The sequence below is a fragment of the Puma concolor genome, chromosome B1 (genome assembly GCF_028749965.1).
Source record: "Puma concolor isolate L17-30 chromosome B1, mPumCon1.1.hap2, whole genome shotgun sequence".
In the NCBI taxonomy this organism is placed as follows: domain Eukaryota; kingdom Metazoa; phylum Chordata; class Mammalia; order Carnivora; family Felidae; genus Puma; species Puma concolor.
In genome coordinates, this window is record NC_141670.1 from 104,049,715 (window position 1) to 104,193,893 (window position 144,179).

The 144,179-nt window shown below is 37.5% G+C and overlaps 1 protein-coding gene across 1 annotated transcript; it reads left to right on the plus strand.

Annotated features, from left to right (window-relative positions):
- Positions 1–27,287: 27,287 nt before the first annotated feature.
- On the plus strand, positions 27,288–73,798 carry QRFPR (pyroglutamylated RFamide peptide receptor). The gene is made up of 6 exons (XM_025922299.2): positions 27,288–27,973; positions 62,671–62,829; positions 65,512–65,573; positions 69,488–69,723; positions 70,910–71,007; positions 71,770–73,798. Exons 1-6 carry the CDS (start codon positions 27,634–27,636, stop codon positions 72,108–72,110), a joined length of 1,236 nt encoding a protein of 411 aa, XP_025778084.1. The 5' UTR covers positions 27,288–27,633; the 3' UTR covers positions 72,111–73,798.
- Positions 73,799–144,179: the final 70,381 nt, after the last annotated feature.

Below are 144,179 nucleotides of genomic sequence, written 5' to 3' on the forward strand. Positions count from 1 at the left end.
CATGCTTTGACTTTCCATATTGGACATCAAGAAATGTGAATTTTTCTCATGATTTGTATTCATCTTGGGAGATCCACTGGCCTGGACCCAGAACAATTCAAAGACTGGTATCTTGGTGATACAGAAATACTGGTCCCCTAGGTCTATGTGGCCCTAGTCACAATTTATTTTTCTTGGTGGCAGACACTGGCCAAAATCTGTAATTGAAAGAATAATCTCTGCCCAGAGAATTCCCAACCCCAGAAAACTCTGAGCAGCAGAGGCTTCTACAATTTCATGTCTCTTGTCCAGACTGTAAAAAAGCTACACAATAAATACAAAAAAAACAGCAAGAAAGCTAGCAAACCAACAAATCACTGAATAGAATTTTAAGAATGAATGCATGAATCATATGTGTGGTTTGGTACTCTAGAAACTCAAGGGAGTTTATTTTACAGCCCATTCCCTGATAGAGTAATAGACAAATTATGCCCTCAGATTCATAAATTATATCACTTACATCCCAATACCCTCTGAGTGGCTGTTGTAACACAGTCTTCATTCAGGTAGAAATAATCCTGGCAAAACAAGCTGAAAGAAGCACTGCTTATCTTATTTTCTCTACTTCTGAATGCCAGAGTTGGGACTTTTTATCAGATAGGATGTTCTTAATTCAGGTGTCTAAACATACACTCAGAAGGTAATTTCTAATTTGAGGCTGGATGAAGATTTACTTATTCCAGAAGCAAGCATCTATAGCAGCTTGAAGGCATTTTTCTAGGTGGTTAACAAAAATGAATTTCCTTAATATTCATAACAGCTTTTTGACAAAAGGTACTTTTGTGGTTTCTTTTACAGATGAAGGAGTTGCCCATGTTTCCCCAGCGGGTACATGGCAAAGTCAGGGTTCAAAACTGGGAAGCCTGATTAGTAGTACTTCATTGTGCTGCCTCACATGGACTTGCCTAGACTGCGTGTAGACGTGTTCTGTGGTAGGAATTACACATTTAATCATGTAGGTGACATACCAGAAGGTTACACAGTACGTGTGGATGGCCTCCACCCCTCACTAAAGACCACAGCCTTTGACCAATGTAGCGCTGAAGGGCTCTTGTCAGTACCGGTCCTGTGTAATTCAGAATTCTCAGTACAAATCAGAGAACTTGGTCCTTAAGCAGTAGGCAATCAGTTTCTTCAGGAAGTTTTGCTTCCTTCCAAACACTGCACAAAATTCTGGCTAGCTGCCTTGCTTTACCAACCTCAGGCATTCTGTGGCTTGCTAAGTCTCTAACCTGAGCATCCCACGTCCACCTGCTATTTCGTGGCTGTGGTTGCTCTACAATCATCAGATTCTGCTGTGCTAATGGGCGATGAAAACACTTTGATCTCCCTTTGGCCAAAAGAACTACTTATTATTCAGACTCTGAGATAAAAAACTGATTTCCCATTCTACGACATGCTCACATTTCCTGGAAAATGTAGCATTGGTGACTATGTTTTGTAGAAGTGACTCAGAAGTGGTTTGGGGGAGAATTTCTGTTTAAACCAGTGGCATGTGGGCTACATTGTCATGACAGTATCATGAGAACATCAGCAATTAGGTGTTACCCTCGTCATAAAACAACCCACAGGAATAATAAAGGATTCTGAGTATAGTCTTTGTGTATAAACTTTGCAGGGGTACATACATATGAGAAGGGACATTTCCCCTTTGTGGCTCCTTGAGAAAGCATCTGGCTCAATTAATCTCTTGCTCCATCATTTTGACAATTTATTGGTTTGCATGGGTTTTATGGTCATTCTCCTAGTATAAGAATCTATAAAATCAGCATTATGAACTCAATGCTAACACTTCCAAAATTTGGGCCACAAAGCTGGCACTTTCCAGTTGGTTCTATATCTGCCATTTGATTAGCTGTCATTCGTGAATAGATTAGACTCACTTATTATAAGAATGATCTATTTAATTAAACAAAACTCCCATTACTTAAAGCAAGGGAGTTACTTATATTAGCGATTCTTCAAACTTGACTAGCCATTAGAATCATCTAGGGAGGTTTAACCCGAAGACCCACGCTGTATCCAAATCAGTTACATCAGTAGCTCAGGGGGTGGGATCCATTTGTCCTACATTTTGAAGTACCCCCCAGGAGATTCCAATAAGTAGCTGAGTTCGGGAACTACTGAATTAGGAGATTTTAAAATATATTACTTAATAAAACTTACCATAATAGAGAACACTTGTTATATTTTTACCTGCTACATTCTAGGTACTGCTGTAAGCATTTTATGAATATAAACCCAATTAATTCTCACTATGACCCTATGGTACTATCGTTACCTCGGTGTTACAGTTGATGGAAACAGCGGACAGAAATTAAGTGACTTGTTCAAAATCACCCACGTGAAAAAGCAGCAGAGTAATGCTTTTTGCTCCGTCATTTTGTCTCTTAACCCTTATATTATTCTGCCTATTAAGTTTTTATGTTTTTAAATAGACCAGTTGTGTAGCAGCAGCAGCAGGCACACTTCTGGGTGCTTTTCTACATACAGAAATACATTGCTGGTAATGAAAACTTCCTCAATAAATGCTAGTCTTATTGGTAACTGCTTGATCTATTGCTTATTGTTCTGGTCTCAGAATAAACCTCTTTTCATAGAACTGACATTGAACCTTATATCATGTACCAGGAACTTTAGCTTAAAATCATTTGTTAATATTGGCAATGTGCATTGCTATGAAAATCTCATTAATATAGTTGTACTGCCTTTCATTCTCTTAAACAAACAAATGATTCTTCCCCCTTCTAAACAAAGAAAGGAGTCTCTTGCTGTCCCCCGAGTGCCGCTGTTACAGAACATGAGGAGTGTTCCCCAATAGCCCTCTCCTATGTTGTGAACATTCTTACCCCATGCTAATAGTCTCTCCAACGTTCCTGATTTACCTCCTTTCAGCTTTCTGGACACCTAAGTTCAGCACAGGAGCAAACTGCTCATGAACCCACAAGATCCAGGGAGAACTTACCTTCCTCTGATGTGCAGCTGGAGGAGGAAGAGAGGTGTTCTCCCAGCCCTAGGCCCCAAGAAGCGGGGGGGAGCCTCCATTACCTTCTCCCTAGAACCTATTTCCACTCTGCCTTATAATGATCATCAGAGCCTTGCTTATATGGGGCACATTTGAGGACATGCAGCTGGAGCCACTTAACTGTAGCTAATGCCACTTGAGCCTAGCTGGAGGCTCTGAATCTTTCCTCCATGAGGAGCATTAAAAGATCATTGTAAAGATGGCATATCCATAGTCATTGGTCAGATAGACTGTTGACTTACTTCTGTGATCACATCTTTCTTTATATCTTAGTTTTAAGAACTGTGTCTCTATTTTTCTCTTCTATACACTTACCTTCACATTATAGCCTCTGATGCAGTCCCCAAACTAAGATAATGGCACTTTCTTATTCGCTTTCACCCCCCTGGGGTCTGTACTCAAAGCCCCTAACTATAGTCCCCAGCCTGGACTGGCCACCAGCAGCCAGATCTCGCTGATGCTGTCAGGCTCTCATGGCCCTCAGCCTCTCAGAATCTATTTGCCAATCTCCCCAGATGTTTTGTTGTTATTGTTGTTGTTGTTGTTGGTGGTGGTGGTGGTGGTGTTTTCTTTATTGCCAGCTGCTGAGACTTGTCCCAGTGACCTTTTGTGCCTCTTCAATTCTGGTGTGCTTCTGCTCTTTGGTCTTTTTTAGCCTGATCCATCCCATGTGCCATATAAGCCCGGGGTTTGGCAGCCTTCTCTCCACTGGAGAATGTGGTTTGTGATAAATTATATGCACATGGAATTTTGTTTTTACTGAGCTATGTCACAAGATTCTAGCATTTTTTTCCCCACCTGTCTCAGGATGGCTGGCAAAGATGTATCCTTTATTAAAGGGGCCAGGTTCTCTTCAGTAAAACATTTTAAACATCATTGTCCATCTGACCTCCACCCCAAGCTCCTCCTCCCTTCACCCCTGCACATCCCTCCTCATATCCACTATCTATCAGTTTCAATTCCTATTCCTCAGGCTGTGGCTGCATATTAGATTCACCTGAATCGCTTTTTAATTAAATCAGGATCTCTGCAGACAGGGCCTTGGCAGTGGTGGTATTATGGGCTCTTCAGATGATTCTAATGTACCTCTAAGCCTGACTTAGGAAAATAGGTTTCTGTTCTTTTATATGAAGGCCAAAAGGCTCTGTCACCCAGAATTGCACTGTATCCAATTTATCATTTTATCCCTAATATATAACATAGCATGCAGCATATCTTTGAAACAATGTATATTTGATGAATAAATAAATATTCTGAAATGTGTTTGACTTTTTCCTGAGGCTAAAGGCCATGATTCCTGTTCACTAAACCTAACTGGCTAGAAAATTGAAACAAATACATTCCAAGTGTGTTTACATCCAATTATAAACAATTTAGATTTTGACATTTTGACATTCCTGATTGTCCCACTTGTTAAATTTTAAAATATTTCCCACATATATGGATATATATATATATATATATATATGCACATATATATTTTTTTCATTGTAGGAAAAAAATACTTATAACCAAAACAAAGTAAAAAGACATCTGTACTTGGTACCACCCAGAAATAACCATTGTTAATCCTTTATCATGTCTCCATTTAATATGTACACACATTCCTGCATGTATTAGATCAAATCATACCTTGCTTAATCCCTAATATACTGTGTGCAATCTTAGTTTTATTAAAGTGTAACTTATAGACAAGTCAGCTAAACATTAGGGAGGTTAAAACATAAATGTCAAAGTTCCCTAGAAGGACCCTAAGACTTTTTTAACATTCAGCTACAATATTAGTCTTGTGTTCCACTAGCGGTCAAATCCATAAACATTTGTGTTTGTAAAAATGAACCCAGGACAGTATAAAATATAAAAAGTTACTCCTCAGTGACTACAGATTGGGACAAAAAAGTATTTTAATGAAAAGTAAAACATTTCCTGAGGGGTTTGAGTCTTAAATTTATAACATTCTTTCAAACCTGTTCTTACTTTAAAAATTTTGACAGAAAAAAAAATCACAATAACTAAAGCTTATCTACCACTCTTTTTTAAGAACTGTACTAAACATTTTACATGAGTTATTTTGTTTACTGCTTCTCCGTAGAAGCGTTCAGTAGTTATGAAAATCCCCAGATTATAGTCTAGGAAACTGAGGCTTAGATAGGTTAAGAAAGTCATCTGACTTCTGCAGTTAGTAACAGAGCTGAGATTCATGGGTAAATAGGTTATGCCCTGACCAGTGTTCTGCTGTTAGTCTAGCAACACAAAAAAATATGTAGTGTTTGGACAAAACTTGTTTTTACTAAAAATCTATGTTGCTTATCTCCCTTCCTTTATTACATCACTCTAGAATTTAACTGGCCTCAAATTTAAGGCTTAAAATCCCCATTTTCCTTCTTGGGGAAGTTAAGAATTTACTCATGTCTAATCTATACTGTTTGTCTTCTTATTTCCTAAAGATTTTCAGTAGCAGTTCCTCTAACACACCAGTTGTTAGTCCTTCTCATACTATAAGCTTACCAATCTGTTGCTGACTCCATGCACAATTGGAGGGGTTCACTTGAACAGTAGGACAACGCAGTTGAGCCCCTTAACTTGTCTCCATGGTTAAGTATATCCTTAAGTATTTTATTCTTCTTGATGATATTGTAAATCAATTTTTTTATTGTTTTCTTAATTTCCTTTTCAGATTGTTCATTACTAGTGCTTAGAAGCACAACACAATTGGTTTTTGTGTGTTTATTTTGTATACTGCAACTTTGCTGAAATGTTCAATCTTACTTTTTTTTGGTGTAGAATCGTTAAATACAATTTTTTAAAGGCATAAGGTATCTCCAATTTTCTTTTATGGTAATTAAGATGAATATAAAAATATCAAATATACACAGTTACATGCTCTCATTTCCAAATTAGTGGATCTAGCTTTTACTTGTTCAACTTCTTGCTCTCAAAATAGAAAAAAAAAAATTATTTCTGTCTCTATCTTTCTGTTGCTCTTTTTTTTTCTTTTTGGCTATAAGAACTTTTCACAAAAATTAGTTTATTATAGGCCTTCCCCAAGACCACTCTTGTTAGATATAATCAAATGAAATTTCTGCTTATAATCAAATGAATTTCTGCTCTATAGTGGAGTACAGAATATTGATATTATGCAACCTTATAATATTCTGTGCCTGCTTCTTTTTGTTTTTTTCTCATGTGATACCTAATGCTATGTTGTGGGAAACTTAAATTTTGGGGCTTCTCATCCCACTTTAGCCAGTTTCTATTTTAAAAATTCAGACCAGATCATATGGACATTTCTAAACATCATTAACCGGGTTTCTGGAAGCTTAGGATTCCCACCTAACTGTATGTCGCATGTCCTACCTCACCTCATAGCCAGAGTTGACAACAGTAATATTCTCAAGCTTTCTGTCACTCCCACCCTCACCATCCAGTCTTTCCATATTGGCCAGAATTAAGAACAGAATACCAGTTCTACCAGATACCTCGTCCTTCTGAGTGACAGAATTCTCAGCCAGGTGAAGAAAACATGTACTATATATTATGCTTTCAGACTATTTATACCTTTAGCTGATGTCTAGTTAATCCCTCATCTCTGACAATTTTGCAATATTTTCTAAGAAAGACTTGGTTATTACACCCTCTCTGGCAAGATAAACTCTAGAACATTCCCATAAAAGCATTGCTTAGCTCTTCTTTTACATGTATCCATTACTTTCTGTTGTGGTTCCTACCCTAAAGGGTAGAGAGCTCTTCAATGCTTCTGCTTCACTTAGTCAGCGTGTGTTTTTGTTTGTTTGTTTAATTTTTTAATGTTTATTTTTGAGAGACAAAGCATGAGCAGGGGAGGGGCAGAGAGAGGGAGACACAGATCGGAAGCAAGCTCCAGGCTCTGAGCTGTCAGCACAGAGCCCAACACAGGGTCTGAACTCATGAACCATGAGATCATGACCTGAGCTGAGTCAGACACCTAATCGACTGAGCCACCCAGGCCCCCCTTTGTTTGTTTTTTAAAGGGACCCTCTTTCAATGCTGTCTTCTAGTCATGAGTATTGGCAACAAGTATCAGAGCCAACCCTACCTTCCCCACTTTGTATTTCTCAGCAGTCCCTATCTCTAGGATAACCATTCCTACCACAGCCTCAGTGCCTTTGGAGAGGCTATTCCCTCAGTGTGAAATAAGTAGTCTTTTTTCATCTGTAACCTTTCTTCTAGGCCTAAATCACACTCTATTTTCTCTATTCAGCATTTGTGGATCTGCCTTGCTTGAATTTTTAGAAAATGTCTTTTCTGTGTATGGATGTGGCTTTTACTGTCTTGCTTTGGGCTATGGATATTTGTGTCCATTCTGTCTCTTTAATAAGATCAGAGTTTGGCAAACTCTTTTCTGCAAAGGATCAGTTGGTAATAGTTTCTTCTTTGAGGGCCATACAGTCTCTGTTGCAAATATGCAATTCTGCCATTATAACATGAAAGAAACCATAGACAATATGTCAACAATGAGCATGATTCTCTTCCAGTCAAACAGTTTTATTTTTCCAGACACTGAAATTTAAATTTCATACAGTTTGCATGTGTCATGAAATATGTTCTTATGATTATCTTTCAACCATCTAAAAATGTAAAAAACATTCTGTGTTAATGGGCTGTACAAAAGCAAGCACTAAACCGTCTTCAGCACAAGCTGTAATTGGCCGACTTTGGAACTAGATGATGAGGTGCCTAAAGTCTAGCTATTTTTTATGCCTCTGTGTACAAGCTACAGTGTTATGCCTATCAGAAGTTGTCTCTTAAGGGTTGGGATAGTAGGGGACTTTAATATCCCACTTACAACAATGGACAGATCATCTAAGCAGACAATCAACAAGGAAACAATGGCTTTGAGTGACACACTGGACCAGATTGATTTAACAGATATATTCAGAACATTTCATCCTAAAGCATCAGAATACACATTATTCTCAAGTACACATAGAGCATTCTCCAGAACAGATCACATATGGGGCACAAACCATCCCTCAAAAGGTACAAAAAGATTGAGATCATACCATGCATATTTTCAGATCACAGAGCTATGAAACTTGAAATCAACCACAAGAAAAAATTTGGAAAGCCCTCAAATACATGGAAATTAAGGAACATCCTATTAAAGAATGAATTGGTTACCCAGGAATTGAAAGAAGAAAAAATTGCATTGAAGCAAATGAAAATGAAAACATGACAGTCTAAACTCTTTGGGATGGAGGAAAGGCAGTCATAAGAGGAAAGTACATTGCAATTCAGGCCTATCTCAAGAAGCAAGAAAGATCCCAAATACACAAACTAACCTTACACCTCAAGGAGCTAGAAATGCAGCAAATAAAGCCCAAAGCCAGGAGAAGGAGGAAAATAATAAAGATTAGAGCAGAAACAAACATTATAGAGACAAACAAACAAAAACCAGAAGAACAGATAAATAAAACTAAGAGTTGGTTTTTTGAAAGAATAAACAAAATTGATAAACTCCTAGCCAGACCTCTCAAAAAAGAAAGGAAAGTGGGCCCATATAGATAAATCAGGAGTGAAAAAGGAGAGATCACAACCAACACCACAGAAATACAAACAATTATAAAGGAATGCTATAAAAAATTATATGTCAAAAAACTGATCAATTTGGAAGAAATGGACAAATTCATAGAAACTCAGACATTAACAAAACTGAAAAAGGAAGAAATAGAAAATTTGAACAGACCCATAACCAGCAGAGAAATTGAATCATTAATCAAAAATCCCCCAACAAATAAGAGTCCTGGACCAGATGGCTTCCCAGGGGAATTCTACCAGACAGCTAAAGAAGAGTTAATACGTATTCTTGCCAAACTGTTCTGAAAAATAGAAATGTAAGGAAAGCTTCCAAACTCATTCTATGAAGCCAGCATCACCTTGATTCCAAAACTAGATAAAGACCCTACTAAAAAGGAGAATTATAGGACAATATCCCTGATGAACCTGGATACAAAAAATTGTCAACAAGGTACTAGCAAATTGAATTCAATAATATATTAAAAGAATTATTCACCATGATCAAGTGGGATTCATTTCTGAGCTGTAGGGCTGGTTCAATATTTGAAATCAATCAATGTGACGCATCATATTAATAAAAGAAAGGATAAAAACCATATGATCTTTTCAATAGATGCAGAAAAAGCATTTGACAAAATACAACATCCTTTCTTGATAAAAACCCTCAAGAAAGTAGGAGTAGAAGGAACGTACCTCAACATCATAAAGGCATATATGAAAGGCCCACAACTGATACCATCCTTAATGGAAAAAACTGAGAGCTTTCCCCCTATGGTTGGGAACATGACAGGGATGTCCATTCTCACCACTGCTGTTTAACACAGTGTTGGAAGTCCTAGCCTCAGCAATCAGACAACAACAACAACAAACAACAGCAAGTTAAATAAACCTTCAAAAAGAAGTCAAACTTTCACTCTTCACATGGAAAACCTGAAAGACTCCACCAAAACCTGCTAAAACTGATCCAAAGTTCAGCAAAGTTGCAGGATATAAAATCAGTGTACAAAAATTGGTTGCATTTCTATACACCAATAATGAAGAAGCAGGAAGAGAAATCAAGGAATCAATCCTATTTACAATTGCATCAAAAACTATAAAATACCAGGGGAGATGGAGGCGTAGGAGGACGCTGGGCTCACCGTGCGTCCTGCTGATCACTTAGATTCCACCTACACCTGCCTAAATAACCCAGAAAACCGCCAGAGGATTAGCAGAACGGAGACTTCGGAGCCAAGCGCAGACGAGAGGCCCACAGAAGAGGGTAGGAAGGGCGGCGAGGAGGTGCGCGCTCCACGGACTGGCGGGAGGGAGCTGGGGCGGAGGGGGCCTGCCGGCCAAGCAGAGCCCCTGAGTCTGGCTTGCAAAAGTGGAGGGGCCTGACAGACTGTGTTCCAACAGCAAGCAGGACTTGACATCTGGAAGGTTATAAGCTAATAGCTCTGCTCCGAGAACTGGAGGGCTGGACGACAACGGGAGGGAGAGTTGTTGAGCCCCGGAGGACAGAGCTCAGCTTGGCGGGGAACAAAGGCACTCACCAGTGCCATCTCCCTCGCCCATCCCCCAGCAAAAATCCCAAAGGGAACCTATTCCTGCCAGGGAACTTGCTTGCACCGCGCAAACACCCAATGCTGTGCTTCTGCGGATCCATCCCTCTGGCGGCAGCTCTGACTCCCTCCCAGTGCAGCAGGGCCCCTCCCGAAGTGGATTACCAAAGTAAAAGGGAGCTGGAAAAGCAAGCTGAGCCTGCCCCTCCCACCCCTGTGCACCTTGCCAATCCAGACCAGCTAATACACCAGATCCCCAGCACCACAAGCCTGGCAGTGTGCAAGCAGCCCAGACTGCCACGCCACCCCACAGTGATTCCTGAGCCTAGGAGAGGGGAAGAGAAGGCACATACCAGTCTGACTGTGGCCCCAGCGGTGGGCTGGGGGCAGACATCAGGTCTGACTGCGACTCCGCCCACCAACTCCAGTTATACACCACAGCACAGGGGAAGTGCCCTGCAGTCCCACACCACTCCAGGGACTATCCAAAATGATGAAACGGAAGGATTCCCCTCAGAAAAACGTCCAGGAAATAACAACAGCTAACGAACTGATCAAAAATGATTTAAACAATGTAACAGAAAGTGAATAGAATAATAGTCATAAAATTAATTGCTGGGCTTGAAAACAGTATAAAGGATAGCAGAGAATCTCTTGCTACAGAGATCAAGGGACTAAGGAACAGCCAGGGGGAGCTAAAAAAAAATGCTGTCAATGAGCTGCAAAATAAAATGGAGACAACTACGGCTCGGATGGAAGAGGCAGAGGAGAGAATAGGTGAACTAAAAGATAAAATTATGGAAAAAGAAGAAGCTGAGAAAAAGAGAGATAAAAAAATCCAGGAGTATGAGGGGGAAATTAGAGAACTAAGTGATGCACTAAAGAGAAATAATATACGCATAATTGATATTCCAGAGGAGGAAGAGAGAGGGAAAGGTGCTGAAGGTGAACTTGAAGAAATCATAGCTGAGAACTTCCCGGATCTGGGGAAGGAAAAAGGCATTGAAATCCAAGAGGCACAGAGAACTCCCTTCAGACGTAACTTGAATGGATCTTCTGCACGACATATCATAGTGAAACTGGCAAAATACAAGAAAAAAGAGAAAATTCTGAAAGCAGCTAGAGATAAAAGTGCTCTAATGTGTAAAGGGAGACCTATAAGACTTGTGACCGATCTCTCTACTGAAACTTGGCAGGCCAGAAAGGAATGGCAGGAGATCTTCAATGTGATGAACAGAAAAAAATATGCAGCCGAGAATCCTTTATCCAGCAAGTCTGTCATTTAGACTAGAAGGAGAGATAAAGGTCTTCCCAAACAAACAAAAACTGAAGGAATTTGTCACCACTAAACAAGCCCTACAAGAGATCCTAAGGGGTATCCTGTGAGACAAAGTACCAGAGACATCACTACAAGCATGAAACCTATGGACATCACAATGACTCTAAACCCATATCTCTCTATAATAACACTGAATGTAAATGGACTAAATGTGCCTACCAAAATACATAGGGTATCAGGATGGATAAAAAAACAAGACGCATCTATTTGCTGTCTACAAGAGACTCATTTTAGACCTGAGGACACCTTCAGATTGAGAGTGAGGGGATGGAGAACTATTTATCACGCCATTGGAAGCCGAAAGAAAGCTGGAGTAGCCATACTTATATCAGACAAACTAGACTTTAAATTAAAGGCTGTAACAAGAGATGAAGAAGGGCATTATATAATAATCACAAGGTCTATCCATCAGGAAGAGCTAACAATTATAAATGTCTATGCACCAAATACCAGAGCCCCCAAATATATAAAACAATTACTCACAAACATAAGCAACCTTATTGATAAGAATGTGGTAATTGCAGGGGACTCTAACACTCCACTTACAGAAATGGATAGATCATCTAGACACATGGTCAATAAAGAAACAAGGGCCGTGAATGATACATTGGATCAGATGGACTTGACAGATTTATTTAGAACTCTACAACCCAAAACAACAGAATATACTTTCTTCTCAAGTGCACATGGAACATTCTCCAAGATAGATCACATACTGGGTCACAAAACAGCCCTTCATAAGTATACAAGAACTTAAATCATACATGCATACTTTCAGACCAAAATGCTATGAAGCTTGAAATCAACCACAGGAAAAAAGTCTGGAAAACCTCCAAAAGCATGGAGGTTAAAGAACACCCTACTAACAAATGAGTGGGTCAACCAGGCAATTAGAGAAGAAATTAAAAAATATATGGAAACAAATGAAAATGAAAATACAACAATCCAAACGCTTTGGGATACAGCCAAGGCAGTCCTGAGAGGAAAATACACTGCAATCCAGGCCTATCTCAAGAAACAAGAAAAATCCCAAATACAAAATCTAACAGCACACCTAAAGGTAGAAGCAGAACAACAAAGACAGCCTAAATCCAGCAGAAGGAGACAAATAATAAAGATCAGAGCAGAAATAAACAATATAGAATCTTAAAAAACTGTAGAGCAGATCAATGAAACCAAGAGTTGGTTTTTTGAAAAAATAAACAAAATTGATAAACCTCTAGCCAGGCTTCTCAAAAAGAAAAGGGAGATGACCCAAATAGATAAAGTCATGAATGAAAATGGAATTATTACAACCAATCCCTCAGATATACAAATAATTATCAGGGAATACTATGAAAAATTATATGCCAACAAACTGGACAACCTGGAAGAAATGGACAAATTCCTAAACACCCACACTCTTCCAAAACTCAATCAGGAGGAAAAAGAAAGCTTCAACAGACCCATAACCAGTGAAGAAATTGAATCAGTCATCAAAAATCTCCCAACAAATAAGAGTCCAGGACCAGATGGCTTCCCAGGGGAGTTCTACCAGACGTTTAAAGCAGAGATAATACCTATCCTTCTCAAGCTATTCCAAGAAATAGAAAGGGAAGGAAACTTCCAGACTCATTCTATGAAGCCAGTATTACTTTGATTCCTAAACCAGACAGAGATCCAGTAAAAAAAGAGAGATACAGGCCAATATCCCTGATGAATATGGATGCAAAAATTCTCAATAAGATACTAGCAAATCGAATTCAACAGCATGTAAAAAGAATTATTCACCATGATCAAGTGGGATTCATTCCTGGAATGCAGGGCTGGTTCAACATCCGCAAATCAATCAACGTGATACATTAATAAAAGAGAAGATAAGAACCATATGATCCTGTCAATCGATGCAGAAAAGGCCTTTGACGAAATTCAGCACCCTTTCATAATAAAAACCCTCGAGAAAGTCAGGATAGAAGGAACATACTTAAACATCATAAAAGCCATTTATGAAAAGCCCACAGCTAACATCATCCTCAATGGGGAAAAACTGAGAGCTTTTTCCCTGAGATCAGGAACACGACAGGGATGTCCACTCTCACCGCTGTTGTTTAACATAGTGTTGGAAGTGCTAGCATCAGCAATCAGACAACAAAAGGAAATCAAAGGCATCAAAATTGGCAAAGATGAAGTCAAGCTTTCACTTTTTGCAGATGACATGATATTATACATGGAAAATCCGACAGACTCCACCAGAAGTCTGCTAGAACTGATACGTGAATTTAGCAAAGTTGCAGGATACAAAATCAATGTACAGAAATCAGTTGCATTCTTATACACTAATAATGAAGCAACAGAAAGACAAATAAAGAAACTTATCCCATTCACAATTGCACCAAGAAGCATAAAATACCTGGGAATAAATCTAACCAAAGATGTAAAAGATCTGTATGCTGAAAACTATAGAAAGCTTATGAAGGAAATTGAAGAAGATTTAAAGCAATGGAAAAACATTCCATGCTCATGGATTGGAAGAATAAATATTGTTAAAATGTCAATACTACCCAAAGCTATCTACACATTCAATGCAATCCCAATCAAAATTGCACCAGCATTCTTCTCGAAACTAGAACAAGCAATCCTAAAATTCATATGGAACCACAAAAGGCCCCGAATAGCCAAAGTAATTTTGAAGAAGAAGACCAAAGCAGGAGGCATCACCAACCCAGACTTTAGCCTCTACTACAAAACTGTAATCATCAAGACAGCATGGTATCAGCACAAAAACAGACACATAGACCAAAGGAATAGAAAAAAAACCCCAGAACTAGACCCACAAACATATGGCCAACCAATCTTTGACAAAGCAGGAAAGAATATCCAATGGAAAAAAGACAGTCTCTTTAACAAATGGTGCTGGGAGAACTGGACAGCAACATGCAGAAGATTGAAACTAGACCACTTTCTCACACCATTCACAAAAATAAACTCAAAATGGATAAAGGACTTGAATGTGAGACAGGAGACCATCAAAACCCTAGAGGAGAAAGCAGGAAAAGACCTCTCTGACCTCAGCCGTAGCAATTTCTTACTTGACACATCCCCAAAGGCAAGGGAATTAAAAGCAAAAATAAACTACTGGGACCTTATGAAGATAAAAAGCTTCTGCACAGCAAAGGAAACAACCAACAAAACTAAAAGGCAACCAACGGAATGGGAAAAGATATTTGCAAATGATATATCAGACAAAGGGCTAGTATCCAAAATCTATAAAGAGCTTACCAAACTCCACACCCGAAAACAAATAACCCAGTGAAGAAATGGGCAGAAAACATGAATAGACACTTCTCTAAAGAAGACATCCGGATGGCCAACAGGCACATGAAAAGATGCTCAACGTCGCTCTTCATCAGGGAAATACAAATCAAAACCACACTCAGATATCACCTCACGCCAGTAAGAGTGGCCAAGATGAACAAATCAGGAGACTATAGATGCTGGCGAGGATGTGGAGAAACGGGAACCCTCTTGCACTGTTGGTGGGAATGCAAGTTGGTGCAGCCACTCTAGATAACAGTGTGGAGGTTCCTCAGAAAATTAAAAATAGACCTACCCTATGACCCAGTAATAGCACTGCTAGGAATTTACCCAAGGGATACAGGAGTACTGATGCATAGGGGCACTTGTACCCCAATGTTTATAGCAGCGCTCTCAACAATAGCCAAATTATGGAAAGAGCCTAAATGTCCATCAACTGATGAATGGATAAAGAAATTGTGGTTTATATACACAATGGAGTACTACAGGGCAATGAGAAAGAACGAAATATGGCCCTTTGTAGCAACGTGGATGGAACTGGAGAGTGTGATGCTAAGTGAAATAAGCCATACAGAGAAAGACAGATACCATATGGTTTCACTCTTACGTGGATCCTGAGAAACTTAACAGAAACCCATGGGGGAGGGGAAGGAAAACAAAAAGAGGTTAGAGTGGGAGAGAGCCAAAGCATAAGAGACTCTTAAAAACTGAGAACAAACTGAGGGTTGATGGGGGGTGGGAGGGAGGGGAGGGTGGGTGATGGGTATTGAGGAGGGCGCCTTTTGGGATGAGCACTGGGTGTTGTATGGAAACCAATTTGACAATAAACTTCACATATTGAAAAAAAAAATAAAACACAGGTTATCATTACTCATCCTGCAAACATCAAAAGGACAACAAAAGAATACTATTAACAACCTTATACACATAAATTTGATAAATAAAATTTATCAATTCCTCATAAAACACAAACTACTACAATTCAGTATAAAATAATTTGAACATCCTTATACTATTACGTGAATTAAATTCATATTTGAAATATTCTAAAAAAAGAAACTCTCAGACCCGAAGTCTTATTTGAGAATTTAATCAAACTTTGAAAGAAGAATTAATACCAATCCTACACTATCTCTTACAGAAAATAGAACAGAAATGAACACTTTCCAATCCATTCCATGAAGCCAGTATACCTGGATACCTGTAAAGGAAAAACACACTTTGTATATCTCTCCTTTATACTCACACTATTACTACCTGCACACTTTTAATACCAGGTGTGTGGGTTTTCCACACATTATGCAATTCTCTGACACAAGCTGGGTGCCCTCCAATTTAACTAAATTCTGACACTATCTACCTAGAGATAATATCAGATCATACAGTTTAAGGATTCCATTAAACAAGACACCCACCCCTGCACACACACACACACACACACACACACACACACACACACGTACCATTTCAGATGACAATTGCAAGTCTCAGGTTGTCCCCTGACACTAACTTCCCTAACACCCCTCAACACTAACAGCAAATAACCCACAAACCATGAGATCATGACCTGAAGTCAGATGCTTAACTGACTTACCAGCTAAACATCAGGATTCCCATCACCCCCTCCTTGAGCTTGATAATTTGAATGGCTCATGGAATTCAGGGCAATACTTTCATTTACTGGTTTATTATACAAAATATGGTAAAGAATGCATATGAACATCAAGATGGAATAGATGAATAGGGAAAGTATGAGGGAAGGGGCACAGAGCATCCATGCCCTTGCCAGGAATGTTACCCACCCAGTACCTTTATGTGTTCAACAACCTAGAAGTTCTTAAACCCTGTACTCTGAGATTGTTATGGAGGCTTCATCATATAAGCATGATTAACTATTAACTCCATTTCTACTTTACAGAGAATGTGTGATGAGACTGAAAATTCCAAGTTTCTGGTCATGGCTTGGTCTTTCTGGTGACAAGTTCCTGTCTAGGAGCTCACCAAGAGTCACCTCAAGTGAAAAAAGATATTCCTATCAACCAGGAAATTCCAAGGGATCTAAATGCTCTGTTTCAGGAACTGGAATCAAATACCAAATGTTAGAACAAAAGATGCTCCCAGTGCTCTTACCACTTAGAAAATTTTAAGAATTTCAGAAGATCTCTGCTAGGAACTGGAGGCAGAGACCAATAAATCTTTCCTGTTATTAGACAAAGATAGTACAAAAAGAGAAACTCATAGACCAGTATCATTCTTGAATATAGACATGAATATCCTTTAAAAATAGTAGAATTCAGCAATATATAAAAATAACTGTATACCATGCCCAAATAGGGTTTATTTCAGATATTCAAGTCTGGTTCAATATTCATAAGTGAATCAATGCAATCCACATTAACAGGTTGAAGGAAAAATAACCCATATTATTGTATTAATTGATGTAGAAAAAGTATTTGAAAAAAATTCAACATCATTTATGATAAAGTCTCTCAACATGTTAAGAATAGAAGGAGTATCGTCAAACTGATAAAGAACCTGTAGCTGGCATCGTCCTTAGTGGTGAAAGACTTAGTGGTTCCCCCAAGACTGAAGATAAGGCAAGGATGCTCATTCTCATCTCTGTGATTTAATATAGTCATTGAAGCTCTAGCCATTGCAATAAGGCAACAAAAAGAAATACAAGACACACAAATCAGAAAGGAAGAAGTAAAACTGCCCCTCTTCTCAAATGATATGATTGTCTATGTAGACAATCCCAAGAAATTTACACAGCAAAATCTCCTAAAACTAATAAGTGAATTCAGCAACATGGTAGGTTTCAAGATCTACATACAAAATAAATCACACTTCTATTGTAATGAATACATGGAACTGAAAATTAGTAATAAAATACCACGCACAAATGCTTTAAAGAAAAGATATGCTTAAGTGCAAATCTGACAAAATATATACAGGACTTATATGCTAAAAACTGAAAAAATGCTAATGGGAGAAATCAAAGAAGACCTAAATAGTGGCGAGACATACCCTATTCACAGATTGGAAGACTCAGCATAGTAAAGATGTCAATTGCTATCAAAATCCCAGCAAGGCTTTATTGAGGACATAGATAAATTTATTGTAAAATTTATATGAAAAGTCACAGGCTCTACGATATCTAAAATGCTTCTGAAAAAGAAAAATATAGTGGGTGAAATCACTCTAACTGATTTCAATACTTACATAACTACAGTATTTATGACTGTGTGGTATTGGAGAAGTTAGACACTTAGATCAACACCTAAAATAGAATGGAAGGCCTAAAATGAAAAATGAAAAAATTTAAATCAAAATTTGGAGGACATAGGATGTGGTGAAGAATTGTTAGACTGTACATCAAAAGTATAATCAATAAAAGAAAAATTGATAAATAGTACTGATTAAAAACTTTGATCCATGAGAGACCCTGTTAAAAGGGTAAATAACAAAACATAGACTAGATGAAAATATTTGCAAACCATTTATTTAACAGAAAATTGGTATCTAGAATAAAAAGACCTCTCAACACTAACAGCAAATAAGTGAAACAATTCAATTAGAAAATGGGAAAAATAGAGGTTTTGAGGGGGGAGTTAAGATGGCAGAACAGCATGGAAACCCTGAGCTTATCTTGTCCCTGAAACACAGATAGATCAGCACCAAAACATTTTGAACACCTAGGAAGTTGATATCAGTATTAATACAACAACAACCTGAATAACTTGAACCACAGAACCCAACAGGTACAAGGTGCAGAGAGGTGAACCAGAGGACAGAAAAGCTGTGGAGGATAGGGAGTTGTTTTTGCAGAGAGAAGACAGAGAGAGAAAGGGGAAAGTGTGGCAAATTGGGACTGTGCAAGAAAAGCACTGCCCCAAAAGTAGCTGTAGAGAAAGAGAGAAAGAGTGAAAAAACTCGCAAGGGACTGAATAACAAATCTGTTCCCCAAAACCATTGATGGGAAGAAAGGAGAGGGTTTCTTTCTTTTTCTTTTTTTTTTTTTAATGTTTATTCATTTTTGAGAGAGACAGAGCGTGAGTGAGGGAGAGGCAGAGAGAGAGAGAGAGAGAGAGAGAGAGAGAGAGAGAGAGAGATGCAGAATCTGAAGTAGACTCTAGGCTCTGAGCTGTCAGCACAGAGCCCAATGAGGGGCTTGAACCCACAAACCATGAGATCATGACCTGAAGTCAGATGCTTAACTGACTGAGCCACCCAGGAGCCCCTGAAAGGAGAGGGTTTCAATACCAACATGATTCTATAAACAGTGGAGTGCATAGTCTGAAGTTCTGGATCTCAGTGCATGGTGGTGCTCCCATGAGGAAACAGAGAGAATCCTTAGGAGCTGGCAGTGGGGTCTGAGGGGTCCATGTGCCACATGGGGAGAAATGGTTCCCTTGCTTAGAGAGCATTTGGTAGAGTCATATGGCCTCCCCACAGGCAGAGGTCCCAGTGATCCCTGGAGAGCAGCCACATTTGCGGGCATTGGGACAAAGACGCCAAAGTACATTGAAACCTGGTGCCAGCTGTGTGTTGTGATTTGCCATAATCTCTGAACCTGTGTTGCTGTGTGATAGCATGAATGTTTTCTGGGGCAAGTGAGCACCCAGCCACTGCTCAGCAAGTCTATCACCCAGAGAATTGGCATGGGTCCAAGCCTCAGAGGTCTCTGAAGAGTGAGGTTTTGAAACACAACCCCATTGGAGATAAAATTCTGGAGGGAGGTACTGCTTGGCAGGTGGACAGTTTGGACACGAACATGGTAGAGACAGGGTATGGATAGAGGCATGAGACAAAGGATGGGTGCTTGATTGCAGGTCAGTGAGAACATGAAATCCTGTACCAGAGACTAAGGAGCTGGGTGAAGCCATTTCAACCACTCCCATGCACACACATGCACATGTGAGCCACAGTGATCCACCCCAGTAAGGTAAGCAGCACCAGCTAGTGAAGAACAGAGCCAGTACAACAAGCTCCGCCCAACTGCACCCTCCAAACACATCCCCTAGAAGACCAGCACAAGGAACTCCATCTGCTTAATGTATGTACTGACTATAGAAGGCTTCATAGTTTCAGATCTAGGGGAAACTGGATGTAACTTCATTCAGGTTTCATTCCGTTTGCTGGCTCATTTATTTCTTCATTTTCTTCATTTATGTTTTTGCTTAATTTTTCTTTTTTTTTCCCTTTCTTTCCTTCCTCATTCTTGGATACAGAAAGAAAAAAATTTGTTTTTATTTTTTTACTTTATTTTTTATTTAAAAAATTTTTTTCTATTTCATTTTCTTCACTTCATTTTCTTCTACTTTATTATTTAATCTTTCTTAATTTTAAATTTTTTCTTACCATTTTTTTCTTTTTTTCCCTTTTTTCTCTATTCTTTCAAACTTCTTTCAGCAGGCAGACCGAGCACACCTAGGATCTACCTTCCTTTATTTGATTATTTGTGCTGTTTTTAATTTTTTAATTTTATTTTTTTATTAAATTTTTTCTTCCTTCCAATGACAAAACAAAGGCATTCACCCCAAAAGACAGAATAGGAAGAAATGAGTGCCAGGGAGTTAATAAACAGATATAAGCAAGATGTCTGAATTAGAATTTAGAACTAAAAAAGCATAGAATCCCCTTCTGTAGAGATTAAAGAAATAAAATCTAGTCAGGATGAAATTTAAAATGCTATAACTCAGATGCAAACTTGAATGGTGCCACGAGGGCAAGGATGAATGAAGCAGAGCAGCAAATCAGCAATTTAGAATATAAAATTATGGAGAATAATGAAGCAGAAAAAAAAGAGGAAAACAAAGGCAAAAGATCACAACACAAGACTTAGAGAACTCAGTGACTTATTAAAAGGGAATAACATCCAAATCATAGGAGTGCCAGAAGATGAAGAGAGAGAAAAGGGGGCAGAAGATTTATGTGAGCAAATTATAGTGGAAAACTTTCTTAATCTGTTGAAGGACACAGACATCAAAATCCATTAGATTAAAAAAAAAAAAAAAAAACTGACCATCACCAAGGCATATCATACACAAATTCACAAAATGCACAGACAAGGAAATAATTATGAAAGCAGAAAGGGGAAAAAAGTCCTTAACATATCAGGGAAGACAGATCAGGTTCGCAGTAGACCTATCCACAAAAATTTGGCAGGCTAGAAAGGAGTGGCAGGATATATTTAATGTGCTGAATTGGAAAAATATGCAGCCAAGAATTCTTTATCCAGCAAGGCTGTCATTCAAAGTAGAAGGAGAGATAGAGTTTCCCAGGAAAATAAAAACTAAAGGAGTTTGTTACTACTAAACCAGCCCTGTAAGAAATTATAAAGGGGACCCTTCGAGTGGAGAAGAGACAAAAGAAAAAAGACCAAAAGCAACAAAGATTAGAAAGGACCAGAAAATATCATCAGAAACACCAACTCAACAGGCAACACAATGGCATTAAATTCATATCTTTTAGTATTCATTCTAAATGTTAATGGACTAAATGCTCCAATAAAAAGACATAGGGTATCAGAATGGATGAAAAAACAAGACCCATCTATATGCTGCTTACAAGAGACTTATTTTATTTTATTTTATTTTATTTTTTTTAAATTTTTTTTTCAACGTTTATTTATTTTTGGGACAGAGAGAGACAGAGCATGAACAGGCGAGGGGCAGAGAGAGAGGGAGACACAGAATCGGAAACAGGCTCCAGGCTCTGAGCCATCAGCCCAGAGCCCGACGCGGGGCTCGAACTCACGGACCGCGAGATCGTGACCTGGCTGAAGTCGGACGCTCAACCGACTGCGCCACCCAAGCGCCCCACAAGAGACTTATTTTAGACATAAAGACACATGCAGATTGAAAGTAAGGGGATGGAGAACCATCTATCATGCTAATGTTCATCAAAAGAAAGCTGGAATAGCCATACTTATATCAGACAAACCAAATTTTAAAATAATTACTGTAACGAGATGAAGAAAGGTACTATATCAAAATTATCTACCAAGAAGCTCTAACAACTGTAAATATTTATGTCTCCCATGTGGCGGCATCCAAATATATAAATAAATTAATCACAAATATAAAGGAAACTCATTGATAATAATACCATAATATTAAGGGACATCAATACCCCACTTAAAGGAATGGACAGATCATCTAAGCAGAAAATCAACAAGGAAACGATGGCCTTGAATGACACACTGGGCCGGATGGATTTAACATATATATTCAGAACATTTCATCCCAAAGCAGCAGAATACACATTCTTCTTGAGTACTCATGGAACATTTTCCAGAATAGATCACATACTAGGTCACAAATCAGTCCTCAATAAGTACCAAAGGACTGAAATCATACCTTGCATATTTTCAGACCACAACTCTATGAAACTTGAAATCAATCACAGAAAAAAATTTGGAAAGACCATGAATACTTGGAGATTAGAGACCATCCTACTTAAGAATGAATTCGTTAACCAAAAAATTAAGGAGGAAATTAAAAATTACACAGAAGCCAATCAAAATGAAAACACAACAGCCAAAACCTCTGGATGCAGCAAAGGTTGTCATAAAAGGGAATTATATAGCAATATAGGACTTCCTAAAGAAGGAAGAAAGAACTCAAATGCACAACCTAACCTTACACCTAAAAGAATTGGGGAAAAAATGGCAAAAAAGTGCAAAACCAGCAGAAGAAGGAAAATAATTAAGATCAAAGCAGAAATAAATGATATAGAATCCAAAAAAAAAAAAAAAAAAAAAAAACAGTACAACAGATAAATGAAACCAGGAACTGGTTATTTGAAAAAAATAACAAAATTGATAGACCCCTAGCAAGTTTGAACAAAAAGAAAAAGGAAAGGATCCAAATAAATAAAATCACAAATGAAAGAGGAGAGATCCCAACCAATACCATAGGAATAAAAACAATAAAAAAAGAATATTATGAGCAATTATATGCCAACAAATTGGCCAATCTGAAAGAAATGGATAAATTCCTAGAAATATATAAACTACAAAAACTGAAACAGGAAGAAATAGAAAATTTGAACAGACTCCTAACCAGTAAAGAAATTGAATCAATAATCAAAAATCTCCCAACAAACAAGAATCAAGGGCTGCATGGCTTTCTTTTTTTTTTCAATATATGAAATTTATTGTCAAAATGGTTTCCATACAACACCCAGTGCTCATCCCAAAAGGCGCCCTCCTCAATACCCATCACCCACCCTCCCCTCCCTCCCACCCCCCATCAACCCTCAGTTTGTTCTCAGTTTTTAAGAGTCTCTTATGCTTTGGCTCTCTCCCACTCTAACCTCTTTTTGTTTTCCTTCCCCTCCCCCATGGGTTTCTGTTAAGTTTCTCAGGATCCACGTAAGAGTGAAACCATATGGTATCTGTCTTTCTCTGTATGGCTTATTTCACTTAGCATCACACTCTCCAGTTCCATCCACGTTGCTACAAAGGGCCATATTTCGTTCTTTCTCATTGCCCTGTAGTACTCCATTGTGTATATAAACCACAATTTCTTTATCCATTCATCAGTTGATGGACATTTAGGCTCTTTCCATAATTTGGCTATTGTTGAGAGAGCTGCTATAAACATTGGGGTACAAGTGCCCCTATGCATCAGTACTCCTGTATCCCTTGGGTAAATTCCTAGCAGTGCTATTACTGGGTCATAGGGTAGGTCTATTTTTAATTTTCTGAGGAACCTCCACACTGTTTTCTAGAGTGGCTGCACCAACTTGCATTCCCACCAACAGTGAAAGAGGGTTCCCGTTTCTCCACATCCTCGCCAGCATCTATAGTCTCCTGATTTGTTCATCTTGGCCACTGACTGGCGTGAGGTGATATCTGAGTGTGGTTTTGATTTGTGTTTCCCTGATGAGGAACGACGTTGAGCATCTTTTCATGTGCCTGTTGGCCATCTGGATGTCTTCTTTAGAGAAGTGTCTATTCATGTTTTCTGCCCATTTCTTCACTGGGTTATTTGTTTTCGGGTGTGGAGTTTGGTGAGCTCTTTATAGATTTTGGATACTAGAAGGGCTGCATGGCTTTCTATGGAAACTCTACCAAACATTTAAAGAAGAGTTGACACCTATTTTTTTGAAGCTGTCTAAAAAATACAAATGGAAGGAAAACTTCCAAACTCATTTTATGAGGCCAGCATTACCTTGATTCCAAAACCAAAGACCCCACTAAAAAGAACTACAGACCAATTTTTCTGATGAATATGGATGCAAAAATTATCAACAATATACTAGAAAACTGGATCCAACAGTATATTAAAAGAATTATTCACCACGATCAAGTGGGATTTATTCTTGGGATGCAAGGCTCGTTCAATATCAGCAAATCAATCAGTGTGATACATCACATTAATAAAAGAAGGATAAGAACCACATGATCCTCTCAATAGATGCACAAAAGGCATTTGAGAAAATACAGCATCCTTTCTTGATAAAAATCTCAAAACACTAGGGATAGAAGGATCATACCTCAAGTCATAAAGGCCACATATAAAAGACCCACCGCTAATATCATCCTCAATGGGGAAAAACTGAGAGCTTTCCCCTAAGGTCAGGAATACTACAAGGATGTCTACTCTCACCACTGCTCTTCAAGATAGTACTGGAAGTCCTAGCCTCAGCAATCAGAGAACAAAAGAAATAAAAGGCATCCAAATCATCAAGGAAGAAGTCAAACATTCACTCCTTTCAGATGACATGATGCTCTGCGTGAAAAACCCAAAAGACTCTACCAAAAAACTGCCAGAACTGATACATGAATTCAGCAAAATCACAGGATATAAAATCAAAGTACAGAAATAGGTTTCCTTTCTATACACCAATAATGAAGCAGAAGAAAGAGAAATGAAGGAATTGATCCCATTTACAATTGCACCCAAACCCATAGAATACCTAGGAATAAACCTAATGAAAGAGGTGAAAAATCTATACACTGAATACCATAGAAAGCTTATGAAAGAAATTGAAGAAGACACACACAAAAAAATGGAAAAACATTCCATGCTCATGGATTAGAAGAACTAATATTGTTAAAATGTCAGTATTACCCAAAGCAATCTACATATTCAATGCAATCCCTATCAAAATAACACCAGCATTCTTGACAGAGCTAGAATAAACAATCGTAATATTTGTACAAAACCAGAAAAGACCCTGAATGGCCAAAGTATTGTTGAAAAAGAAAACCAAAACCAGAACTTAAACTGTATTACAAAGCTGTAATCATCACAACAGTGTGGTACTGGCACAAAAACAGACACATAGATCAATGGAACAGAATAAACAGCCCAGAAATGGACCCACAAATGTATGGCCAGCTAATCTTTTACAAAGAAGGAAAGAATATCTAGTGGGAAAAACAGTCTCTTCAGCAAATGGTGTTGGGAAAAAGTGGACAGCAACATGCAGAAGAAAGAACCTGGACCACTTTCTTACACTATACACAAAAAATAAACTCAAAATTGATGAAAGACCTAAATGTAAGACAGGAAGCCACCAAAATCCTAGAGGAGAAAACAGGCAGCAGCCTCTTTAACCTCAGCTGCAGCAACTTCTTATTTGTCATATCTCCAGAGGCAAGGGAAACAAAAGCAAAACTGAACTATTGGGACCTCATGAAGATAAAAACCTTTTGCATGGTGAAGGACAGGAAAACTGAAAGGTAACCAATGGAATGGGAGAAGATGTTTGCAAATGACCTATCAGATAAAGGGATAGTATCTAAAATCTATAAAGAACTTACCAGACTCAACACCTAAAAAACAAATAATCCAGTGAAGAAATGGGCAAAGGACCCGCATAGACACTTTTCCCAAGAAGACATCCAGATGGCTAACAGACACATGAAAAAGGGCTCAACATCACTCATCATCAGGGAAATACAAATCAAAGCCATAATGGGATGTCATCTCATACTTGTCAGAATGGCTAACGTTAACAACTCAGGCAACAGATGTTGGTGAGGATGCAAAGAAAGGGACTCTTTAGCACTGCTGGGGGGAATGCAAACTGGTGTAGCCACTCTGGAAAACAGTATGGAGGTTCCTCAAAAAATTAAAAATAGAACTAACCTACTACCCAGCAATTTTACTACTAGGAATTTGTCCAAAGGATAAAGCAATGCTGATAGAGGGGACACATGCACCCCAATGTCTATAGCAGCACTATTAACAATAGTCAAAGTATGGAAAGAGCCCAAATGTCCATTTTAAAAAATAAATATGAAAAAAGAAAGACAATGGGCAAAATACATGAAAAACTATTTCTCCGAAGAAAATACTGGGATAGCAAATAAGCCCACGGGAAGATGCTAATCATTAACTATCAGGAAAATGCAAATTAGGGATGAAGGAAATATCACTGCACACTTATTAGAACATATATAAAAAACAATGACAATGCCAAATGCTGGTAAGGATGTAGAAAAATTGAATCTCTCATATGTCGCTATGGCTAATGTAAAATGGTACACTTTGGAACGCAATTTGACAATTTCTTTCAAACCTAACTATATAAACCATAGACCCAACCACCAAACTTCTTGGCATTTCCCAGAGAAATAAAAATATTCGTTCACATAAAAACCTGTACATGATTCTTCATAGCAACTCTATTTTTAATAGAGCTGGAAACAACCAAAATGTCCTCGTCTCCATGAATGGTTAAACAAACCCTGGTCCATTATCAGCAATAAAAAAAGGAATAAGTATCGGTATATCTAACAACTTGGGTGGATCTGAATGGCACTATGCTGAGTGGAAAAAATCAGTATCAAAAGGTATAATTTGTGATTCATTGCACAATCTTATGTCAAAAGCATAGAGATGGAGAACAGCTTAGTAATTGCCAGGGGTTCAGGGCTGCGGGGGGAGGGGAGGGGGACTTGGTATGACTACACACATGTAGCAGGAGGGAGATCGTTTTGGTCATAGTTTTGTATCTTGATTTTGGTGATGGTTACGGGAATCTATACTCGGGATAAAGACGGACTTTACACACACACTGTAGCTATGTCAAATTCCTGGTTTTGTATTGTACCTTGATTAACTAAGATGTAATCACGGGAGAAAGTAGATGAAGGATGCTTGGGACCTCTCTGTATTATCCTTGCAATTTTCTGTGGGCTGTAATTATTTTTGAAAATATAGGGAAAAAATTAAAAATCCCATTTTGCCTCGGGTAGCTGTGGCCTACATTATTTAGTCAAAGGAGAAACCGTGAGACGGTACAAACCCCAATTCTGGGTTTTACACAGAAGCATGACCTGGGGCAGAAGAAAGGCTCAGGGCTGCAGAAGGCGGGGAGCCAGAGAGAGGTTTCCCTCTCCCTGAGGATGTGGGAGGCGGCGTCTGAGCGCCTGAAGCAGGGAGGTGAGTGGCGCGCCGCCCAGTCCCAGCCCCACCCTCCGCGGGCTCCTGGAGCCCGTGCGATCCCTGCAGCAGAAGGCTGGGGAGCCGGAGGCGCGAGGACTCTGGAGCGGCGCTCCTGCATTCCCGACACCGCGGCTCCAAACCTTGAAAGGACCAAGAGAACTTTCTCTGAACTGCGAACAGTTTTGGTCAACGGGATAGCCTCCCATGCTTTGGCTTCCCGCCTCTTCATTGTGGTTCTGATCTCTCGCTGCTTTCCTTCTCGAACCTGCTAGGGTGCAATCGGGAGCCCGTCAGCGCGCCAGACGGCTGTCTGGACCTGCGAGGGTGGGAGGCGGCCGCCAGCCCTGTCCCCTCGCAGCCCCCGCCCCGCCGCGCAGCGGTGCTCGCCCGGGGTAGCTGGCTGTGCCTGGCGCTCGGGCAGCGCGCGGCATGCAGTCTCTCAACATCACCCGAGAGCAGTTCTCCAGGCTGCTACGGGACCATAACCTGACGCGCGAGCAGTTCATCGCGCGCTACGGGCTGCGGCCGCTTGTCTACACCCCGGAGCTGCCGGGGCGCGCCAAGCTGGCCTTCGTGCTCACCAGCGTGCTCATATTTGCCCTAGCGCTCTTTGGCAACGCGCTGGTGGTCTATGTGGTGACCCGCAGCAAGGCAATGCGCACCGTCACGAACATCTTCATCTGCTCCTTGGCGCTCAGCGACCTGCTCATCGCCTTCTTCTGCATCCCGGTCACCATGCTACAGAACATCTCTGACACCTGGCTGGGGGGTGAGTCCGCGAGCGCACCTTCTTCTCTAAACCCCAGTCTGCCAAGGGACTCTTCCCGCCCCCTCTATTCCTTACATTTCTGTCTCTACCAAATGAATCCAGTGCTCCTTCTTAGAACTTCCTCACTTGTGCTCACTTGGAGAGAAGTTTTTTGCCACTTTTAATTCAGCCCAACGTTTCTTTTCCTTGTCGCTTAAAGACATAGTTAGGAAAATGCCTAGGAAACGTACAAGGCAGTGAGGTGGGGAGTTGCACCTCTCTCCTGTTATTTCAACTCCTTTTTCCATAATTACCAGGATTTTCCCTATTTCCAATAAAAGTAAGATAAAAATATTTCACATAATAAAAGTCTCGATATCCGCTCTTCCTGCATACCTCTAGGCTCACTCCACAGTTGCCTCTGTGGCTTCCAAACAGGTATTTGTAGATCTAACTCTTATATGAGGATTTAAACTATATATCTATCTATCTATCTATCTATCTATCTATATATATATATATATATATCTTGGAATAGTCCTTCTTTTTAAAGATTGTATTAACAGTCAAGCAGGGAGAAAGAACACAGAAAACATAACATACCCCCTGCTGACTGATAATGAAGGAGACACCGATTTGTCCTGCTTCCTTAAAAGGGGAGTGGAAATGGCAGAAAAGCCATTCAGAGTCATTGAACTGGGAGCAGTATGTTGAGGTTGAGAAAAAAATAGACACTTCACTTCCCTAAATGATTCAGTCTTTCCAGGGACACAGCTTTAGAGCATCCTTGTAATCCGTAAGCCATATTGTCTTCTATTGTCACCAGTGTTCTTGGTGTGCCTTGGGGAGGAAGCACAGGTTGTGTTGTACCCCATTGTCATGGATGGGTGCATCCTTGAGGCCTCATCAAAATTCTTAGAAAGTGGTTGGAAATACAGAGAGAATGTGAGAGAAATGTATCATTATGCCTTTAAACCCTGTCATTTCCACTCCTTTGCTACTTCCTTTAAATCTCACTGCGGGTGTTCATTTCATCCTACATTAACAATTTGAGATTTTCTTTCCCTGGCATAGCTTTTTTCCCCCATTAATTTGCATTGGATTTTATCATTAGTGGGTCAAGAGGCTAAAATCTTTGATTCCCACCTCATCTGTAATGTAAATTTTCCCAAAAACTAAACATTAGAGAACATAGCATCCACTTGAGGGTGACACAGTGCAGGAATTTGCAAACTGACTTATGGGTTATAGCCTTTCTTATGCACTCTGATGAAATCATTGTCCTTGGGCATTTTAAAGTTGCTTGGTGCAACTAACTCCGCCACATTAATGGGTAAACTTTTGGTCATCATATATAACTTATTTTTTGAGGCAATGGTACAGGAGTTTTCATTTCTGCATGTTTGTGAAGACAGATTTATGAAGCATATATGTATTGCTGGATGATTATAGCTCTGTTTGTAAAGGTAAACATAGTTAAGAAAAGTGGGATGTTATACTGGGAATTCAAAGACCTGGATTACTACTTTGGCTCTGATACATGTTGATTCAACACATCTGAGCCTCAGTTTCTCAATAAAATATTAGGAATTCTGGGAGCTTGGAAGTGGAATAAAGCAGATGTTTAGCCCCTAGCCATCCTAGGAAATCAAGCCTGGGAAAGATTATAGGGTGGATCTTCCTTTCAGAGGACTTAGGTGGGCACTGCAAAGATTTTTCTTAAACTTTCTGTTTTCCTTGCTTCCCCGTTCGTGAAGGACATTTCACTTTAGCTTCTAAATGCTGAAAAAGAGTAATACATTGGGTATGTATTTTACAGGTTAGTGTGAGGATAAATGTGTTAGTAAAAGTGCTTTGAAGCAATTTATTATTCCATGAAAGTATAAGGTATTAATTCTATTAAGGATTGTTTGATTTTAGGTGGCTTATGTTTATCTGAGACAAGATTTATAGAATAAATATTCTTATAAATCAAGTAAGTAACACCAAAATTGAAGTTCAGGGGAAAGAAGAAAGCTTGCACAGTTTCTGGAGAAAGTGATGCAAACAGATTTAACCTGTCCTTTATGGGATAGGATAATAATTGCAACACTCCTTTGATAAATTAACAAAAGAGCTTTCAAGGGAATGTAATCTAATAGTTCAAAGTTAATTCACAGTCTATTATTCCATAAAGCTATTGAGGATCTTCTTTATGGCAAAGCATTTTACCTTGGTAATACAAAAAATGAACAAAGCTTATCTAATGACTTTTGGGGCCTCAGAGAATATGAAATATCCCAGAATAAGCAAATATAGGATTTAATAGAAGAGGATCCATTCTGCTGCAAGAGCACAGAAGTCAAGAAGGCTTTACCAAGGACTTTTGAGCTAGATATTGAGGAATGATTCAGATTGTTCCTAGCAGAGGAAGAAGGTTGGAGTGTGTTCTAGGAACAGGGGTCAATCCAAAGTTTGGAGGAAAGGAAAAGGTGATGAATTCCAGGAATGCTGTGTAAGCCATTTCAAGAATATAGTTTATATGTGAGCAATGGTGAGAAATGAGACAGAAGAGTAGGCTAGTGCAAATGGGGAAGAAAAGGTATATTATCAGTTATACTACACCTAAAATATGAATACCCCTCAAATTCCTTCAGAAGTGAAATAGGAAACATAAATGGAACAGCAGAGACCACTAGGAGGAAACAGTGGAGAAGGAAGTCTGCTACCTCACCTAAAGCGGGCAGGATCCCTGCAGGCAGGGGTGTCAGATGTTCTTTGGTGGTTGTTGTAGTTACTGCCTTTTTTTTTTTTTTTTTTTTTTTTTTCAGAGAAGCTGGGAATATGGAATGTTATGATCTTGGCATATAATTCAAATTTAAAAGTAGAATTGTGTAAAAGAAAACCTCTCTGTGGGTTTGGCCACGAATAATTCATGAACCTCCAGTTTGTGACTTCTCAAAGCCTCCCTCTCAAACATTTCTGACAAAGGTAGAGCTATAAATGACTGTTTTTTTCTTCTTTAGTCCACTTATCTCCCTTGCTAGGGACCAATGTTACCTACTGAGTCAAAGCCTGCATTTGGACAAGATCTCCAGGTGATTCATAAGCACATGAAAATTTGAGAAGCACCACTATAAGTAATGATTTTCAGACTTGGCTGCCTAGAGAACCTCCTGAGAGACTTTGAAAATGATCTGTGCAGGCCCCAGTCCAAACTAATTACATCTGACTCTCTGGAGCCAGCTTGCACTGACTTACAGAGACCATTGTGTTCATCTTTACTCAGTTCCCCATTCAGGGACATCATATTGTTGGCTTGAAATCAGCCATGGTGGAGCTCATGGATGGCTCAGTCGGTTAAGCATCCAACTTCAGCTCAGGTCATGATCTCACCACAGTTCATGGGTTTGAGCCCCATGTCAGGCTCTGTTCTGACAGCACAGAGCCTGGAGCCTGCTTCTGTGTCTTTCTCTCTGTCCCTCCCCTGTTCACGCTCTGTCTCTCTCTCTCTCAAAAATAAATAAACATTAAAAAAAAAAAAAGAAGTCAGTCATGGTAGGAGTATTTACACTGTGGACATCAGCAGCTGCAGATCAGTTTATTTTTTAAAGAAAAAACCCCAAAACTCAAAACCATACAGTTGTCTTCCAGCATACCACTGAGCAATGCTTTGAGTTTCCATTTGTACAGTGGTGACACCATAAATGACAGGTGCAACAAATTATATCCATAAATATTTAGTTTATTTATATGATTTATACTCAATTTAGAAGGTCTTAATTCAGCATCTGAGTTTGCTCAGCATTGAGGAAAGTGTATGTTCAATCCTTCTGTATATCTGGCATTACCATCCGAATGCCAACTCTCTGTGATCAACAGTTGATTTGCTCCCACACTACTCCCCAGAACTTCCAACATGGAGCTGGTAGGAGTAGAGATTCACTTCCCCCAAGAATAGTAAATAGCATTTGCTTATGATTTTTTTAATCACTAATGTGAGGATGGGGTTTTATTGTCTTAACAATTAGGAGTCAGGCCTTGGAAGTTCTGTGTGCATTCTAGTCACCAATCTGGTTCAACTTCAGCAGTGAACTTGCCTTTTGTGTTCTTGGCACCACAGAATTTACCTATCCTTATCTGCTGGCTGTTTTTCCTCATTTTGTCTCTTTTTTTCATTCTTTAATATATTTCTTCGAAATATCTAAATGTTCCTCCAAATTTACTGACAGTATGGGGAAATTTTTTTCAACTAAATTCAGTACATTAGATTTTGCTTCTGAACAATGCTCCAGAACACTTTTCTCTCTTCTCTAGGTGTCCATAAGCTTCTCTTTTTCCTTCTTACTTTGTTTTCTATATATCAGTCTTTTTCTCTATATTCTTTCCTTCAGTGATCCTCATACTTTCTCTCATTTTTTGAGTGTGTGTCACCTGAAGCCTGGTACGCAATCTCTTTTCTTCCATTGTTCATTTCTGCATAGAGGCTACAATCAGGACTCTCCTTTTGTTGGTGATAATTCTGAAACCAGTATCTAATTATCTAATTATTGTAAGACATAATCTCTCTTATCTGTAAAGTAGGCATTTACACATGGATATCTAATTAGCATCCACCATTCTCTCACCTTACTTTGTCTCTCCGCCCAGGGTCTAAATTATTATTAATAGTACTATGAGTCATTCTTGTATTCAGCATCCTCTGAATATCTGCTGTGTGCACTGGAATATTGTAAGTGTAGAGAAAGCTGTGTCCTTGTGGAACTGCCAAGTTTCAGTTAGAGCAAGAAGGGGAAGGTGCCATTCAAAGAAAACATGGGCGAGGCAGGGGATTTTGTTGATATCAGAGATCCAGAGTGCACTATGGAGAAAGCGGGGGGGGGGGGGGGGTTGTTAGGGAATGGGACCTTGGGTCATAATGGGGATATCAAGAGCCTAGATTAGGTCCAGGGGCAAGGGATGGTCTAGGAGAATAGGACTCATGGTGACTGAGATAAAAGTGAACTTAAAACATGAAGGGATTAATTCTAAAGTCTTTCCAGAAGGAGTTGGAAAATCAGTTCTAATCTTAGCCTCCTTTATGGCTCTCAGCATTAATAAATTGAGATGGGGAGGCCTTGATGGCCTTGCCAGGAGCCCACAGGTCTCTCTGCTGGCTTTCATCCTGCTGGGGGTGTAGTCACAGCCAGGGGAAGTGTGCACCCAGAGCTCTATGTATCTCCCTGCAATCCTGTTGTGGGCACTGAAAAGAATTTTCTAATGATGACTGGCAAATTGACTAAAAGCAATTACAAAAAAGGAGTTCCAAAAATACCCTAAGTAATGGCAGCCTCACTGGGAGAAGTGTACTTTCCCGTACACTTACTACATTTGAAGACTACTTGCTTAGGTAAAAAAAAAAAAAAAAAAAAAAAAAAAGTGAAAATTAATTTTTTCAGTAGCTGATAGGAAAATTCCTATTAGAGCAGTGATTCTCAATCTTGCCAACAGATGGAATCACTTGGGGGAGTTCTTAAAATGATGACTGTTCCTACCCCTTAGAGATTCTGATTTAATTGGGCTGAATGTGATACCTAGGTACTGGATTTTCAGAAGTTCCTGAATCATATAATTTGTAGCCAAGGTTGAGAACCACTGATGTAGGGTAAATGTTGACAGCACCAAGTCTTGGGCTATTGTGAAGGTGAAAAGAAATAATGGATGTAAAGTGCTTAAATAGCACAGTGCCTGCCACCTATGCTGTATAAAAAAAAAGCAATCGGAATTAGAATGCTTGGAAAATGCAAAAGTAAGCTGCATAAAATGGAATCCAACATGGAACTCTGAGACAGTTCTCCCATTGTACCCAGCCACGTCTTTACTAAAGCCATACACTTTTTTGGAGTCTTAATGGTGGATTTAGAAAGAAGTCAAAAATGATTAAAATGTTGGGCTGATGTAAGATGAAAGACAAAAAGAATTATTCTCTCACTTGGAGAATGAAACTCTAATTTAACATTTTTAAATTAAAAAAAATTTTTTCAATGTCTATTTATTTTAGAGAGACTGGCCGACTGTGAGCAGGGGAGGGGCAGAGAGAGAGAGGGGGAGAGGGGGAGAGAGAGAGAAAGAGAGAGAGAGAGAGACATGGAATCTGAAGTAGGCTCCAGGCTCCGCGCTGTCAGCACAGAGCCCAAGGCAGGGCTTGAACTCACAAACTATGAGATCATGATGGGGGCAAAACTCGGACGCTTAACTGACTGAGCCCCCGGGTGCCCCTGAAACTTAGCACACCCCACAGCAAGGTTTTCAGTGCATGTTACCCAGAGCCATGGTGACTGGTGTCAGTGTGTATGGAACAGGCGGGTTCCCAGGCTTTATCAAAATAGCCCCCTTCTCTCTTGTTAATAAATGGGGTTTTGCATAACATTTAATATTTGTAAAAAAGGATTTTACTGGAAGAAAGAACTGGAAGGAGGGAGGGTGAGAAAAAAACGAACACTCACTGTACACAACACAGAAATTCAGGTGAGTTTTTAGAGATTTCAGCTTGATAAATCGTGAAATAGGTTATTAAAGGAAATTGTTGAACATTATGTGGTGAAAAGATCTTAATTAGGGGGGCCAGCTCAGAGCAGAGGGATTAGACTGGAACTATTTCATTATTTGATTGGTGATTAGAAAACACCACTTACACATGTTATAATAATTTTCCCTTTTCCTATAGCATTTCAGAAACTTCAGAGTTTCTGGGGGAAATTTAAATATGGTGAAACTGATGTAAAATCAACAGTATTATGGGGCTTTTTAAAAACCTTTTAATGGGAATGATGAAAGCTCTTGACGAAGAGTAGACTCACTGAAAAAAATAAAAGAAAGAAATCAAAGAGAGACCCAATGGTAGTTTGGAACTCAAATGAAAACATGTGCCAAGGCTAACCTCTGGGTGATCTTCTCTAAAATCAATTATGGGCACACTTTAAGAAGAAAAGATACCATGGTCAAGAAATTCACTAAGTTTTCTTGGAAGGCTGCAGGGTGGTAGTAAAAGCAGTGGGATTTGTATGCGTCTCTACGTAGAGACAACAGCATTTCATGGTTAAAATAAGGACACAGAAGGGATGCCTGGGTGGCCCAGTCGGTTAATCATCTGACTCTTGACTTCAGCTCAGGTCATGATCTTGCAATTTGTGAGATTGAGCCCTGTCGTGGGGCTCTGCGCTGACAGTGCAGATCCTGCTTGGGATTCTCTTTCTCCCTCTCTCTCTGCCCCTCCCCCCATTCACGTGCTCAAAATCAATAAATAAACTTTTTTTAAAAAGGGACACAAAAGGATTTGGCAATGACAAAACTTGGAAAAATTCATTGGGCACTTAAGAGGCATAAAAAAAAATCCCTTTTTCATTTGCTTTTCTAAAATAGAGCTTAGCATGTTCTTTGGCCAGTGGTTGGTTTATTATGAATTCTTGTTTGCAACTAGAGAAGCCCATCTTAAACTAACTTAAGAAAAGGAGCCGGTGGCAGTGGGCGGGGGGGGGGTAGGTATTCTGTCTCATGGAACTGAAAAACTCAGGATTAGGGTTAGCTTCTGGCACAGCTGGATTTAGGTCCTCTGACAGTGACTCCGGAGGCCCACCATCCTTCCTCTCTGTGCCCAGCCTCACTTCCTTCTGTTTTGCAGCTTCATTCTTGGACTATCTTTTTCAGGTAGTATGAAAGATGGTCCTGGAGCTATAGGCTCACATTTTCTTTAAAACTCCCTATCTCAACTCAAATGTGTATCCACAGATAATTTTGTTGTTTTGATTCCTGCTTTAAAATTAAGTATTGATTTCATTTTTTTTTAAGTTTATTTATTTTGAGAAAGTGTGAGCGAGGGAGGGGCAGAGAGTAAGGGAGAGAGAGAATCTGAAACAGGCTCTGTGAGCTGTTAGCAAGGAGCCAGAAGGGTCGATCTCATGAAAGGTGAGATCATGACCTGAGCTGAAATCAGGAGTCGGAAACTTAGACGCTTAACCAACTGAGCCGCCTAGGCACCCCTGAAGATTGATTTCTAATTATTAATTTTTAAGTACTCAAGTGTTTATTCTTATCTATCTAGGCAAGACAAAATTTGTTCTTCTTGTGGCTGTTTCTGAGAAATACATCGCGTATAGTACCAGAAAGATTGTAGATTATTAAGGACTAGTGGAATTCTCCTTAAAATGTAATGTGTTCTTATAACACAGTTGAAATAAAAGAGGTAAAAAGACAGTTTGGTTCAGGGGCGCCTAGGTCGCTCAGGTGACCGACTTAGGCTCAGGTCACGATCTCGCGGTTCATATGTTCAAGCCCCGCGTCCCACTCTGTGCTGACAGCTCAGAGCCTGGAGCCTGCTTCGGATCCTGTGTCTCCCTCTCTCTCTTCCCCTGCCCTGCTCATGCTGCCTCTCTCTGTGTGTCAAAAATAAATAAACATTAAAAAATTATAAAAAATTTAATATAATTCAAAATGAGTAGGTCCGTAGTGTGGACAATACTGGGTTTTAATCCTGTCGCATCATTTATGACTCACAAGTTACTGTACTATTAACTACATTTCCTTGCATTCCATCTGCTCCTATTAGGAGATGTTATACGATGTTATAAGCTGAGAAGTTATAAAATAATGTCTGATGTTGCCCCCCAGTGGACAATGTAGCAGCATACATTACATCAAAATGCAAGATTTACATCATACTATATTTTATCAAAAATATTAATGCATATTCAGTTCTTATGATTTCCCATTGTATTTCAGTATGAAGTATACAATATTTACACATTTCCACCTATAAAACCTTTCACCTATAAAACGTGAATCGAGGTTGAAAGTCTCTTTCAATACGTGTATAAAAAATATTTAAAAAAATCTCTTCTTTGCAGAATTGAGATGCATTTAATATCTGCAGTGTTATTTGCAGGTTGACAAACACAGTGTTTCACACTGGGACAATTATTTTATTTCTCCTTGCTGTAGCTTCTTCATCTGTAAATTTGGGAAACGTATGCATACTTTATAGGGCTGCTGTGAGAGTGAACGACCCTGTATGTGAAGGACCCAGCACTTAGTGGGCACCCAAAGAAAGGAAGCTAATTGTGACTTAGGGCTGCAAATTATTACTATTTAAATGTTAGGGTGGCACCTGGGTGACTCAATTGGTTAAGCATCTGACCCTTGATTTCGGCTCAGGTCATGATCTCATAGTTGTTGAGGTGGAGCCCTGCATCGGGCTTTGTGCTGATGGTGCGGAGCCCGCTTGGGATTTCTCTCTTCCTCTCTCTCTGCCTACCTCCTGCTTGTGTTCTCTCTCATTCTCAAAAAAATAAATAAACATTAAGATAAAATAAAATAAAATGTAAATTTTATTTTAATTTGGTTTATAAACAATAAGGATGATAGAGTTAAAAAAAACTGTAATTACAGAATTAATTTCTCAACAACATATGATATGCACTTATATAAAACAACTATAAATAGTCCCATCCACATATAACTTAGTTTTGTTAATAAAGTCTTGAATAATTACCATAAAAATATTTACTTCTATATTCAATGAAAAGTCAAATTAGTCATTTGTAGTCTAAACACAGAAAAGAGTACTTACTTTCATTCATTTCGGAAGCAATAATATATCCTGAAAAGAGGCTTAAGTGGTAAAAGACTTGTTGGGGCTGATATAGATTTTGTAATTCCTTGCAAGGCCCATGTGTCTTTCCAGGACACTGCAGACCATAGGCACAGTGTTGCCACACTAGTATTAATACAGACACGTCCTGCTATACTGGCATAGGGCACGGTTTCTCTTTCTGCAGCGTGTTGTGTTTCATCACCTGTTTCTGCCCCATTTGTGCACAGTTTTGCCTACATAGTTAGACCTCATATGCTAGTTTCTGGGATCTGGAGGACAAATTTCTGAAATAAAAAGTTGTCCTGGTCTTTTCCTCAGAAACTTTCACAAGAACAGACTCCTGCACATTTACTCTCAGTGGTTCTGCCCACCTGTGTACTAAAGTTTGGAGCCCTAACACACAACACATATTCCCAGAAGTCCATATTGACTCAGCTTTAGAAGTACTGTCAGGTTATTCTACAGAGAGAGCAACATGTGTGGCTTTTTAAAACTTTTCCTCTACTGCAATATCTACAAACAGTAAGGGGTTTATTTTTTATGAGGAGGAATTTTATTGAGTCAAAATCGAATCCAAGTATCAATATAGACCTAATCCAAGCAGTGATTTCTTCAGTGGATTCTGAGGAAGAACAGTTTTACTTTAAAAAAAAATCAGAGTGATGGAGCTTTGAAAATTAACACTGGTCTAATGCTTAAAATGAATTAAATGAAGACTTAATGACATAAAACATCACTCTGGGCAAGATCCGGTTAAAATTTTATATTACCTATAAATAGAATCATTAGGTGTAAAATATAGATCTTCACACTGTGTTTGCAAGATACAAAAATAGCTGGTCTATTCAATGAACACATTATTCAAATTAGATTTTCAGTGTTGAGGAAATAATACATGTGAATTTTATGACTTTGAAGACACAATCTAATTGCCTGTTTTTGGTCTTCTGCACTAGAAGGTAAGCTCCATAAAGTCAAAGACTTCATCTCTCTTGTTTATCTATCATTTAGTTAATTGCACGGTAATAGTTCTCAGTATCACCTCGTAGCTTCTCAATAAATATTTTTGGATGCATTAAAGTATATCACCTTATTCGTCATTGCACTAATATTTGAGACTTTTAAGGAATCAGTTGTATTTATTTTTGCAACATGCAGAAGAATGAGATTATATTTATCTTTTGTATATATTTTTGCTTTTTTTTGGTTGCAAGGAATGAAGATTCAATTTACCTCAAATAATTGGAGTTACGGCAAGCCTATTTTGTAGTAAAGAATAGAGGGATCTCCACTGAATTTAGGGACAGTAGCAGGTAGGTCTCATGAAAACTGAAGTGGGATCCAAAGCAGCAGCTATGTGGAGTTCAGCATGAAGAATTCATGAATCTCCAGGGCTCAGCCATGAATGTGACTTTGCTCCAGTCCACCAGTGGACAAAAACTTGCTTATGAAGTCTGATTGCTTTGTACTACCATGGTGTACAATCATTTGGTTTGGTCGATCTTTTTACCATTACATATCTTTCCCTTTCTGCTTTCTACTCTTGGAAATCCTAGGGCTCCAGGATTTCTACTCTTGGAATCCTAGGGCTCCAGGTGGCTCAGGCTTGGTACAGTGTCACATGCAAAGAGACTTAGTCCAGTGACCAACACTAATGTAAAATAATTTTGATCAAAGAAATTTTCGAAGATTTTAGTTCATTACTCACAAAATTATTTCTTGAAACCCCTCTCTTCCATTTCATTCAGGTCTTTAATATTACACGTAGTAGTGCCCCACAAAACTCTTTTCACCTTGCAAAGATCGTGTGTCTTTTGAGAACACCCCAGACTGTACTGCTGCCTCAGTGATATTAATTCAAAAGCTATCACTGACTTGTGCCCTCATCTTGTAATGCAGGATGTCAAGGTCTCTCAACTTCCCTATCCCATCCCAAGGAAGCCTCCCTTGGTTAAGAACATATGCTTCAGTTACCTGTAGGCATTCTTACTACCTACTTCTTTCTATTCATCCTCATCAGTCGTTTCTCAGGTCTCCCTATTTCTATTCCTTCTCTACCCATCTCCCTCTGCCTCCCACCCTCTCCCTCTCTGTCTTTAAATCTCAGTCTTATTTATGCAAATATCCCATCCTGATATGTGTCCCCAATTATTACATACAATCTGGTTAATAAAACAGCCCATAGAGAGAACCATCCAGCAGGCATGTCTTTGAGTTAAAGAGAAAAGGGTAGAGGAGAGAAAGAAGCCAGGAGAACTCTTATGCTCATTTTATCCCTGTCATATTTGTTTGCCTTTAGATTTTCTACTTTCTCATAACCCTTGTGGCCCCCACTCTTACTCATGACTTTTCTATATATCTATCGGCTTCATCTCACAGTCCTTATTCTGTTTCCTATGTCTTAGTCCAAAGAGAAGGAATTTGACTGGCTTAGACTTTGGGCCCAAATGTCAGCAAAGGGCTAGGAGGAATAGGTGGGTTCATGTGACCCATGGGTTCATATGGGGCCACTCCTTCGACAGAATTGGAGAGAAAAGGCAGTGCATTAGCCTGGCAGGATTGGCCTCAGATAAAATACAGTTTCGGCTCCTTCTTTAGGAAATTCCTAGAGGCTGTAAAATGCACTAGGTTTGCATGGAATCCAGAGAGGTTAACTGACTAATTTATGTCTCTTAAACTATCTGTGAAATTCTCAAATTTTTGGAAGAACAGTTCTCTGTAATATATTTGCAAAGTTATTTCAATAACAATGATGAACATTTCAAGTCAGCTAAGCATGAATCTTGGTTAGTTATTTCAATTGCCTTTGCTTTTTATCCTTGTCAGACTTCATTTTTAAAGGCCTTTCTTGTAGTAAATATGTCAAAGAAAGACTTTTTCTGTTTTTAAAGCAACTCTGTACACTTACACCCATTTCCTCTCTTCCTGGAAAAAGGTATATAGTAAAAAGGAAAAGAAAAAAAAAACTTTTAAAAAGGAAGAGAACTGGGGAAAAACATCCACATTTTTCTAATATTGTCAGAAAATCTTGACTTACAGATGTTACTGACAGATGGGAAACTGACTATATGAGAATGGAATTTTATTATCTTCCATTAAAAACTTTAAGGAAATCTCTAACAGAAAAAAAATTATTCAGAGAGAAGCATACAAGTCAAAATTGTATACTGAGCTATTTGGGTACTGCATGGTTTTCATACATCTTTTCAACATGTTTTCAGCTCTAGGTAGTAGCAATGGTAGAGTATTACAGACAATCGAAGGGTTTTTTTGTTTGTTTGCTTGTTTTTTTTTAAGTTCCTGAAATAAAGGGGTAAATAAAAAGTGGCTGCTTCACTGGTAACTAGAAGGAACTTTATTTGGGGGTAAACTGTACTGATTCCTTTAATTTGGAAAGGGAAAAGGAGCTAAGTGTCTGGAAAGAGCCTAAGGAAAGGAGACGCTGCTTCTTTGCTAAAACAGTTCTTCTGCCAGGCGTAAGAGGTCATTAGGTCAAGAGGTGGTAGGACCCACCTCTCATGGCCCAGTTACCTTGGTAACAAAAATGGGCCAGGAAAGAGCATTCCCTAACAGCAAAATAGAAAGTCTTCAATATACTGTGTACTTTCCTTGCTGTTTAGAATCTGCTCCATGGACCACCAGCAGCAGCAGCACCTGGAACCTTGTTAGAAACTGTCTCAGACCCCATCCTACGACCTATGTGGTCCATATGCACAAGGGAGTTTGAAGCTGGTTTATAATATACCATTGCTGTGTTCCACTTTTGCTTCTGATGAACATGGGATAGATTCTTTTGACCAAAGGTGAAAGACTATTGAGCACTTTTCATTAGCAAATAGAATGGCTAAATACACCTCTTTGATTACCTATTGTACCATAGAGGCAGTTACTACAGTAACCAGGACTTATGCCATTATTTTCTTCCAAGTCATCGTTATACCCAGAAGGGTACAGAATTTTATATACAATCAACTTTATTTATCTGCTTGATTTGTTGTGACAAAAACCAAGCTGATCCAAATTTAATGGGTGAAAATTTCCTGAGTAAGTAAGCTTTTACAAAACTGTTTGCTCTGATTTTTCAGAAATTACATTTTTCCTTAATAAACTTCTAGGATATTGAGTGCTTTTTCTGCTTTCTGTAGCCTAGGTGTGGATTTTCAGAGTGAAATCAATGGGATTTTGTTGTCAAAAGATATTCTTTAAATAGATTTTGATAGAATTTTTACCATTTATTAATTTATTCATTCATTTACTCATCCAACTAGTGTTTATTGACTGCCTAGTAGATGCCAGCCACAATGTCAAACTTGAGATACAAGGGTGAACAGTACGCCGTGTAGACTGTGTAAAGATTTTGAGAGACATCAGGCTTCCTGGAAAATACAAGTAGCTCCATAGCCCTGGAGTTTAGCATTCAAAGGGGAAGTGGTGAGAGATAAAGCTAGAGAGAAAAGAAAGACAGATCATGAAGAGCCTTCTACTGCTATGTTAAGGAGTTTGAACTTCATTTTGGAGCAGAGGCATCACTGTTCTAAGGCAGTGAATTTCAGAGTATGAGTTGTAACTTATTAATGAGTCATGAAGTCGTTTGGTGAGTCAGGATTAGCAACTGAAGAAAAATACAAATATATTAAATATATTAGAATAGAGAATATCAAAGATCATTTACATAATAAAACTTTTGGTTACATGTGTACACACACACACACACACATAAGTAAAAGTATTTCTTACTGTGTGTGTGTGTGTATATGTGTGTGTGTGTGTGTGTGTGTGTGTGTGTGCAATATAAAGGTATTTCTTATTGAGGTCAGAACCACTGCTGGAAAGGGTTTTTATAAGGAACACAGATATTTATAAGGAACACAGATAATCAAAAAATCGATTTACCTATGATTGTTAATAAAGTAGTAAGTCTTTTGTATCCATTTTGCAATGTGTGAGTGTAAATGAGACTCACAAAGGCAAATTGTTTAGATTATGCCAAAAGATGTAAGCATTGGCTGAGTAGAAGAATGGCTGTCTTACATATGATTTTTGCATAGGGCCTCCTAGCTCTCTGTTTGTATTACTGTTACTTATTACTATTTATTAGTAATTTCATTACTATTATTAATAAAAACAACTTGTATTGAAAAAAAAGTATGGCGTACTCTCTGTGGATAATGTATTTTAATTTTCGGACTGTGTTGTTAGATATTAGTAAATTATAGCATAGGAGACCCATCACTCAAATAAAGTTTAGGAAAATATTACCCCAATAAGATTCAAAAAACTAGTGTTTAGAAAAACAGGGTGGGAAAGCAATAAGAAATGTGAAAGGTGTAGAGATGAGATGTGGAAAAGAAGAAATGGAGATAATCAACATCTTCCAAGTCTAAATACACACACGGGTAGCTAATAGAGTTGTATTAATTGGGCAAGTAGTGAAGTAATTTAAAGGACTTTAAAAGAAATAACATTGATGCTTCTAAACCAGTGTGGCACACTGAATACACACTTCTTTTGTAAAGCCTTCACTAATTACTTAAAACCTGTGATCTAGGGGCTATTTTTCATGGTGGCTAAGAGCATAGAGTCTGGAGCCAGACTGCTTGCTCCATCATGTGGAATATTGGAATAACCTTAGGGAATTTGGTTTAGTCCTCATTTCTTTCTACAGCTGGAGATGTTAGCAATTCCTACCTTATAGTGTTGCTATGAGGATTTTATGGAGTTTATGGCTTGAGTTAATGCTTGCTAGAACAATACCTGGCATATGGCAAATGCTCAGTAAATATTACTGGAATGGAAGTTAGTCTTTTAACTTTGAACATCATCACTAGTTTCTCAGCCAAAGACACTGCTGGAAGATATAGGACACTAAACAGTGACATAAGAAGAGAGAGTAGGGGAGATCAGAGGTGGAATTTCATGCTGTTGCAAAACTCTAGAAGTTAATGAGAGCAGTGCAGAGAAAGAGATGAAAGATAACATATTAGTCAGGGTTCTCCAGGGAAACTGAATATGTATATATTGCATATATACACATATATATTATATACTGTATATATATACACATATATATGTGTGTATATATACACATACATATACATATACATATACATGTATATACATATATATACATACATACATACATATATACACATACATATACATATATATGTATATATACAGTATATAATATATAGTATATAATATAGTATGTAATATAGTATATAATATATAATATAGTATATAATATATAATATATAGTATATATACTATAGTATATATACTATAGTATATAGTATATAGTATATATAAAGTATATAGTATATATATAATATAGTATATAATATATAATAGTATATAATAGTATATAGTATACAGTATATAGTATATATTATATACTAGTATATAATAGTATAGTATATAATAGTATATAATAGTATATAGTATACAGTATATATATATAGTATATAATATATAATATATAATATATAGTATATATATTTAGCATATAGTTTATAGTATAGTATATAGTATATATATAGTATATAGTATATAATATATATAGTATATAATATATATGTATATATATAGTATATAATATATATATACTATTATATTTTATTATAATGATTGGCTCACATAGTTATGGAGGTTGAAGAGTCCCACAACATGTTGTTTGCAAGCTGGAGATACAGGAAACCCACTGCTAGTGGTAGTTCAAAGGCCTGAGAGACAGAGAATCAATGTGTAGATTCCAGTCCATGTCTGAAGGCCTGAGAACCAGAGATGTCCAGGGCAGAAGAAGAAAATTGGTTTCTCAGCTCAAGCAGGCAGGCAGAGAGCAAACTCAACCTTCCTCTGCCTTTTTGTTCTATTTAGGCTCTCAACAGATTAAATGATGTCCACTCCTGTTGGGAAGGGCCATCTGCTTTACTCAGTTCACCAGTTCAAATGCTGATCTCTTCTGGAAACAACCTCACAGACACACCTAGAGATACTGCTTAGCCAGATATGTGGGCATTCTATGATCCAGTCAAATTGACATCAAATTAACAAGAATTCATCTATAAAACACAAACCTCCTTTTACAACTAGTCCTTTCAAGAATAGTGATTCAGATAAAACAGAGAAAGAACAGAAAAGAAGAAAACAAAACCAGCAGTCATTAAACATATATTCATTGGCATTATTTTTAGTTATAATTTATTTGAATATTATTATGTATCTGATGGTATGCTAGAGCTAGCTTGCACCAGCTCATGAGAACCACCTGTGTGCATGTCTTTCCAACTCCACATCCACTGATACCATGTTGGTAGTTTGGAATTGGCCACGGTGAGAGTATTTACAGGAGGGATATTCACAAACACTACAAATCATAATCTTTTTTCTTTTTAACTTGGAAAGCTGGTTTTTAATAATTACCAGCATATCTTCACTTGTATCCCTTGTAATGTAGATGATAAACAATAGATGGCATTCTAGGTATTACTTGCCACTATTGGTGTAATGTATATTTTTCTTTTGTCATTTCTCAATTAGATTTAGCTCATTTTTAAATGCTTTTTTTAAAATGCTTATTTATTTTGAGAGAGAGAAAGAGCATTAATGGGAGAGGAACAGAAAGAGAGGAAGAGAGAGAATCCCAAGTAGGCTCCAAGCCGTCAGCATAGAGCCCCATGCAGGGCTCCATCCACCAACTGCAAAATCATGACCTGAGCCCAAATCAAGAGTCAGATGCTTAACTGGCTTAGCCACTCAGGCACCCCAACATTTTGCTTTTGGTTTTTAAATATTTTGATTCCTTTACCCTTATCTGTATCCAAGCAAAATTATTTGGAATACTACTTTGTAATTAAATGTTTATTTGTGGGATATTGTTTAATGTCTGTTCTCTTTCCATGAAGAACAGCTAAGAGTGTTTATTTTTTGTCTTAGTCTGAATCCAAAAAGCCTTGGGGCACCTGGGTGGCTCAGTCGGTTAAGCGTCTCTTAGTTTTGGTTCAGGTCATGATCTCAGGGTTAATGAATTCGAGCCCTGCATGTGCATCCAGCTCTGTGCTAACAGCATGGGGCTTACTTAGTATTCTCTCTCTCTCCCTCTCTCTCTCTGCCTCTCCCCATTCATGTGCATGAGCTCTCTCTTTCTCTCTCTCTCTCTCAAAATAAATAAATAAGCTTCAAAAAAAGACTTAAAAAAAAAAGCCTTAAACAGTATATGACCCATAGGTGAATGAATGAACAAATGTGTAAATGAGTGAGAAGATAGAATATAAATCTAAAATCAGTGTGATAGATTGAGAATATCCCTCCAAGCCCTTCCCACCCCACCCCCACGCCCCACAGTTAGAAGCTATGTTGCAAAGGTAGACCTTGAAGTGAAGGCTCACTCTCAAATACATTTCTACCTCAGTGGTTCTCAAATTTCACTACATATTAAAACCACCTGGGAGCTTTTTAAAACCCTAACGCCTCACTCATATCCCATAAATTAGATTCCCTCAGTATGAAATTTAGTCATTGATTTCTTTTAAAGATTTCCAGGTAATCCCAACATGTAGCCAAGTTTCAGAACCAGTGCTTCCTAGGGCCTGAAATCTGGGGCTACATCTTAGAATTCCAAGCACACACATATTCCCTGTTTTGGGGAAGGGAGTCTGAATATCTATCTAGAAGTGCCTGCTGACAGTGTAACCAACTGATGGTACTGTTTCTGTCTTCAGATATGCGCTCATTTGCAGTCTATCTGTGTTCATATATTTATCTAATACTTTTATTTACAGCAGATAATTTATCTGTTTAGAGTTCACTTTTGTATATGATGTAGGATAGGCAACTTGGTTTATTTTTCTCCACGTAGAGCTAGTCTTCTTTACACCACCTATAAACAAACAGTTTTATAATTACCCACTGATCTGTGGTGCCCTTTTAATTATAAATCAATTTCCTATCTTCTTCTTAAATTTCTATTTTTGAACATTGTCTAGTTGCCTATGCCCACACCAGTGCTATAGTGTTTGTTGCAAAGGTTATTAGCATATCTACATATTGCATAAGGAAAGTCTCCTACTCCTTTAACCTCCTTTTTCTTTCTTTTTTAAATATTTACTTTTGGGAGAGCTCAAGCAGGGGACAGGCACAGAGAGGGGGACAGAGGATCTGAAGCAGGGTCTGTGCTGACAGGCTGACAGCAGTGAGCCCAGTGTGGGGCTGGAACCCACGAACCGCAAGACCATGACAGGAGCTGAAGTCAGACGCTCAACCGACTGAGCCACCCAGGTGCTCCTCACCTCCTTTTTCAGAGTTGATGTAGCTATGTATGGACTTGTATTATTCCATACACATTTAAAAATAAGTTTGTCAGTTTCCTAAAAACTCCCCCTGGAATTTTGATAGGTATTGTATTCAATTTGCATATTGTTTTGGAGATAATTGACATCTTTGCCATGTTAAGTCACTGTATGATATTTTTATGTTAATTTTATGTGGTAAAACAGAACATTAGTCCCTCAAAGATTTCCATATTATAATCTCCACAATCTTCTACTGCTATATTACCTGTATGACAAGAGGGCTTTTACATGGGAAAAGGATCTGGAGATGGGGAAATTATCCTGGATTATCTGGGTGGGCCCAATTAATCACAGGGTACTTATAAAAGGAAGTCGGGAGTGTCAAAGGTAGAGAAGAAATGTGACAAGTGTCAGGGATCAGAGTAATGCAGGGCCATGGGTCAGGGAATGTGGCAGTCTCTAGACATTGGAAAGGGCAAGGAAACAGATTCCCTTCTAAAGCCTTCAGAAGGAATGTAGCCCTAAAGACCCATTTTAAATATCTGACTTACAGAATTGTAAGATATAAATTTGTGTTCCTTTAAGACACTGAGATTGTGGTTATTTATTATAGCAGCAATAGGAAAATAACACAATCACCCTAGGCATATATAATAACTCTCCATTTGTTAGGTCTTGTTTGATGTTATTCCTTGGTAACCAAAACTTGATATGTTCAGGTATTGGGTGGGCATTTCCTTTCTTTTTTTTGGGGGGGGGGTGGTGGTGGGCATGTGCTGTAAGAGAAGGTTAGGACCCCTTCCCAGCTCTAGGAGTTGCATTTGATTAATTTAGACCAGTATTTTAAATTTCATTCTCCTTGTCAATAATGAGTTTAAAAATGGGCATGTGGCCCATTTTGGCCATGGGGTCTGAGGTTTTCCTCATTTTTATAAAGGGCTTATAAAAATATATATACTTTTCTTTACTCTTTTGCTTTTTGAAATGGTCTGAGATACTGGAGTCATTTATTTGGACAAAGGGACAATCCTAAGAACAAAAGCAAAAATATGCTGAGGAGGACAAAGTAACCCAATGAAGAAAACCCAATCTGTGGTGAAATCATTCAGCTGTGGAATTTACCACACTGTTATTTCCCTACCTATGGAATGCCTTTTATATGAAATGATACATTTTCCTTATGTTTTCGTTCAGTGGAATTGAATTTTCTTTTTAAAAAAAAATGTTTATTTATTTTTGAGAGAGAGAGAGAGAGAGTGTGAGCAGGGAAGGGGAAGAGAGAGGAAGACACGGAAGAATTTTCTTTTATTTGCAGTCTGAAATATCCTAATTAATTAATATGTAAAACAAATCAATAGAAATAAAAATTATTTATTCCAACATCCAGAAATGATTACAGTGATCATTTTAGTGTGTTACATTTTAGTTTTTTCCTATGTATATTTTTAGAAAAATAGAAACATTTTAGTGTTTGGGTATATGTGTGTGCATATGTGTATATTGTTTGTTTACTGCTTGTTTCAGTTTTCTGTTTCATATTAAAATATGCTTTGAAAAATGATTTAATAATTTAGTAATTTACAACATATTGACATATAATTTATTTCTCAATTTCCCTGTTTTGACATTGGTTTATACTAATTTGAGGTTATTGTGTGTTTGGTGAGAAAAAGAGTACATGAGTTACATGAATATTTTGAAAATTTCATTTAGCAATTCTTGGGAAGGACACTTCATAATGTGTTTTGTTGGCCGATAACCTTCATTTTCAAGGATTTCTTTTCTGACCTTCTCCATATCTTTTATCATTTATGAACACAAAAACATCCTCCTTTATTACTTGACAGTGAGTTATTTTAACATTTTAGCATAAAGAAATCACATTAATTCTTCTTTTTGCTTTATTTCCCTAATGTTTAACCTGGGCTAATTTAATTCTATTATTTGAAAGTCTAATTATTGCCATCAGTGGAGAGGAAAAAGCCAATTCAGTTATTTTGCTAAAATGGTATTTATAGCTATTAGAATAACAAAAATTAGGAGAAAAATACCAGAACATGCATAGTTTTACTGTAGTGGACTTGTTTTCTGGCACAAATATACACTCAGAAGATTCTTCTTATAAGGTAATTGAAGGAAGTGCTCTGAGCACAATTACAATATTAGTATGAGCTTTGGCTCCACAAGAAAAACCTTAAGGTCTTATAATCCATGAGGCCCTTGGTGTAGGCCTACTCATCCTAAATCAGAGTCTTTCTTGGGGCCACTCCAGCCCATGAATGCACAGAACACCAGTTGTCTGTACATTGCCACATTCTTAAATATGTATAAGGCAACTAAGGATTGTCAGACAGTTTGAAGAAGATGTGCAAAATAAAAGGGAACAAGACAGATAAATGAAACTGGAAGGAATGGATTATTTATAGATTAATTTAGAAATAAACTCTAAGTAGTATTTTTTTTTTTTTAAATTTTTTTTTTCAACGTTTATTTATTTTTGGGACAGAGAGAGACAGAGCATGAACGGGGGAGGGGCAGAGAGAGAGGGAGACACAGAATCGGAAACAGGCTCCAGGCTCTGAGCCATCAGCCCAGAGCCCGACGCGGGGCTCGAACTCACGGACCGTGAGATCGTGACCTGGCTGAAGTCGGACGCTTAACCGACTGCGCCACCCAGGCGCCCCTCTAAGTAGTATTTTTATATTTACAGACATAACCCTGAAAAATGTCTTCTCACCTGATATTTTCCCAGTGGAATTACTATTTGTTTTTAAGTCTCAAACTTCTACAGTAAATGTATCATTCAGCACCACAATTTGCATGCTGATGTTTACATAAGAAAAAATTAATGTCCCTCAAATTAATAAAACATTTTAAGCAAAACGATACATAGAAACATTCTTTAGCTATGTTCCAAATATAGTTGGTAGAACAACATTACAAATAGATGTTTTGAAAAGCATGCCGAGTGTCCACAAAGAGATGCGTGTGCCAAATGTTGCTGACACCAAGAGAAACATCATGTCATTTTATTCATTCTTTGCAATTGAGCCATTCTTTGCAGCTCTTTGTTAACACTTGCAAAGAAGACTGGCTTTGAGAAGAGGTCAATGAGGAAGATGCTGAAGAATTTTTTAAATGTCATGCTGATAAATTAACAAGTACTGAATTTGTTTGGAATATCTGTTGGAAAAATTAATCACAGTGATAAGCTCGAAAACATTCAATTTAACCACTAGACATTGCTTGCTGAAAATAACTTGTGGGCTATACAGATACAACACTAATCATTACCCTTGAAGTTGGTGGAGATATTATTGCTTAATATTTCTTATAGCGCCACACAAAGAATTCTATAAACGTGAGCTAGAAGAGAGTAAATAAAGCACTGTTCTGTCTTTTTTCATCCTGAAGTGTCATCTGCCACCCTGAAGATCCGTTTAGTAGCCCCTACCAACACAAGAAGGATAAAGAATCTGTCAGCTTCTGAGTTTGATAGTTTGCCTGAAATTGCACCTTTGCAACCCAGCTTACCCATGACTTTACTTACCACAACCAGTGACAGTGATTATACTTCAACCCTCCTCCTCTTTCAAATTTCCAATCTGTTCCCTTCTTCATAAGTAACAGGACACCCCTGGTATTTGCCCTGTTTTGTTGCAAATTTTACCTTCATTTTTCTAATATATTTTTTAATTTATATGTGCTATTTGCTATGCCTTGTTTGAAAAGAGATATTAATGATGCGCATGAAAATGCTGCATGCAGAGCAGCATAGGTACAAACCATTTGATAACAACCACTCTGTTTTTCAACCAAGAGCATTATTTTAGACATCTTATATAGTACATGATGGTTTTACTGTGTTTTAGTTACAAGTTACACTTAAGGAAATCTGTTGGGAGTTTAATTTGGCTTTTTAAAAAATGGAAAATGGACTACCAGTCCATATTTCACACAATGTCTCATTTTCATGAATGAGTTACCGATGTTGAGTGAGAGATCTCTGGATTTAAGGAGATACTGACTTCATAAATCATGAGTAAGCTTCTCCGAAAAAAAAAATTCAAGAATAAGGAAAAGCTCTTAAAAGTGAAAATGTGATTGATGAATTTATATAAATATTATAAGAAGTGGAAGACAAAGACAAGAAAATCTCCATAATGTGGAGCAAAAGACAAAGAGAATCTATAAAGCAAATATATACATATATACATGTATATACATATATATATATATATATGTTTCTATATACATATATAGAAACAAAAGTGGTAGACGTAGTAAGATCAATCCAGGAATTCCAACACCTGATTAATAGGAGTTCCACAAAAAAAAAAAAATGCACAAAGAAAAGCACAGAGATAAATGAGTTAGAAATCTCTAATTTCAAAAGGTGCATACAAGGCCAAAGAAAAAGAGTAAAAAATGGTACATGCTTCGACGTATCCCTGCAATATTTCAGAATTTCAGTTGCAAAGAGATCAATAAAATCTTCCAAATAGTAAACCAGGATACTTGTAAGTGAGGAAAAATCACATGGACAATAAAGATGCTAAAAATCAATAAAGAAAGGTCTTCAATATTCCAAAGAAAGATGATACTGAATTTAAAGTCAAATTATAGCCATTTTCAGATACACAAGAACTTAAAGAGCTTACTTTAAAATCATTATTTTTGAAGAAATTACTTATAAAATATTCACATGAAACACAAGAACCAAGAAGTTGTGAAATTAAAGAAAAAGTGGGGAAGGAATCCATTGAAAATGAATATTATGATAACAGTTATACAGCAGTCTATTAAAAAAAAAACAAATAAAAACTGCAGCCATCAAAATTAGAAGTCAGTAGTCTTCTAGAAGAATCTTAAAATAACAAATATTGATGAAGTCCCAATAGTTTATTTTTGCTTTTGTTTCCCTTGCATCAGGAGACATATCTAGTAAAAATTTGCTATGGCCTCTGTCTACTGCTTGTGTTCTCCTCTAGGATTTTGATGATTTCCTGTCTCATATTTAGGTCTTTCATCCATTTTGAATTTATTTTTTGTGTATGGTTTAAGAAAGTGGTTCAGTTTCATTCTTTTACATTTTGCTGTCTAGTTTTCTCAACATGTGTGTAATTTATTCTAAGCAGCAAATGTTATGTGAAAAGTTGAGATACAGTATAAAAGTGATAAGAATGGTGATAATGGTGATGATGACAGCAAAAATATAGCTAACATTTATGAATGCACTTTCACACAGTGCCAGGCATGTCCTAAACACATTATTATTATTATTATTTCATTGAATCCTCTTTTTTTAAAAAATTTTTTAAACTTTATTCACTTTTTGATAGAGACAGAGCGTGAGTGGGGGAGGGGCAGAGAGAGAAGGAGGCACAGAATCCAAAGCAAGCTCCTGGCTCTGACCTGATAGCACACAGCCCTACGCGGGGCTCGAACTCACAGAGTGTGAGATTATGACCTGGGCTCGAACTCATGGAGTGTGAGATTATAACCTGAGCTGAAGTCAGACGCTTAACCGACTGAGTCACCCAGGCACCCCATTCACTGAATCCTCTTATAGCTATGTGAGACAAGTACTATTATCATCATCTACATTTAAAAATAAGAAAACCTGGGGTGCCTGGGTGGCTCAGTCGGTTAAGCAGCCGACTTCGGCTCAGATCATGATCTCGCGTTCCGTGAGTTCGTGTCGGGCTCTGTGCTGACAGCTCAGAGCCTGGAGCCTATTTCAGATTCTGTGTCTCCCTCTCTCTCTGACCCTCCCCCGTTCATGCTCTATCTTTCTCTGTCTCAAAAATAAATAAACGTTAAAAAAAATAAAAAAATATATAAATAAAAATAAGAAAACCCAAGACACAGAGAAGTAAGATAATTTGCTTTAGGTCACACACTTAAGTAGTAGTAGATCCAGGATCCAAATCCAGGCAGTAATTCCAGACCTCATACTCTAAACCACTAGACTATGTTGAAGAAGGTACATGTTTCTTCTTCCAACTAGAAAAAATACAATAAAAAAATACCTGGAAAAAATAATAAGCAAAAATACTCTAGAAGAAAATTATGGCCCAAATATAAAGCACATTAAAATATGGCACTTTAGAGCATTAAATAAGTTAACAAGGATCATGATTATAAAATCAGAGGAAGAGAAATGTATTTAGAACATACATGTTGGCTTTGCCATTATAAAATAATGAAAATGCTATTTATAGTTTTAATCTTTTATAATTATAATATAGGTCAAGTGAAGAAGATTTAATATGGCTATGAAACAGAATGGAAAGCTATCCGTGTTGATAAAGTAAATGCAAACGTGAGCTGATAGAAGTTTGAAGGAAGAAGAAAGGAAGCAAAGGAGGAAGGAGGTGGGGTATCATTATCTTACAAAGTGGGGGACAAGATAAGCTGTTGGAAGTTGATAGGCCAATGAATAGGGGTTTAAGTATATTACTTTATGGGCCTAAGATAGAGAAGACTCCATTCAAGAATTTAGGAAATAATCTCCCAAAACCTTTCCAAAGAAGTTATTGAAGAGAGTGTTATAATTCTAAGAAAATTAAAAGCTGTGGAGAGAAGCAAGAGTGAGAGGTGATAAAAATGAACCAAAAGCCCATCTATCCTAGAAGAAAGTCAATAGATATCAGTAAAATCAGTAAATGAAGAAAAGGCTATATAAAGCAATTAGTTTAGAGATGTAAAAGTACTTGGTAGAAGAATTAAAAACAAGTAGGTGTTGGGAACTAGAACAGCAGATGAGCAAGCGTGGGCAGAGACCTATTCGTTTTCATTATAGCCCTTCTGACTTTAAACAATTTGCTCATAATTCTGTGATTTAAAAGACATTTTTTAAAGGAAAGAGAAGAAGAAATTTACTTTGCAACTGAAAAATCTCTCCAAAAAAAAAATATCCAGGCCCAGATAGTTACACTGGAGAATTCTATGAAACATTTAAATTAACACTAATTTTACACAAATTCTTCCAGAAAATTTAAACAGAAGGAAGAATTACTAATTTATTTCATGAGGTCCTTATTACTCTAATAAACCAAGCAAAGACAGTACAATAAAAAGAAAACTGCAGTCTACTATCTTTTAGAAATTTAGATACAAAAATCCTTAATACATTACAGACAGAATACAACAACATATAAAAAGAATGATCAAGTGCAATTTATCTAGGTATGTAAGACTGACTCAATATTAAAGTTGATTAAAATAATCCATGTAATCCACCATAGCTAATCAATATAATTAGCTAAAGAAGAAAAACCATATAATCATAGCAATTGGCACAGAAAAAAAAAATTTGACAAAATCTAGCACTATTCATGATAAAATTGTCAGCAAGTTAGTAATAAACTTCCTCAACTTAATAAAGACAATGTAAAAAACCTACAGCTAATAACATACTTAATGGTAAAAGACTGAATAATTTTGTTCTAAAATCAGGAACAGGGCAAGGATGTTTGCTCTCATCATTCTTATGTAACATAGCACTCAAAATTCCAGCCACTGCAGGGAGACAAAGAAAGAAAATAAAAGACATGCAGTTTGGAAAGGAAGAAATAATACTACCTTTATCTGCAAATGACATTATTTTCTACATAGAAAATCTCTAGGAATCTACAAAAATCTCCTATAATTGAATTCGGCAAGGTCCCAGTATACCAGATCAGTGCACAAAATACAACAGTATTTCTACATATTAACAAGTAACATTCAGAAGCTGAAATGAAAAATATCATGCTCTTTATAATTACTCCAAAGAAAATGAAATACGTACTTAGATATGCTGTGAGCCAAAAATATACAGGTCCTATGTGCTGAAAATTACAAAATGCTGATGAAGTCAGAGAATACATAAGTATATGGAGAGATATACTGTGTTCATGGATTGGAAAACTTTAACATATCAAAGATGCCAGTTCTCCCCAAATTGATCAATAGGTCTAATGTAATTTCTATCAAAATCCCTTCAAGGAGTTTTGAAAACAATATGCTTTGGAAAACTTATTCTAAAATATATATCAATAGACACAGGACCTAGAAGAGCTAAGGTCATCTTGACAAAAAAAAAAAAAAAAAAAAAGAATGCAGTGGGAGGATTCCCTTTACAGAATATTAAAGCTTCCTATGTAGGTGAAGTAATCAAGACACAGCATTGGCAGAGAGATAGATCTAGATGAATAGAATAGAACAGAGAATTCAAAAATATATGTACACAAATATCTCAACTGTTTTTGACAAAGGTACATTTCAAAGGAGGAAGAACTACCTGTTCAACGATTATTGCTGGGGCAATTGATTTTCATAGTCCAAAAGAAATAAAGCAAACAAAAACTCCTTAGCTTAAAAACCTCACTTTATACAAAAATGTACTCAAAATGGATCACAGACTTAAAGGTAAATGCAAACCTTTAAAACTTATAGAAAAAACTCATGAGAAAATCTCCAGGACTTCTTAACAGACACCAAAAGCACAATGCATAATAGGAAAATTTGGGAAACTCGCCTCATCAAAAGTAAACGCTTACTCTGTGAAAGCCTATGTGAAGAGATGAGGAGATAAGTTACAGACTGGGAGAAAATTCTTATAAAGCATGTATCATACGTCTGACAAAGGACTAGCATCTAGATCATATAAACACTCTTAAAACTCAGCAATAAAAAGATAATTCTAATAGAAAATGGATAGTAAAAGATATGAGGAGACATTTTATCTCAGGGAATATACAGATGGCAAAGAAACATATGAGAAGATGTTCGGCATTATTAGAAATTGGAGAAATAAAAAAAAACCCACAAGATATCACTATACATCTATCAGAATGATTAAAATTTAAAGAAATGACACTAAATATTAACAAGAATATGAAGAAACTGAGTCATTCATACATTGCCAACAGAAATGTAAAATGATACAGCCACTCTGGAAAATAGTTTGACAGTTTCTTATAAATGTAAACATGCAATTACCACACAACCAGGTAATGACATTCTTGGGCATTTATCCCAGAAAAATGAAGACTTATGTTCACATCAAAGCCTGTACACAAATATTCATAACTGCTGTATTTGTAGTAGTAAAAAACTGAAATAACCGAGATATTTTTCTTTTTTTTTTTTAAATTTTTTTTTTCAACGTTTATTTATTTTTGGGACAGAGAGAGACAGAGCATGAACGGGGGAGGGGCAGAGAGAGAGGGAGACACAGAATCGGAAACAGGCTCCAGGCTCTGAGCCATCAGCCCAGAGCCTGACGCGGGGCTCGAACTCACAGAACGTGAGATCGTGACCTGGCTGAAGTCGGACGCTTAACCGACTGCGCCACCCAGGCGCCCCACCGAGATATTTTTCAATGGATGAATGATGAAACAAACTGGGGAATATTGCTAAGCAATACAAAGGAATAAACTATGGATGAATTCCAACAGTTGGAACAATTGGCCAAAACTTATGAATCAGTATATATAAGTTGACATAAATGTAATCATCACAACACCTCTCCTTGCTGGATACAACTCTCACTCTCTTGTAATCTAGACAGGGTCCAGCAGTGTTTCATTTCATCTGGTTTCTCTTCAGTTCCACTTAGGGGAAGTGCCTGGCTATGGTCTGTGTGTTTGTGCCCACCCCAAGTTTATATGTTGAAATCCTATTGCCCAATGTGATGGTTTTAAAATGTGGAGCCTTTGAGAGGTGCTTAGGTGGAGAGGGTAGAGCCCTCATGAATGGAATTGGTGTTCTTATGAAAGAGCTCCCACAGAGCTCCCTAACCCATTTCACCAAGTAAGGATACAAGAAGTCTATGACCTGGAAGAGGTCCTCACCCACCCATACTGGCACCCTAATCTCATATCTCCAGCCTCCAGACTGTGAGAAATAAATTTCTCTTGTTTATAAGCCACCTAGTCTGTGGTATGTTGTCATAGCAGCTCAAGTGGACTGAGAGGTGCCTCCTCTCAGAGCCATTTGGGCAGTTTCTGTCTCCTTCCCTAAGTCGAGCAACAATTCTGGAGAAAAATGGCTCAACTTCTATCTGTTTCCCATGGCAACCTCTCTACCAATTTTTCTCTTGGCACCCGGTAGCTGTAGGGCTCTTCTGTCTTTCCCTCCACTCTGCAAGAGCTAAGGCTCCTTCTGCTTCCTCCTAGGTTTCTCCTTTGCCCCAAACCAAGCTTTCTTTCCCTTGGGCTAAGTTCTATCCTGCTACACAAATGCAGTGTTAGTGGACACTTCATAGGTCTTAAAATAATAACTAGAGTGCTTTGTCATAGTCTTGTGCTAAATAGGAATAAATATCAGAAGGGCCAAGATCCTAGGAGGGATAGGCAACACATTTCTTTTCAGATATTTAGCAACTATTTTCCTCTTCAGTTTGTATGCTTTAAGTAGGCAGAATATTCTAGGGTACTGTATAAGACCACTTAAGGGTTTTATAACTTCTTTAAAATTGCAGATGACTTGTGTGCTGGAACCTCATCAAATTAAACTAGATGCAGTTGGAGCTGCTCCAGATAAGGTAGGGTCAGAGCTTAGAACCTCTTCTCCCTTCCTGCTTTGGACCTGCCTCTCTTCCTTATTGGCAGCTGCTTGAGAACCCCTGCAGAGAAATACAGAGCTCTGTGGGATACTGAATGAGCCTGGCTCATCTCTGGGAGGGCCTTCCATGGTTCTAGTCTTTTGTGGTTATCAGCCACAGCTTGCATAACAATTCTGATTTTGACTATATTTCATTTGTTCCTCACTTTCCTACTATCTGATATGTTTCAGGATTTGGTAAATTTGCTCATTAACAGTTGCTTAAGAAACATATTGGACAAAGCCAGAAACTCACAAGCTATATTGGGACAGAATGTATCAATTGTTTCAATATGGCTTGTTTTGGTACAGAAAATTAAGGTAATTATAATGCCAGATTTTTCCAGATTGTTTTATAATGCGTTAAACCATTGTTTCAAATAGTGGTTATATAAAGTAGCCTTTTTTTTTGTAATATAAACTGTATATGTCTATTCACATTTTTTATTTGTTTTGCTTTGCCTTTGTTTTACTAACCTTGGAACAGATTCTTCAGAGAATGGCTATCATTAGATACTTTCATGCAATTATACTTCATTGTACCAGTTTCTAAACTAATAAAAGAATGTTTTAATCTTTTTACATATAAATACCCTGTTCTTTTTACTCTGCCTTTCCACTTTGGTCATTGTTAAACTCACCATTACACTAGGATGAAAATAAATACTGGCCAAATGTTTTCAATTTCCAAGCACCAGTTTTAGAAATAATGAGGTCTTGTTTCTATTTGAACCACTAAGACCAATATTATGCATGGTGGGAAGTGAGGGCAGGATTGAATAGATAGAGTGGGCACCATTCTGTCAGAACACAAGAATTCTTGTTCTGGAAAATAAAGTTGTATAAATAAGTCAAGGTTGGGAATAGAAGGCAATAAATAGTAAACAAAAACATTTCTTCTTAATCTAGTAGTCAAAGGAGACTTGTAGTTTCTTATGCAGGAGTCACACATAGTAGAAATAGAAGCAGCAATGGAAAAACCGTAATAGTAGGATCCGACTGTTATTTTAGAGTTAGCAATACACACAGAAAGAACATTGATCAGAGTAGTCTGCATTTTGGGAAATCCGTCTTCTAAAGAAATGATAATAAAAATGGAGTATATCAAATAAGTTTACTCTGTTACAAGCAACTGTTGATAGCTAAGTGGCTTAAGAGAAGGGAAGGTACTGGAAGGATGTGGGAGGCTCAAGGATCAGTGTGAAGCTTGAGGAATGGGTCTGTAACAGAGGAACTGAGGGTACTCAGAGGTCAAAAGCGGTAACTAAGCTGTGGTCTGTTAACACTCAAGATCTGGTGAGCACAGGATTGCACCACCTCGACCCCCCTTCCACCTTCAATGTGTTCTTTCAACATATTAAAATAATTGAAGTAAATTTGGAACACTGGAAGCTGATAGATTGTGAGAATTCTTTGTCTTCTATAGCAGGACTTCTTACCTAACCTGCCCACATACTGTAGAGTTTATACACTAGAGGATATTGTGTTGCTGTTAGGAAATGCAGGTGGATAGTGGATAATAAAAATATGAGAAATAGGAATTCCAGGCAGGCTTAAACAAACACAATCTGATATTAAAATCAGGTAATCCCATAAAGAAAAAAGGAAGGACATTCCAAGAAAGCAGTGCCCTATATAGGGAATTCTAGGATTATTTCAGTTTCAAATTGCCACTGTTAGGAAGACATGTTGCAAAGGACACATTCTTCCAAAGTAGCTCAGACCTATAAATTTTACACTAGGAAATCTAAAGTGTAGAACAAGCTGACTGAAGAGTCATCAGAGAGAGTACCAGAACAAGGGTAGGAAATTTAATGGGCGACAGAAAAAAAAAAAATCTTCAGTGCCTTTTTTGCTTTAGTCTTCTAGACCTTGAAAAATGATCTCAAAATTTAAAAAGAGCATACCAACGATGTTTAGAATGAAAAATAAAGGTCCAAGATAAGTGAATGGATAGCAAAAGAGCATCTATCTATTAAAAAAAATTTTTTTAATGTTTATTTTTGAAAGAGACAGAGACAGAGCATGAGTGGGAGAGGGGCAGAGAGAGAGAGAGACACAGAATCTTAAGCAGGCTCCAGGCTCTGAGCTCACAGCACACAGCCTGACGCGGGGCTCGAATTCACAGACTGTGAGATCATGACCTGTGCCCAAGTGAGATGCTCAACTGACTGAGCCACACAGGACACCTGAACATCTACCTATTTTTAAAAGAACTCAAATCTTCAGCCTGGATAAATACCATACCATAACACTGAAAAAACTTGGCAATGTGATCAAGAACACACAGCCAGTAATTTCTTAAAACATTGTTTGAAGAAATGTCAGAAGCAATGAGTTGGGCAAATGCTGTCTGGATGCATTAAAAGGGTAAGATGACAGATTATAGAACTACGACAACCCGGTGCGAGATTCTCAAGTGGATTATTAAACAGATGATTTATGAGACAAGAAAACTGCCACATAACATGGATGTGTTAAGTGAGGATGACATAGTAGAAAGAATTGGAGTCAGACGACCTGAGCACAGGCCCTCATCTGTCAATAGACAGCTGTTTAGACATGAGCAAATCATTTGAGTGTTTTGAGCTGCATATCTTGATTTGGGAAATGTTATAAAACTAGACGCCCTTTGATGGTAGTTTAGAATGTATCCACAAAGAATCTATTAGCTCTAAATGTACCAAATTACCTCAATTCTTTTTGATGATAAAATGGCTTCCATTTATTAAAGAATACATCCTTTGATGGGCATTTATATGATTTTATAATCACATCAGTACACCCATAAGTCCTGTGACAGATGGGTGTTATTAATCCCTTTTTACAAATGATGAAATTGAGACTCAGAGTGGCTAAGTAAAAGATCAGAAGAATCAGGATCAGAGCATATCCTAAAAACAGGGAATCAGTTGACCAATATCCCATGCTATTATTATAGACACAATGAATATATTTAGGATGGATAATACTACCATAAGACTACAGTAAACATTACCATAATAATTCTTACTTTTGGATAGTTACACATAAACTGTGTTGATAATGAATCATGTTTATCTCATGGAAAGTTTCTTCTGATGTTTCTTAACCTCAGCCTATCCAACTATTTTTTAATAAACAACTTGGTTGAAAGAGTAGAAGAAATTCTTATCAGATTTTTTAAAAAACAAAAAAGGAGACATTTTCAGGTGAATAATTTATTCACATTTACCTTTATTCAAGTATCACATCCAAGATAGGATTAAAGGTAATTTAATTCATTCATAGTATGATCAGTATTCAAACAGTGAAATATATTAGTATGAAAGCAAATTTCTGCACTTAGCATTTAAACAACTCTAATAGACAAGGAAAGGCCTTAACTTTGAACAGGGTTTGGATTTGGGAAACTGGAACAGAGGATAAATGAGTGTGATTGGCTCTTGGATTGAAATTTGGAGCTCCCAAAAAGGATTGGAAAGGAAGTATCTAGAGTGATATCTAAATACGTCTTTTCCCTTAGTTTCAGCAATATTGGATGGACAAAAATATTCTATTAAAAATAATTTTCTGTTAAATGGACCCAGTTGGTTTCAAGTTGATTTCAAGTGCAACAGAAGCCAACCATTTGAAAATCCTAGCACTGAAAGTTGTTGTAAATTCTAGTCACAGTCACAGAACAATGTGAGGGGTATTGGAAAGGAAGCAATATAATCCTTCAGTTTCTGCTTTAGCTAGACCACATCTTGGGATGGTGGGTTTCCTTCAGGACCATGTAGTTACTAAACCAAAGAAAGTCCATGGAAGGCATCCAAGGAATTGAAAGGTTTGAAAACATGTCAAATGAAGAACAACTGGAGAAACTATAAAAGAAAAGACTTAGGAGTGGCATGGCTCTTTCAAAGATATGAAGAGCTGATGTTTGGAAAAGATAGTTGGTTAGTTCTGAAACTCTCAGAAAGCAGAAAGTGAAACTGGAAGAAGTGGGTGGAACTACTGAAAAGCACTTTCTCCAGTGACAGCCTTTCTCCCAAGCTGAATGGAGGCATTTTGAGAGGTTAAAAGCCCTCTGGTTACTCATTATCTTCAATTCAGTGAATTCTGGCTGAGAGCCTCCTTGTGCCATTCTAAATGCTTGAAATATATCAGGGAAGAAAACAGATAATTCTTGCTCTTGGATTGTTTACATTCTGGTAGACATAGGGAAACTTTTAATGAAAATGAAACCAATCAGTAGATTATGTAGTCTTCAGGAAGGTGAAAAAGTTAAGGAAAATAAAGTAGAGTAAGAGGGAGGAGGAGTTCTCTGGGGGAAAAGCATTCCAAGCAGAAAAGGAAAGCCACACATCAGCATGAGATGGGAGTATGCCAGAAAGGAAGCCTCTTCTGCAGATATTTAAGCAGAGCTTGGCAGAGAATCTATGAGAGAAGCTGAAAAGATGATTTTTATTTTTGGTGAGAGCTTGGACTCCATGACTTCTGAGGTCTCTTCCAACTCTTCATATTCCCTGACTTTCTGATTCTCTGATAATTCAGAGTAACTAATTTGGTAGCAATGAGCAAGATAGAGTCAAGAGCAGAAATGTTAGACCAGGGTTACAAATGAATGGTGAAGGGGCAAGGCAGATAGTGTAAACATTTCAAAATACTGGCAATGCATTCAAGTATTGTAAAAAATATTACGCAAATCATGCAAAGTCTATTTGCACACCAAATCTTGCCCAGGGGCCACCAATTTGAGATCTTTGCACTAGAGAAAGTGAAATCAGTTATGAGCGTAATGATGTAATCCACACATAAGGTCTTGGACAGAAAGGCAAAGGAGAATAAAAAATAAAAGAAGAAATCTGAGTCTTTGGTGAGAATTCTTCCTTTGCCGTGATTTAACAAAGAACCAAAAAGAAAGACATAAAGATGACTACCTATAGTTGAGACACCAGGAGACCACTTCACGCTGACTTTGTTGTTTCTCGATCAAAGCTCACATTGATTTTTTTTCTGCCTGTTATCAATAACCAGATACTAACTGGTCCTCTCATTGTCCTCGTATACATAATTACCTATAATTAAGGAACTTAAAGATAATATCAGCCAGTTCAATCTTTTTCAATTATTTTGAGTCTATAATGTCACTATAATCATAAAACTTTTAAACAGAGGCTCAGAATTAATCAACTGTAACAATTACAAAAACACAGATAAAACTTTTATCTTGATGTTTAACTGGTCCTGTTTCCTTGCTGCAGGTGCCTTCATTTGCAAGATGCTGCCATTTGTCCAGTCAACTGCTATCGTGGCAGAAATTCTTACTATGACCTGCATTGCTGTGGAAAGGCACCAGGGACTTGTCCATCCTTTTAAAATGAAGTGGCAATACACCAACAGAAGGGCTTTTACCATGCTAGGTGAGAGTGTGCCAGTGGCAGTACTCATGCTCTTCTTCAGTACAGAACAAAAGAATTTCTTCAATGTGAACTATATTGATGAAGCGGACGAGTAGCTTCCTGTCTAGCCTTGCAGGCATCAGGGAGTAATTTCGGAGTTTTAGTCCTCTCCCCATTTTACCTTGACCTCCACTCCTTTTCTTCTTTCAGTCCTAACCTCACACTTCAAATCTCCTTATCTCAGATTCACTTCTTCAGTTTAAGTCTTAAACTTTTAAGCACTACTTTTAACTGATTTAAGATAACCTTCAATGGCATTACCACATTAACATTTATTAGATTAGTAAACTGTCATCCTGAGGTAAGAGGCGTGTAACCTAAAATGCCCTTCTTAGGGCCAGTAGATTTTGACAGGGGGAAGGAAAGGTGTTTTTAGATGGGTAGAGAACGAGGGTGCTGCTCAGAGGAGGCCCCAGTGCTGAGGACACAATAGCCGCGGGGCTCATGGGGACGCTAGGTGCTTGCTGAGTGCTGGAGGCGCCTGATGAAGACAGATTCCATCCACTTCATAATTTTGCTTCAGACATTCCTGCATCCTCAGCTTGATGTAACCATTTCTGAGTCAGCAAGACATGAGGAGCATGTACCTCTTGATAAGTGGCAAACTGTAAGTGGTGTCCTAAAGCCTAGCACAGTAAGATGGAAGCATTTCTCTATTCGATAATTACAATCGAGCCATTTAAAGTAGAGCCGTAGCATATGTATTACAGCTAAATAATGGAAGGTTGAGAAAAAAACTAATGCAATAACCAAAAAGAGCAATTTTTACTAGTATCTCACTTGAGAGGAATAGGTAAACATTTATTTCTGCTTTAGGAGTTTAGCCAGAATGGGACAGTAGAATTACAGAAAGAACTCCTAAGGGTTTTGCCACGCCAAACTCATTTTACATAGTATGAAATGAATAGATAAACCAACGGGGAAAATATTCGTTAGTTTTAGTTAGTTATTTTCAAATTTATGTCACATCCTCCCTACAAAGAATTCAAAGACCTCTTGGCTTTTAATAATTGACATCTTCCCACCTTCAAAACATCTGAAAAGCGTGTGTGGGTGTAGAAAGAGGATGAGGAAAGGAATACATGGAGGAGGGAAGTCATTAAAAAAGGAAAGAGAAGTAGAGAGTCTCAGCATCTGAGGGCAAAGTCGATAACAGGCAGTCAAGGCAGTTTCTACTCAAAAAATTCATAGGAGACAGAAAGGATTTTAAATCAAGAAGGCTCAGCATCCCATGGGGCTTTCACACAGTGTTGCCTGATGTCTCTCTCTGGCCAAGTACCTCTTAGCTGAGACTGCTTTGCCTCCAGGCCCCCACCATCAGAGACCTGCTAGACTTATTTGCCCACAAAGGTTCATTTACACCAGTAATATTCATCTAACTTCAACCTTTCTATCCCTGAACAGGCAATAGACCCAGAAGGATTGGCAAGGAGCTAAGTCAATTAGACTCAGTTAGAATCCAGAATTTCTACTAAAGATTGGAAAAGTGATTGGATGTAAGATTACATAGTGAGATAATGATTGGACTAGATTAGAGCAGATGTTTATGGCGATGTGGATAGAGAGAGATTGATTTGTGAGTCTGAGAACTGTCTTGAATCATCGAATAATAATGACTATCTATAGGCAGTGCCAGTTCACGTATTTCTTTATAATAAACCCCAGTTATGGCTTAAGTGAGTCCCAGTTCCTTGAAATCCAAGGCAATATGCTGTTTTCTTAATAGTACCTAATACAGAGAGAATAAGAAGAATTTGAGCTGGGATATTTCTCTCAGAATTGATGGTGGGTCTCTTGGTTATGGCCTCATCCTAGTCTGTTCTGATTCTCTTTTGTTCCTTGCTAAGGACACATCATTAAAGCAATTCTGTCAACAAAATCATGAAGGACAGGAAATTTGGAAACAGCATTCTGGTTTCTTATCAAATGTTTGCTTTGTAAATAAGAAAATAATACTCATGATGCATAAGATAAATGTACTCAATTTTAAGAAGAAATTGTAGAGGGTGATCAATATCATGTTTAAGTTATTCATCCATTTGACAACCAAACAGCAGGTGCTTCTGAGGGCCAGGAATTTTCTTTGGGGAAAATTTCCCTTGTTTAGGGAAACAAACAAGTACAAAAATAAATTGCATTGTGTTTGCCCTTAATGAGCTTAGAAGAAGTTGAAAAGAAACAACTAAGGCAACAAAGGTGCCACTCTAGAGGGCAAATGGAACCAACAGGGAATTAGTTCTATCAGGAAATGATGGTGGCCTTCAAAGATTTCCTAGAGACAGTGACTTTTGAGTTAAGTCCTGGGAAATGAAGAACGTGGACAGAAATATAACAGGAGGGAGAGGCAAGTGAGAGAACCTCAGGGATCATGTTAAGGGTTGAAGTTTTATCTTATAGGTAGTACAACACTATTAAAGATTTTGATTAAACACTTAAAAATGTTTAAGGAAGACTATTCTAGCAACAATTTTGAGGACAGAGAAATAGCATCAGTGGGAACATGTAGCCCACTGCACTGCTCTAGGGCAGAGATGATTGCACATAAGGAGTCTTCATGCTTACAGCATATGTTTTATGCTTAAGTATGCATGTGTTCTGCTTCACTCACTGAATCAGATTCTGATGATTTTAATGTCTTAGCAGGTGTGGTCTGGCTGCTGGCAGTCATCGTAGGATCACCCATGTGGCATGTACAACGCCTTGAGGTAGGTTCGGGGCTGGCTTGATCATCATATTATTGAAATGTTCCCCAGCCTTCTCAATTACAATCATTTTTCTTCCTGCAAGAGCTTTATAGCAAATTCTGGTGACCCCAATTATTTCACTGAAAAATTTTCAAATGAAATAAAATAATTTGTTTTAAGATTTTTTCCTCTGTTTTATCTAGTTCTTCCTTGGTTAAGACTTTAATGCTTAAAAGAAAACTTATCAGAGTCATTTTCTACATTTTCCTGTCAGCCGAACATATTTTCCTAGTGGCCTCCCGTGTCTTATTACATTTTAAGAGTTTAATGGTTGCTTTAGATTTTTATTTTATTTTTAAAACACATCAAAAAATTGTCATCAATCATCTGCTTATTTGTTGATTGTCCCTCATAAGTCCTTTCTTCTCTGCCTCCCATACATTGACAAATTGAAATTTGAATTGGAATGTGTTTTTTTTTTTTTTTTTAATTTTTTTTTCAACATTTATTTATTTTTGGGACAGAGAGAGACAGAGCATGAACGGGGGAGGGGCAGAGAGAGAGGGAGACACAGAATCGGAAACAGGCTCCAGGCTCTGAGCCATCAGCCCAGAGCCTGACGCGGGGCTCGAACTCACGGACCGCGAGATCGTGACCTGGCTGAAGTCGGACGCTTAACCGACTGCGCCACCCAGGCGCCCCTGAATTGGAATGTGTGACAGGATCATCTTATCTGATCTCTCCCCTTCCCCCACACCTTAAACTGATGGTCTAGCATTGTCTGGCTATTCACAGCAAGGGGACACTGTGCTGTTTTTGGTGACTCAGCCTATCCCATGGGGCATACATACACGTCCTGCATCGGTGATCTAGCCCAGACAGTAGTCTTCAAAGGCAGTAGTGGGTTGATCACTAGATAATTTTTTTTAACTGTATCCTTTTATACCTTTTTAAATTGATATAGACAAAAGTGAAACTTTACTAGATGGTAAATGTCGATTGGCAAGGATAGCAAATGAGCCCTCAGGAAAGGGTACATTTAAAACATGACTTGATTTTTTTTCTTTCTTTCTTTCTTTCTTTCTTTCTTTCTTTCTTTCTTTCTTCTTTTTTTTTTTTTTATGTAATTAGTATATTGAATGAGCTGGACTCCACAGGTGAGAGCTGGAAGTAATTTTATTCTATCCCTTGCTACCTATAAAAATGTGACCTGAGAACTTTCCAATACTCTGACAAAATGTTGTGGATGAAGCTCTGAGCAGACCCTGTAATTCTTTCAGCCATTCAGATAGCAACATTCCTATGGTCACTTTTAGTCACAACAACTTGTTAATTCTGTCATTAAAATTCCAGCCCGGTGTCACAATCACATAAGTCCATATTCTCAATCAACACAAAATGTCTCCCAGCTCAGCTTGAACTGTTTTTAGGTCTAGAATCCTACAATATGCAAAGGGGAGGTGATTCCCTTCTTCTCTGCTTCCTTACTGGGCGTTTCTCTTTCTCTCTTCCCATCCAAGAAAATGGCTGCCCTTGGCAACTTGGGAGCTGGTGTTAAGGATGGGGAGAGGAAGGGACAGGTGTACTGGTATCATCGCCCTCTGTGAGTGACTTTGCTGCCCATGATCGATTCCTTATTTATGGGTTTTTCAAAGATAACACCACTGAGGCTTCTGACTGCTGCTCCAGCAGGGTGCTCATGTATCTTCCACACACAACTGTAAGTGGCTGGGTCTTTTCTCTAAGGCTGTCCTTATTCCGGCAGGTATCCCATACTGATGGAGGCTTCACACGTGACCCAACCCGGTAGTCATTTGTGGGGCCCATTTCTGGCCCACAGAACACAAAGAGTTTTGTCTATTTTTTAAAATAAAATTATTTTATCATATGCTCTAAATATGTTTTGAATATGTAACTCATTTAGTTTTTAAGAAATACATATGTAATTGGCAGAGTCGGTCCTCACTATCAGACAAGTCAGCTAAATCAGATTTGCTTTCTGTCAGGAAAAAGTGTGATTTCATTTTTCCTATCAAATAAATCTATTAATATGCATCCCATGGCCACCTTCTCACTTCTAAATTCTATTAGAGAGAGTGTGTGTGAGCATGCATAAAGCCTGAATTTCTCACCTGGATGAAATAAAACACCACCAACTTCACCATTTCCACCCACTGATGTTCTCTTTGCTTTGCTGTCAATGGGCTCTCTCTCAGGAGTGACGTATTTGACAATTTTCATGGGATGGAAGCAAAGAGGTGGCTAAATTAAAATTGTCATCATCACTTCTGCCTCTTCACTGTATGAAAAATATAAATTCACAACATCTCAACATCTGTCAAAATACCTTTCTTCTAAAGCCAGAATAGAAATATGTTTGATATAGGGAAAACACAAAACCCTATCATGGATTTATGGTGTCTTGATTACGGTGGCTTCACTGACATCAGTAGTTCAAACCACTTCCTTTTTTAGTGCCTCATAGTAAGAGTAGGACTGAGTGAGACATCTGACTTATGTAGATGGGGAGAAGAGAGATAGAAGCGAGCTGGGAGTGCAGGGCCAGCACAACACTCAATCTCAGGCTTCCCCTAGGCAGTGGAATTTTAGAGAACTGTATGGTTCCAAAGAGACAATCTGAAATTGATTCCCATAAAACTATGTGCCTGTGCACTCAGAAAGTCTTTGCTTGTTCCCAAGGCAACATGCACCCCCTTGGAGACTATCAGTCTAGCTTTGTGTTTTAAGATGTGCCAATATGTTGCCCCCATGGTCGTCGGCATTTGTGGGCTCTGCCTACATGGGGTCAGCATGAATTTCACCTTAATATCCCGTTCCCAGGGAGTTTGGATCTTGAAATTATTATTCAGTAAGTGTTTTCATCCCTTGTTGCATTTGTAAATAATACCTAGATCAGAACTTGAATTTTCTTGCCTTTGATAAGTATACCAGAAAGCTTTTTCCCCCCATTCAATTGACTAAATATTGGCAATAAAATTTGCAGGAATGGAGGCAGAAATATGTCTAGGACCTAGGGATACTTCATCTGGAAATCTCTGAAGTGACTAAAATGGCAATAGTTTTGATAAATTTTCTTTTATTCTTATTATCCAGATAAATGACTTTGCTTAGTTTGTCCCTTCTTAGCATTTGCTACTGTTATTAATATTGTTTTTAATAATATTTTGAACCCAACCATCTGTCAGAAATAGTATTAACAAAGAGACATTGCATTTCTGTAAAATATCTACCTCAAAGGCTGATAGCTGAGTCTGAATATTTGTAGATAGACAATAGTTTGAATCCCAATTTCTTATTCATCTCAAATCTTAAAGCTATCAGCTGTCTTTCTAAAATCTTTGCAAGCAACCTGATCACTGCAATCTGAAATAGCAGTAACAAAATGCAAGCTTTCAGTACTATGAACTGAAAAATAGCTGATACTTTGCCAAAATCTGTCTCTTCAACAATTGAGGAAGCAAAATAACGGAACATTAAACCAGCTGGTGTGCAATTACAAGATGTTTCCTTTTTTTCATATGTACCTTGATTGATGTAGTGTATTCTTCCTCTGAAAAGTAATAATCCTCATCTGGACAGTATGCATACATACTTTGGTCAAAGCTCTTTCATCGAATTGAAAAAATTCTGACCACAGTGTAAAAAAAGTTGAGAAACATTAAAAAAAATAGCCTATTGACCTCAATCCCATTTAAAATAGAAAAGAAAGTATAGAACTGTTAAGAATGTAAGAAATGTGGAGAAAATGACACCTTACAACAAACGAACAATCAAACTCGTATCTAATTTGCAATATGGATCCACAGTCAATACAGGAGGGTTTGAAAACTGCAGCATTATAGCAGTACGTGGCTGTTTTCTGTTCTGTTGATGCTGACTCTGCCTCCTCTAACTGATTTGTTTTTATGTTAAAGATTAAGTATGACTTCTTGTATGAAAAGGAGCATGTCTGCTGTCTGGAAGAGTGGGCCAGCCCTGCGCACCAGAAAATCTATACCACGTTCATCCTTGTCATCCTGTTCCTCCTGCCTCTTATGCTGATGCTTATCCTGTACACTAAAATCGGTTATGAACTTTGGATAAAGAAAAGAGTGGGGGACTGCTCAGTGTTTCGAACTATTCACGGAAAAGAAATGTCAAAAATAGCCAGGTCTGTTTAATGAAGCAGTCGCCTCCGTTTAAAATACTTTTAATTAGTCGTGCTTGAGGGGGAAGTTGCTAGAGCTCTCCCAATTCTTGGGAACTTTAGCCCAAGTGCCATTTGTAATTCATGTTCACAGAATAGGCTGACGTTCAACTTTGGAGATTTTAGGAATAGCAGGTATTTAGACAATTTGGAAAACTGTTGAATTTTCATCTATATGTCAAGATGACTTGCTAGGAAGAGCTGTGGTGTTCTCCTCTCTACCACTCGGCAGTCACATGGTGCAGATAAGTATCCTTACGCCTAAGGCTTCCGCTTGCCTCATGTGTGACAGGGAGCATAATAAATATCCATCCTCAGATGATGCTGAAATACATGAAATCTGTATGAAAATTCTTTGGTGACCAGAGTATGCTATTTATTATTATCTATACTGTCATAATAAGGGCTTTCTTTTCTGATTATATTCATTAATAAAAATTTTAAAACACAATTTACTGATACAGTACTTGTATTCCATATCATTTATTTTATAATCTACATGGAACAGCTATTAAAAACAAAAACAAAAATCTTAGAAGTTTAATGGTTAGATGAAATTCTATCATTTCTTCAAGTGTGCAGCGACCTCTAGCGTCCAGTTTGTATGAAGAAATCCTCCCTGTCAGTGTCCAGGGCTGGATCTTCAGCTCTTTGGGACTTATTGCTGATTTCACTCTCCACTTCACTTCCTCAGAAGAGTGTTCTTCAACATAAAAATGAATAAGGGCTTAAACACTTCACTTTAGCTGCCTAACTTTACGTCCAAACTAGCCCTTACAGTTTAAATCCCTTATTAGTCATCTGACTTTGCAAGTTACTCAACCTTCTCCGTGCCTCAGTTTCTGCATCTGTCAAATGGCTTACTGAGAAGATTAATGACATGACTCATGCCAAGCATCTAGCAGAGTGTTAGATCTATAATGAGCATCCTTCATAATGATGTTTATAAGATGAGAGATTTGGGAATGAGGGCAATAGCAGTGGGAAGAGATGATAAACAGCCCACAATTAACCTATCATGAACTTTATTAATATTTGAAAAGTTATGGTTGAGAGATTTAGGCTCAAACTTTATTTAATAGCTTTGATATCAATTTGACAAATTTTCCAAGGAGAAGTTAACTAATGCGATGTGTCCTTGTGGGTCCAGGAAGAAGAAGCGAGCTGTCATTATGATGGTGACAGTGGTGGCTCTCTTTGCTCTATGCTGGGCACCTTTCCACATCGTGCACATGATGACTGAATACAGTGAGTGCTTTTCATTCTCATTTGTTAGAAGTTCTAGTTCATTTCTTGCTAGACTAGACCATGAATCGTTGAAAATTTTGTGGCTATTCCCTTGGGTAATCAAATATCAAACATTTAATGGGTTTCTCTCGTATTTTCAAGATTACCAGATCATTACATGGTGGGTTAATTATGTACAATTTTGAACAAACCTTTAATAATCGCAGAAGGGACAGAAACATTTTTGAGAGTCTTTTTTCATGCTCTGTCCCCTGTTCTCCCTAAACCAGTCAAACATGGAGGAGGTGTGACGGCCTATGAGCATTCTCTGTTTAGATCTAGAATCCTGACTTGAACCATATGAATTTGATAACACCTAGGATTTCAGCCAGACCCCCGGTGTATTACCTGTGATAATCTGAGACTTAACATGATTCTCAGATACAGATTGTATTTCTATAACACAAGTGAACGTTTGAATGGTAACTGCTGCTTCCAGTTTACATGACATTTGGAATCAAGTCGAAATGCGGTAAGTTCCTTGATATGTGCTGGGCACCAGGCTAAGCTTGTAAGCCAAGATTCTCTAAGAATGGGAACTCATCACAGAGCTCATTTTTCTTCAGACATCAGATGGCTCTTCCCAAAATTGCCTTGAGTATTTTTCACACCTTTAACCACTTGTACAAGTGTAAGTGTTTGGTAAAGATATATGATAAACAGAAATTTTATTTTATGCTCGTGAAAACATAATACATTGTAGACTATTACTTTTTATTTCAGGCAATTTTGAAAAGAAATATGATGATGTCACAATCAAGATGATTTTTGCTATCGTGCAAATAATTGGATTTTCCAATTCCATCTGTAATCCCATTGTTTATGCATTTATGAATGAAAACTTCAAAAAAAATTTTTTGTCTGCAGTTTGTTATTGCATAGTAAAAGAAACCTTATCTCCAGCACGAAGGCATGGAAATTCAGGAATTACAATGATGCAGAAGAAAGCAGTGTTTTCCCAGAGAGAGAACCCAGTGGAGGAGACAAAAGGAGAAGCATTCAGTGATGGCAACATTGAAGTCAAATTGTGTGAACAATCAGAGGAGAAAAAATACATCAAATAACATCTTGCCCTGTTCAATTCTGAACTTTCTGAAAATTCTGCTTTAGGTGGTGGCCGCTAATTATAACAATGTCTGCATAATTAGGACTGTTCGTAGCTTAATTGGAAGAGAAAATTATTTTGAGCAAAGGTGGAAGACATTTTTTTATTCTCAGAATGAGGAAAAGAAGGAAACAAATCATTTTCTTCATAAAAATATAACATTATACATGAAAACACAATTTTGAAAAATTAGTAAACTATCCTTGTAGATTATTAAAAAAAAAACTTGTATAGAAATAAATATTTTTGGCTGGTAATTTTTCCTCTAATGCAGTCAACGTAATGTGACTTTCTATGTATTGCTAAATGAGCTGAGGAAATAACTTAAAAATTATGCCTTCTTTTTTGAGTAAGTTAATGGTTGAACACAGTAATGTAATTTTCAGTGCTGTTGAAGCTTGGTAATACAGTCTCTTACAAATGAGGTCTGTCCAATAATCATCAAGTCAAAGAAGATGGCGAAGCCGCAAAATGACCAATGAATGTGATTCAGAGGCAGGTGCCCGGGTGTGTGCTTCTTCTAGCCCTACCAGCTACCACTGCTGTGATGACTGGCAAGCCACTGAACCTCTTTAAGCCTCTGTTTCTTCCTGTGTATACTGGTGAGGTACCTCTTCTTCACAGGGTCACTGCCAGAAGAAAACGAGATGTGAGCAGGAAAGCCCTTTGTTACTGTACAGCACCCTCAGGTTCTGAAGCATCATCGCAGCCCCCATGTTCCAGGCCTCCCCTTTCTGCTCCCTTTTGCTTCCTGAGAGTTGCCCTCAACCCTGCCAGCTTTCCACCCATGCCTGTTTTGTAGCTGTTTTCTCTAATCAAAAGAAGGATGTTTCTGGGATCCTCATTTATAGGCTGGCTGTAATATATGTAAGCTAGTCTATCTCAAATATTTATATTTTTAAATCCCTTACTTTAGTAGTGGGATGAATGACTGGTTGTTATATTAAAGGACTTTTAGATGTAGTTAGCAGATGAGAGCATTAACTCCAAGCCCATGATTTTACTGTGCCCAAGACTGACTCCCGAGAGAGCAAGGCTAGGGAGAGTGGAGTTCCCCACTCATATTCCTTATCTTACCTCAATCTCCGTTAATCATAACCTCGCTTCTTTCCAGTCTTCTCTTCTTACCCTCAAATATCATGGAACCAGTGACCACATCCCAGTGCCCTGTCACTTCCCCTTTAACAACTGTGATTCCCAAAGTCCATTCACAGCCTCTTGGCTAAAGTGTTTCTTTTGCCTCCAGTTTTGCAGCACTTATTCTTTCTGCCAGGAAATAGAGAAAGGAAGAGAAGCTCAAGAATTATCAGGGTATTATTTCACTTGTAAAGCTTGAAGGTTTGGGAACCAGAGAACTCAGGCCATTCGGATCTTTCAAAATGTAGACATTTAACTTTTTAGGTGTGTCAGGATAAAATGGATACAGCAACACAACTGAAACAGTGTGTGGTATTAAGAAAAAATGGCAATATGATACAGAAAATTAACAAAGTCAAGAGAAGACTACTGATGATTTGGTTTGTGTTGAAATGGACTTACTATGGATTATGTGTGTGTGCCATTCTCCTGTTATGACTAGCTATCTTGTAGCAAAACAGTAATTATCATTAAATCATTAAACCATTAAAAATGAATCATATTCACTGATTTTGGTTATCCTTATTTAATCAGCAGATATCCATATGACTCTTCCTAAATTTGATGTGCATATGTTCCAAATATAACTTACTGAAGATGGATCAATCAACACTATTACTGACCATTTAATTATTAAGGTTAGAGATTTTTAAAATTCCTAAACATTGCAGAGATTGATCAAAAAACATCTGGCTGCACCTGGGTGGCTCAATCTGTTAAGCATCCAACTCCTGGTTTTGGCTCAGGTCATGATATCTCAGTTTGTGAGTTCTAGCTCTGGGTCGGGCTTTGCGCTGGAGCCTGCTTAGGATTCTCTCTCTCCCTCTCTCTCTCTCTCTCTGCCCCTCCCCTGCTCTCTCTGTCTCTCCAAATAAATAAGTAAACCTTAAAAAAATAAAAAATAAAAACATATAGATATTAAACAATTTAAATAATTACCGTAAAATGTCCAGACACCTGTGAAAGATTTTTTACCCCTCACATTGCATTCATGCCATTTCAGAAATAAAAAATAGAGCAGTTTTGTTTTTGGTCCTTTAAACATGTAATCTTTTTATTTTGTTATAAGAGTTTGGAAGAGAAAACTGGTTCAATCCATTATTGGGAAACTATTATAATTAGTCAAAGAAGCTCCAGTCTGGACACTGAGCGCTGACGATAGTGTAACACAGCTTATGAGCCCATACAGAGTTCACCTTGGATTTGCAAAAGGAGCCCTGGTTCTGAGCTTTCTTCTGGTTTCCTCTGACTTCCCTGCCCCCTGAGTCTCTTAGGCTTTTTGTCCTCCACCCAGGCATCTGCTTTCTCCCCTTTTTTTTTCTTTGCCCTAGGCTGTCACTCATTTTATTCCATCTGATTTCCCCTGAATTTGTGCTTGAAGTGAGAATTGACAAAGTCTCTTTGGATTCAGAAGGGAGGGTTGTGGAGGGGTACAGAAGGCTAGTCATTAAGACCATTCATTAGCATTTGGGTAAAATGTCTATGAAATCAGTGAAAAGGTATGCATCACTGCTTAGACTTCTAAGCCTTTTATTTCATTAGGGATCATTATGCCAAAAACAGCTGTGTCTTTTCTTCCACTCTACAAACAAAACACAACAAGAAAAACTAAAACCAAAACAAAACAAAAAATACACATCTCTCTTTTCTTAGTTTCTTATGGATCAGGACATCAGCATTTTGCATACTCGTTTGACTAATTTCTAAGCCTGAAAATGTTTTAAAAAATTTAATGTTTTTATTTATTTTTGAGAGAGAGACAGAGCTAGTGGGAGAGGGGCAGAGAGAGAGCGGGGGGGGGGGGGGGGGGGAGACACAGAATCTGAAGCAGGCTCCAGGCTCTGAGCTGTCAGCACAGAGCCCAATGCAGGGCTCAAACTCACAGACTGTAAAATCATGACCTGAGCCAAAGTCAGGAGCTCAACTGACTGAGCCACCCACATGCCCCAAGTCCAAAAACGTTTCAAAAAGAAGAACCAAGTTGCAGGGCTTATACTACCTTATCCGCAGACCTATTATAAATTGCAATAATCAAAAATTACAAAAATCAAAATTATAATAATCAAAAGAGTGTGGCACTGGCACTGCAAAAGAATAGTTACCCGAAGTAGATGCACAAGTATATGGTCAACTTATTTTGACAAAAGTGGTAACATAATTCAATGGGTACAGGAAAATCTTTCAAACAAATGGTTCTGAAACAATTGGATGTCCATATACCGAAAATGGGAACTTAGGCCTTATACTAAATACAAAAATTAACTTAAAATGCATCATATTCTTTTTTTTTTTTCAACGTTTATTTATTTTTGGGACAGAGAGAGACAGAGCATGAACGGGAGAGGGGCAGAGAGAGAGGGAGACACAGAATAAGAAACAGGCTCCAGGCTCTGAGCCATCAGCCCAGAGCCCGACGCGGGGCTCGAATTCAGGGACCGCGAGATCATGACCTGGCTGAAGTCGGACGCTTTACCGACTGCGCCACCCAGGCGCCCCAAAATGCATCATATTCTTAAATATAAGAATAAGAATAAGAATATTCTATAAAACTTCTAGAATAAAACTCAGAATAAAATCTTTGTAGCCTGGATTAGGCAAGGCAAAGATTTTGTGGACAGGGCACTGAAAGCAAAGCAGGAAGCCTAAAAGAAAGAATTGATAAAATAAACTTCAACCAAAAAAAAAAAAAAAAAAAAAAAAAAAAAGAAAGAAAAGAAGAAGAAGAAGAAGAAGAAAGAAAGAAAAGAAAAGAAAAAAGAAAAGAAAAGACCTATACATGAATGTTCATAGCAGCTTAATTCAAAATAACCAAAAATTGCAAATAACCCAAACATTTAGCAACCAATGAATAAATAAGCAAATTTTGTTGAGGCTATCTAATTGAATATGACTCTGCAATAAAAGGAATTAACTACTGATACATGCAACAAGGATCCATTTCAAAAGTATTATGCTAAGTAAGAGAAGCAAAACAGAAAAGACTATATACTCTATGACTTAATTTACCTGAGTTGTAGAAAAGACAAAACTCTAGGAATAGCAAACAGGCAAGTGGTACTAGAGGCTAGCTAAATTTAGGCAACTGAATGTAGAGGGCATGAGAGACATCTTTGGATGATAGAAATGTTCTATATCTTGATTCTGGTCGTGGTTATGTGACTTTATACATACGTATATTTTATTTATTGCCATGTTTATTGCCATGTGTGTCAGGTGAAGTTATGGTAATAAAATGTGAAAATCACACATTCAAGAATTTTCTTCTAATACTCAACCTGACTGTCTCCATTCCACATATGGTCTGTAAAAATACAATTCCTTTCTTCATCACTCCATAAAGAGTTGTTTTTACATTCTCAGTTCATCAAAGTAGCCTTAACATGATTTTCTGCTTTATAGCTACCAAATCAACCTGGAGCCATTTAATTCCATTATCTGTCAGACTAGCAGGCTCTTAAATACAATCTTGAGAAGTTATTGCTATGAGCAGAGAGTCAAAAAGCAGTTCAACTACATTTCAAATGGAGTAGCTGTAGGTTTTATGGGCCATGCAGGAGCTCTTGAAATGTTGAAACAAAACCAGACCCAACTCATGAAAAAGTGTAGATTGGCTGCACTTTTTAGATGTTGTTCTCATTCAACAATATTCAACAATATTTCTGGAGTTCCTACTATGTGTAAAACCTAGACACCCTGTTTTCATTTCAGGATCAAGAAAATCCTAAAAAAAAAAAAAAAAAAAAAAAGAAAAAAGAAAAAAGAAAGAAGAAGGAGAAGGAGAAAAATCCTTTTTACTCTGAACCAGATAAGGCTAAAGAGGGTTGGTTGGCAAATGAGAGAATAGGGGAAAGTCATAAAATCAGGTGAATCTGTATATATATATATTTTTTAATTTTTTTAATGTTTATTTATTTTTGAGACAGAGAAAGACAGAGCATGAACGAGGGAGGGTCAGAGAGAGAGGGAGACACAGAATCTGAAGCAGGCTCCAGGCTTTGAGCTATCAGCACAGCGCCTGATACGGGGCTCAAACTCATGGAGATCATGACCTGAGCTGAAGTCGGTCGCTTAACCGACTGAGCCACCCAGGCGCCTCGAATCTGTATATTTTAAAACCATACATAAATTTACTGGCTTATATCTCAGGCTCTATGTTTTCTTGTTCACTCAAAGTTTTGTTTTCTAGAACTGAGATTATGATCCATCTATGAAAGAAGAAATCAGAAAGAAATGAGATAAAATGACATAAAAATGCTCCAATTTATATCTTTAGAATCCTGAGAAGACAGGAGTAAATGAAATATAGGTCCAACTCCACAGGTTTCTTTTTTTTTTTTTTTTAGCGTTTATTTATTTTTGAGAGAGAGAGAGAGTGTGTGTGTCTGAGTAGGGGAGGTGCAGAGAGAGAGGGAGACAGAGGTTACAAAAGAAAAACAAAACCGGAGACATCACAATTCCAGACTTTAAGCTGGATTACAAAGCTGTAATCATCAAGATAGTATGGTATTGGCACAAAAACAGACACATAGATCAATGGAATAGAATAGAAATCCCAGAAATGGACCCACAGCTGTATGGCCAATTCATCTTCAACAAAGCAGGAAAGAGTATCCAATGGAAAAAAGAATCTTTTCAGAAAATGGTGCTGGGAAAACTGGAGCGACATATAGAAGAATGAAACTGGAACATTCCTACACCATAGACAAAAACAAATTGAAAATGGATGAAAGACCTAAATACCTAAATGTGAGACAGGAAAAGAGGATAAAGATCCTAGAGGATAAAACAGGCAGCAACCTCTTTGACCTTGGCTGCAGCAACTTCTTACCTGACACGTCTCCGGAAGCAAGGGAAATAAAAGCAAAAATGAACTATTGGGATCTCATTAAGATAAAAAGCTTCTGCACAGAAAAGGAAACAATCATTTCTGCCTTCTTAAAGGCTTGTTAGACATTTTAGAACATCCTACAAAATGAAGGAATAAGACTATGATAGAGATAGAAAACTGAGTCTAGAATAACGAAATAATTCAAGATAATAAAAGAGGGCTGAGAAATAAATTTAATTAGTACTATTCTCAAGGAAATTTAAGAAAACTGTTTTTATAAAAACATAAAGCATGCTACAAAATGGGGAAAAACGGGTTAATGAAACTCTGAGAAATTAAAAATAGGTTGCTGAAATTAAAAATAGACTATGTACTCATCTTTATCCCCCATATATTTAAGAAAAGCCCCAACATTTTCCTTCAAAAGCATTTCCTAAAGTATGTTTGTATAGCAAACCTCTTGAGGCTATGTTTATTATCTGGAGTGTTGTCTGGAGACAGATGGCACATTCAAACGGAGTAATTTGAGGTATAATTAATAAAGGGACGATTTACAAAGGAGTGAGCAGGGTACAGAAAAGCAGAAGGGTTAGTGCAGTATCAGCTGTTCATTATAGCAAGGCACGGTTCCCATCCCTAGGCCTGAAGTGGAGCCAAGAAGATGGAGGAAGATGAACGGGAGGAAGATGAAGAAGAGCAGGAGGAGAAAAGGAAGAAACTGAGGGAGACAGACAGTGAAAGATCTGTGTGTAAGGGGCTACCTATTGGAGCTGTGACTGTGGATGGAGACATGATGAGCCAGCCCATGCTACTCCTCGTGGTGGGTGCCATGGGCACTAATGCACTGACCTGACCCCTAGCTCCCTCTAATCTGCAAATGGTCTCCATTCCCCAGACACAGCCTAGCAGCAAGGGAGCCCTTTGATCCAGGCACAGAGCACAGTGATGCAGGGTGCATGGTTCTGGGTGGACAAACAGAAAATATCCAGTACATGTATGCATGAACACCTTTAGTCCTGCATTCATACTTAATGATGGATTAGCTAGATATTAAAGTCTAAGTTCTAAATTCATTTCATTCATTACATCTAAATCTGTGAAGTTTTGTTTAATATCAGTGTGGCTCTTTTTTGTCTGTGCTTGTTTTTAATATAATTTATTGACAAATTGGTTTCCACACAACACCCTGTGCTCAACGTAGCTCTTTAGAATTCTGATGTCAGTCTGAGATATCCTCTTTCTCTTTGATACCTTTTAAAACTTGTTCTTTGAATTAGAGCCTATAAAATTTTACCACCTTGTGTTTAGATGTGTATTTTTTTTCTTTGATACTCTTTGAGTACTTTTAGTCTGAGGTTTTTAATCTTCATTTTTGAAAATCTCTGGTTATTATTTCTTCAAATATTTCCTTCCCTCTCTTTATTTTTTCTTCTGGAATTTTTTTTCTGTAGATTTTACATATCCACTTCCACTCCCCATTTCACTCAATTTTTCATTAATGATTTTTTTTCATCCCTTTAAACTTCCTTGATGTCTTCTGGGAGAGTTTCTTAATTCGATATTCTTGCTCAACAATTTGTTTGTTTTCTCTACTCTGCCTTTTGATCCTGACTTACAATATTTTTATTTCAAATTTTATATTTTCATACTGAATATATCCATTTGATTTTTCATTGTAACAGTTTTTTTCTCATATCACTGGAATCCTCCTTAATATTAAAAAAAAAAAAATTTGAGTGTGCCTGGGTGGCTCAGTCAGTTAAGCAGCTGACTCTTGGTCTCAGTTCAGTTCATGATCTCATGGTTGTAAGACTGAACTCCACATTGAGCTCCCCACTGAGCATAAAGCCTGCTTGGGATTCTCTCTCTCTCTCTCTCTCTCTCTCTGCTTCGCCACTTATCCTCCCCTCCCAAATAAATAAATAACATTTAAAAAATTAATTGAAGTATAGTTGAGCTCCTTAACATTTCTATCTTTTTAAGTTTATTTAAGGAGAGAGAATGCAATCAGGGAAGAGTCAGAGAGAGAGGGAGAGGGAGAATCCCAAGCAGTCTTTCTGCTGTTAGCACAGAGCCTCACATGAGCTCAGTCTCACAAATTGTGAGATCATGACCTGATTCAAAATCAGGAGTTGGATGCTTAACTGACTGAACCACCCAGACACCTCTTAACATTTCTTGAAGGATATTTATTGTGCTTATTTTAAGTTATTGATCTCCTCATTCCACTTATTTTGCATAGCTACATAGATTATTTATTCTATCACTGTCCTTTAATATCAGTTATGCTTTTCAGATGTCTCCTTAATTTACTCTGTGAGTTCATATTTCTCTTAAAAATAGAGATCTTGGCTTACTATATAAAGGGGACTTAAAGAAAGAGAGGCTACATCCAGATGCTGCCCTTTTAGTGAGTTTACAGAAAGAGAGGATGTCCCTCAGGATGCAGAGTTGCCAGCACCCCAATTTAGACTACTATCATCGTTTACTCCTATCTCCCTCAGGTAATCCTGGTCGTTTTATTATGATGTCAACTGAATTCCTTTTTCCAATGAAGATGAAGTCATCACATTTTTATTCTAGCCATTTATCTATCCATCTAATATATATTTGTTGAGTGACTTCTATATGCCAACCTTGCATCTGCAAGATAGTTAGCTCTAGTTATTAGTTATTAGTCCATTGAATAGGCTGTATCTTTGGAGAAAACTAACTGATCACCTTGAAAACAGGTATATACATATCACTTTACTAATAACCATTTTCCAAACCTTTAAGTATGTGGTAAAGCAAAAAAATTTTTTAATGTGCAACAACTAAAATATTTATACCTGTAAAAGAATTATTTATACTTTCAAATGCAGCCTTATTAAAGTGCAAATTCTGAGACACTATAATAGGGGTTATCTTATGATTTCTGTGTCGATGTTTATTGTTACTCAAGAAGGCAGAATATGCATATGAAAAGACAGCAGTAGACAACAAAACTGTGTCAAATGGGATTCAAATATTACTGTGGAAATTTAGAGAAGGTCCTGGAATAGTCAAGGAGACAGTGAGGCAGCAATAGCTGCAATTTGAAGTGTTTGGACAAGTTGTGAGGTTAAAATAGTCTGGGGAAGAAAGGATGTTCTAGATAAGAGAAGTAGCGCAAATAAAGATTCATAGAGGTGCTGAGGAAGAATTCTGTTGAAAATGTAATAAGATTTGTTTTAAAGCAAAGACATCTCCTATGAGTAGGGAATAGTGGTTGGAGTGTTAGATTGTATGGAAATGGTCCAGAATAGTCAACTATGGGAAATGTGTCAGTAAGGGATGATTGAAAGGGTTTCTGAGTTAGCAGGTGGGCCAGATAAAAGTTAGGTTTCACAAATTATTGGTCAATCAAAGCAGCATGGTCTTATAAAATTTTCTAATAATGCCAAAGAGTAAATGGGGTTGTCTGGGAAATTCAGATCAGCAAATAAGGTGATCACAAAAAGAACACTAAAATAAAGGGTATTTTCTTGAAAATATAACAGCTGTTCTATTTTTAATAACAGAAAAAAATGATTAAGAAAGCAAAAGAAAACAGTAAGGAGGAAGAGAACTGATTTTGACAGGAATGAGTAGATATGAAAGGTCTTCTCTCTGTCATCAGACACAGATAATAGGAGTAGATACAGAAAGAAGGTGGGAAATGTGCAGTGTGGCACAGAAAACATTGGTAGGTGGACTTCTGTGAGTAGATGAGATTTCAGACTGTCTGATATCATTACTCTGGTTGAAAATTTGATGTGAGGGGCGCCTGGGTGGCTCAGTCGGTTAGGCGTCCGACTTCAGCTCAGGTCACGATCTCGCAGTCCGTGAGTTCGAGCCCCGCGTCGGGCTCTGGGCTGATGGCTCAGAGCCTGTAGCCTGCTTCCGATTCTGTGTCTCCCTCTCTCTGCCCCTCCCCCGTTCATGCTCTGTCTCTCTCTGTCCCAAAAATAAACGTTCAAAAAAAAAAAAAGAAAATTTAAAATGGACACTTATCCAATTGGGATTTCTTGGATCACTTCTTTCCTGCTCACATCTTAGTATGTAGCCTTTCTTGTATTTTCTGTAATTCTAGTAAAATGTAATGAATAAGTATATGTAAGTAATTATAATATATAATTATAATAATATAATACATAAATAAATATAAGTAATAAAACAATATATCATGCTGTTGTGAGGATTAAGAAAACATCTATGTAAATGCACCAACACTGTGATGCATATGAAAACATTTTATTCATTCCACTTATAGTAGTTTCCTTCCTTTCTCATCCTACCTCTGAAATTTTTTTGAGAACTCACTTATTCCAAGATATTGATTCTGGGAACTGAAAAATTTGAAATACTTAACTTCTTTCTGTTGGAGAAGGGGAAGAAACTCATTAAAGAAGCATGTAGAGAATTAGATTTGGTTCATTTTCATAAAAAAAAAGATTATTTTAGCAAAATAAAAATTGCCTTTGCTCTTAAGACACCTAGTTTTTTTTTGCAATGCATCTGACATAGCATAAAATTTACTACTTAAAAGTATGAAACTCAGGAGTTTCCAGTATATTCACAAATTTGTGCAACTATCTAATTTCAGAATATTTCCATTACAACAAATCAAAACCTTATATTCATTAGCAGTCTCTCTCTACTATTCCCTTCTCTAGCTCTGGAAGCCACCAATCTACTTTCTGTCCCTATGGGTTTCCCTATTCTGGCACCTACTTACGTATTCTGCCTATTCTTAACAAAATAGAATAATTATAACAATATACTGTAATAAAGGTTAAATGAAAGTGGCTTCTCTCAAAATATCTTATTGTACTATACTCAGCCTACTTTTGATGATGTGATGTAATGAAATGCCTCTGGGATAAGATGAAATGAGGTGAATGACATAGGCATTGTGACATAGTGTTAGGCTACTACTGACTTTTTGAAGGAAAATCATATGCTTCCAGGCCCCTGTTGACCACAGGTAACTGAAACCAAGGAAAACAAAACTGTAGATAAGGGGGAGGGACTACTGTAATGTTTTTTATGTTGTCATATGTACCAATAGTCCATTCCTTTTTATGGATAAACAATATCCCATTGAATGGACCTACCACTTCTTATGAATTCATCAGTTGATGAACATTTTTTCTACATTTTGTCTACTATGAATAATGCTGCTATGAAGATTCATGTGTAAGTTTTTGTCTGACAATATATTTTTAACTCTACTGTATATATACCTAGGATGGAATTGCTGGATCATAAGGTAACTCTATGCTTAACTTTTTGAGGAACTGTCAAAATGTTTTTCACAGGAAGTATACATTTTACCCTTCCCAAATCAATGTTCAAGAGTTCAAATTTCTCCACAATCTCTCCACACTTGTTATGCTCCAATTTTTTGATCATAGACATCTCAGTGAATGTGACATGATATTTTATTGTGGTCTTGATTTGCACATCTCTAATGATGTGGTTCTTTTCATGTGTTTGTTGTCCATTTTTATATCACTATTGGAGAAATGTTGATTCAAATCATTTTTCCATTTTTTAATTGGATTATTTGGGTTTTTAGTTGAAAGAGCTCTTTATATATTTGGATACTAGCTCCTTAACAGATTTATCATTTGAAAATATTTCCACCAATTCTGTGGGTTATCTTTTCACTTTCTTAATAGTGTCCTTTGATATACAAAAAATTTAAAATTTAATGAAGTCCAACTTACCTATATTTTCTTCACTTGCTTGTGTTTCATGTCATGTCTGAGAAAAACATACCTAATCCAAGGTAACAAAGATTTAGATGCATATTTTCTTCTAAGAGTTTTATTTTCTCTTTAGATGCAATATCTGTCTCCAGTGATATCTTTTCAAAGGTGTTCTTTGTTCCTTTCAGCTTTTATATACTTTTAGAACCTTTTTAAAAAAAATCTGGTTATTTTTGACAGAGAGAGAGAGAGAGAGAGAGAGAGAGAGAGAGAGAGAGAAAGAGAGAGAAAACATGAGTGGGGGAGGGGCAGAGAGAGAGGAAGACAGAGGATCCCAACAGCAGGCTCCCCGCTGACAGCAGAGAACCCCATGTGGGGCTGGAACTCAAGAACTGTGAGATCATGACCTGAGCCCAAGTTAAAGCTTAACAGACTGAGCCACCCAGGTGCCCCTATTTTTTGAACCTTTCTATTGTACTCTTCTTCACATAATTCACGTTTGCATAACTGCTAGTATTGGCATTTTTGTTCTCTGAGTTAAAGTTTATTTTAATTTCCTCTCTACACCACCATTACACATTTCTGAGATAAAAAGTACTTACATTTTCCAAGTATTTGAAAGAAGAACACCTACATTTAAAATGTCTGGAACTATAATGATATAGTGCTATAGCAACAAACATTTACTTGAAGCCATAAGGAGAAGAAACAAATTATATGACATGAGAGGAAGCCATAATTTAAAAAAAAAAACAAAAAAAAAAAAAACATAATCTTTACTCAAATCAGTAGGAAAAATAGCCAAGTGAGAATCCTGAATGAAGAGTAATTTTCAACAACTTTTCCCTTTTGACTTAAATCCATCTGTATTATGGTATAAAATAGGAGACTCTTGGATTTGAAAAACAATCCTCTATTGCGATTCTAAGAAAACATTGTAAACATCTTTTTCTTGCTGTCTTCATTCTACCAGAATACCTAATTTACATTGCACATTCGTTCCATAGAAAGTGTCTTGTTTTCTAATTTCATCAACCTATGCCCAAATCTGTTTGAATGAAATCTCTTGGCACTTCTCTCTATTATAAACTTTTTATTGGAGTATAATATATATAGAGAGAAAAGTACACAAACCATAAACATAGAGCTCAAAAAATGGAAGCAATTTTAGCATTTTTCCTCTACTGACACCAAGGTTGGCTTTACTATATATTGTGCTCCACATTTCCTTACTGAGTGAAATCCCAGCTTATTCCATTGGAAATAGTTGTTCAAATAGCATATATTTAAATACCTTAGATTTCCAGAGAGATAAGTTACTATATTAGAACCTTTGAAAAATTAGAAAATATCTAATAGTTTATCATTTTCAGAGCACGGGGTGATTGATCTGGCAACCACATACATGTGTTGTGCTACATGTGTTATGACTGAATCCTCCTGGGAAAGTGGAGGTCAAAGCTTAGTGAGGTTACTAGAGGTAGAGCAGGACCAGACCTAAATCTAAAGTCTGCACTCTTCATGTGCCAGGGTGCCCAACAGTGGCACGTAAGATGAATTTTTGGTGGCATTCAGTTGAACATTTTGAAACTTAGTGTCCTGTGTTTATTTTATATGCCCTAGAAAAAATATAATAGTTATAACAAGGTGATAAGCTCTCAAAGAAGAGTTCAGTGAATCACAGAAAAAACTTTGAGGCTGCAATCCTATGAGGCCGGTACTGAAGACTGGATCACTACCTCCATTCCCACCTGCATGAAATGGACCTTATGGCACACTACAGTCTGGGAAGAGAAAAAACTACATTTCCTAGATGCCTTTAGAGGTCAGGCTTCCCTGGGATCTAGCATCAGCCTGGGATCTAGGAGGCACACCCTACTGCATCTATGTATTTATCGTCATAACTGTCCCTTATCATTATTTGAGGGCATAGATGGAACTTACATAGAGGCCCCACTTCTGCTGTTTTTGCCGCCTCTGCAGAGAAATACAGCCATGGGAGCGATTGGTTTTCTGTGGAAGCAGCAGAGGCGTTGCCTTGACTCAACTTCTGTCACTAATCTTTTTCAGTCCCATGTCATCATGTAGAGTTAGGGGTTGGTTGAAGGCAACAGAACACCCTTTAGTCAATTTATGTCAAAGAGGTTAAACAGCAGTTTTGTGGTGACTCCCCATACTTTTGGAAGGGCTGGAGGAGCAAGCTCTAGACTGAATTTGCAGGAATTACTCTCATAAAGTGTAACTGGCCTGACGAGAAGCCACTTTCTCTGCTACAGTCTGGAAGATAAGGAATCAAGGACTACCACCACACTTGTTGGCTTCAAGAATCCATTTCGTTTATCATGATTCACTCACTACATGGATCATGATTTGTTCATTCCAAATTTATTATTTTCTCTATTTATTTTATATCTCTTCCCTTTTCACATTTTTAAATAAAACAATTTGTTGATAATGAAAAATGCAGAGCTGTATTTAAACTGACCAAGTGCATATAGAAAATACACTGTAAAATACTATAGTTTAAAAAAAAAAAATGTTATTCCGCTCTCTCCACCAAATCTGACCTCCATCTTTGAGGCATTTGTTATTTTTTTTCACATTGTTCTGCAGGTGGCGCCATTGCCGCACAGTGTCAGGTCAGTTGCATAAGAATTGGCCTTCAAGAAGGCTCAGAACAGGTTAATTTTAAAGATCGTCTGGAACTCCAGCACATGGTTGGGTCAGAGCTAAGTATTTTCAGGTTTGGTCTGTGGTTAAATGTTGGCGAGTTGCCTCTACTGTCTGGAAAGTAAAGGTAAAAACGGGTTTGGCAGTCCTAATCCACAAGTGAGTTTGTCAGCAAGAGACAAGGTGCAGTGCCTTAACCTTTAGTAGGATGCTTTTGACAGCCCAGTTTGTGTATTGTTTTTCTTCTTTCAGAGCTCATCTGGGCTGGTATAAAAATATGCCATCCTGCTCAAGAGGTCATCTTAGTCTGTGGGAAGGTGGGCTAGGAGTTGCCTGGGAGAGGAAGCCATGACACTGTTTCATTTTCAAATTCATGCTTTGTCCTCCTCTTGCCCTGACGCTCTTTCTTGCTTTAATGACAAAACATTGATTCTGTCTCTTTCTGATTTTTGCTTTATGAAACAAATCATTCCTTCAAAACTTTATTTTTGGAACAAAAAGTAGAATATGAATGTGAGCGATAAAGCCCAAATAAAGATAAATGCTGAGGCTCATTAACCTATTCAAAAGCCAGACAATGTAACTGAAGAGGAACCTTAGCTACTGTGATTCCTTTCAACTTTTAAAATCTTCTAGCAAATTTGAAAATGGGTGGAAGAATAATAATTCCTAGAAAACTCCAGTTACTTAGAATTCTATTCGAGCCACTTATTTGTGAAAAGAATACAGTTGCATTAATAACACTATCAAACAGACATGCTTGGTAAAGATTCACCTAACCATGACTCTGTGGGTGAGCTCTTTTGAGGGAAGTCCCTTGTATTCTTAGCACTATAATCTGCTATGGGTTTCACAGAATATAGTTTGTACAGCATACATACATTTTTAGTAGGTAGAGATTTTTGTTTATTTGTACTTAAAAAAAAAAAAAAAAGCATAGCCTGGAAGAGTGATTTCCATATCTTAGAACAAATATTTCCTGGGCTCCACCCAAACGGATTACAATGCATTAGGTCTGAGGCAAAACTTGAGAATCTATATTTCTAAATGCTTTACAAATCACTCCAAGAATTTGGCAAGTCTTGGAAGCCTGGCTTGTAAAGAAGGAATAAGAAAATTGATGTTGGAAACCAGAAAAAATATGGCTATACTCCTAGGACTTGTGCTACAATTTGAATATCAGTACATTTATAAAACTGGAAATTAATAAAAAGATGGGCTGAAGGTGAGAAGTGACAATTTGGATTTTGAAACCCTGAAATCTAAATCCCTTTACTGCCTTCTGATGACGCCTTGATCAAAATTACTTTTACTCTCAAATTCACTTTAATACATTAAGAGTAGAGTCATACTCACTGTCTGATGGTATCTAATAGTGGAATAGAACTTATTTTTGGCAAAAAATATATATATAATAATAATCTTTGTGTTGGCCCAATTCTTTAGAAGCTGGTCTTTGGCCATTGGGCATGCCGCACCCTTACGTGTCTTGGTGTTATAAATTTTCTATTACATAAAGCGTCAAGCGAATGGAGAAGGTAGCGTAATCTAATACACACCCATATGTAATTTAAATTGACTAGTAGAGAACTATAGTCCCAAGTTGTGAGCATACGGATATGGAGTGGGAAAGAAAATGGAGACTGTAGTAAGGTACGTGTTGTTTCTAAAGCATATTAAAATAACATGAAAAACCCAATGTAGAAGCTCTTAGTTCAAATAGTTCAACCTTGTATTTAAAAAACAAAAGTTAAGGGGTGCTTGGGTAGTTCAGTCTGTTAAGCATCCGACTTTGGCTCAGGTTATCATCTCCCGGTTTGTGAGCTCAAGCCCCACATGGGGTTTTGTGCTGTCAGCTCAGAGCCTGGAGCCTGCTCACTCTCTGAATTTATCTCTCTCTCAAAAATAAATAAACATTAAAAATTTTTTTTAATAAATAAAAATAGAAGTTAGGGGCACCTGGGTGGCTGAGCCACTTAAGCATCCAACTTTGGCTCAGGTCATGATCCCCCAGTTCATGGGTTCGTGCCCCACATCAGGCTCTATGCTGACAGCTCAGAGCCTGAAACTGCTTCAGTTTTTGCGTCTCCCTCTCTCTCTGTGCCTCCCTGACTTGTGCTTTTTCACACTCTCTCAAAAATAATAAACATTTAAAAAACTTTTAAAAAATTTTTTAAAAAGTCATGTCATCTTTTTATTCTTTACTGACTAAGGATAGTACTTCTTTTTGCATTAATAATTTTTTTTTGAGAGAGAGAGATAGCATGTGAATGAGGGAGAGGGGCAGAAGGAGAGAGAGAATCCTAAGCAGGCTCCACGCTGAGCCCCAACACAGGGCTAGATCTCATGATAGAGAGGTCGTGACCTGAGCGGAAATCAAGAGTCTAGGACTTAACTGACTGAGCCACCCAAGCACCTTTTAATAAACCACATTTTATGATTAGTTTTATTAGTAGCTTTATGCTATACATTTTTGCATCACTAGTTTAGATATTACCTTAGAAATACAAAACATAACCATGACTACAGTCTGCTTTTACTATGTCCTAAATACTGTAAGGAGAATATAATAGTTTAACTCCACTTATTCCCTTACCATTATTTTTTTGCTATTGTCACATTTTTTTTTTCCTTCTGAATAAGTTATAAACTCTTGAGCTCCTGTTCCTGGACTTCTGTGTTTTCATCTGGGGCCATTATCTTTTGAGATGGAAAACAACTTTTAGTATTACTGCTATTATAGATCTACTAGCAACAATTCTTTCAACATTGGTTATATGAAAGTCTTTATTTCTTCTTCATTTTTCAAAGGATATTTTCACTCTGCCTAGAGTCCTAGGTTAGAAGGTTTTGTTTGTTTTTCTCATTCAGTTTTTTAACAGTATCTTTTAGCATATAGTTTTGACTAGTATTTCTATGAAGGTAATGTGGGCTTTTTCTCTGTTTTAAGGGTTTTTATTATTATTAGTTTTAAAATAATAAGAGTTGAACTTTTCTTTGTATTTACCTTGCTTAGAATCCATTGAATTTCTTGAATCTGTGGGGTATTTATCATCGGATTTGAAAAGTTTGGGCCATTACTTCTTCAAATAGTTCTCTTGTGTCAAAGTCTCTCTTCTCCTTTTGAGACTCCAGTTATGTGTATGTTAGACATTTTAATCATATCTCATCTCTCTTATATGTTGCATTTGGTTTCTTCCATTCTCTTTTGGTGACTGTGCCTCCTGAATACTATCTATTGAGCCATTTTGAGTCTACAAACCTTGTCTTGTGTATTCAACCTACTCTTAAACTTATCAAAAGATTTCTTACTTTCAAATTCTGCTTTTTACATTTCTAGAATGCTTGATTCTTTTTTGCAGACTCTAATTCTGTATTGCAATCCTCTGGTTTTTCATCCATTTTGTCTATATTTACCTCAACTTTCTTTAACTTGTTAATCATGGTTACTTAAAGTCCTGTTACCCACAACTTCTGGATTCTCTCTCAGCTTATACCATCTGGTGACTTTATCTCATGTCCTCTTTGGATCCACCACTTTATTTTGTGTTTTTATAGTATTTCAGATTCTCTTTTGTTTCTGAGATCATTTATTTCTTCTGAGGCCTGTGCATCAACCAGTTCATTTGGGATTTTTTTTTAATGTTTATTTATTTTTGAGACAGAGAGAGACAGAGCATGAATGGGGGAGGGTCAGAGAGAGGGAGACACAGAATCCGAAAAAGGCTCTAGGCTCTGAGCTGTTAGCACAGAGCCCGACGCGGGGCTCGAACTCACAGACCGTGAGATCATGACCTGAGCTGAAGTCGGCCGCTTAACCGACTGAGCCACCCAGGCTCCCCTCATTTGGGATTTTTAATAGTACTTCTTATTCTATCCTGTTTTTTATACCATTTATTTCTTAGGCGGCCTGTGTTGGAAGATAACTTTCAACGGCAGAAAATTCAAAATTCTTTCTATTTGTAAATTGTTGAAAAGTCACACCTTGAGAATAGTGTTTTGAGAAAATTTCTGTGTTCTGGTCACTGCACAGAAGCATGAAATGCTGGAATCTAAGGACTGTTCTTGCTTAATATGTTCTACAAAATGCTATCTGCAGCTTTTTAGTCCAGAGTAGCTTCATTTTTCCTGACTATATTTCTCTCTGTGACATTGTTATTAGTGGCAAGAAGAGTATTTATTTTAATTTTTACTTTCAAAAGGGGAATGAAAAGTTTCTAGATTCGTTTCAGTATGAAAAGGGTTCTCTTTTTCCTTTGAAAATTATAGCTCACATATAATCCATTTTCCTTCCCAAATCATCAATTCCACTTCTCATGTTCCAAATATTGTTATTTTATTTAACTACTTCATAGCCATGTGAGCTACACAAATATTATTTATGCATAGACTAAAGCCAGAATGGTTTATTTAGCTATAAATTTATTTTCCTCCTAAAAATCAAACATACTACATGTGTTTTGTACTTGAAGAGCCTCAATCAAACATTGGAGACCCACTTAATTGTAGTGAAGGAAGGGAAATTAATTTAGGGCATTTAATCCCTGAGCCCATTTTTAAATAACATCATACATTTTAAAGTAGACTCATTTTATTTGTTTTCTAACATATTTTATAAAACCTTTATTATCAGGAATAATGAATAAAAGAATACATTTTCACTAAACAGACATTCTTTCTTCTATTAGGGTCACCATGACCTAAAAGCATTATTTTGAACTTCCGGAAGAAATATCCCCAGATTTATTTGTCCTTAATAACCCTTTTACAGCACATATAATAATAAGAGTTTAGTAAGATTATGATTCCATTAGATTTTACATGTGTATGTGTGTGTGTGTGTGTGTGTGTGTGTGTGTGTGTGTGTATTCCAGGCAAGCAAGATTTATAAGCAAATTTTAAATAAATTTGCAGAAATTATTTATTCATCTCCCTCAGGTTATAAAGGAAGACTGATTTTGTTTTGTTTTGCTTTGCTATTGAAAAAATATGGCACACCTTGTTGAACAGTAGACAAAAGACATAGCTTGTTGAACCCGATTTGTTCTTGTAGAAGGAAAAATCAGAGACAGCAGTGTCAAGTCAGCCTCAGACCCATGTAGGGGATTTTTCTGAGGGTTTCCAGTAATACCCACCCACCTTCTTAAACTCTGGTTCTCTGCCTTGACATATAAGCCTCAATACACACAATTTTCCTCTGATTGGTATTTCAGTCATCAGATTCAGATTCACAAAATTTTTAACTAGCAACCTCTCTGCTATCATCCAATGGTGTTTATAGAGAAAACCTTTAATATATCCTGCCTATTATTACTCCATTTATCTACCCTCTGACTACCAAAAATAATTTTAATTTCCACACACAGTAATCCACATTCATGAAAATACTTCCCAGCATGGGAGCAGAGAATCATTAGGATATTTCATTGAAAAATCCATGAAGAAATTGTTAGTACTTATCATTGATAGGTAGATTGAGCCTCCTACAAATATGATCCCACAATGTCTCTCTAGCACACCTGATCCAGAGGTGCTGTGTATTGAATGAGGTACTGCATATAAAGTGTTTAGTGTGAGGTCCTACATTCAGGAAACTCCAGCAATTTTAGTTATTATTACTATTACTATTAATATTAGACAGTAGTGCTTTTGCCAGCTCAGCATGTAGCCATTTCTCTCTTGACACTGGTGTGTCCCAGAATGCTTGTAAATAAAACATGGGCCATTATCAGAAAGTCATCTTTTCTCCAAAAGGTGGCTAAGTTGCACACCATCATTCAGTCATATCATAGTTAAGCCAAGTCTGTACTCTCTCGAATACTTGGTTTACCCTTGTTGAAACGAAAGCTTTAAATTTGTCTTTTCAAGTGAATGCCTTATTTTTGTGACAAAGGTGGAACTGGCTCTTAAGTTCATCATCACGTGGAAATACATTAAGAGTGAATTACATGGATAAATGTGTAACTCCTGGATTAAACATGAATTCCCCACGACCTATCTATCAGCCTGTATAAACCTCCATAGACAACCTGCTCAGATGTGTGTGTGGGTATGTATAAGATTGCAAGGTTGCAATACATGTTTGTATTATAGCAGGAAAATTGCTTTCTAATCTTCTCATGAACAGATTCAACTGAATGGTTTATTGTGTTTAACCAATTCTCTACTGTTCCAAGTTTCAGCTTGTAATGCCTTATAGTATTGAAGAAATTTAGCAAGGCTCATTTTACTCATTTTCTTTCTATCAGAAGCCAAATGTGCTTTAGAAATATGAGCGACTATATCATTTGTTAAGTTCAACATGTAATTAAGTGGGCCACTTTAAGCAACATGCAAAGATAAGAACATAGGATTTTAGCCACACATCTGCAGCACACCTACACAATGCAAAACTAGGTAGGTTGTATAATTTATTATCTAAATCAGGTGACTTTAGAGAATGAAAAGATGCTCTGTTCATAATGACAACATGAGAATAGGTATGAACAGAGACTGTCCCCGGTTAAATAGGATGTATGGCCACTCTAACTGTAACCCTCCTAGGAGCTTGGAAAAATACTGGAAAACATGAGTTTTGTTTTCTTGTAAACTCTCCCACAGGTCTGTATCATGCCTGGCCAAACTGTAGCTCTAACAGTTAGGTGATGACCTTTGATATTAGTGGATAAGTACATATAGATAATAAAGATAATAAACCTTACAGAGGAGGTGAACAAATTTACCAGCAGACTGGAGACAAGGGAATGATGCCTGAGCATCTACTGCAGGAACTATGTCAGAATGTCTGAGCCTGCCCAGGACTGAGTCTGCCAGGTATTTCCATATTGGGGTCCAGTTCACATTTCCTAGGTATTCTGGGGTCCTGGCCTCAGTTTCAGGCCCATCTATGCACCCATCAAGACTGAAGGTGGAACTAGGTCTGTCAGGGCCATGGAGAAAAATGAAGGCTTGAAGAATCATTGGCCTGAATGTGAAATAGAAGTACATACAGAAGTTGTAGAATTGGGGCGCCTGGGTGGCTCAGTCGGTTAAGCGTCCGACTTCAGCCCAGGTCACGATCTCACGGTCCATGAGTTTGAGCCCCACGTGGGACTCTGGGCTGATGGCTCAGAACCTGGAGCCTGCTTCCAATTCTGTGTCTCCCTCTCTCTCTGCCCCTCCCCCGTTCATGCTCTGTCTCTCTCTGTCTCAAAAATAAATAAACATTAAAAAAAATTAAAAAAAAAAAAGAAGTTGTAGAATAAATATCAGTCAGCAGAAAGAACCTCAGGAAACCCTGGGTTTAAAAAAATCAACATCCAGGGATACAAAAAAAGTTTTCAAACTGAAGGAAAGCTTCAGCCTCAGATTATTTTATACATCCAAGGGATTAGCTTGAGCCTCAGAGGAGCCCAGACCTAGGTGGTGCTTTTGTTTAATGAGACCGAAAGGTAGGATGAAGGAGAGATAGGAAGTTAAACATCTCAGCTGGGGTGAAAGGAACTCAGACAGTCTGAGTTTTAAGTCTTTCATTCAAAGATGCAGTGAGAGAGTGTGACTGCATCTGTAAATGGTTCCTGGTATGTTAGGGCCTATATTTCTGTACAGATAAAAATACAAGGGAGAATAGCAACAAGTAGACAGTGAAAAAGCGTGGTTTCAACATTGAATATTTCCATGTGTCTGAAAATATCGAAGAAACCCCTCATTTCTCTTTCTCAGCTCTAGGGAGCAAATAGCCCCAAAAGATTAAGGGCCACAGAGGTCCTGATAGCTGTGTGTTTGTAAGTCTTACTCAGAGAATGAGAGGAAGATGGGTTTAGGAACATCAGAGAATGACTGTAAAAACATTAACAAAGCTTCTGGGACTTTACTCTTCCAGGAAAATTCATAGAACCATGAGATCGGAGAACCAGAAAGGAGCCTAGAGACCAGTGATCCAGATCCCCTCACTTGATAGATGAAGCTAATGAGACCCCACTTTGTTTGTAAGTTGTCTGGAGTTGTCACAAAGCCAGACAGTGGCAGAACTAGTGTTGAATCTCAGTGCTCCTGACTCCCTGTTCAAGGCAGTGGAGGGAGGGTAAGAAGGAACTGTTTAGGGGGGAAAAGAATTTGAAATCTAAAACACGGGAGGTAGTGAGGTAAACTTAAAAAATGGATTTTCAGATTTGGAACATGGAGTTAGAAAAAAGCATAGAAATGGAAGTAAGCATGTAATCAGAAAGTAAGGGTGGTGCCTTGGCTGGAAGGAGCAGGTAATAGTGAGAATAAGGAAGCCAATATTAAGGAAAATTTCTTTTTTTTTATTTTCTTTTTTATTTTTTAAAATTTACATTCAAGTTAGTTAGCATATAGTGCAACAACGATTTCAAAGGAAAATTTCTAAAGGCAACAAACACATGTCACCTGCCATCAATTAGGGTCATTGTTGCTATGCATCATTGTCACCCGGATTATTTCTTTGACAATGATATTTTAGAGGAACTTCCGACACTCTGTTTCCCAACACCAATGACATTTTCTTTTGTGTACTCTATAAATATTTTGTAGATTAGTCAAAATGGTTTGTCATGGTATCCATAAACTGAGGGGGTGGGACTATGGCAAAGATTCTGATCTGGACTCCAAACTTTATGTACAAATTTTCCAGAATCAAAATATCTGGTTCATGGACCCAGATGCAAGCTGGTATATTGCTTACGTGTCTCACCATTTGGCTGTAATGAGATATCCATGATGTTCACTATCATTCCTGGAATACGCATCTCCTTACACTTCAAACACTCTTTGAAGGCTAGGATTAGATTTGTCAACCTCTGCAGGTCCCTTGCCTACCACATGCCTGGAACATAGGTGGTGCTCAGTAGATATTTTTTAAGTCCATGAAGGATAGATGAGTGAATAGCTGTCACTAATAACATGACCTAGTGAGGTTGAATTGCCTGGAGCATCTCAATCAAAGAGAACTTGTTACTTATTACATACAAGAAGCCCTGATAAAATGTGATAACCAGGCAATTACTGGAGCATGTCCACCCCCCAAATAATTTTCCAAACCTGTGAGCTTTTTTCATGACTCAACTCTTCTACACTTTGTAATAACCAAATACAGAAATGAAGGCCATATAGATCTGTGTTTAATCTATTCCATTGACCTTGTTTCACTCGTCAATCAACCAAAGTCAATGAAAACTGCCTGAAGGAGCTAAATTTTAGTGAAACAAAATTTTAGATAAAAATCTGACAATGTAGCTAGTGGATCGGGGTTTCTGTTTTTCACATTGCTGAAGGTAAAAGTCACAGCAGCAGGGAGCCCATGTCACTAAGGAGCAATCAGCCACAGCCCTAAAGTTCCCCTACTAACAGAGCTGCAGGTGGCCTGGAGCCAGCACAGACTGCCCTAGCCAGGCTCTGTCAACCTCACCAGGCTTCCTCCCTGTCTGCAGTATCAGTCCCACAAATGAGAACTGTAATGTCAGTTTCCATCAGAAAAGTAGCTGAAGACTATTTTTAAAAGGCTTCTGCATGCACTGTTTTGACTGATGAACAGTGGAACTGGTAGATATCCTTTTCTTCCTAGTACAGCTAGCCCCTTTGCAAATAGGATGCATCGGAGAGGGAAGGAAATTTAGAAGCATATGAAGTAAACAGTGGCCAATCAGGAGGCCTCATGCCCCCCCCCCCATAACCTTCACTGGGGGGAAAATGGGCACATCAATTAAGCAACTAGGACATTTTTGGAGGCAGATTCAGTTACCTGGGAAGAGTCAATCCCTTTAAGAGAGCATAGAAATGGCTCTTTGGGTATTTTCAGAGCAGTGTACCAGAGATGCAGGTTAACTCAGGTATTCAAGAAAAATGTAATTTCCTCCTTGTCAGAACTCACTTGATCTTCCTCAAGAGATCCTGCTCCTCTGAGTAGGAGGAAAAAAGTATTTAGTACAACTTGGAAAACCAAGTTTGATCTAATAATATAAATATTCTCTTGAGTAACGCTCAGTGTTTCAGGAATTGCCTCCTTCCTCACCCCAGGGCTCTAGACAGGTAGTCTCCAACGGAGAGACAGAGAGACTCCCCAGCAGTGTGTGGTGGGGGGTGGAGAGTTTGCATAGCCTCACAGTGACAGAGAAGAGGGGGGTCTTGGGGATCCCTGCAGAGGTCACTGAGGATCCCTCAGCTCTTCTGTTGCCATACGATGCTCCTTGCATCTGATTAGTGTACAACCGATTGGCGTATAAAGCTGAATTTTTCAGCAAATGTACTCAGCTTTCTCAGGGCCCCTTCTTGTGCACTTGGCACTACCTTGGCTCTTACCAGATCCATTTCTGTCCCTGAGTTTGAGCTCCAACTCAGCTTGTGGCCTTGGATCCAGGGTCATTTTGCCTGTGCAGCTGTGACACTCTTCTTTCACCTAAGCTGATCGACCTGGACCACCGCCTACTGTCCATGTCCTTCTGAGGGAACTCAAGATGTTTCTAATACATTTGTGTCACAAAGAGTTTAATGGGGACTCTGGGAAGTTGTATTCAGAACTTCCACTCTGGCCATGTGGCCATGCAGTTTGTCGATCCCAAAACAAGAAAGGTGCAAAAGTCTCTCTTGGTGGTGGTGACAGCAGCGGCCGCGGCGGCGGCGGTGGTGGTGTGTGTGTGTGTTGTGCATTGCCTTCAAATTATTTATCATGCCTTCTACATTCAAAACTTTTGCTCAGAGACAGGTGTCTACCTGTTTTGTCTTCTATGTCCACCCTCCTCCCACAAGCCAGCAAAATGAAAAGAGGCAGACCTTCCCATTCTTCTTCTCAGGTAAGGAATTCCCTTACGATAAACTTAAGGATTAAATCTACCAGACCAGGATTTTGATATGTTTAAGAAATAGGTTAGAATAAGTTAGAACATCTTTTAGTATTTTGAAAAGGCTGCTTCAGTACTATTGTCTTGCTGGAGCCTAGAGAAATCTACCTGTGAGAGGCAATGTGGATGGTAGACCTCCTATTCTTGGAGGGACTCAGCCAAGAGACTTCCAGGGAGCAGGACTCACAGGAGGAAATGAAACACATCAGTCTGCTTTACTCAAAATACTATCCCCACTGTGGGAGGGGGGTGGCTGCTGGATCTGTTCTGTTCCCCACTTCCCTCTCTAGAGGTCTCATGTGCCCTCTAACAGCCCCTAGGCTACCCCCCCTTCTTTCCCTGGCCCCCCTTAAGCCTGGAAGTCCCCGTAAACCTGACCTCAGCCATTAATGTAAGGAATGTGGAGAAGAGCATGTCAATGGGAAGTATAAATGAGTGTGCAGTTTTCCAGAGACAACCTCAGCACTATCTTAACTGTGTTTAACGAGAAAGGTACACAGACAGCACCATTCTTGAGAGCCCTTCCTTCTATAGTAAACTAAATTCATGCTTTGTCTTCATGCAAGTGAAAACAGAAAAGAGTCTTTCCATACTTCTCTTACCTCTGTCATCAAACCAGGAATGTGATATTATAAACTGATTTCATACTTATGTTCAGAAATTCCAGTGCTTTTTGTGCAGTTTGACAGAGAGGCATGGTATACCAATACCAATAAAAACAATAATTACAATTCTCCTAAGTGAATGGAGTGAGGACTTCAAGACTCACAGACAAAGAGCTCTTTGAAGCAGAGTCCTCATTTATATATATTGTGATGAATTTAAAACTCAGAATTGAGGCAAAAATTACATTTTAATTTCACACTGTTAAAACCGGAACAGTCCTTGCCAGGTCCAACTCACCCTAACAGATTTTATTTTTTGCTTTTTAGTATTTTATAGTCTTCTAATTCTCATGCTTTTGTGGTGCAGTAAAGACTAAATGAGAAGCAGTAGGGAAGAATCAGAACCATCTTGCATTTTAAAAGGTGGCTCTTAAGGGGCACCTGGGTGGCTCAGTCGGTTAACCATCCCATATTTGATTTTGGCTCAGGTCATGCTCTCACTGTGAGATCCAGCCATGCATTGGGCTCTGCACTGACAGTGTGGAGCCTGCTTGGGATTCTCTCTCTCTCTCTCTCTCTCTTTCTCTTTTTGCTCCTCCCCCACTTATGCTCTCATGCTGTCTCTCAAAATAAATAAAATAAACATTTTGTTAAAGATGGCTGTTAAAATTAACCTTTAGAGAAGATCTAGCAGCTACCTATTAGCTCTCTGACCAGGATGTACCAAGTCATTTTGGCCAGAACTTCTTTAATGGAGGGTGGAGAGGAGGAAGAGGTGAGAATATTCTAAATGGCCAATGCTCCTTGCCTTTGGAGAATATGATTCAGAGTCAGACTGTTTTGACTTTTGAGTAATTTTGTTTTGTTTTGTTTTGTTTTTGTTTTTTTACAGGCAATCTTTTTTTTTTTTTTTTTTTTTTTTTTAAGTAACCTCCACATTCAACATGGCGTTTGAACTCACAATCCCAACTGAGATCAAGAGTCACATGCTCTACTGACTGAGCCAACCAAGTGCCCCTAGTTTTGGTTTTTAAATATAGACCTGCCCTTTGGTGTGCAGAGCTTAGAAAAGGGCTGGATAAATTTGCATCCGGAGCCCAAAAGTCTTCTTGGAAGGAAAAGAGCCATCTGCTCCTAACAATTAGAAGTTAGGGAAATAGGGCATGGTGGAATGATGTGGTCCTTCCTAGAACCTGAAGGCACAAAAGAACATCTTTTCATCCTTCAGGGAAAGAGTAATGATGTAAGCTGGTGACCCAAAAGTTATGACCTGGGGCTGATTCTTGCACAAGGCTTGCTCCATATAGGAAGGCCCTCTGCTAGAGTACAGTGCTTGAGAACAATGACCGAGCTTGTAGGCCTGATCTTGGAGCCTGGCAGAGCACCATCGAGGCTTGGACAGGGACCTGGGCCAAAATGGACATCCTGCACTAATGCAATCACAGCCACTGTAACATGCAGGATCCAAGTAGCCATGCAGCAGCAACCACCTGGTGTTTGGAATAGAAGCTCTTTCTCGATGGTGTAAGTCCCTGGGAGCAAATGAAAGGAAACTTGATGACCTGTGCATACCTAAGAGGTATGAACACGTTTGTATTCTGACCTGGGGAATGAGTACACTTAGGTTACAAATCAAGCCATAATCAAGATTTAGTGAACTGCTATGTCCCTGCCCCACATTTAGGTGCTTAGGCATAGAAAGTAGTTTACAGCATGGCACCTATCTGCAAGGAGTTACTGCTGAATGTTAGAGAGGTAGTTGCGTCAGAGAATAAGAGAGTGTATTGAAAGCATTAATTGTGCATAAATAATGACACATATACAACGTTTACTAGTTACCAGATGCTGCTCTTGATGCTTCACATGTTTAAACTTGACAGTAATCCCATTATTTCCATTTCACAGGTGAAGACAGTAAACACAAAGAATTTAAGTAATTTGCCAAAGGTCACACAGCAGTATGCGGAGAAGCCAAGACTGGAAATCCATAGTCCGGTTTCAGAGTCTGTGCTCCTAAGTAACTATGCCACATGGCCACCATGCATGAGGTCACGGGAGCTCAGAGTAAACAATAGCAAAACTTAGGTAGTGTAAATAAGTGCACAAGACTAATTTAACATGGAGGATAAAAGCAAAAGTTACATTTTACAGAGCAGCAAAGTAAAGAGATGTATTAAGAGCACGTGTGTTTAAGCAAAATTAGATTGATTTCTTTAAACTACAGCGATAAGATAAAGAACTTTTAAAGAAGCCATCAAGATGTTGAACACTATGTTCACCTTCTCAGAGGATTACCACAGGAGCTTAATTTCATTTTCATACATCTAGGTTCTTATCTTTTCATCTTCATGCTTGTATTCATTCAGCAAATATTTAATAAGCACTGGAGATTCAACAATGAATACGATATATTCCCTTCCTTCAAGGAACTTACAGGTAAACAGGGATGATAAATAATCAAGTAAAATGATCAAAATAGTGTGAAAAGTGCTGTGCTACAGGGGCAAATATAGAGAGCTGTGGGCACCCAAGGTGGGGAATGGCTAACTCCTGGTGCGAGTCAGGAAGGGGTGCATAAGAAGGGGTCATTTGAGCTTATGGGAGAAAGGATAGTGTGTGGAGGACAAAGGAAGCAGCACATTTAAAGTCCTGGCAAGAGAAAGCATTTTAGGAATTAAAGTTATTTAGTATGTCTGGAAAAATTAACTTTATGTGGGAAATGGCTTGGCAGGCATGGTATCTAACGAGACAAGAGACACCTTTGAGTTGTATCATGAGGGTCTTATTGATTGTATTGTGAGGACAAGGGGGAATTGTGGAAAGGCTTAAAGCAGGGATATAATATAACAAAATTGATCTATATTAAAGAGAACAACCCTAGTAGCAGCATAGACAAGGTTTGGAGGCTGCTGAGACTGGGGATGATTCCAATGAAATCAGATTCAGTGAAATTAAAGTGGAAATCAGATCCAGGAGGGTTGAGATATGAATGATTGGTGAGGAAGTAAACACTAAAAGCAAGCAAACTCTTGCTAGAAATTTGGAAATTTAGGGGATACTAAGCTAGTTTTTTTTTTTTTCTTCAATAGGAAAGATTAAAAAACCCAAAGAAAAATGGGACTTTGTTAAGCAATCTGAACCCTTACTCTGAGTTCTTTCTTGACTTGTAGGGAAACTAATTCTGTGGGGAAACCTTTTCAGACTTAAAAATGGTAGTAAAAAAAAAAAATACTTAAACCTTGACTGAGAGGATTACAGTAAGTTAATTCTCTTCTACTCTTATCCTTCCCTTCTTGGACCTGAGATAGAGTGAAAATAAGTCTTGTGAAGAAAAAAATAATTTAGAGGAATTTGATGTTTTAATCTTTAGTTTCTGGTTGATTCAAAAATCTTTCCCCCATCTTGCACAATCCACCTTACTTTAATGAAATATAACAAGTGATGCCTTGGTATAAAGCAGAAATCATAATTAATATTCACAAGAAAGGGTTGAGCAAACATTGGTAATTACATCCATGAATAATACATTATGGACTATTAAAAATACAAAATATAATTTTAATTAAAATGAAGTTTTACAAATTTATTTAATCCCATCTTACAAATAAACACCATACAATTTTTCAGAATCATTTTTGTTGCATTATGTACAAAGACATGTAATCAATGTCCCTTTTTTTCCCCCAGCTGGCTGATTTTTATTTAAAAAGTAGCTACTTCCTCATTTAAAAAGCTACACAAAATATTCTCAGAAATCTGGTCTGAAGACTATTTTTCATTTGAGGATTCATCCTCCTAATGGCCCTCACCACATTTTTCCTGTAAGAGAGCTTCCTTCCCTCCCTCAGTGAGTCCACCCATGTCTGGATTAAACCAGTCTTGAGTATTTACTCCACACAAGCACACTGTCCCAACAGTCTTTGCCTCAGATATCTTTATTTTATACTTTCAAATACAGATGTGTAATAAAAGACCTTCCTTTCTTTATGGACTTGATTTAATGATCTACAATGTGTTTTTCTTTTTGTAGTCAGGGGTTTACACAATCCATTTATACTCATCTTTATACTCCTTTATGTTCCTTTGCTCAAAGTAGGCAGGGACAAAATTAAATAATTAATTCAATAACTATAATGTATGCCAAGGCCTGTGATAAACCTTAAGAACACAAAGATGAATAAAACATAGTTTTATGATCTAATAGAGGAAGGCAGGTGTTTAAATTTAAATTTATTAAATGTTAAATATGTTAAAGATGCTGTCATAAAATTATGTCTTTGGTAAAGTGGATCCACAAGGAAAGGAGCAGTCTTTCTGTGGAGGGTCTAGAAGGAGTTGGGGAGAGCTTCATAAAGAAGATGGTTAGGACCAATTGAGTTATAGTGCCCAGATCTTCAGTGCCTCTCTATAACAGAATTATGCCTCCACACCATTTTCTATGAGACATTACAGCTGACCTCTGAACACATAGAACTTTTGACTCCCCAGAAACTTAACTACTACTAGCCTACTGTTGACCAGAAGCCTTACCAATAACATAGAGAATTAACACATATGTTGTATGTTACATGTATTTTATACTGTATTCTTACAATAAAATAAGCTAGAGAAAAGAAAATGTTATTAAGTAAATCATAAGGAAGGGACGCCTGGGTGGCCTTGGAGCTTGGAGCCTGCCTGAGAGTCTCTCTCTCTTTCTCTCTCTGCCCCCCCCCACCCACTGCCCCTCTCCTCCACTTGTCTGCACCCTCTCTAAAAAGAAAGAAAGGAGAAAATCATGAGGAAGAGAAAATACATTTACAGTGCTGATTGTAAAAACTTCATGTATAAGTGGACCCTCAGAGTTCAAACTCATGTTGTTCAAGGCTCAACTGTACTGCGACTCTGAATGTTGAATAAGGAAAGCGTACTTTTCTGCTCCATTAATTCTGTCCTTGGCCACGCACCTTGTATCGAGTAATGGAGTGTTAAAAATCTTTAAATTTATGTTAGTGATTGAGTGCTTTTCTGGACCTGCCATTCACCAAGGAGAAAAATGGGCTCTAGGTAGCCACATGTCCCTCAATGAGGGACATGAGGAATAGATGTAAACCTGACCCACAGCCTGAAACTGAGCTTCCCAAGCTCATCTGAAAACCCATCAGCATGAGATAAATGACTATGGTTGTAATCCACCAAAAATTTGGGGATTATTTATCACCTAGCATATAGCTAGATGAAAAGCTACTGAAACTTCAGTAATACAATGATCCTTCATCAAAGCAAGGAAGATGTATGTGTCAGGTGGATGGTGTATGAATGGCATTCCAAGCAGGAGGAACAGCATGAGCAAGTTCCTCCAGGTCCACAAAAGTCTTGCTGTGCACTGAAGTTATTCAATAGATGGTAATATAGGACATGAACGGGGCATAGAATTAGACTGCAATAATCAGGAACAGACTGTCATGGAAGAGTTTGTTGCCAGGCTATGAGGGTTTAGCCTTTATCCTATAGGTGTTAAAAAACCACTGGAGGGGCGCCCGGGTGGCTCAGTCGGTTAAGTGTCCGACTTCGGCTCAGGTCATGATCTCACGGTTCGTGAGTTTGAGCCCCACGTCGGGCTCTGTTCTGACCACTCAGAGCCTGCAGCTTGCTTTGGATTCTGTGTCTTCCTCTCTCTCTGCCTCTCCCCTGCTCATGCTCTCTCTCTGTCTCTCAAAAATAAATAAACATTAAAAAAGTTAAAAAAAGAGAAAAAGAAACCACTGGAATAGTTTAAGCAGGTAAGAGGTATAGTTAGATCCACATTTTGGAAAGAATTTAACAGCAGTGTGGGGCCAGTTTGGAGTCGGGCCAAAACCAAGGAGTTTCAGTATACCAGTGAGCAATACTGAGGACAGAGGAGAGTGCAGGCTCTAGAGAGGTTGTGGGATTAAGATCATCATCAACAGCATCATCATTGTTCACAAAATCAACCTTCTACGATACTTTTCTAAGGGAGCTCAGGGGAAGTTCTCAAAAAGTCAAATTTATTGACTGCCAATATTCAGACAAAGCACTGCTCTGAATAATAAGCTTCTTGAAAATCAATTAGCCAAAGGCACATTCATTTAAAGCCAATTGGCCAAATAATTCATTTCTCCCTAAACCATCACTTCTCCTTAACCAATAGTATAAAATGAGTACAGGACCCTGTGAACATACAGAAAAGGGAGAGGCAAAGCCACATGCAGGGGCAGACACACGAGTTAGTGTGGGGAAAGGGCGCAGCAAAGTTGGAGGGGTAGGGAGAGCAGGCAAGAGGAATGGGGAAACCACAACTATCCTTAATAATTCAGCAAATTAGCTTTTGGCAACTGGCTTTCATTGATTTTTGGTGAATTGCTATTCATCAGTTGGAACCCCCCAGGGAGCAAATAGCACATTCCTGGGATAGAACTGGAAAGACTTTAATGAAGGGACGATTTAGAGAGGAATGAAAGCGAGGTCTGACGAAGCATTAAGAGACAAGCAGTAGCAAAAATGCTTTTCCACTGGGGCCTGCAGGGGTAGGCCCTGCCTTTGGGAAGAGGACTGCTGGAGAGGGATGCAGCTTCTGACCATCCTGCTGAAACTGCACCGCCCATGCGCCCTTTTGAAAGTGTGCTCCACGGAGTTTGACGCCCCTGCAACCAGAGCGTAGTGGGGAAGAGGTCCCTGGTGTGTGTGCGCACATGCGTGCATGTGTGCGCGTTTGTGTGGACACAGGTAGGTGAGAGAAAGGGCTTGGTCCTCTACCTCTGCTTCAGTCCTCTACCTCTACTTAACTGCTTCAGTTAGGGTGGCTCCATTAGTTGTTACATATTAGAGTTTCTTATAATAAAAACAAAATAAAAAAAAAACAAAACAGGACTTACTGAATTATAGACCTTCTATTATGTACACACTAGAAAATACAAAACAATATGGAAGGGTCTCTGCTCCAAGTAGCCTACAGTTCAGGTGAGGAGAGAAAACATGTATCAAAATAAACAACTGTAAAAACTAATAGATAGACACTAGATAATTAGGGCCACAGAATTCAGAAAGAAAGGCAGCATTAAAGTTAAGGATGGTGGCTCTCTTTAATTTCTCATGATTTTGTGAATCATGTAGGTGAAAATGCTTCCCTCTTTTTTGAGCTACTTTTTGGTTATTATTTGTATTTTATTTTATTATTAAATTTTTTTTAATCTTTATTCTTGAGAGAGAGAGAGAGAGAGAGAGCATGAGCAGGGGAGGAACAGAGAGAGAAGGAGACACAGAATCAGAAGCAGGCTCCAGGCTCTGAGCTGTCAGCATAGAACCCGACATGGGGCTGGAACCCATGTACTGCGAGATCATGACCTGAGCTGAAGTTGGATGCTCAACCACCTGAGCCACCCAGGCGTCCCTATTATTTATATTTTAGTTGACATTCACTGCAATATTGGTTTCAGAAGTAGAATTCAGTGATTCATCACTTACCTACAACACCCAGTGCTTATCACAGTGCCATCCTTAATACCCGTCACCTATCTGGCCCATCACCCACCCACCTCCCTCCATCAGCCCTCAGTTTATTCTCTGTTGTTAAGAATCTCTTGTGGTTTACTTTACTTCTCTTCCCCACCCCCCTCTTCCCCTATGTTCATCTGTTTTGTTTCTTAAATTCCACATATCAGTGAAATAGTATGATATTGTCTTTTTCTGCTTGACTATTTCACTTAGCATAATACATTGTAGTTCCACCCACGTTGTTGCAAATGGCAAAATTTCATTCTTTTTTTATGGCTGAGTAGTATTCCATTGTGTCTGTCTGTCTGTCTGTCTCTCTCTCTCTCTATATATATATGCACATCTTCTTTATCCATTTATGGGTTGATGGGCATTTGGGCTCTCTCCACAGTTTGGCTATTGTTGATAGCACTGCTATAAACATCAGGGTGCGTGTATCCCTCTCAATCAGTATTTTTGTATCCTTTGGGTAAAAACTAAGTGCAATAGCTGGATCATAGGGTAGTTCTATTTTTAGTTTTTTGAGGAACTTCCATACTGTTCTCTAGAGTGGCTGCACCAGTTTGCATTCCCACTAGCAATGCAAGAGGGTTCTCCTTTCTCTGCATCCTTGCCAACACCTGTTGTATCCTGTATTGTTTATTTTAGTTGTTCTGACAGGTGTGAATGTTTCCATTTTTTATTTCAGAGCAAAATTTGTGGTCCATCCTTAGGCAGTATATTGAACTTTATGGCATACATTTTATTAATATAAACTTTATCCCTGACTCCATTTTATAACATGATCTTTGTTTTTTCTTGTTCTGCTTTGTCTTACATAAGACTAGTTATTTTCATGTTTTGGAATCAGAAGAGTATGATTCAAATTCTTATGCTACCATTTATTACCTAAATGACCTCAGATAAATTATCTAATTTTCTCAGTTTAGTCACTTATAAAAGTTTAACCTAAGATAATTTTGTGAGAATGTATATTTTTAGCACATAGTACCCTAAGTATAGATTAATCTGAAGCCTCTAGTGGTGGTTTTCTTAGTCAGGACTATTACCTTCGAGATTTAGCTAAAGGGTCAGAGTTAATAACATGAGGCAGTAATTGTCCCCATGTTCAAAACTTAACTGCTGGAGGTCTCAATGAGAGCAGTACAACTCCTCAACGGGGAATTTCTGGAAACTTGAGGGGGTAATTTTGGCTGTCAAAGGGGGTTGGAGTGCTGTCTCTGACATTTAGTGGGAGGAGGTGGGGATGCTTGACATCCTGCAATGCATAGGACAGTCCCACTCAGCAGAGAATTGCCCCACTTCCCCCACAACCTTCAACTGTCCCATTGATGGAAACCCTCTGTATAATTCTCTGAACCCAGAATTGCACATGTAAACACTTGGAACTTTTGGCACCATTTTAACAAAGTCTGATATTTCAGGGATGGAACTACTGAGTAAACAGTAGAGAAATTAACCGAGAGTTGTTCACCATTTTGGAAAGTTCCACAGGGACCCTCCCAAAGAAAATCACAAATGTGCTCAAAGGGCATCTGGTTCCACCTGCCCTGCAAGGCACTACTATCACATCAATTATAGGAACCTCTGGAGCTCTGTGCCTTTCCCCTACCCATACCTTTTGGCCACAACACACAAGAGAAGGAAGCAAGATGCAAGTAGCAGAGTTGCAAAGGCAGTAGGAAGAACAAATCATCTCTCTTCCCCACTGAAGTCTCCAAGCCACGGCACAAAATGGACACTATGAGATGATTGTATTGATTACAAGAGTATAAAATCACACTTCTGCATTGGATTGGACTGGGAAGTTTTAAGCCTGAAAACAAGTTGTAAGTACTGGAAAAAGGCATAAGAGCAAACTATGGGGCCTGTCTCAAGGGTGATATCTGACAGTGAAGATGTGTAAGAGCTGTGATGAGAGAAAAATGTAGTCAATCCCTGTCTGTTCTCCCTCTGAGATATCCCCGTTCAATTCACCAGCTGCATAAGGGATCTAAACACTATTATCACCTACCCCTCTTATGGTCATGCTCTAAATAGGTGAGCTGGCAGATACTGGAAGTGAGACTCTCCTGACAACATTGTGTGAGGCACACTCTAGCCTTCAGGTAGGGGACATGTGAGTCTTTTCCTTCTAGCCTTGTTTCCACACCATACAGGGGAAGCTCTCTAAAATCAAGTCAAAAAAAATTGAACTTTTAGGAGCTGTCAATTAGACAACCAATATGGAGATAGAACTTAGGATGTTTGAATAAAACTGGACTAGGGCAAATACTATTCCTTTAGAAAATCCCTTTCTTTCCCAAAAACTTCTGCTCCTTTAGATAGCTACACTATATTGCTGGGTTGGTCCTTGGAAGATCAAGAAGGGACTGAAAAGGGATCAGGGAAATGGAGCCATGAAATAAGTAGCCTGGTGCTGTCTCCATGCTCCATACATTTCATGGAGCCCACATCACTAGGATTGGCATGAAAATAGTGATTCAGGTTCCACACCAGCCGGTAATCAAACAAGGTTGTTTACTATATGCTCTAACCATGTACTTTTCAGGAAGCTGGTGTATTTGTAGGCAGCTGGACAAAGATTTGAAAGTTAAGACCTAGAGAAATCCTTTCTCTAGATCACAACAACCAACTAGCCCCAGAGCAGCCCATTCTAATAGCTTTGTTTTATATCCTGGGAGAACTTCAAACATTTTCTCCCCTAGGGAAATTTGTTTCTATCATCATTTAATTATGATTATTAATAATTTGGGTTGGTAATTTGACATTTCATCTATGGAGCTGGGTTTAAAAATACTTATAAACAAGAGATAAAAGAATCTCATTTTCTGCTACTTAGAGAATGCTACATTTTTGCATGATTATTAAGTAGCAAGTTTTTTGTTCTTTTACAACTTATAGTGAAAGTATTTGTAGGAAATTTTAATTCTTAAAGTTTTTTTCTAAGTTTAAGAAGCAAAAGTTGTGTTTACATATTAAAATTGTACGAGCTGTTAGATTATTGACCATTTTAATTGTCATTTCCTGAAGAACTAATTCCTAAGAAAGCTCTTTTTAGACTTAAAAACTCCCAAGTGTGGGATCTGTGTTGATTTTAATCAGTGCCCAACGGCACTCTCCCTGACTTTTCTTAAGGCTTCAATGCCGTATCTTTCCTTTCTGAATCTGGGAAGTATGATAGAACAAAACAGGAAGAAATGGAATAACATTAATTAATCATCTATACCAGTCATGGAGCTAAGTGTTTACGTGCTGTGGAGAAACTTATTCCATTTTAAAGTCTCTTTTTAACGAGAACCCTGAGGACAAACTTCTTTCTGTTGGCCTTTCTGTTGGTACTAGATGTGCTCCTGAACATTGATTTTTTTTAGATAACAAATGGGGCTGATCATGCTTCCCTTTCTGTTGTCTTTTTTTTTTTTTCCCCACAACAAAAATTAAAGCCAAAATTGAGTTCTCCATTTTGTAAGTATTTAGAACTTTATGGAGTGCATTTGCAGAATAGCCTCATTTCTGCCTTCTTATCTCATTTTCTTATCTCATTTCTTATCTCATTTCTACCTTCTTATCTCCTTACATCAGTTCCAATTTATGTTATCTTTCTGCTTTGTATTCCTCTTTATAAGTTTATCTAAATCCTTATAGTCTGGAAAAAGAAGGCATCAGGCATTCATACATGAAAGCTCTTAGAATGCTGCCAGCAATATATATTCTAGAACTACTTATCAGTTGCAGGCATTACTCAGGGAGAGAAAGCCCATGGGAAAGGGAATTTATTCTATTGTCCTGGAATATTTGTACAGCTCTAACACTATGGAAAAGGGTTTCAAGCACCCTCACTTTATTTATTTTTTTTATTTACTTATTTTGAGAAAGAGATAGAGAGGGAGAAGGGAGGGGCATAGAGAGAGGGGAGAGAGAATCCCAAGCAGGCTCCATGCTGTCCGTGCAGAGCCTGACATGGGGCTTGAACTCATGAACTGTGAGATCATGATCTGAGCTGAAATCAAGAGTTGCACACTTAGGGGGGTGGGAGGGAGGGGAGTGTGGGTGATGGGTATTGAGGAGAACACCTTTTGGGATGAGCACTGAGTGTTGTATGGAAACCAATTTGACAATAAATTTCATATATTGGGAAAAAAATAAAAAATAAATAAAAATAAATTTAAAAAAATAAAGAGTTGCACACTTAACTGACTGAGGCACCCAGGTGCCCCCAAGCAATCCTGCTTTCTAAAAAAACTACAAGACATATTTCTATGGACCTGCTCAGAGGTGTCTAACCCAGTACTTTGCTTTTTCACCCTGATATCTAGTTCTTTGGGAGGATTCAGTGAAGAGATTACAGAGGAGTGGAGAACGTTTAGATGTTTCTTCCCATTCCTACCTTAAGCCTATAGGGACTTCTCAAAGAATTACCTAAATTCTAGAAATTTGAGGACCATCTCTAAGAAGTCACCAGGCAAAGAGTGAGTGCAGTGGAAGAGCTCTTAAGAGAATGTGATGGGTGGGGCACCTGGGTGGCTCAGTTGGTTGTGTCCAATTCTTGATTTTAGCTTAGGTCATGATCTCATGGTTCATGAGTTCGAGCCCTGTGTTGGGCTCTGTGCTGATGGCATGAAGCCTGCTTGGTATTCTCTCTCTCTGCCCCTCCCCTGCTCCCTCCCTTTCTCTGTCTCTCTCAAAATACATAAATAAGAGAATGTGATGGGCATTACCTGGGGTTAGGAAATGTGAGCATAGAACTGGTCCCTTCTACCTGAAGAACTCTGAAGTCAGGAAGCTGGTGGGAATAGTGTACAATGGCAAGGCGAGGAGACGGCAATAGTGAGAGCAGCCCCATTCAGAGAAAATTTTATGGTAATAATATGGAGGAGTTTTTCATTGTCCAGGTAGGTGCTCCCAAAGGTAGCTAAACTCAAGCTTATTTGTTTTATTTTTTATTTTTTTACATTTATTTATTTATTTTGAGAGAAAGAGCACAAATGGGGTAAGGAGAGAGAGAGGGAGAGAGAATTCCAAGCAGGCTCCACACTGTCAGTGCAGAGCCCGTCGTTCAAACCCATGAACTGTGAGATCATGACCTGAGATGACATCAAGAGTTGGACACTTAACCAAATGAACCACCCAGGTGCTCTTACACTCAAGCTTCTTGAAACCACTCCACTCAGTGGTGATCCCATGCAAGGGCAAGATTACTCCATGGGTTGTAAACCACTAGAGATGGGAGCCCAGTAGGGGTCATGGAGGTCAGTTAGGAAGTATATTGCTCTCGTCAAGAAATTGCAGTTCGGAGGTTTCCATGGAGCCCACATATATGCCTAGGAAATTGCTGGTATTTGATTATCTGCATCATTGGAGGACATTATTTGATCCACCATTGGAGGACATTCTGAAATCCAGCCTGTACAAATCAGCACCAGTTAAATGGTGGCTAACCCAGTACTTTGCTTTAATATATAAATATATATATTAAATATATATTTAATAGTTATATTTAAATATAAAAACCTGGTCTTTTTTTTAATTGAAATATAATTGACATGTAACATTATCAGTTTCTTCTTTTTAAGTTTATTCATTTTGAAAGAGATAAAGACAGCACCAGTGGAGGAGGGGCAGAGAGAGGGAAAGAGAGAGAATCACAAATAGACTCCACATTGCCAACGCAGAGCCCAACATGGCTCCAAACCCATGAAGCCACCAGATCATGACCTGAGCCTAAATCAAGAGTTGGACATTTAACTGACTGAGCCACCCAGGTGACACACCACATTATTAGTTTCAAACATACAACATGATTCAATATTTGTATATTTTACAAAATGATCACCACAATAAGTCTAGTTAATACCAGTCACCATACATATTTATAGTATTTATTTTTCTTGTAATGAGAATTTCTAAGATTTATTCTCTCAGCAACTTTCAAATATGCAAAGAAGTATTAACTACACTCTCCATATTGTACATTACATTATCATAACTTATTATTTTTTAACTGGAAGTTTGTACCTTTGGACTCCCTTCATGCATTTTTCCCCCACACAATTCCTGTCTCTGGCAACCACCAATCTGTTCTTTCTTCTATAAGCTTGTTTTTTGTTTTGTTTTGTTTTGTTTTGTTTTATTTTGTTTTGTTTTTAGATTCCTCATACAAGTGAGATCATACAGTATTTGTCTTACTCGGTCTTACTTATTTCACTCAGCATAATGCCCTCAGGTTTCATCCATGTTGTCAGAAATGGCAAGATTTCATTTTTAATGACTGAATAATATTCCATTATGTGTGTATAATATCTATTATATTATGTATTATATTACTATTATATATATTATCTTTATCCACACTCATCCATTGATAGGCACAGGTTGTTTCCACTTCTTGGCTCTTGTAAATAATGCTTCGATGAATGTGCAGGTCCATATATCTTTTCAAGTTAGCATTTTTATTTTCTTCAGATAAATACCCAGAAGTAGAATTGCTGCATCATATGGTAATTCTATTTCTAATTTTTTTGAGGGAACATCTATACTCTTTTCCTTAATGGATGTACCAATTTGTATTTCCACCAATAATGCATAAAGGTTTCCTTTTCTCCACATTGTGGGTGTTGAATTATCCTTGCATCTCTGAAATAAATCCCACTTGGTTATGGTAAATGAATCTTTTTAATATCTTGTTCAATTTGGTTTGCTAATATTTGTTGAGAACTTCTGCATCTATCTTCATCAGAGATACTGGTCTGTAGTTTTGTGGTATCTTTGTGTGGCTTTCTCTTTGTCTTTGGTTTTCTGTAATTTGAACATGGTATGCCTATGTGTGTAATTTGTTTTTGTATGGTATTTATCCTGCTTGATATTCTCTGAACTTCCTGGATCTGTGGTTTAGTGTCTGTCATCAGTTTTGGAAATTCTTGGCCATTTTTGCTTTAAATATCTCTTCTTTTTGTTTTTGTATCCAATTTATACATATGTTACACCTTTTGAAATTGTTCCACATTTCTTGAAAGTCCTGGTTTTTGTTTTTTGCTCTTTCTTTCTTCTCTGTATTTTAGTTTGGAGATTCAATTGACCTATTTTGAAGCTCATGAATTCTTCCTTTGGCTGAGTGCCAGTCTGCTGGTGAGCCCATCAAATGCATTATTTATTTCTGCTACAGTTTTTTTGTTTGTTTGCTTGTTTGTTTGTTTTTCCTAGCACTTCTTTGATTCTTTCTTAGAGTTTCTGTCTCTCCGCTTACACTAACCTTATGTTCTTGCATGTTATCTATGTTTTCCATTAGAGGTCTTAACAATGTTAATAATTATTTTAAATCCCTTGTGTCATATTTGTGTCTGGCTCTGATGATTGCTTTATCTCTTGAAGTTGTGTTTCTTTTTACCATTTAACATACCTTGTTATATGATGTGTAGGATAATAACTGATCTAAAGCCTTTTATTGTGTGGTTTTATGTTAATACGGCTAGAAATCAAACTATGTTTAATGTTTTTTTGTAGCTGTAGATATGAGAAGCTTTAAACTTCTCTAGTGTTCTTGATCTTCTCCCCCTATTGTCTTTGGGCTTTCCTAGAAATTCTTTAAGTCTGAGCCATGAAACTCTTTTAGTTGTAGTCCACTGTTATTATTCTGCAGTCTTATTGCTGTGACATAAAATATTGAAAGGGAAAGCATTCTATACTCTTATGATTAAATCTCAGTCTGCTAGTGGGCTAGTGCCCCAGGCTGTGACCTTCACAAGTGTTTCTTAGATTTTATTTTATTTTATTTTTTCCTTTTTAGGTGAGACAGGATGACTTGAGGGGGCTGAAGTTGGTTAATGTTCATCCGTCTAAGTAGGATAAGGCTTTGGTAAAGCATTTTCACCAGGATAATAGCTCTTTCTTATGGAGAATGCTGTGAGCATATTTTGAAGTATTTTTCCTTTCCCCCTGCCAGAGCCATAAGGGGATCTTTCCTGAGTCTTTATTGTGAAGACTTGGTGGGGTTTCTGGAGGAAAAATGCATAATAACCACAGGAGTGATGTCACATTCACTGGGGCCACCCATACTCAAGGGGAAGGGAAATGTACTAGGACAAGGCTTATTGAGGATAATATTAGAGTTCTGCCTATCACAGTGACATTCTGGCAAGCTAAATTGATAGCAAGAATTCTAGCTTAATTGAAGTGCACAATGAAGGGTCTATTTTATTATCACTCCATTGGACAGATAATAAATATAAGTTATAGTATACTTAATACAATATATTAAGTTATAGTATACTTAGTATAGTATACTTATAGTTATAAGTATCTTTCTGAGGATCAGTTTCCTCTTCAGTAACATTCTTAACCTAACACAGTTGTTGCAGGTGTTTGTATGTCTAACTTTTATTACAGTGACAACCATGTAGTACTTGCAAATGTGGTTGTATCTGAATTATCACAGTAGCTTTGAATTTCTGTGTGCCAGAATGACCTTAAACACTGACAGCAAGAGAGAAAATTGAGGGTTCTTTAAAGCACAAGAGAGTGATAAATGAGTTCACATTGTAAATGGAAAACTGTACACATATAATAAAGGTTTCAAAAGCAGCCTTTAATAGTGAGACAAATGGAATTGCCCTTCAGCTCCTCTTAACAAAACCAATGTCCTCTTTCAGGTACCAAATAGATTTGATGGGTCAAGGGATCAAAGCTACTATTAGAAAAGAGAAAATAACTTTTCTAACTGATAGAAAGTTATATTCTTTATAGAAACAGATCATCTGAAAGAATAATCAGGAAATAGTAGCAAAGAAATTTCTTAATAGATCATGAAATTACTATGAGAGTGGGTGGAAGAAGCTAGATTTACAATCTACTAAAATACATAAAGACAAAGAATATAGTATTAGCAACACAATAGGAGATAGAGTTACAAAATTGATAGCTAAGCCCTAAAACAGATTGTTGTTTGTTGTTGTTGTTGTTTTGAGGGGAGCTAAGATATATCTGTCTGGAAAAAAAGAACAATTTGTAAATAAGAAAAAGTTATTACATCCCCTTCTTCTGCAATGTTCCAATATAAATTCTAACCTTATTTAGCTTATTACTACTATTAATAACAGAGGCAATAATCATTACTATTCAGGAAACAGCCCTCAAACCTCTGAGTTACCTGGTTGATTGTTGTTATTTTTTTTTTTAGTTTTTTCATTTATTTTTGAGACAGAGAGAGACAGAGCATGAGCAGGGGAGGGGCAGAGACAGAGGGAGACACAGAATCTGAAGCAGGCTCCAGGCTCTGACCTGTCAGCACAGAGCCCAACGCAGGGCTCGAACTCACAGAATGTGAGATCATGCCCTGAGCTGAAATTGGACGCTTAACCAACTGAGCCACCCAGGTGCCCCTTACCTGGTTGATTGTTAACAGCCATCAGTCCATGTCCCTCAGGTAGATGGTGGTAACCTATCAAAAGTCCTGTGCTTTGTTTCTTTCTTCCTTTTTCCTACAGAACAACACAAGGCTACAACCCTGGATAAGTGATTCTATTCTGGAGGCTCCTATATCTTTCAGAAGTGGTAGGAAGGATAGATTCCAAGGTGAGCCTTGTAGAGAAAACAATAGTATCATTTGACTTCCATCCCAAGCCATATTCACCAATAAAGCTTTATAGGTAGTAAAGGTTTTATTTTTATTTCATATGCCTGACTTCTACAACTGTCTTCTAATTGCTACTAAACTTGGGCTGGATAAAACACTGCTTTATTACACCTGTCAAACTCCAACAACTGTTTGCTGAAGCAAATTATGTTTGAGCTACTCATATTATTTTACTCATTTCTTTTTACTAACTTTAGTGACCAACGTTAATAGCTCCATTTTATAGAAGAAAGTGTTGAAGTTGAAAAACTTTAAATCATTCTAAAGGTCACATAAGTAGTGTAAAAAATAAAAGAGAAACAAAACTAGGTGAACATAGAAATCATTATCAAATCTCTAAAGAGAACAAAGTTGTCTGAGTTTAAAAGCAGTAGAAGTATGTAAATTTTCACTCTTATTCAACGTAGTCCTGGAAGTTCTAGCAAATTGCAATTAGGTCAGAAAAAGAAATAAAACCATACAACGTGGAATGGGAAAAAAAAGAAAGCTTTTCTGATTTACAGATGACATTATTGTCTGCAAACACAATCCCATGGATCTACCAAAAAATCTCCTAGAACTAATGAGTGAATTCAGCAAGGTCATAGGTTACAAAATCAACACACAAAAGTGAATCATACTTCTGTGTGCTAACAATTAAACATGTTAAAACCAAAATTAGAAATTCAATGCCATTTAAAATTATTTTAAAAAATGAAATGCCTAGGTGTACATAAAATAACATTTTAGGATCCATCTGATGAAAATTACAAATGACTGGCGAAGTAAGTGGCTCAGCAGGTTGAGTGTCCATTCTTGATTTTGGCTCAGGTCATGATCTTATGGTTTGTGATTTCAAGCCCTGTGTTGGGGACTCTCTCTCTCTTTCTCTGCCCCTCCCCTGCTCATGCTCTTTTTCTCTCTCCCCTTCTCTCTCTCAAAGTAAATAAATAAAAAACCTTATCCAAAACCTCACACCTTATACAAAAATTAACCCAGAATGACTTGTTAACTTAAATATAAATATAAAATCATAAAGTGTTTATAATGTGTATTATGTTCTACAAAATTTATTTAAAATTTTTATTAAAAAACAATGAGAATTTTTTTAAGGATCTAGGGATAGGCAAAGAGTTCTTAGGACTGACATCAAAGCACAATGCATAAGAGGAATATTGATAAATTGAACTTCATCAACATTAAAAATTTCTTCTTTGGAAATACCAAGTAAAGAGGATGTAAAAATAAAGCTACAGACTGGGAGAAAGTATTTGTAAACCACTTATCTGATAAAGGATTAATATTTACAAATATAAAGAACTCTCAAAATTCAGCATGAAAAAATTCAATTAGATGGGACGCCTGGGTGGCTCAGTTGTTTCAGCATCCAACTTTGACTCAGGTCATGATCACATGATTTGTAGATTCAAGCCCCACATTGAGTTCTGCACTGTCAGCCTGTCAACATGGAGCCCCCTTCAGATGCTCTGTCTCCCTCTCTCTGTCCCTCTCCACCTGCCCTCTCCCAAAAATAAATAAATATGAAAAAAAATGCATTTAGAAAATAGAGTTGCATACACCAATAATAAAGCAGCAGAAACAGAAATCAAGGAATCAATCCAATTTACAATTGTACCAAAAGCCATAAAATACCCAGGAATAAACCTAACCAAAGAGGTGAAAAATCTATACACTGAAAACTATAGAAAGCTTATGAAAGAAATTGAAGAAGACACAAAAACAAACAAACAAACAAACAAAAAACAACAACAACCTTCCATGCTCATGGATTAGAAGAACAAATATTGTTAAATATTTGTTAAATACTGTTAAATATTGTTAAAATGTTGATACTACCCAAAGCAATCTACATATTCAAAGCAATCCCTATCAAAATAACACCAAAATTCTTCACAGAGCTAGAACAAACAATCCTAAAATTTGGTTGGAACCAGAAAAAGTAATGGCTACGAAAGAAAGAAAGCCAAAGCTGGAGGCATCACAATTCTGGGCTTCAAGCTGTATTACAAAGCTGTAATCATCAAGACACATAAACTCGACAGTGACATGCAGAAGAATGAACCTGGACCACTTTCTTACACCATACACAAAAATAAACTCAAAATGGATGAAAGACCTAAACATAAGACAGGAAGACACCAAAATCCTAGAGGAGAAAACAAGCAATGACCTCTTTGACCTTAGCTGGAGCAACTTCTTATTTGACATGTCTCCAGAGGCAAGGGAAACAAAAGCAAAAATGAACTACTCATCAAGATAAAAATCTTCTGCACAGCAAAGAAAACAATCAGCAAAACTAAAAGGCAATGGATGGAATGGAAGAAGATACTTGAAAATTACATATTGGATAAAAGTTTAGTATCCAAAATCTATAAAGAACTTATCAAACTCAACACTTAAAAAAAACCCAAATAATCCAGTGAAGAAATGTGCAAAAGATATGAATAGACACTTTTCCAAAGAAGACATCCAGATGGCTAATAGACACATGAAAAAGTGTTCAACATCACTCATTATCATGGAAATACAAATCAAAACCACAATGAGATACCACCTCACACCAGTCAGAGTGGCTAAAATTAACAACTCAGGGAACAACAGATGTTGGTAAGAATGTAGAGAAAGGGGAACCCTCTTACACTGTTGGTGGGAATGCAAACTTGTGCAGCAACTCTAGAAACCAGTATGGAGGTTCCTCAAAAAATTAAAAATAGAACTGCCCTATGGCCCAGCAATTGTACTACTAGGTATTTATCCAAAGGATACAGGAGTGCCTATTCATAGGGCAAATGCACCCCAATGTTTATGGTATCACTATTGACAATAGCCAAAGTATGGAAAGAGCCCAAATATCCATTGACTAATGAATGGATAAATAAGATGTGGTACATATATACAATGGAGTATTGTATTCCTCGGCCATCAAAAAGAATGAAATATTGTCTTTAGTAACAACATGGATGGAACTAGAGTGTGTTATGCTAAGTGAAATAAGTCAGTCAGAGAAAGACAAATATAATATGATTTCACTCATATGTGGAATTTAAGATACAAAACAGACGAACATAAGGGAAGGGAAACAAAAATAATATAAAAACAGAGAGGGAAACACACCCTAAAAGACTCTTATATACAAAGAACAAACTGAGGGTTGCTGGAGAGGTGTTGGGTCGGGGGGATGGGCTAAATGAGCAAGGGGTATTAAGGAGGACACTTGTTGAGATGAGCACTGGGTGTTATATGAAAGTGATGAATCACTTAATGCTATTCCTGAAATTATTATTACACTATGTGTTAACTAACTTGGATTTAAGTTAAAAATAAATAAAATAAAATAGGCCTTTTGAAAATAAAAAAAGAGAAAATAGACAAAAGACATGAAGAGACATGTCATCAAAGAGAATATACAGATTGCAAATGAAAAGACATTCAACATAATTAACCATTCAAGAAATGCAAATTAAAACCACAATGAGTTACCATTATGCATCTATCACAATTCCTGTGATTAAAAAATAATGACAATACCAAATGTTGAAGACAGTGCAGAGAACCTGAATCAGTCATATACTGCTGGTAGGAATGTAAAATGGTACAGTTACTCTGGAAAACAGTTTGGAAGTTTCAAATAGAACTAAATATGCACCCCCATTAAGATGGCTATTATTAAAGGGGAAAAAAAAGCAGAAAATAAGAGTTGGTGAGGATATGGAGAAGTTGGAACCCTGTGGGCATATAAAATTGTATAACCACTATGGCAAATAGTATGGTGCTTCCTCAAAAAATGAAACACTGAATTATCATAGGATCCAGAAATTTCATTTCTGGGTATATACCCAAAAGAACTGAAATCAAGAACTTAAAGAGATATTTGTATACCCATGTTAGAACAACATTATTCACAATAGCCAAAATGTAGAGGCAACCCAAGTGTCCATCTAGGGATAAATAGATAAAATGTGGTATGTACATACAATGAAATATTCAGCCTTAAAAGGAAAGAGATTCTGACAGATGCTAGAACATGTGTAAACCTTGAAAACATGCTGAGTTAAATAAGTCTGACACAAAAGAACAAATATTTTATGATTTCACTCATATGAGGTTTCCAGAATGGTCAATTTATAGACAGAAAGTAGAATAGTGGTATACAGTGGCCTGGGGATGGGGAGTAATGGAGCATTATTGTTTAATGGATAAAGAGTTTTAGTTTTGGATGAGGAAAATGTTCTGGAGGTTGTCAATTGTTACACAATAATGTGAACATACTTAATGTAAAATGGTTTAAAGTGCAAATTTTATGCTATATATCTTTTACCACACACAGACACACAAACTAAATTAAACATGCAACTACCATAGGACCCAATAACTACACTCTTGGGTATTTATCTGAAAGAAATAAAAATGTGTATGTAAATAAAATACCGTATACAAATGTTCACAACCACTTTATTTGTAATAGCCAAAACCTGTAAACAGTCCAGATACCCTTTAATGGGTGACTGGCTAACAGTCTAGATACCCCTTAATGTGGCATGTACTTACCATGGACCACTACTCAGCAATAAAAAAGAATTGAATACTGGTACACAGAATCACTTGGAAAGATCTTTAAAGAAATATTTTGAGTGAAAGAAAGCCAATTCCAAAAAGTTATATGCTTTATGGTTCCATTTATGTAACAATTTTGAGAAAATTTTAGAAATATAAAACAGATTAGTGGTTTTCAGAGGTTAGGGATAGGGAAAGAAGGGAGGCAAAGGGCAAAAGATTGTGAAAAAATCATGTAGAAGAAGGAAATGCATACATTTCATACACACAAATGAATACAAATAAAACTGGGAAATCTGAATAAAACCAATGCATTATATCAATATCGGTATCATGGTTGAAATATTGTACTATTTTTTTGTAAGTTTTTTTGTTTTGTTTTGCTCAATGGTACCATTGGGAGAAAACTTGGTAAAAGGCACCTGGATCTCTGTGTATTACTTCTTACAGCTGCATGTGAATCTACAATTATATCAATAAAAATTCAAATAAAAAAAGAAAACAATAAATAACATTACACACAAAAAAGATCAGTGTACAGGAGTTTATAAATGCTTAAAAACCTGTGCATACAAAATAAGAACATGGCCAAAATTCTAATATGAAAACAAACAATTTTGATAGCAAATGTTATAGCAAAAGGTTCAATGAAGCCATACCCAAGAAGCCTCTGAGGGGCAAATGAGAAAAGGATGTGAATAAAAAGTTCGCTTTAGTAGTAGTGTTGTCTACTGTGTTGTCTTCAGACCTGCGGAAGTCCCCAAGACACTCTATGTTGACAGTGTACAAGTAATGGTGGGTAAACAATGCCTTAGCATGAAGCAAGACAATGGCACCAAAGTAGTAATCATTGCATTTTTCACTGCTATGCACTCAGAGTAAACGGAATGAAACAAAATAAAACAAAACGGCCAATTTTACTGAAAAATGTCTTTGATGAAGCAGTAAAAGTGATGTTATGAGTCTTATTAAATCTTAATCCCTGAGGACACATATTGTTAATTTTCGGCGAGACAAAATGGCAAGTAGAACAAAGCACTTCTGGTGAGTACCAAAGTAAAATAGTGTCTCAGGGAAGCACTTTGTCATTGTAGAAACTGCAAGCTATACCAGCCATTTTCTTTTCATGAAAGATTTTTACTTGAAAGAAATGACAGGCAAATTATAGCTACCCATACTTAGGTATTTGGCAGACTTTTGTTTTTTGTTTTTTTGTTTTTGAAACCAAAGGAAGTGAGCCTGTCACGTGCCAATGATGAAATCTGAGATTTCAGGTGAAAATTAGAATACTGGAAAATATATAACTACCATTGTGAACTTGGTATCTTTCCATTTCTTCAAGACTTTTCTGATGATATTGCTGGCAATATTAACAAGTATGAGTTTTTGACATTTTATAATAAAATATGATAACATTTGGAAGATTTGCAGTACTCAGTGAACTAATATTTTTAAATATTAGTAAAAAAAAAAAATCTATCCAAAGACTAGAAACATCAGTGGATTTTAATGAAAAGAACACTAAAGGTTCATTGATATGGTTTCAGATTATGCTTTGCAAGTAATCCTCAAGAAATAGCCACTTGTCAAGGTCTGGTGTATTATCAAAAAAGAATGCCTCTATTTTCTCAGAAAAGAGAAATATCCCTCCTTTACCAAGTAGAGTAGACCCATAAACAATGTGAAGTTTAGGGGCCCTGATCCCCACTGAAGTCCTAAATCCATACATAATTTTTGACTCCCCTCAAATGAAACTACTAATAGCCTACTAATTGACCGACAGATTTACTGGTAACATAGTCGATTAACAGATATTTTGCATGTTATATTCATTATATATTGTGTTTTTACAATAAGGAAACTAGGGAAAAGAAAATAATATTAAGTAAGTCATAAAGAAAAGAAATTACACTTAGAGTACTGTAGTGTAAAAAATTTGTGTATAAACAGACCCACACAGTTCAAGCCCATAAATTTCAAAGGTCAACTGTACATATCAGTGGGAGACTGAATTTTCTTCATATAATTCAACCAAAGCAACATATTGTGACTGATTAATTAACAAAGCAAGTTTGAGAATTCAGTTGTCTTCTAATCAGTCTGATATTAGAAATATTTGTAAAAATGTAAAATAATGCCACTCTTATCAAAATGTTTTTTGTTTTGGAAATTATTATCTTTCATTAAAATGTTATATGTGATAATATGTAATAGATTTATTTTTTCAGTGAATTAATAAGTACATGTTTTAAAACTTCTCAGTTTCAATTTCTGATATAGTGACTTATCAAAAGATATGACCCACATAAGCAAAAATTTTAAGGTCCTCAATATTTTTAAGAGGTAAAGGATCCTGAAACTAAAAAGTTGAGCACTGCTGTAGGATAGGAAATAGAACTGGTTAGAATAACAACAGAAAGATGTTTGATCTCATTTGCAACAAAAAAAAAATTCAAGCTAAGACAATACTAATTTTTCTTTGGAAAAATAATGCTCAAGGTGGGTAAATTATTCAAGGTAAAATAGATGTGAATGTTCAGCACTTTTTTGGAGGGTAGGGACAAATTAAAAATATAAGAAGTCTACTGGGCACCTGGGTGGCTTTGTCAGTTAAGTTTCCAATCCTTGATTTCAGCCTAGGTCATCATATTACTGTTCCTGAGATTGAGCCCCATGTTGGGCTCTGCACTGACAGCACAGAGCCTGCTTGGGATCCGCTCACTCCCTCTCTCTGCCCCTATCCCACTCACATGCTTGTGTGCGCTCCTTCCCCAAACAAATAAACATTAAGTTAATAATAAGAAGAATATCAAAATCCTTCAAAATTTTTGACCTGGTATCTAACTTTTAAGGATTTCAGGAAGGAAATACACCATAAGGGGAAAAGAGTACTGTGCATGAAGATGTTCATTGACACTGACTTGTGCATTAATAAGAGTAGTAAAATTTTTAAATTATTTTTTAAGTTTATTTATTTGTTTTGAGAGAGACAGAGACAGCATGAGTGGGAGAGGAGCAGAGAGAGAGGGAGAGAGAGCAAATCCCAAGCAGGCTCAGTGCTGCCAGCACAGAGCCAATGTGGGGCTTGAACCCACGAAGCCAAGAGATTGTGGCCTAAGCCAAAACCAAGAGTTTGATGCTTAACCAACTGAACCACCCAGGTGCCCCAAAAATAGTCAAATGTTTAAAACAATCTAAATATTGGAAAAAAAGGAAAATGGCTTAGGAAACAAGAATATTGACAGTAAGTAAAGTTTTATGCAGCTCTTTAAATCACGTTTCAAATAATTTGAGCTAACATAGAAATACCTGCATTACAACTTAAATTTTAAAAATAAGGTATCTACTTTTGAATACAATAGGATTAGAAGTACACATATAACTATGAGTTTAAAAAAAGACCAGAGGGACATACACTGTAATATATGTCGTTTTTCTATCTTTATTTCTCTTATCTTTTGTAATAGGTCTGTTTCTGTTTATAACTGATTTAAAGATAAACTTTTTCAAAAAAATACATGGCATTTCTACACATTCAACGTAATCCCCATCAAAATAACACCAGAATTCTTCACAGAGCTAGAACAAACAATTCTAGAATTTATATGGAATCGAAGGACTCTAAATGGCCAAAGTAATGTTGAAAAAAAAAAAAAGCTGGAGGCATCATAATTTTGGACTTCAAGCTGAATTTAAAAAATGTAATCATCAAGATAGTATGGTACCGGCACAAAAACAGATACACAGTCAATGGAACAGAATAGAGAACCCAGAAGTGGGCCCACAAATGTATGGCCATGTAATCTTTGACAAAGCAGGAAAGAATATCCAATGGAAAAAAAAAAAAAGTCTCTTCAGCAAATGGCTTTGGGAAAAGTGGACAGCAACATGAAGAAGAATGAATCTGAACCACTTTCTTACACCCTACATAAAAATAAATTCAAAATTGATGAAAGACCTAAATGTAAGACAGGAAGCCATCAAAATAATAGAGGAGAAAACAGGCAACAACCTCTTTGACATTGACCACAGCAGCTTCTTACTAGACTTCTTACTACTTGCCTCTGCAAACAAGGGTAACAAAAGCAAAAATAAACTATTGGGACTTCATCAAGATAAAAAGCTTCTTCACAGCAAAGGAAACAATCAACAAAGTTAAAAGGCAACTGACAGAATGGGAGAAGATATTTGTAAATGACATATCAGATAAAGGGTTAGTATCCAAAATCTACAAAGAACTTATCAAACTCAACACCCCAAAAACAAATAATCCAGCAAAGAAATGGGCAAAAGACATGAATAGACACTTTTCCAAAGAAGACATCCAGATGACTAAGAGACATATGAGAAGATGATCAACATCACTCATCATCATGAGTGTTAGGTACAAAAAGATAATTTTCCGGGGCGCCTGGGTGGCACAGTCGGTTAAGCGTCCGACTTCAGCCAGGTCACGATCTTGCGGTCCGGGAGTTCGAGCCCCGCATCAGGCTCTGGGCTGATGGCTCAGAGCCTGGAGCCTGTTTCCGATTCTGTGTCTCCCTCTCTCTCTGCCCCTCCCTCGTTCATGCTCTGTCTCTCTCTGTCCCAAAAATAAATAAACGTTGAAAAAAAAAATTTAAAAAAAGATAATTTTCCATTTCAATTAGTCGAGATTCTCCAAAGAAATAGAAGAAATAGGAGATTTTTCTGTACACACACACACACATTTATATGTGTGTGTGTGTCTATATGTATATATATATATGTATATACATATATATATATATATATATATATATATATTTACACTGGTTTCTCCTCATGGGAGGCAGATGTGGCAAAAAGACTTTACATTCATTGTTTTTAAGCAAAGTACAAGATCTGTGTGCCTCTTGCCAGAGTAATTTTACTTATAGGAAGAGGAATGGAACAAATACTGGCATTATGTAAATATTACTTAGAATGATATTTTAGAGGAAATAAAAGGGCTGTAAAACCCTTTAGGCTTGTCTTTGTCTCTTGGACTCTGAAATGAATTAAAACATGCTTTGGTCTAAAAGGGGAGGAATCCAAAATTTTAGTAGATATGCTAAATATTATTGAATGATGAAGTAATTCCTGCCTCATATCCCTGGCAAAATAATCTTCAAATAAGGTCATAAGCAATCATCTTGGTAATGGACTTGATGTCCTTTTAAATATATATGTGTGTGTATATATATATATATATATGTATATATATACACATATATATGTATATATATATATACATATATATGTATATATGTATATATCAAATATATATATAAATATATATATATAAATGTAAGTAAATATAGGATTTGATGTCCTTTTATATATATGTCCTTTTATATGTGATATCCTTATATATATATATATACATATATATAAATGTAAGTATATATAGTATTTATACATATAAAAGGAAGTAGTGATGTCCTTTTACAAATATATAAAATGTAAATATGTATGTACATATGCATTTATATATATAAAATAAGGAGCAAACTGAGATATATTTCCTTGTGACCTAAAAATATTAATAATAGGAAATTTTATTTTATATAGAAAGATATCAAGCTACATAGAAGCATAAAATTTAAGGAAAAAAATGATTATTAGCAAAGTCATTAGATTGATATTTGCATATTACATATTAAAAAAATTATTTTGAAGTGACACTGTGAGACTTCCAAGGTAACCTTTTTCAGAAAAGAGTTATAGCTTTGGCCTCTCTCTGGCTTTTGCTCTGGATCTCTATCCCTCTGTCTGGATGCTTGCCCTTGGAAAACATCCATCATTCTGTGAGGACGCCAAGCTGCCACATACAGGGGCCACATGTTGGTGTACCCACCCCATAACTGCCAGATGTTTGGGTCAGCAAATCTTCATATGACTTGACCCCTCAGCCTTGAAGTCACTCCAGCTTCAAAATGCAGGAGAGAGTAAATCAGATACAAGTTGTGCCCCCTGAGCCTTGTCCAAATACAAGTGAGCAAATACATGTTGCTGCTGTTTTAAGCCATTGTGTCTTGGGGTGGTTTGCTACAGAGAAAAAAAAGGGGGGGGGGAAGATACAAGATACTACCTAAGTCTAAATTCAAGGCAACATGGGACACCTGGGTGGCTCAGTCGCTTGAGCGTCCGACTTCATCTCAGGTCATGATCTCACAGTTCATGAGTTTGAGCCTCATGTCAGGCTCTGTGCTGACAGCTCAAAGCCTGGAGCCTGCTTCAGATTCTGTGTGTGTGTCTCTCTCTCTGCCCCTTCCTCACTTGCACTCTGTCTCTCTCTCTCTCAAAAATAACTAAACATTTAAAAAAATAGATTCAAGGCAACAGATGTTTTTGTATTGTTATAATAGAAAGCATATTATTTTCAGTTATTTTTCCCTCTTTGCATGTTCTTTCTGTCTCTCTCTCTCTCTCTCTCTCACACACACACACACAGACACACACACACAGGTTCTAATATCTTAATTACTTAAAGTCTGGATCTAAACAAACACTGAGATCAGCCACAAAGAATTGCCTGAACGTGATCTGTTCTGGTAACAGGTGGTCCAACAGTATGAATGTGCTTCCCAGCTCAAGCTATATATTGATGATTTATAGCAAAAGAACACATCTGGAGATGACACAGCTGATTGTGAATGACGGTGGACCTAACAGAAGAGAGAGATGATGTTTCCAGCAAGCATTAGCATCCTGTTATGACTCACTGTGTCTTCGGGCATGAGAAAGGCACAATGTCTGTTCCCTTATCTTTAGAACATTGGAGGCATTTTGTCCCCACTTTGCTACACTGAAAGAACGGATGACTAAGCAAGAAGAGTTGAAGGTAGTGCTGATTCTTCTGAATACATTCAGAAAGTCTCTGGCAACAGTAATATAACTATTCAATTATCCCTATTTTTCTGTGATGGTCCACAGATTAAACACAAGTATTGGTCCTTCTGTGTCAGGCACTGTGCTAGGCACTTGGGCTACCACCCTAAACAGGGCACAATCTCTGGCCACAGTAATCCTGTATCTAGAAGAGAAAGACACATATATGGACAATTTCGGCGCAGAGTGATTAAAGCTGTAATGGAGTTGAATACAGAGGTATTCAACTGTCCTCCCAGAGAACAGACACTAAGCCAGTTTTGAGGATGGCTGGCTTTCACAAGGACTTTCTGGAAAAAGTGCAATCTGAATCCAGCCCTGAAGGAAGAATAGAAAGGGCCGGAAGGGAGCTTTCTTATATAGAGGATATATGGTGTCTATACGATCAAAAGCAAGACATTGCAGTACCATCAGGGAATGAAAAGCTCTTTTTATTCCTCGTTTGGTTGGTCATCTTTGGTTTTTAAAATAGAATGAGGCGTGCTAAGAGATGAGAGTAGATATGAGGACGACTGTTTGATCATGGGGTACACAAGAGTTTCCATTTGGAAGCTAAATCAGGAAGTAATATAATCATACTTGTGCTTTAAAAAAACAAAAACAACACCACTCTGGTTGCAGCATGGAGCCCAGCTTAGAAAAGGCTGGATTCAAATGGAGAGTTATTGGAGTTAATTGGTTACATGCTGATAAGAAAGAGAGCTGCCTCTGGTGATTTCCTCGGTGCTGGTGGGTGCCTCAAACCTCAGGTCCTGGAGTGAGGATGGTGGTGGCTTTAGGGCTCAGCGCCCTCCCAGTTACCCTTTGTCTGTGTCCAGTGACATCATGCCACATTCTGGGTGCTTGTCGAGCCAAACATCCAAACATCCCCAGCCCTAACAAACCAATGCAACCGTTCATTTCCACCTTCTGCCTTTTATTTAATTCTGCTTTCTGCTATGATGGTATTATCATGGTAAGGAATGAAAAATAATTGCCACCATGATGTTAACAACTAATTATGAAATAAAGTTTAGATAATAATACTACAGTAATATCTGGATAACCCTCAAACTCCTCTACACATACACTGCCTCTTCAGTTTAAAGGTAAGACTGTAAATAATACAATAAATAAAACAGGATAGACATTTTGATGGTAAATAATGGGCAAAACGGGGACAATTTGTGTAATGTTTGATGTTTAAAAGTGAATGTATATTATTTCTAAACCCTAATTTTAAAATATCTTGCATATATTCATTTTCTCCTGTGACTCTATGTAATCAGCATGTTACCAAAATTTGAAGCAGATTTATATTGTTGTTATCTAAATAATGTATTAAATTTCAGAAATGGCCTGTATCTTCACCCCTGCCTATATCCTCATATTTGTTGCATAATTTTGCAGTGCCCTACCATTTTTACTTTGGGCTTAACCATATAACTTGATTTGGTCAGTGAGTTGTTAGCAAATTGGAAGCAAAGATTTAAAAAGCACTTGCACAATGCGGCCTTCTCTGTCTTGCACCTTTGCCTTTGTAATGAGAACACACTTAGACTCCCCTGCTGGAAGATGAAAGACATAGTGGAGTGAAGCCTAGTCACTGTGGTTGTCACAGCTGAAGCCAGTCTAGATCAGTATGCAGCCAGCTGCATATGAGGAAACCAAGCCAAACTCAAGAGAACCATCCGGTCAACCCCCATCTTCTTCCAGTCTCATGTACAATTATGCTTATTGTGGAATGCTACTGGGATTTTGCAGTTGGTACACAACATTTTAAGGCAATAAATAACTGATACAGAGAAAATAGAAAATTTCCTCTGGCGTGATTGGTCAAAATTTGTTGTTTCTTTTACAACTGCTTGTTTAGAAAAGTCTTTTTCAACTTCATTACTTATTATTGATAATGTCATTGTTTGTTAAATTGACAACTGATCTTGGTTATACAACTTTTTAAGATCATTGTCAAGTTTGGGAAGGCTTTATCAAATTTCTTTTATATTTATCACAGATATAATTGTTGCTTGTATTAATACTGCTACTATTTATTGGTTTGTGTCCTACAAACATAGGAATTCTGGAAAGATCCATCTTGCATGATTTTTATCAAAATCAGGCAAAAAGCATATGGCACATTGATATTTGTATTTACTGCACTACTTAAAATATTCCTGACAGGGAATACCTTCCATTTTGAATAGCTCTCTATGGGATCTGAAGCCTCTAATTACAATTTTACACATCTGATTGGAAGAGTTTTATGTAAACTATCTTCTAGTTTTGTACATTTAAGATCTTGGTTTTCCTCCTGCATACGTGTACTTCTGATGTCACTCTCTATAGGATGTATTTGGATTTTGCCATCACCACTGGCCCTGTTCTGCATTTCCTAATACCTGATGAGTTGCCATGTGGGGCAATAGGAATATTCCTGGCAGCCATCTCTATTGGGGAAAGCAAGCAAAATTTAATCACATATGACAAAATGATTATGAAACACATACATATATCTTTCTATACTCAAATGTATCAACAACTGAACTTCCCTGTAGCTGGATCCCAAAAATGTCTGTGGCCACTCCAAATGCCATAAAATGAGGGGAATTACAAAAGAGGAAGACAGCAAAAATACCTTATATTTGCAAAACTTCAAAAAGGTATGACTAAGTAAACATATTTCTAAAGTTCCTCCTCCTAGAGCTTTGAAGGGAGCCCAAACAACTGAAGAAGCCCAAGCATAGTTCAGAGAGATTTAAAGAGATTAAGTAATTTGTTCCAGGCCACAATGTAGCAAGAGGCCAACTAAGACTCAGACCCACACTGTCTAAATTCAGAGCACAAAGATTTTAACCACCCTTGTATGCTGATTCTTGCTGCAAGAAAAGGTTTAACATAACCTGAACTACAGTTAGTGATAGGAAAGAAGAAGAGGTTTTTGGAAGAAAGCTTTGACTAAGTTGTTACTCACTGGATAAATTGGTGTGGAAGATCTGAGGTTCAGCTAGGACTGTCTGCAGGCAGGGATTAAGCATCAACTATGAGGAGAGGAGAGATACAGAGACTGGAAAGCCAGCTGGGCCTGGAAGTCCAGTGGGAAGATAACTGGTGTGGGAGTCATATTAAGTAGCCGAGAAGGAAGGTGAACTAGAGGAAGCAGGGATTAAAGGGTGGGTTGAGTGGATAAAGAGATTACAGATTTTGGTGATGCAGTAGTAAGGCCCTAAGTGCTCCTTGGTGGTGAGTTAAATCTGTTATAAATTTGAAATCCAAGTTTAGAGTTAAGAAGGAACTGTTTTTTGAGGTTGCAAAGAATAGAGAGTGGGGTAGAGGATGAAAAGAAAAATTCAAGCAAAGTCATGGAGGCCTATCAAGAAGATAAGAAAGAAATTCATTGCCTCCTATTTAAAATTTTCTATTATTTGAAAGTTATTATTAAATCCTTCACACTTCTCCGTTAACCCAAAGTAGACCTTCAGACCTTCATCAAAGGGTCTTTCTAACCTTATAGTTACTTTTGACTTACGAATTCTTGGGTTTCTTCTTTTCAGTTATCATATCTCCAAATGAGTCTATTGCACAACCTTCTAATAATGTTCTGGCTAAGGTCAGAAACAGAGAGAACTTCATTTCTACTGGTTAACCACAGTAGTGTGTTTGTTTACATCTATAATGCTGTGGTGGTACATGGCCCCTCTTGCATCAATGCCAAATTCACAATACATAACAATGTAGGGGTAAGTTGGTTACACCTTCAAAACCAATACCACCATGACTTCCCTTCCAGAGTTCATGGTTGTATGTTTATGATTTTTAACATGATGTCTACACCAGATAAACTTGTTCAAAGAAGGTAAGGCATTCTCGCTCTACAATGGCCAATGGACTGTGGATTTCAATCTTTTGAAATACTTTGCAATGAAGAGCTGTGAATGGATCCCAGTCTTTTCTCCACTTGACTTTTTATTTAGACCACAGTACTGCATCATCTCCTTGGTAAGAGACCCCAGGCTAAAAGGGAATTGAATACCGGCAGGAGTATAAATTACCCCCTCGGTCCCTTGGCTTGCTTATTGGCCTAATGAATTCCATCTTTTGAAGTCAAAGGGTGTGGAGGCCAAAGCTTTCATTTCTGAAATGTCAAGAAATAATTAAAATCATAACACAAATAACACCAAAGGAACCTCATGGAGTTCTTGGTATCCTGGGGGGGGGGGTGGGGGGGTGGGGAATTTCAGTGCATATCTCAGCCTTAAGTGTAGAGCTTTGCTGAAAACACAGAGCAGTGAAATTGTCAGTAATTTGGAAAGCCCAAATCAAATAGCCTTTGAGGGAAAATGGCTTTTTAATATTTTTAATGTAATTTGACTGATTCCATTACATACAGAGACCTACTTAATGCTGCTTTGAACCACTAAAAGGAAAATGTAACCTTGAAGAGACTCTTTGCACTGTCTAATAAGAATAAAATAAACCAAATGTGATTGTTATTGAGCCTCTTTTAAGGTAAAAAATATTTTTATTGGGGAGCCTGGGTGGCTCAGTCGGTTGAGCGATCAACTTCGGCTCAGGTCATGATCTCACGATTTGGGAGTTCGAGCCCCGTGTTGGGCTCTGTGCTGACAGCTCAGAGCCTAGAGCCTGCTTCTGATTCTGTGTCTCCCTCTCTCTCTCTGACCCTCCCCCGCTCGTGCTCTGTCTCTCTCTGTCTCAGAAATAAATAAACATAAATAAATAAATAAATAAATAAATAAATAAATAAAATTTATTTTTTTTAATTTTTTTTTTAACGTTTATTTATTTTTGAGACAGAGAGATAGAGCATGAACGGAGGAGGGCCAGAAAGAGAGGGAGACACAGAATCTGAAACAGGCTCCAGGCTCTGAGCTGTCAGCACAGAGCCCGACGGGGGGCTCGAACCCACAAACTGCGAGATCGTGACCTGAGCTGAAGTCAGACGTTTAGCTGACTGAGCCACCCAGGCGCCCCTAAAATAAAATTTAAAAAAATATATTTTATTGTTTTTATACAAAACTTGCTATTGCAAAATATCTATTAAAATCACTTTAAAGTTAAAAGTTTGCTCATAAACACAAATTTCTTTTATCAGTACAATAAACCTATTTGATAAGTATGGCTCATATGTTAGTTAGTTTATATACGAGGAAGCTGAGGACTTGTGATGCCAAGTTCACTTAAAAAAAAAACCCACACAGCTAGTAAGGAGTAAATCCACACTTGAACTCAAGTTTCTAACTTGTGCACCAGCGATCTTTTCATTAACATCACCGTCAGACTCCTTCTGCAGTCAGCATTAGCCTTGTCCTGTTCCTGGACACGAAGGGAGGAAGCTATTTACTGGATCTTCCAGAGCGCCTTTTAGGTGTGTAAGCCTCAGGCAAACAATTTTTGTGGATCCCCTGTTTATATTAACATTTCGATTAAAAATGTGTTATCAGATTGGGGCGCCTGGGTGGCTCAGGTCTGACTTTGGCCCAGGTCACGATCTGACAGTTCGTGAGTTTGAGCCCCAAGTAAGACTCTGTGCTGACAGCTGAGAGCCTGGAGTCTGCTTCAGATTCTGTGTCTCCCTCTCTCTTTCTGCCCCTCCCCTGCTCTCTCTCTCTCTCTCTCTCTCTCTCAAAATTAAATAAACATAATTTTTTTTTTAAATCCATGATCAGATTTATGGTCCCATGGGGAGTATAGTGTTTTATTGAGGAGGATTTAGAATAATGGATAGAGAAGAGGTACTTATGTATTTGTTTATTGTGTAATCAGTTTAGTGAAGATTATTTGTGGTGTCCAAGCACCATCTCTTCCTGTTCATATTCAGGAATCACCTTTTCATGTTCTTTACTGACAAACATGTGGCTTCTGGGAAATTTGACATCTCACCACAAGCAAATGGTAGCAATGCTGTTATAACTCAAAATGCTATGGATCTTTGAAACCTGCTCATCTGGAAAAAAATGCAGCTCTTCTTGCCCCTGCAATTGTCCAATAACATTTATTTAAAGCTGGTTACATCATTACTTTTGACACTGTGTGATCTATCATGCTGCCCATGAGTGCTGGCTTCCAATGACCCTCAGAAAGTTTGTCCGTGTTTTATCAAAGGAGTCCACAAATAAAAGTTTTCCTCCATCTATGCAGGAAAATGAGAAAAATAGTTAATTTTTAGTTTTATAGTGACATGAAATTTACCAGCTAGAACTTTGTGCCTTAACTATAGAACTACATATCTTCCAAGTAAATCTTCTCTTGAACTCGTTAGGCCATAATCGTTGTATTCTTAGAATGTCCTCTCCTTCAAGGTCACTTGCACCCTTACCTTCCACACATTGGTGCCAGTGAGAAGGACAGGCAAGAGACCAGTGAATAAAATAAGAAGAATAGTCCCATTGTGCAAGGACTGTCCACCGTTATCTGGCATGGTCTGAGAAAGATCTGAGAGTACAACATCATAATATTAATCAGAGGCAAGAGAGAACATGGAATGAAGGGCCTTCTGGTATCCCAGCACATTGGCCTTGAACACATTGAGACAGATAGGTGTGGCCTGCTCTGGGACACTGACCAATATATGGCAGGGAGCCTGCAGAGAAGATGGGCCTGGACACCAGAGGGGGTACACAGGCTAAAGTACATTTTCTGCCGTGAACTGCCACCTTCAAGTTTTATAGAAGAGAGATGACACCCTGGCTGAAAGGTGGACAGGTGAGAGCCATGCTCAGCCCACACCTGAAGCTTGAGACCAAGGGTCAGCAGTGGATCAGAGTCTTGAACTTGTCGTGTGTCTGACCTGAGAATCACATCAAGTCACTGTGTCACTATCATGCTGATGGCCAATTTCATAGCATCCCATAAAAGAAATACACTAGTCCATAGGACCAAACATTTGTCTGGCCACCCTCCTGGAACTAGGGCCTGGTCAGGAATATAGGGGACAATAACATGGCACAAGTCCCAGAGCCCCTTATTTGGGGGATAGAGCACCAGGGAGTGCTCTTGTGGGAAGAAACAAAAACCAGGGTCACACAAGTCTCAATATACATTCAGAGCACCCTGCCCAGGTGGCTCTGCTGGCTTCAGCTGGTCTCAGGCACCAGAAGGGTCTTAGAAATTGAGGAAGATATTCCAAAGCCTAGGGCCTCTTGAAGTGCAAGACCTGAACAGCGGCCTTTCTTGCCCAGGCATGAATGTACTCGTCCCTCCATTCACTGCTTCTTCGTTGTCAAGACAATAAAAAGATCCAAAATATATGATAAAAACTCTCACTTGCTGTGATGAGTATCATCCATTTACCCATACAAATCCATTTCCACCCCCCTTTTTACCTGCTCTTTGCCCCAGAGGCTGACTGGAAAGGAGTACATGTTCAGGTTTTCTGTATCCCCTGACTTCCAGCTAGGTTTGAACAACGGGGAGCCCCTGTCAGAGATGAGAGGAAAATAGACAAATGTGGTTAGGAAATCATTCTCCTAGATTTTTCCTCGTGAGGCCATTGTGGCCTAGTCCCTCCACCAAAGGCCACTGCTCCTCTCAGGAAGCCATCTCCACACTAGTCTCTCTCTGGGTCCTGGTCACCATCTCTCACTGGGACCAATTTTGCTGCTTCTAGCTCCAGGATATTGCACTATTCCTGAGGTGGGTCTAAGCCTCCTTATAACTGACCTTTCTAGAATTAGCCTTTACTGATACACTTAAAAACACAATGCTTTGTTAAAAGATACACAGATTAGACAGATAGCTGACAACTAGAGAGGGCTCTTGTTCAGGGACCCGCTACTGACATGAACTGCCTGCCAGCGTCATGAATAAGTTAACCTCATACAATTGGCTATTGGGGCCCACACTTTAAGTTTCAGATGAATGAGCTTTTTGTAAGAGAGGACTTGGGAGTCCTCCAGCTTGCACAAGGAACATGCCACTCTGCCTGCTTTTGGAGAGAGAAGGGTCCATTTCCTGGTCCTCTGCAGGCAGTGTTATGGTTTGGCATAGGCTTGCAGCCAATCATCATGGTTGGTTACTCCATCTGTAAAATAAAGGAGTCAAGACTAGATCTCTGAATCAGTCCATCACTAGGGTCGGGAATTTGTAGAATGTTACCGACGTGGAAGTGCATCTCCCCAGACCTACCCTTAATATTTGCAGGACCCAGGGCAAGAGTACACATGGAGATCAATTTACTATAAGTCTAAATATTCAGAAGTTAAAAATAATGGTAACAACCAAATAAAGTGAGTTCTATATTCCTACCCTAACAAATATGTCTTTATAACAACAAACTGAAAAGTGTACATAAAGCTATAGTTTTGGCAAAATATCAAAGATATTGATATCATGATTACTCATATATGAGTGTTACTTTGATAATATTTGGATGTGTAATAAAATGTGTATATATATATACATATATATATATATAACTTATAAGTTATTTTATATTAATTCCAAACTTTTTGGCCTCATTTCAGTAAAGCTACTAATAATGTTATTGTTATCAAAATTTCTCCATAATTTGTATTCTACTGATCTAAATGATTAAAAAATTAATATAATTATATTCAAAGTATACAAAATTTCAATATATTTTATACAAATATAAATTATAATAAATGTAAAAAATTTAAACATTAAAATTATTTTTCATTAATGTTTTTATTTTCTTTTAAATATTCATAACCATGAAAATTAAAATGCAAAATAAAATTAATGACTATTAAAATTATTTATATCAGGATTCACTTTTTATTTGGTTATTTGAAAATACAATAAAATTTTTGCATATTAAAAAAAAATTTTAGAGTTCAATATTCTGCTACTGGCCAGCGTAAAATATTAGTGTTGAATTAGCATTGCAAAATGTTACTCACCAGTCATATGCCTATTGAGAACATCAGACTAACTTGTAAATATCTGCAGAAGCACAAATTAAAACACAAAAAGTAGAAAGAAAATGGACTCCACACTGCCAAGAAACAATATTTCATTACCCCAGTGTCTGACACATGGTTGGGCATAATCAATTGTTATTATCGTTACTAATAGTAGTCATTACTAGTAGCATTTGTAGTAGTGATCGTATTTATTTTTTATTTTGTGGTTCTCTGGTTATTCCTTTGGTTTATGCCACAGAATTATTTAGTGGCAAATTTAACATGAAAGCCAATTTAATTCCTCCTGTAGTTCCACCAAATTTAGTTCTTAAAAATCCATTTACCAAATTAGAAGGTTAATTACGTCATCTCAGCAGGTGTGTCAATTTCACTTGGAAAGAAGAGATTTTTACTGTTAGAATCTATCCAAATCTATTTAGTAAAAAGTTATCTTTGATTCCAGTATGTCTTAAAACTTTTTAAGTTTATTTATTTTGAGACAGAGAGAGAGAAAGTTCAAGGCAGGGAGGGGAGGGAGAGAGGGAGAGAATCCCAAGGAGACTCCTCACTATCAGCACAGAGCCTGACATGGCGCTTGAACCCACGATCTGCAAGATCATGACCTTAGCTGAAGTCAGACTGCTTAACTGACTGAGCTACCCAGACACCCCTGATTCTAACATGTGTTAAACCAAATTTCCTTCACAATCTGAAACCTGAATTTTGGCTTCTAATTTCAAAGAGAGAAAAGTAATTGAAAGCAAAAATTTATGCAACATCTAATACTTACTTAATTTTTTTTTTCAGTCCAAACAAGGCTAGGAATACCAAGCCTTAAGAAATAAACTTTGCATTCAGTTATCCTATACTAATTTTTACTTCACTGTTATTTGCCCTTTTAACTTTGTCCACTGGCTTATCAAATAGAAATTGGCAGTGGATCACATTTTCTATTTCTTTGATTTTCAAAAATGGATTTTTTTTTAATGTGGATTAAGAAGTGGACCAAAAGAGATAGAGTTGATCAGAATTATTATTTTTTTAAGACATCTCTTCATACCAACAATTTCAAGAAGGTTTCTGTCACCCTCGTGTCTCTTATAAATTGGGTTCTTTCTCTTCCAGGAAAGAAAGCAGAAATCTTAAAGTCCTATTAAAATAGTAGTGGTATCTGGAAATATTTTCTGTTAGTGCTATGTCAAAGACCACCTCCAACAAAATAACTTATCTTGAAACTGCCAGAAATATCACCTAACTTTTACACGCAGAAACACCTTTTAGAATTAAGATGGTAAAATTTGTAAGTGCAGGGGTGACTGTAAGATTGTTAGGATGCTATTCTGCCTTCTCCAGCTGTTTGCCAATTTCTCTTTTCTCCCAAGAGTGGAAAGAGGGAGATATAGTCCCCAAATCTTTCTCTGTTCCCATGAGAGGAATAGTTTTATCTAGGAGAATTCCCTAATTTTCCCAAGACATTCTAGCCTGATGACAAAGGAGAGCCTGAAGTGCAGACTCTCTGAGACCTGTGTACTTAAAGAAAATATTTCTAAATAATCCAAACAAATGGAAAAGTCTCTGAAAAACGGGGCAGTAATTAATGTCTGAATAGGGGTACATCCAGTAGTCCCAAACATGGTTTATGAATATTATTCAGTGTTTTTATTATCAGTGGCTAGACTCTGAGAGCTCTTGATGTAAAATAAAATGAAATTAAAAGATGTTGGAGCTAAGCTGGCTTTCAGAGTTTTTTAGTGTCAAAATTAAAAATAAAACAGGGAGGTAGTAACCTGTCCAATGCCTCAGTCAGACAGCCCAGTCTGTCAGACTCCGGCATAGACAGACTGCAAAGCCTTAGAGGAAGTATGATGTGGCGGGAAGACCATGGGTCATGTGATTGGGCAAAGCTTGGCTCCAATTCCAGTTTGCCATTTCCAAGATTATATATTCTTTTAAGATGACTAAGCCCCTGTTAACCATTTTCACATTTTACAGAGTGAAGCATAATACCTGTTTGTGGATTAAATAAAATAGTGTCTAAAGTGCAATAGCAGATATTGTGAATGTATATTTTATTTTTCTCTTTCCAATTGAGCATTCTCTTAACTACATATACTTATATAAGATCCCATTAAGGGTAGTGAATAAAGGGGAATGGTGGGTGATATATACTTTTTAAAATCTCTGACCTAGAAAGTTCTTACTTTCAAAGCAATAGGAGGCAGTGACTCATTACTACAGCATTCAAAAATGAAGGAAGGATGGGGGTGGGGGGTTCCTATCAAAGCAAACCATAGAACACAGATGAATAAAAATACACATATACATGTTTTATACACATATATTAAAGTATCTGCATATAGGTGTAACTAGATAAGAGAGTTCAATCATAACTGATTCTACTCTCTTCTGACTCATAAGCAGCATTAAGTAACTTCCTGTACTCTCCTGAAATGAGTTCTCTTTCTGCCCACCCCACCACCCTGCAGCCTGAGAACCTGGCTTTCCTTCAGAAGTTGAGTCACTGCCTTTATTTTAAAGGCTGTTTCTGCCAACAGATTTCTCCATCCAATTTCAGAAAATAAAGATTCACAAAGTGTGATTGCCCTTTAATACTTTGATCAGTGTCTTGTTTTCCAGGTATAATGCCATTAGACATTTAAGGTTGACCTCGGAAAATAGAAAAGTAATTCTGAGATGTTATATAAATCAAAAAAGTTATTACAATATTCAAACTAAAAGAAAAATGCCAACATTTCAACATCTCTCACAGTTGAATTCAACTGCAATTTCTGATGTGCAGAAGGAAGTGGTGATTCATCTCAGTTCATAATGGGCCTCCAAAGTGCTAAATTTCTCTTACTTAGTCAGCCTCCAAAGGGACCTGAGAAATGTGGATTAATAATGTGGAGACTCAAAATCTTTTTGATTTCTTTTAGTTCTATCAATTAGACTATATGACCCTTTATTAAGCTAATGGATTGAAAATTGAAAGAAAAGCTAATTTTCTTAATTAAAAATAATCAAATTATCATTAATTTAATTTTTAAATTCACATGGAATTAAGTAATAGATAGGCACATTAGCTAATAAACTTTGACTTGTCACATGAAATAAAAAGGTAGTTGTGGTGAATGCATTCAGTTTCAATATTTTATAAAACACCAAAAAAGAATTGTTACATTAAAAATGACACATGTAGTATAGTTTTATAGAAAGGAAGAACATAAGAAATGCCTTGTGATGTGTATGGTTATATCAAATACTCTTTGTCTACTCCTCTAGCTGTGAAGACTGTGGTTTAGGGCAGGTTTCAACAATGTTTGTGCAGGCAAAACCTGCCAACCTTGCTTTAAGCCATGTCATGTGCCTCACAGTGTGGCATAGAAAGTTGTGGGAATCTGCTTGGCATTCATACATGTATTCTGGAGGGCTGGAGAGTTAACACCCATGGAGCTTGCTTGACCAGTGAAGAATGGGGCTGATAGAAATGCGTTTCCCTTGACACACAGTTCATAAGACTCTAGGAAGGTCCTACTGAGTGGAGCATCAATTCATCATAGCACCAACAGGTCTTTATATTGCCTACCCTCCTCCCCGCAGTTGATTTCCTGTGTTAGTTATCTATTTTTGTGTAACAAATTGCCTCAAATCTTAGTGACTTAAAACAACAAGTATTTATTCTCACAGTTTCCATGGTCAACAAATCAGAAGCAGTTTCAATGGAGTAGTTCTAGCTCAAAGTCTCTCATGAGCATGTAGTTCAAATCTCAGCTAGGGTCATATTCATCAGAAGGCTTGACTGGGGCTGGAGGATCCACCTCTGAATTTACTCCTTTGGCTGTGAGCAGGAGCACTCAGTTTTTCACCATGTGGACTGGTGCTCACCTCATGACAGAGGGCTTTCCCCAGAGTGAGTGATCCCAGAGAGAAGCCAAGGGAGAGTGCAAGCAGAAATGTCTTATGTCTTATGACCTAGTTTTGGAAGGGTCATACAACCACTTCTGCTGTGTGCTCTCAGTGACCTAGAGTGAACCTAGAGCAATGTGGAGTTACTCTACACATCTACTCTCTTGTGGAGGAGACTACACAAGAGTATGAATACCAAGAGGTGGGGACAATGGGCTCTCATGGTGATTGGTTACCATATTTCTATCCTTCAGTTATGATCGCTGGAATCACTTCCAGTAAACTACTTGTAAAAGCATTTATTTCAGGTTCTGCTTTTGGGCAGAAGCTATGCTAAGACAATGAATGATTTTCTCTATATAATTTTTTTTTAATGAGTATATCTGTATGTGCATACCAAAATATTTCTAAAACATTATTAAGTGCAAAAAGAATAATGTAGAACTCTTCCAGTATATGTATATAACTAGAAGAATATTTGTAAAAACTTAATAATAGTTAATAGTGGCAGAAAAGGTAAGGAAATAAAGGCTTATTAATTTCAATTTTATTATTCACAGCATTATTTGAATTTTTGAAACACACTTATGTATTTCTTAAAAAATAATTTGAATTTTTGGGGTGATGAAATTATGGTTAATTTTTAATTTCTCTATAAGTTTATGTATTAAAAGTATACTTGTCCTTTTAAAAACAATAACTGTAACAGAGAAAATCTTTCCTATGAGGAACTATGAAAAATGTTTAAAGGAAAGCTGAATTCAAACAGTATTTCAAACAGTACTGTGTTCAGTCTTTTTAGGCAGTGAGCTATAGTGTTAACCCAATTATTTCATACCAAAAGAAAAGTTGAGAGGCATTCCACTTCCATGAGAAATCCATGTCCAAGGACACATTTCTTGTCATTTTGTTGGCTGTCCATTATCTTAACATTCTATTAAAACTGAGAATACATGGAAGAATTATCTGGAACCATGACCCAGAATTTTGCTCTTGTCTTCTGTTACTTTTCATATGTTTCAAACTAAGGTCAAATCCATTAACAATATGGTGCCAAGATAATGAGAATCCTACATAAAGCAGTTGAGAACTTGTTTCTATTATTTCCTCAAAGAACAGCTAAAAATTTACCTTGGAAACAATAGGCAACATTGGTTGGCAAAACAAGTGATAAACTAAAGAGTGCATCCTAAGTATCTTCCTAGCCCAAACTTCTCCAGTTAGAGCAGATGAAACAGGGGCCAAATAACCAGAAGATTTCTGGAATCAGTAGGTCTCTCCTGGTGAAACTGTTGTGGTAGCTGCCCCAGGTGATGCTCAACTATAGTTAAGACCAGGATGGATTTGGATTAAGCTTCTATATCTCTCTTGCCAACAAGACACATAGCTCCAACAGGCAATTCATAAATCTTAACATAATGTGACTTCACATTTTAATCTTTTTAAACCCTCACCTCTCTAGTTGTAAAGCAAGAGTTTACTATCATAAGCAAAAGAGAACTTTTGTAGCTCAGATGATATCTTAATAGTTGTAACTTCTATTAAAACCAGATAGGAATTTATATTAATATATTAAAGAATTTGAATCATCTATTTCATTTGACTAACATTGTAAGTAATGGAGGAGACAGACCAAAAGGCTTACAATCTTTTTTTCCCTCAAGACGAAAAAAGCGAATTTTAGAAACATTTTTTTTCCTGATGATAGGCACATTTCTCAGGAAGCAAGTTAATTTCCTACAATTTTAATTGTAAATCCAAGTGTCTTTGCCAAGTTTTCCATGTTGTCAATGAGGGACATCTGTGGCTAAGGCATTGTGTCTTTTGGGTGCTCTGGGCCATGACCACAGTGCTATTCCCATTCTGATACATATGGACACTAGCAAGGTTCATTATTGTAATCAGTATTGAGCCAGCTAATGTCTGAAATGCTAAGTGGCATCACTTTCCACTCCTCTGGTGTAAATCTCATTAATGTGGTAAAATTCAAAGTCTGATGTAAATACATAAAGAAAAAAAAAAGTTGAAGGATTTTTTTTTCATAAACTGCTTAACTTCCCCTATAAGTTTTGTCCCCTTAAAAAAAATCTTGTTGGGGGGCACTTGGGTGGCTCAGTGGGTTAACCGTCTGACTTCAGCTCAGGTCATGATCTTCCCGTCTGTGAGTTTGGGCCCCCGAGTCGGGCTCTGTGCTGACAGCTCAGAGCCTGGAGCCTGCTTTGGATTCTGTGTCTCCATCTCTCTCTCTCTGTCTCTCCCCCGCTCACGCTCTGTCTCTGAAAAATGAATAAACCTTAAAAAAAAAATCTTGTTGGGTGGAGGTGTAGAGAATTGGATGAAGGTGGTCAAAAGGTATAAACTTCCTGTTATGAGATAAGTAAGTCCTAGAGATATAATTACACAGTATGATGACTATAGTTGATAGTACTATATTATATATTTGTAAGTTGTTAAGAAAGTAGATCTTAAAAGTTCTATCACAAGAAAGAAATTGTAACTATGTGAAATGTGGATGTTAATTAAATTTATTGTGACAAGCATTTCCAAGTGTGTGTATGTGTATGTATAGACACATTGTATGTATATATATATATATATATATATATATATACACACACACACACACACACATATATATATTTATATATGTATGTGTGTGTATATGTGTGTGTATATATATGTATCCCTTAAACTTACACAGTGTTATATGTCAACTATATCTTAATAAAACTGGGAAAAAAAAGTCATGAGTCTACCATATTCCTCCAAATAGCCTTCTGAAAGAAGCTATGTCCATTTAGAGTGATATAAATTGCTTGAATTTTTATTTTTGTCTTCTTATGGCAAGCTTGAATATATAGTGGGTAGATTTAACAAAGCATAGAACACAGTGGATAGCATGAATAAGGTTAAGTATGGCTAAAAATATCCTTGCCAGCAACAGAAAGATGGGTAACTATAAAGTCTATACAACCTCAATTTCTTTTGCTCATTTATTCCTAACTCCTTTTAATCAAATATGACTGAGATGTAAATATTAATATAATATGCAAATTGTTATAGCAAGTTTTCTAAATTTTTCCTTCTGCAGTGAAAAGTCTTTTTTTTATTTTTTTAATTTGAAAAATTATTTTTAATGTTTTTTGAGAGAGGGAGAGAGAGGCAAACGTAAGCAAGGGAGGAGCAGAGATAGAGGGAGACACAGAATCTGAAGCAGGCTCCAGGCTTTGAGCTGTCAGCACAGACCGATGTGGGGCTCAAACTTAGTGAACCGTGAGATCATGACCTGAGCTGAAGTCAGATGCTTAACTGCCTGAGCCACCCAGTGCCCCTGCAGTGAAAAGTCTTGAACCAGAGAGAGAGGGAATCTTCCTCTTTTGCTGTCCCCTCTCATTATTTTGGCTGGGAGAAACACTGCATTTTTCATGCCAAACCATATGTATTCTAGTCTGACTCATTAATTATTTTCATAATCACCATAAAATATAACCATAAAGTTCCTTCTCACTACTTCAAGTTTTTTTGTTATGGAAGTAAAACTAGAAAGAAATTGCTTAGGTGATTTCCCTACATTGTTCGTGATTTAGAGTTTCTCTTCAGAAAAGCTTCCCGAAGATTCTTATATCTTCAATGATGTGGTAATTCACTAACTGTACATACCAGCCTTAACTGAAAGTTCTTTTTCAGACATGGAGAGTAATTAAAGTTTTTATACCCTGGTTTTATCTAGGAAAATAAAAAAAAATAATATTTGGGAATTGACTTGAGAATATCAATTTAAATGTAAATAATAAAGAAAACATTATTTTCTTAGCTATATTCCAAAAGTTTCCCCTTGGGAGAGATTCAGTTTTGAAGTTAACACTTTGACAAGCCTATTTGGAGATTCCAGTGCTATAGTTTGGCCAGTACCACAGATGGATTGAGAGAGATGGCAGAAAGCTCTACTGTTCTATTTAGAAGAAGAGATTTGATACTTCATGGGATTGGCTCAGGGAGAAGTAATGGAGAAGAGAGATTGAGAATAATTTAATGTAACTCTGAGTAAAATATCATATGTTGTATAATGCAAGTTCTCCCATAGTCTTCTTCACAAAATCATTAGTGAATTTAAATTGCTCACTCATGCTTTATAGAGAAGAATTCCTAAAGGTAGAAACTGAAGAAGTACTGAATCCAGCTTCAAGGCTTGTATGAGGTGAAAGCAGGTGTCCACTGTAGAGATTACATAAGAAATGAGAAAAGATTTCAATGATATGATTTTCAGGCTAGAGAATCACTTCCTTATCTATGACCCCACATCTCTCATAATTTGCATAGATAGAGCAGAACCCTATATTTGCTAAGAAATCTTTATAGTATTTTAAAAAGAATGGTCATATTTGTGTGTACCACCCTTAGATTTGTCAAGGAACAAGGGCTTAAAGACAAGAATATATAAGCATGGTGGCTGGAGTGACTTAAACTCCTAGAATTCTAAGTTACATGAACCAGTGATTTTCATTTAGGTTGGTTTGCAATATAAAATCTCCTGCCTGTGATGCAAACGCTTCTGCTTATCATCAGAAGGTCAGTCAGGACAGAGGGTCCTAGGGATTATAGATGGAGAATAGGTACAGTTAAAAAATCTGGTAGCTAAGGTAATTTGCCATTCTATCTGCCTCAGAGTGATCAATATACAAGCTCTAGTTTCAACACTAGACTTGACCTCAGAGAAAGAAATCTAAGCGTTTCTCAATGAGAGAAACATTCTATTAAACTTTAGCTGTACCTTGTGTATTAAGGAGATAGCCAGATATTAACGTGGATGTGGAGGATGAGTAGAAGAGAAAGTTCTTTGTAGCTGGGTCAAACTTGGATGAGGAGGAAAGAAACAAATATTCTGTATAAAGGTGCACAATA

Excerpts from the sequence above, each read along its gene's own strand:
- QRFPR (XM_025922299.2), top strand. The coding sequence starts at position 27,634 with ATGCAGTCTCTCAACATCACCCGAGAGCAGTTCTCCAGGCTGCTACGG. Across the intron at positions 65,574-69,487 it reads GGCATGTACAACGCCTTGAG|ATTAAGTATGACTTCTTGTA; the intron begins GTAGGTTCGGGG and ends TTTATGTTAAAG. Across the intron at positions 71,008-71,769 it reads GCACATGATGACTGAATACA|GCAATTTTGAAAAGAAATAT; the intron begins GTGAGTGCTTTT and ends TTTTTATTTCAG.